This window comes from Diuraphis noxia, unplaced genomic scaffold (assembly GCF_037042655.1).
Source record: "Diuraphis noxia isolate RWA-SAM2 unplaced genomic scaffold, SU_Dnox_SAM2 contig0003, whole genome shotgun sequence".
In the NCBI taxonomy this organism is placed as follows: domain Eukaryota; kingdom Metazoa; phylum Arthropoda; class Insecta; order Hemiptera; family Aphididae; genus Diuraphis; species Diuraphis noxia.
In genome coordinates, this window is record NW_028301713.1 from 62,242,141 (window position 1) to 62,359,207 (window position 117,067).

The following is a 117,067-nucleotide window of genomic DNA, read 5'->3' on the forward strand; positions in this document are numbered from 1 at the left end:
CATATTATTATAGTATATACCATACTGCAAGCCTTTTGCTCCATAATAACGATGATACTAAATTTAAACGAAAATAGTTTTTGATTTTTAATAGAATAAAAGTATAATAATATTATTATTAAATATTATCTAAATCAAGTTAGTTTTGAAATGAACCCGTTTAACTAGTTTTTTTTTATAAATATAAATACATAATAATATGATAGTCTTCAATTTTGAAAAGTTCAAGAACACCAATTTAATAATTTTTTAATATATGGGCAATATAATTCATTATATTATTATAGCGTGCAAAGAAAATAATTGACTATCAAAATCACAAAGGTTTCTTTGCAACAAAAGTTTTGCTTTAATATTCATGCATTGAAAGACCCTCGTATCTGTGTAAAAGAAAAGTAATTATATACCCTTGGCGTTCATGTTATACTTAATAATGGAGTATAATATATTATATTATACTTATTCAAGTGATACATATAATAATGACACAAACAAAAACGTACAATGAATTAGAATTCAAATTACACATATTACCTGTACATAAATATTGATAAAAAAGCAGAAATCGTAAAATAATGTATTTATGTAGAAATATTATTTGAATCAATCAACATAATATTATTGTATAAAAACGAAAATCAATGCATTTGTGCCAAATCACTATTTTAAAATTGGCTGGAAAATATATTTGTTTTTTTGTCGGTTAGTTAAATAATTAAATTTGAAAAATAATAATTTTTAAATTATTAAAAGAAAAGAGGTAAAATGCGTCACGGGATAATTTTGTTTATGCATTTATAGTTGTCATTCCTATAGTAAACATTTATACGACTTCTACCGCATATGTGATATGTAGGACGTACGTATACGATACACTTAACACAATTTGCCCCCAACTGGCCCAACTTATTGTTGAAATATTATTCATTTAAAAAATTTAACATGGATCTATAAACATAACTCAATAAAATAAAAACACGTTGGTTAAAAATATAACCGAAATAAATGTGAACAAAATAATTTCAAAATCATTTATAGATGTATTTTTTTTTTTTTTATATTGTTATAAGATTTATATAAATTAATGTTGAATGTTACACTTATATACTATATTCGTTGAGGATGATACAAAAAAAGTATACATTTAAGAAGAAAAACAACATAGCGATATGTACTAATTAGTTTAGCACTATATAGAGATTAATCGTAGATTTTACATGATACAAGTTATTTCAACATAATAATGTACGTGAGTTCTACGAATTATATATGTAAAATATTTTATGCTTCAATATAGCAGATAATAATAATAATAATTTTAACGATAATAATAATAATAACAACAATAATAAAAAAAAAAAATAATAATAATGGTTATAATATAATATTATTTATATTATACTGTAGTTAAGTTATAATATTTTAGCTAAGTACTTACATTTTATGACACAGGTATTAATCAATTTACCTGATGTAAACGTTTTAGTTATTCTTTACCCTCACAGTTCGTACCCTTTAGTGTAAAAATGTCGTATTATTTTAATATACACATAATTATTATTCCGTGTATATTAGTTTCAATATAATACATATGGTACGTAAAAAACGGAATCTAAATACAAACAACCCGCTGTGAAAGTGTTTTGTTCGTCGAAATTCGTCATTACTCATTACACATGTATACGAATATTGTACGATAAAAAAGTTGATTAAAAAAAATGTTTAAACAAATATCATAACATAATATTCGACTATCTAAGAATAGAATAAAATCGTAATAGAAATTGAAATTCTTTGAGCGTTTCTATAAGTAAAATTTGATACGAGTAATATAATAATATTATATACTTATACGCTATATAATTAGCAATTTAATGAAAAAAGGCACGACTATAGATAATATAACGTTGTGATATCGTATCTCAAATGCGATGTCACTTAAGCATTATTTACTTAATTATTATTAACAGAATATTAAATGAACGATTATTATTCATCGCCTTAAATTTAATTTACTTATTTGATAACATTATTATAAACAAAGGTAAAAGTATAATGGTATATATATATGTTCATATATATATAATCAGGGCCACAGTCTTTTTATACTCAAAGAGTAAAACAGTTATATAATAATATTAAATATATTAATATTATTTTTTTTATTATATTATTATAGTTGCATGTTTATCAGGCAGATTGTCAACAAAAATAAAAAAATTATAAAAATCATTTTATGTTGAACACATTATAATAATATATATCATAACAAAAAAAAATACATTTTACCAGGCAAATGAGTATCTGACGTCTACTTCGTGTAAGCCTGGTAGTTTTTTTTTCAATACGTCCACGGATCGAACCGTTGCTTTAGTACTATTTAAATTAAGTTTTTTCAAATTGATGAGACCTGCAAAAATCGGGTTTGTTTAGAAATTGCTCGTTAAAACAAAAAAATAAACAAATATTAGACACGTGTCTTACTTATGAGCGATACAATTCCCCTGTCGGTAACTTTGGTCTCACACAAATTCAAAACTTGCAAGTTGGTCAGATGATCCGATATGATTAATAGCCCGGAATCACCAAACTAAAATAATTTTATTTTTATTTATACTATTTATATTTTTACTTGTTTCAAAAAACATTTTTGAGAAGCATATACATACCTGAGTACCCCACAAATTAAGAACTTTTAAAGATGGTAATTTAATCAACGTATTGGCACAAGTATCTGTAACATTGGTAAAAGCCAAGTCGACCGACTCTAAATTACCAAAAGGGCCACAATCAAACATGGAATTCAGGTCCAAATCAGTGCCTCGGGCCGGCAATGATAAGTTTTGAGGGCCTCCTTTTCGTTGCTGTAAATGAAATTAATACTATATGGTTATTAGAACACCGCAGGTAAAAAAGTCAGATTTCTAAAATCTTGTTTTAAAAATATAAAGTATAAAATCACCCTGAATAAATCGAGTTAGATGTATTTAATTTTCAATATGATTAAATTCTTAGAACAATATAATTGTACACAAATTAGATGTATATTATTACATAATAATATAATGCCTAAATTTCAGATTAAAAAATTATCGTCATGAGGGAACAGGGACTCAGATTCTTATACTAAAGAGTTATGAGTTTATGACCTACTCGCGACTTTTGTTAGCACTGTCCACTTTCCCACCCAAATGATTATTTTAAAGTCTTAAATAATATTTTCATATATATATATATATACGAGTATCCATCATCTCGCGTCTTATAAGTTATAACTTATAAAACGTAGGTCGTATAATGCCATACGATTTGAAAATTAAACTTAAACCATAAATATTATTCGTCAATAGGATCGAATGCTTCTTAAAATTCGTGTACAACTTATTAGGGATCTTGACATAAGTCAAGGCATTCAAACAGTATAGTGTACACATTATAAAGATTCAATAATTGTACCTAATACCTATATTATATTTATCTTACCAATTCAAGTAGTTGATTCTGCCTTGACATAAACTCATCGTATACTTTTCTGCCAAATTCTGTAGACTTTAGTGTATCGACAATCTGATTTCTTTGATGCAAATCTTCCACGACCATCCACTCAAGCATTAAGCACAAGACATCCATCACGATTTTGTTGTTTTTTAACGCTTCCGAAACGCACGTTCCCAAATGCTTGGCTTTCAAATTTTTCAAGAGTTTCTTTTTTTTACAGCGCTCGCAAGCCATCAACGTTTTAAGCTAATTATAACATATATGATGTATATTATATGCTTAGATAAATAGTAGAATACGCAATATTTATTTACTAGATGCCTTAATCTAACAAAAAATTATTAACAAGATGTTAGATGATATTTATACATTTTTAAAATTTCCGAGTCAAAACAACGACTGTGGTGACAGATGCAAAAAGACCGGAAGATAGACAAAGGAAGAGATAATTTGACGGGATAAATCAGGATTTTAGGACAGAATTTTATTATTGGAGTGGAACTTTGCATGATAGGGAAGTATAGTAGTAGATGACGGTGAAAGCGAATACTCTTAGAGAGTTATGGAGCTAAAAAAGTGTTCCCTCTATATCGTACTCTATACTGTAAGTCAATCTGATGTCGACCATAATGTAATATTATACTTTTAAAAATCTTAAAACCACTTCAATGTATTCTTAATATACTGACTACGTCACTACAAAATTAGAGTTTTGTGAAATTTATAAATCGTGTGTTTTGTATGGTTTACACTTTGCGCTGTTATACAACGCAAATCAATACATAATTTTGAAACATACCAATTGAGTCCAAACAATTGAACTTCCACAGAACACAGCTTCAATTGGTGAACACAAATCGAACCAGCCGTCTTTTGTCTCACGGACAGCTAATACCTGCTTATGAATTTCACAATCTTCATGCAGTCCTATTTTTAATATCACAGAGGAAATGTCCCTAAAATGAACAAAAAAAAAAAAAAAAACAATGGTTAATTGGTCACAAAAGTGTCACAAATATATATTTTCATAAATCACGTCCCATAATAAGAAACAATAAATAGCATTAACAAACAATAGAAATCAAGAAGCGGTTCTCATGGGTCTTGGTATTTTGGATGAACGCATAATGGTGTCAGAATCAGAATGGTTGTCAAGCTCTTTAGAATATACAATATTTTATGTCATAAACATGTTTTGTTTAAAAACTATATTGTTTGCTACTTTAAAGATTCTAGGACATATTACATGCATATCATAGACAGATAAAATAAGTATATTTTACATATAATATGTATTTTTAATAATTTATACAAAAATTAAAGTATAATAAAATGTTAAAAATAACACGCATCACGCAGGTTATTTGAAGAAATCGTAATATTATAAAACACGTCAACAAAATAGATTCAGTAGATAGTTAATAATTAGTAAATAGGTAGTAATTACCTACTGAATTCAAAATAGAACATAATATTAGTTATTACTAAAATGGAAAATAACACTCACTTTTCATCAAGGCTAAGATAGAATAAACGTTCAAAGCACTACCTATCAAATTATCCGTTTCGTGAACGAATATTTAAAAATTAAAATTATCTATATAATATTTAATTGTTGGTTGTAGTTTTGAAATAATTGGCTCAATTGAAAAAAATTAACTACAAGCAGGTTGATTTATTTTTGTTTATGACTTAAAACTTATTTTGCTAAAATTGAAAACTATGAATTAAAAAATTAAATAATCTAACCATTCTTGTTATCAAAATCTATAGTATAAAATGGCACTTGAATATATCTTATACCAGTTGTATTTATATAAACATGATTATAACATACTAATCATGCTGTTAAAAAAAATACCATTAATGTAGTCGTCCAGTATACGAGTATACAACATACGATACCTAACTAATTTTATAGTGTTGAGTTTAAACAAAATGTATTTAAATTATTTATCTCAATTTTACTTCACAACTACATTATTTTTGAAAACTCGATAAATACTTGGAATCTCGTAAATTTGAAATAATAATAAAACACAATATGATGCAGATGTCGTAAATCCTATGCACAATGTGGTTACAACAGGGTTGAAATATGTACAAATATGTTCATAAAGAAAACTTTTCTCAAATGGAAATAATTAGCCGTTATCAATCCGTCATGAATACGTCAGTAGCAGTAGCACTTCACACAATATCACTAATAATAAATGCAAACAACAACATGAAAATTATGAAAACCTTATCTCATTACTCCTGGGGCTCTGAAAAAAATAGCCTCATTACTATATATAAAGCAATTATACTAGCAAAAATGGAATACGGTGCAGTCATTTATAATACGGCCAGAAGCAAAATTGTCAATACACTAAATCCTATACACAATCAAGGCATTAGACTAGCCACAGGTGCCTTCCGCACAAGCCCAACTGCAAGTATTATGTGCAACGCTGGAGAACTCCCACTTGAATTTAGAAGGATTAAAGAAACACTAAAATTTGTAACTAAATTCTCAAATAACAAAACTCAAGTTCCAACCAGAAGACCTCTGAATATACATAACAGTCCAAACATACCTCTCACTATCGATGACACGTATAAGAACATAGCAGATATAATGAAGTTCAAACCAATTATGTTTAACAGAATTATCTTCCCGTCTTCCCCTCCGTGGATGTGGAATATTAAGCCCAATACCCAACTACTCGAATTTGACAAAAAAATCTCCTCAAACTCAACTATAATAAATAACTTTTCAGAAATAATAGAAGGAAAATACCCTCACCACATAAAAATCTTTACGGACGCCTCAAAATCCCCAAATGGAACCGGTTTCGCATTCATAGAAAATAACAAAACTTCAATGTTCAAATCTCCTCACGAAACCAGCATTTTTTCCGCTGAAAGTCAAGCCATCCAAAATGCAATCTCACACGCGACGACCTTATCGTCTGAAGAAATACTTATAATTAGTGACTCTCTTAGTGCACTCCTAGCCCTCGAAAATCCTTACCCCAAAAACAAAATAATTCAATCCATCCAAGAAAAGTTATCAAACACAACAAAAAAAATCGAATTTCTATGGGTCCCCTCCCACACTGGCATAAGTGGCAACGAACTAGCTGATAAGGCAGCCAACGAAGCAATAACATCACCCAGCTCGGTACTAATAAATAAAATAACATTTCAAGACGCACTCTCAAACATAAATAATCTAACTAAAAGTCACTGGCAAGGCTCGTGGGAGAAGACTCCAAACACAAATAAATTAAAAGAAATTAAACCGTCAGTCGACCCATGGAAAACTCCCCCATCCTCATCCAGGCACGAAGAAGTAGTTACCACAAGAACCCGGATTGGACACTATCGCCTAACACACCTACACCTCATAAAAAAAGAAGACAGCCCGACATGCGAACTCTGTGACAAAGTTCTGACAATTAAACACATCACGCTAGAATGCCCAAAGTTCACCAACTCCAGACAAATCCTCGGGAACCCATTAACTATGCAACAAGCACTTGGCGAAGATAACTCCAAAAACATATACGTTTTTTTCAAAAACATAGGCTTAGAAAAATTAATTTAGAAAAATAATTGAATGTACATATACTCTACAAAATCCCTCTATTGTCAAACATAATGTGTCCCCATAGCTTTAAGATCAATACTCTATAATTACTATTTTGTATTTTGTATTTACTGCAGGCTAATAACCTCAGGAGTTGAAGCCTTATTTAAATAATAAAAAAAAAAATATCACTAATACCTTATTTATTATAATATTAAGTAAAAGTAATAATGTGTACATTATAACGATATTATTTTGATATACAAATTTATTATACTAGATTTTTTTTAAATATTTTGTTTAAATCCCAGGTTTTAATGTTTTGACTTTTAAACATTATTGTTTTAAGGCGTATATGATAACAATAGAATCTAGAAAAATTTAAATCATCGAAAAAATGGAGAACGGAAATCAACTAAAAAATAATGGACGGTCATACATTACATTGCTTTGGGGAAACTTCTGAAAGCTATGGAAAAAATGTTTATTCAAAGCGCAATCTAGATAGTAAAGAAAACATCTCGTACTTTAAAACTTGTAAATTATATTCCCGATGTATATGCTCAGAATCTAAAATATGTGGTTGAATGTGTACCGGTTTCGGAATCTAAAGTTTGAATGATATAACAACAAAATTATACTTACTCCATAAAAATTGAACGAATTAACAGCAATCCGGGAAACGGCAGCGGACGCAACAGTTGAGCAAGTCCGTACAGCCAATCGCTGTATTCTGATCTGTAAACAATAACAATGGGTTTAGAGTGTTTAGACGTATTAATTAATAGATAATAACAACTATACAGAAATAATATATTCTAAATAGGTACGGGCAGGTGACGGCGCGACAGTGCAGAGGCGTCGATATATAAGATACGTATGAGTTGTGATATACGATTACATAATATATACCTATACAGTAGACGCGTATTTAATGTATATAAAATACATCTATAATAATATATAGTATAGAGTATACCCTTACATGTTTTGAAGAACAACAATGTAGCATCTCAGGTGATTGGTGTAATAGCAATCGAATTCGGCTTCCGAACAGTTAACCGGCAACTCCTCTGATGCGGAGTATATGGCAGTAATACAGGTGGACACCATGTTCGGCAGTACCCTGTTGTGAGGGCACACAGCGCTGGCACTGTGGACTCTAAAAAGGAATGACAAAAATTATTATCAAAATATTAAATTTTATTTATACATCGCAAACAGTGTTCGGACTTATCTAGATAAATTTATCTAGATAGTTTTTTGTTCATCTTTTATCTTATCTAGATAAATAGTTATAAGGTATCTAAACGTTTATCTTAGATAAATAATTTACTAATCTAAATAAATTCATCTAGATACTTTTTTTATTGATGAAAATCGTAAGAATTGGCCAAACGATTTTTTTTAATTTTTATTAAATGTATTATTTATAAATAATACAATTTATAATAATATGTACAAATAACGTAAAATAACGACTGTGTTAAACTCATTTCCCATTGTCACATATCGTCATATCGATATCGTAGCCTGTAGAAATTAAAAATGTACAATTCGTCTATTTTAGGAATAGATGCTTGCCGTTGTCTGGTTATTATCGACGGTTGTTAAATGATAATTATTATTATTATAACAAAGCATAATTAATATTAACATTTAATTTAAAAATGTGATTTACTTGTTCTATATATGTTAATCCATTAACATATAATAATATTTTTTACACACTAAAAAAAATAAAATGAACAAAAAATAACTATATTGTTATTTCAGATTATGGTACACCTATTTTAAAATAATTTTTAAAAAAATGTATCTTTTTTTTATCTAGATAAAAAAATATCTATCTTTATCTTTATCTAGATGAATATGAGTTTAGTCATCTTTCATCTCTATTTAGATACTTTTCAGTTGCATCATCTTTATCTTTATCTAGATAGAAAAATACTTATCTAATCCGAACACTGTATATTTGTATTGTAATTTGTATTTTATAGGTATCGTAGCATTTTTAGGACGAACAATATTATATACCTATGTATAGATATAGGTATTATTTTATCGAACACTCGGCTTGCTTACCTCGATAGAAAATATCTAATTGACTCGCCGCTTTGGTCCTGGATGTAAAGAGCCTTGATATAATCTTGTACTAATGTGCGAGCCGTCAGTGTTCTCGCGAAGTCCTAGAAAGTCCGAAAAAACGATCATGAACATAATATAGAGTAGAAATTTGTAATAATTTTATTAACCGTATACTCACAAAATTATGTTTGAGTATTCTTGTTATGGTGTAAACTAAGGAATCTTTAATAATAGGTAGGCTACTTTGGTCTTTACAATGATGCGATAAAAACGAACACATTTCGGCGGACGGGGGACAGTCTTCAATCAACGGGCGCAACGTACCGATTAGAGCTTTTTCCCACGATTGCTTGCAATATTTTTCTTGGTCCTAGGAGTAAAAAAATAATATATTTAGATATTTAAATATTGGCAGTTCTAAAATCGTAATATTAATAATAAATTTAATTTTAACATTTAAATAGAAACATACTCTTGTCATTAGCGTACTCGCAATAAAAGTTGGCATATGAAATATTTCATCATCGACCAATGGAATGTTTTTGGCAAAATCCACTATATTCTGTTAAACACATAAAACGTTTAAACGTTTTGAAGGGACAACGCAATTAGGTATTAACAAGACGAATAATATCATTATTGTTACACATTACCTGCAATTCTTTTAACATATCGTCTGGATCGGATTGACTTTTCAAAAGTGTTTGGGTTTCTTGAACGTTTTTCTGTAAATGAATAATTTAAAAAATATATATATCATTGACAAATAGTGTCAACAAACTATCAAGTTTGAAACGAACCTTCCATAAGATTGAATAAAGAATTTGATCTCTCAAATATTGATTGGTAGTCTGTAAGCAAATATAATAATAGTTAATACGGCGTATTGGTTATGCAAATCAACGACACGCATGTGTTTAAAAAGAAGTAATTCAAAAAGTACGTGACAAACAATAATTATTTATATTTTTAAGAAGTTTAAAAATCAATCACCTGTAATAAATAAGAGCCATTAGTAACGACTACCCGAAGACAGTATTTGAAATTTGAATCCCATCTTTTAACTGGATATAAATCTTTTATAGCTTCGTACCCAATAGTCTTACTAAGAAATCCACTTGGCTAAAAAACAAATAACAGAATAAAAATAAATTCATTGAATTTTAATTTTAACTCAAAAAAGTAATTTATATTCATGAAAGATAAAATAATCAAATAAATTTTATGCTGCGCGAATAAAAGTACCTTTACTTTAATCACAATTTAATTTTTTTACTTATCAGTAAGAATTTCAACCAATTATATATAAACATATGTGTGTTTACAAATACATTGTACGTACTAAACAAAAAAAATTAGTATCTGAATTCAATATGAAATATTTTTCATTTATAACATTGTCTTCTTATTTTTTAGGATAAAACATACCTATTTTAAGTGTCACCAGTTTTTATCGTTCTTGGTTACAATTGACAAAGGTTGTAGCCTTGTAGGTATGTCTATATAACTGTAGTTACTTATCACCTTATACCCAAATATTAAACGTTATTTTTATATAAATATCCTGTATCAGCTATAAACACATGTACACATTTTGTGAACAGTTTTTTTTTTTAATTTGTCCTTCGCATAAATCAAACGCTGATTATAATATTATATATTTTATATATGTTATATTTTATGAAAATTTCGAAATCTTAGCACGCGTGTATTTCATTACAAATTTAAATCGATCGACAGAAGAAGAAATGACTAAATGGCGGCAAGTGACCGTAAAATTATAAATTGTACAATGTTTATGTATACATTGTATATTGGATTATTTATATGAACATTTTGATGTAACAAAAAGAAAAATTCAAACTATTGGTTTTTAAAATATTTAACTTCGTATACTAGGGATAATATAACCATTATAATGGATAATTATTTAAACAAAGATATTAAGTCACCACAACTACTTCAGTAACGAGTTACATTTTAAGCGTTCAACATTGATATAAATTATTTTAACCTTACGCGAAGAGGTCAAATACTTAAAAGTCCTTAATTATTTGCCCACACAAAGAAATATTAATTAGCATTGGTTCAATGATTTTATGGTAAATGGCAATATCTGAACATATAGTAGGTACCTACATCGAACTTCATCGTTCATATACCTATTTTTACTACTTTACAAACATTAGCATAATATATTGTTATCGGATATAAGTTTATTAAGGATTTATTTTTTAGAAACTTTTAGTAACAAAAACATTAATTATTTTATATTTTGAAATTTAAATGTGCATTAAAAAATATTCCGCTCTGAAAGAAGGGGAGCCGAACATAGTATTCCACCCTGTTCCACTTTCCACTATCATGATCCGTGGACTTTAACAGCGCAGACAAACGTTCCACGCGACTTAGACGACAAATTCTATCAAGGATTTTATCGAACATTTCCATCAAGACGACGACAAAGACGCTGATAGTTTCGAATTCGGTCATGATGAACCGTCTTTGGATCCGATAGTCAATAGGTTCTTTTTCAACTTCTTCGTCTACAGCGCGATCGATGTAGACGGTTATCAAGTCAGCATGCGATGGCTTCGAACAAGCGTAATCGCACTGTGGGACAGAAAGCAGAGCGTCGGACCTTCCACGCCAATGCAAATCATTAGCGAATCTGAAGATCATTTGAGGAGGGAGTGAATTGGTACATAGATTGATAGGCACTAATAAAGACGTAACTAAATACACATTTCCGATTTTCATATTAAAAAACAATACCATTTTTTGTATAATTAAATTTATTTATAAGCTTGAAGTTGTAGTTATGACTTATGACGTATGATATCTATGTATATATTAATGTTATTTTTTGTGTTAATATGTCATAATATGTATAATATTATATAAAAAAATAAAATAATAATTTACAAATGTGCCAATGATGTGTATAATTTTAATATAATATATAAAAAAAAATAAACTAATAGGTATATAATTATTGTAAAATAATGGCAAATATATTAGTAATAATAATTAATAATATATACTTTATATTATACTTATAGAAAATTATTTAATATGTAAAAATACCTATATGTTAACATTGTTTTTATATTAATATTTTACTATTGACAAAAATTGTATATCATAATTTTATTATTTTAAATTTATTATATAAACACATATACTTATTATGCTAACAGGTATAGATTGAATATTTTCAAATAAAGAAAAAAAAATGTATTATATATAAATTTTTATTTTGGTCGAAAACAGACTCATTCGTTACAATAATATGTCGGTTGCCGACTAATCGCGTATCGACCATCACGATTGATTGAGATTTGAGATTGGATTGTCACGAGTGGTTCGTCATTCTAATCAGAGTACTCAGGCGAGTTATATCGTATAATATAATTTTATAATAACATTGGGTCCCACACAACTATTAATATTCATAGTGTGTTTTAGCGTTTCAGATATTAAAATATTAGTATTTCGCGAGTGAAAAAGCATTATCGACAGAGAAAAATGTGGCATGTGCGCTGCGTCGGATGACGAAAATCGTGTAAGTACATAATACTAAGTAAAATGATAGATACACCATTTCGAACGTGACAATTTCTAGATATGAGTTATAGCTAACACTAACCAAATATTCAAACGAACGTAATAATTTTTTCCGAAACTATTAGCTACTTTATAACGGTCGCACCAGTCGACATAAATATGCAACAGTTTATTCTAACAAACCTTGTTATATGATTAATAAATGGATTTTTATTGAGCTGTGGTGTCAAAAAATAGGATGAATAGAAGAAATTTATTTTAAAAATTTCAGCAATACAAGTCTACAGTTATAATATGTATTTTTTCAGTATTATTATTCTAATTTTATATAAAATCAAATTTATTATTTTAAAGAAACTTTTAAGGACTATTAGGATTCTATAAATCAATTTTAAACAACCATCACTTTAAACTTTTAAATTTTAATCCCGTGCTGTAACTGTAAATATTTTTGTTAATATAATATTTTCATTTTTAAAAAATTATTCTATGAATTCATACATTAAGTTTATATAAATATTTTAACTAAATTAAAATCTGTGCTTATATTTTTCACCAAGATAAACTCAATATATTGCTGTGTGGTTCAATTTTAATAAACATGGTATGAATTATCATTTAATTCAAACATATAATATATTCCTTCATAAACACTTTTTTTTCAACATTTGATTAACTTAAAATAATGTCATAAAACCATACATTACGCTAAAAATCATATGATGCAGCCAAAATCCATTTGAGCTCTAATTGAAAAATACAATTTCCACAGAGAAAACAGAGTAACAATTGACTTGTTATAAGATTATAGTTTTAAATATCACTTGTAGAGGTTTTGAAATTCTAAATTACAATTTCGTATGAGTAGTGTCAGAAAAAAAGCAATGGTGCATAATAGGCAGTCAATGTTTTTATCGTTAAGGGAAAAGGTGTAAATTTGGTTTCATATCAATGATAACTGTATAGCCTTCTCTATTGTATCGCACGCGAAATTCGAATCTGTTTTCTCAACCAACAATGATATATACCGTGGAACCGCTCAAAGATATTTTTGCATATTATTCGTTATAAATTATTATGACTGCCGTCAAACTGCATCGGGCACAAGAAATTATGTTATTATATTTTGTCGTTACCACGTGCTGTGGCGCAGTGTGGGTATGGCAGTACGGGATACCATATTGTACATAATATATTATTAGCTCGTTCCAACGCTCACAATGCACACATGATAAATAAAAATAACCAGCTGTAACTGAGAGATAAAGTTCAATTACGTCCATGCGTCAGCCAACGTATATTCGAACTATATAGTTAGAGTGGCGCGATAAACATTACATAACGTCGTTCTTAAAAACGTACCTACTATATTGTCTGTGTCTCACTCTCAAGTTTAAAAAAAAAAAAAACATAGTAAGCAAATATCGTATATGACTTTAAAATATAAATATGTTGTGTTCGAAGTCATTATAATATTATTATTGTCTTTCTATTACTATTCAGCTGTATAACGTACGATATCCAGCGTATATGTTATGTAAATATATACGAGGCTATAGGAGTAAAGACTATAAAAAAGTACACGCGTTTGCAGACTGCAACTACTACTGCAGCTTGCGATGTGAGTTGTGACCATCGAAGCCGGCACATATCAGAAAATAACGAAAGGTACGTTGAATGTTTATCGTGGGTTTTACGCGTACATATAATATAAAAGTCGGCGGCTCTTATCGCGAAAACTTAGCGAATACAACGGCATAGCACTCATCCTGTTCCTGTAGCAAAATCGATATCCAACCAGAGAAAACATTAATTATATTATAGTCACGCCGAATCAGGGGCGGTTCCTGAGTTGCTGACGAGTCCCGCGGAAGGGAATGAAAATATTTTGCATATAACACGTATTATATTATAATATATAGGTACACTTATTTTTCAGTTGATGGGTATACGAGAAATAATTTTGTGAACTATATGCATATATTATATTACACATATGTAATATTATATGAAATAGTTTTTATTTATAATGAATGTTTTATGTTTTGATTAATACGATGAGTGATAACTATCAGTGTTACAACATATTTACATATTTACACAGGCTGAGGCAACCAACCTAACCTACCATTATACCGAATTAATATTTAAAAAAAAAAACTACTTAAAGCATTTCGAGCAATGGCATACTTCCCAATATTAATAATCCTACACTTTAATAGTTTAATGTAGTGTAAATAATAAATATGAATAATATGATATACAATAGTATTCAGCATAAAATATGGAACCAATGTTAGTTGTTTAATAACTACCTTGTGACAGCATAACTATAAATTAATCTAAAAGTGACTTCATAAATATAATATTTCATTAGTTATTGGAGAAACTAATAAGTAATTATATATATACTAAATAATACTTGATAGTAATAAATACCTTACATTTTAGTATCATTTAAAAATATTATTTTACCGATAAAGTACATACTGCACCTCCGTGTCTTACATTTATATAAAAAAAGAATATTTAATGATAAACCATAGGTAATTTGTATGTTAGAGTAAAACTTAATTTTAGTATAAAATTAGATCGGTAGAAAACGGAGTACCTAATAGTAAAATCAAACATTATTGATATGTGTTATTATTTTTGGATATAATCAAAATATAGAATAGAACAGCAATCTATAAGTAATATTTTAATATGGCACTATTACTTTCCTGGTTTTAAAAATAAATCATTTTTATTTGAAAAACGCTTTTTTCGTATTTTGTTTTTTTAAAACCTATAGGAAAATCCAAAAAATATAAGATTAATTTTATTTAAGTCTACTTTAGAATCTACGCATGTTATATTCTGAGCAGAGCAATGAATATATTAGTTTTACAATGATTTTCTACTTTTTTTTTTAAATATTAATTAGAACCGTTTATGACCACTAGGTTATCTTCTAACACCAAAACAACAATGCACGTAAAACATTTTGTTCTGTGTTGGGTATTATCTTAATCTTATCTAAACTCTTATTTAATTTAAAATATGTGTTAGTTTTAATCGCACGATGATAGTAATCTGTGTTCTCATAATCGCATTAGGTCTTAAATTTTTAGCATTAAGAGGACGCTACACCCGCAAGTGTTACACACGTCTTACACACGTACTACATAACAAATTTTCATTCGCTAAATTTAATATTGTGCTGTTAGTTTTGATATTAGAGTGAATTGACCCATTATCAAACTTTTTGGTAGGAACATTATCTGTGTTCTCGTGTTGGTTTTTTACGATATTTTAATTTTTAAATGAGTTATGTGAATTTTCAAATATTCACACTTAACATGCTCATAACTCATTTAAAAATTAAAATATCGTAAAAAACCAACATGAGAACACAGATAATGTTCCTACCTAAAAGTTTGATAATGAGTCAATTCACTCTAATATCAAAACTAACAGCACACTATTGAATCTAGCGAACGAAAATTTGCTATGTAGTACGCGTGTAAGACGGAGACAACACATGCAGGTTAAGAGAACGCTACACAACCCATTTGTTACCTCCGTCTTACACTCTTACAAGTGTATAACATAGCAAATTTACGCTCAGCATATCACGTTTAGCTCCGTTAGTTTAAAAATAAGAATCGACCTATTATGAAACTTGATGTTTAGAACATTATCTGTGTTTGTTTGTTGGTTTTTTATGATAACCAAGTTTTTAAGTGAGTAATGTTTTAATTTACGCTTTTTAATAGTTTTTATATACGCATAACTTGCTACAAAATTTAACTATACCACAAAAAACCCACTTACAAACACAGATAATGTTCTTAACATCAAGTTTCATAATAGGTAGATTCACTCTAATTTTTAAACTAACAGAGCTAAACGTTGAGCGTAAATTTGCTATGAACTTGTAAGACGGAGACAACAAAATGGTTGTGTAACGTCCTTTTAAACCAACCTATTCAAAATAGTACATTATGTGCATGTAGGAAACTGTCGTATTACATAACGTATTGTTAATATTATATACATATATAATACATAAATGTGTATTACGATTTCTGATTTAATTTTACCGATGAACATGCAATCCCCGTGTGCATTAATCGTTTCCTCGGATTTAAATTACCTTATATTATAGTAACTAATATGTCAAACGATTCTGTACGTATATTGCGGTAAAGGGCGTTGTGAAATATTTCGAAATGTACACAATATAATATTATCATCACAATAGATTAAATAACAATAATTAGAAATCGTACATATTATTATAGGTATTGACTATTAACGTTTAATGCCGAATACAGTTTGAGCGGGGGCAGCCATTACGTTAAATTTTCAAAAACATTTAGTGAATGCATAGTGTTGCACATAAGTACATAACAATGTAATACATAATGTAATTCTGAAAATGTAACAAAGAAACACTAAGCACAGTGTTAATTTGGTGGCATTTTACGGGTGAAACGATTTTGGTGAAACTAAAAATAACACGCCAAATAGAGATGTGCTAATTTTTCTTTCGATCAGTGCATTTATCTTTTAATATATACACGAGTAATTGCGCACGTAATAATGTTCACGCACGTATTGCAGTACTGGAGTACAAATAAATATATTATATTATGATACATGTAAGAATATACATATATATATATATATATATATATATATATATATATATATATATAATCCGTGATCTGTGCACATGTATATATAATATATATATATATATATATATATATATATGTGTGTGTGTGTGTGTGTGTGTGTTATATCATGTATTATATATCAGTAACTATTATGGGAGGCAGTGACGTACTAAGAGTAAAATTTGTATGACAAAATTCCAATTTATTGTAGCTCCCCGCCCACTCGAACCGTTGATAAACCACAGTGTTGAGTTTTTACACACAAGTTTGACACAGTAATGCTCTTTTATAACGGTTGGCAGATAAATGATTTTCCACTTTCGGACACGTTGCCCAAGTATTACTTAAACCTATATTCAGCACGCCAATGATGAAATTCATCATTATTATAATATTGAAAACAACGTAATATAATATACACGTAGAATGTTAGGTATGATATGATATTCGTGTGATATGAATAAATTATGCAATTAAAATTTGAAACTAAAGTGATAAATAGTAAATTTCGACGGGGAAAAAGTATGGGGATGCATTAATTATTGTAAGTACTGTAAAATTTCTTATTTTCTAAAACAAAAACTTAAGCAGTAGTCGTGGCCAATGGCGCAATCAAAAAGGTGTGCTCAGTGATCTAACTCCTACTTAAACCTTAAGGTATTAAATAAATACGATAAATGAGGTTAATTTGATCTTTTTTCTTGAATATTTTATTATTTATAAATTGTAATACGAAGTTACTGCAAGTCATACACGATGCAATCAATTAGAATAAATTATCAATTATATATTTTAATAAAAATTCCAAACATTTACATAGCTTAAGACATAAATCTAGAAGACTATATCACAGAAAAGTTTTTGTTTCATTTATTCATTGTATAATCACAAACACATAATAGTCGGTTATCAAGTATATTGATCAGTTCTTATGCTCAAATGTAGTAAAATTGTATCGATTATTATGAAAATCATGATGAATAAGTTTTGACAAGGTGGTAAAAAAATGGATTTGTATCATCGAAATGTAAATTAAAATAATATTTAGCCCTGAACGACGCACTGACATTATAACCCAATAAAATATAGGTTTAAGTTTCAATCAATTTCTGAGCAAGTTCGGGTGTACCTTTAGGAGACACCCTGTTGAAACTTTTATTCGCGAATAATATTATATCTGGTATAGCTCAGTAAACGTTATATTATTTTCTGATATAAAAAAAATTCCAATTAATGAATCCTCCGAGACTCATTTATATTGTGAAACACTTATACAGGGTGATTATTTGAATGCAAACACTTATCAACTATAAAATAATTTACAAGATTTATTTAATTAAATGTTGAACACATTTTTGAACTTGATTCGAAGTTATTACAAAATTACATTTTTGAATAAAAATTATATTTTTTACGGGACACGTTGAATATAATATATTATCATTTAACATATTTTTGGTTTCATGTTTCAAATAAAAATATTTTTCTGTATAATTGTCATCAAACATCGAACGAGTAATTTTAATAATAACTGATAACTTATAAATTATAATATAGTATTCAGAGATTATAGCTGACGATGAGTTGGGGTTTTGTGGTAGGCATCATGGAATCAAAAATGAACTCTATTGTCGTGTTTTAAAAAATGACAATGATACAAAATAGGTTTTTGTCGTAAAATAATGACGCCTAGATAAGTCGTGCATATATTCGTGTATTCTTCAAAATGGCGAGTGTTAGCCAATAAACAATTCAGCCAGTATAATATTATTGCAGGCATAATAACACAATATAAGTTCTATTATTACTGTCACTCACCGTGCTAGAAGTTATGCAATCGTCCTGTAAACGGATCTGATGATTCTCCCACCGTCTCAGATACTTGGAGCTGAGTATCTTGCTGATGATCGTGTTGGTGTGATTTAGATGGCACACGGCCACGTCCACCTCGCGGATCATGCGCAACTGCTTGCGCGCCACCTTAGTCAGGTCGGCGTCGGGCCCGGTGGCGAACGGGTAGTTGGCGCACGGCGGCGGGCTGTCGGCACCGTCAAGCCCGAAGTCGTACACGGAACCGACCCGCTTCAGCCCCGTGGGCGAGTCCGGCCCGTTGCAGCTGTCGTCTGAGGAACATTCGTCCCGGTCCGTGTGGATATCTGAACTCGACGCATCATTCGTCCTGCGAGTACGGTCTCCGCGACAGCCGACCACGCTCATGGTCGCGACGGCGTCGTCGGTGACGTAGACCACGACGGCCGACGACGGGATGGCCACAGCGGCCGCATCCACGTCCCCGTCCGACGTGGCCATGCTCCCGGCGCTGGTCATGCTGTTCGTACTGCTCGTGCTGTTCGTGCTGCTCGTGCTACACTTTCGCGTCGGAGGATCGGTCCGGAGATCGTCCACGGCCGTGATCTCGCAACTCATGCCGCTGCAGTGACGTTCACCGTGCAACACAAACGACCGTCACTGGCTAAAAAAGCATTTTCTCAATTAATCCCTGAAAATATTACGAAATAATAGTAATTATTAAATATAATATCGAGTTTTATAATACATGTACAATATTTGGACAAAGTTTCAAAGTATAATCATATGATCACTGCTTTGGTGTATCACGCATCAAATGACAAAAACGTATTAACGATTAAAATATAAACGGATGTGATTTTAGTGACGATCTGTGATGGTTATTTTTGATTGCTAAATATAAAATAGTGTCTATATAGCTCTTCAGAATAATATGATGACATCATGAGCCACAATCCGTATTAAAAAACGATCACACTCTTCGAATTAAACTCAACGAGCTCGAGCTAAGTGCATTTTGGGTATTTGCAAAAGTTAAAAATTGCGTATTAGTGTCGAAGAGGAGTTGTAGGAGTTTATTTCGCAGCGTATACAGAGGATATATGTTGATGTTATAATCTCAAGTTTCTCGTTAAATATTTTTTCCTTCATTTTGGTAAAAAAGTTATATTGTTTAATGGCTTCTTTATCATATTTTTTTTAGATTCTGAGTCGAAGAACATTTGTTGTGAATCTTTGAAGTAGAATATTTAATCTAGAACGTTATTATATCCTAGAGAGTTAAAAGTCTTTTCTAAATAATCAGAAAAACTAAAAACACCTACATTCACTAGAAAATCAATTTTCCTAGTCTAATATATGGTTACCAAAATATTTTGCTTATTTTCATTAATCATAAAGGTGTCATAGATAGATATTTGACATTTGGTGAAAAATTTGAAATGTAAAACAAAATTACCTGCTTATAATTGTTATAACAAATTGAAAATTTTAAAAATAAATAACTACAGTTTTAAAACATGACTAAACTTGGCGAAATAAAGCGTACAACAGAACGTTGGAAAAGCATTGCTAATATTAATAGAAAAGACGAAGTAATATTAACAAGACTAAGAATAAGCCATACTCGCTACACACACGGCTACCTAATGAACCGAGAAGAACAAACAGAATGCGCATCATGTGGAGTCCCCCTAACAATCAAACACATTTTTGTCGAATGCAGACAAACTGAAGCCGCCAGAAATAAGTATGACATCCCAGAACATCTATACGAATCACTAGGCCCGAACATAGAAACCATCACAAATACTCTAAGCTTCATCAAAGATATACAAATCGAAAATTTATTGTAAAAAATTAATCATAATATGTGATGTAAAAATAAAATCATTGTAATAACTAATCTTCTTAAATTGTTAATTGCCAAACGTCAAACAGTGGCCTTCGCTGCCGAAGCTTATTCTAATAAAAAAAAATTTTTAAAAAAACCGATTTTTCCTTAAACAATATTTTGTTGTAAGTTGTAACTCAAAAAATATTAACTGGAAACTTTCTTCTATTTCGTATCATATTCTTTTAATTTTATACTTTACTTAATACAACTTAAAATTATGTACCTAACTATATGGATCAAATGTTAGAGGAGTAAAAAAGGAAAAAAATATGCACGAAAAATTGTAAAATATGCATACTTATTTTTACATAGCGTTGCAAATTTATACAATGTACATGTTATATATTCTACTTACTAAGCAAACATAGTAGCTAAACTGTTCTAACGATTTTCCAAGCCAGAAATTTTAAATAACGTAATGAATTCTTTGTAAAAAACATAAAAGTGATACAGAATGATGGCACTTTAATAAAATTAATGTATTCTAAAATTTATAATCTTATAAATATTATATTTTAGCTAAAAAAAGTAAATTTTTGTATTTTTTGAGAAATCACTTCAGATATGATAGCTATATAATAATAATAATAATAATAGTCATATATAGCTATAATAATCATAATATTATGTAATACTATATTCACATATACAATATTTAATATCGACGTAATATACTTTTAAACAGTTGTCAAATTGTCTCGAATCCCGTTTTTGGTTCAATCAAATCAATAGGTATATAACATAATACAATTTGCAATATAATGAAATACATCGAATTGTGTCATTATAAAATTAGTTTTGTTGCGTGTAAACTGAAATCATTCCTAGATCCTTAAAAAAAATTAAAAATTAAAATAGTTATATTAGGTACTATATATAATATGCCATACGTGTAATAATATGTCGATAGGAGTACAAAACATTTGTAAACACGAAACACGCGCACATTATATAGTATTATCACACATTCGCATAAAACCATATTGAGTATACTTTATTGATAGCCAAATAAATTAAATGCTTTGATCTCTAAAATTTATTATTATTTATTATACATAATGGCGATGAACTAAAAGGTTATTTGAAAACGCCAGGAGTCCTTTAAATGTCAATTACAAAATCAAATATTCCTATACATACGATTGCAAAATAAAATAAAAATATGTTTGCAGGGTACGTGCGTTGTGCAGGCTGATGAAATGTTTTCCTCGATTATATAAATGAGAATAATGACCCTAAATAAATGATCAAGCAATAGCTTTAAAAATATTTATAATAACCACTTTCCATGTTGCTGCTAAAAACCCACCTATAAATAATAGGTTTTTAAACTTTTTTTCTTCTATGTAAAAATGTAGGAACATATTTTAAAAATGCGCTTTTATTGAAAAAGATACAGTTTCATAATTTTTGTCACTTAATTTATTCGGAAATAATTTTTTTTTTTTTCTTATAAAACAATGTAATTTTAGGACTTTGAGAAAAAGTATGTAATATATTCCGTATGCCTATAGGTAAATAATATTATTTTATCATTAAATCAAGTTCTAAATTGTTTATATAGCTTGATAGATGACTAGACGAGGAACCCGAATGAGTTAAATTAATTATTACCACGCACAATATACAAAAATATATAATATTCATTATTTGCCAAGTATTAATATATTTCAAAATTATAAGGAAACTCAATCAAACTTCAACTACAACGAAAGATATATTTTTCAATACAAATTTTTTGTTTTTACTGAAATTAGAGAATGCAATGTGATTCACCAAAGTATGCTCACCTCCATGTATTTTATTTAATTTATTCAAATTCTGATTTATAGAATTTTCAATTATATTTAAGTACTTGCCATATTTTCAATTATTTTGATCAAAGGAATTTTCTGTCGTAATTCAAACATTTTTTTTTTCAATTGAGAACTAAACTCCTTTAGGTACTGCAAATTATTTTATTTTTTTAAATTATAATGTCTCTATACATTAAAATTAGAATAAGTGGTTTCTGAATTATTAATATATTATGTAAATTGCATATTATACTAAAAAAATAGTACTTAAAAATTATATAACAAAAATATAAAACCAATTTATATGATATACAGTTATATTATTACTATATTATTATTGGTTGATGGTTCTAATATTTATTATAGGTATATTTAAAAATTCTTAAAAATTATAAAATTATGATAGATTAATATTGATCTATCAAGTTTTTAGATCTTCTGAACCCATAATTATTGAACCATTCTGCTTAGAATACAAGGTTAAATAACTCAAAAAATACTTCTAAAATTTCTATTTATGTATGTCAACATTTTCAAAAAATCATCTGGTTAAAAATTGAAAAATGAGCTATTCTTATTTGAATATAACAATTTCGATACGGCACAGAACACAACTTAATGTGTATAACAAATCTAAATAATTTAAAATATGGAATTTTTGTAATATTAAATGTTCCAAAACTCATAATTTAAATAAATGCATTATTAAAAGGAAAAATAGGAATGAATATGTTCATGAATCACTCTGTACATTACTAAACGAATCAAAACTCTATACCTTGGTAGATATCGAAAAATTCATCATAGATGATATTATTAGTACAAAACACGAGTATTTCAGAGATTAAATTATATTTTTACATAGACGATATATCGTGCAGTTTTCTCGTGGTAATATATCATCCGTAATAATATTATGTATGCAGGTATTATAATAGCAAAAACAAATACGATACGGTAAACGGAGTGAGGGGTATCGTATATGACCCTCTCTCCCCGCGTCAGTGTATTTACGGCACTGCAGAACTGTATACTTAAATGATATTATACATCAATACTGTTACGGTTTTTTTTTTTTTTTTTTGTATAGAAATACACAATATAAAATTACATGCACGACGATTTTACCAATATATTGTACCAATATACCTATACCGAGAGGATGATTGTGGGAATAAAATAAAGTGTGCGTACACCTGAACACTAGAACGCTTTCACGTGCGAGCTTGCGCGTGTTGAAAATATACAAATTTATACTATAATATAATATTGCACTGTACCCACCCATATAATATTATGTCTATCAACATCGTACACGCAGAGTATAGATAATAATATAAAATAATAATATATTACCACGATCGATGAAGGCGAAAAAAACAATAGAACTGAACTATAGGCATGCTATTTTTTACCATTATAATATTATTATTATATTATTATAAAGTCCAATTAATAGCGTCCAATATACATAACGAGTAGCTAGTTATTCCGTTTTATAAGCGATTTTAATGATATCATTATTATAATAAACATAGGAATAACATACGATAAACAATTATTATTATTACATTATGATTATTGTTATTCGTGGCAACGCACTGACTCGAACTGCAGCTTTTTAAACATTATTCACGCACCGAACACGCGACTATGATAATAATATTAATATAGTAACGTGAAGTTATCCATTTTAATAATAAAAATAATATAATACAGAGGTTTGCTCGCAGCCACCTACACTATGAAATATTAAAAAATATGAATTTTAAATACATTAATGGACGGCCGAAATATTTATATCATTATTATTATTATTATATTGCTAACCGCGGACACGAATCGCACTGAAACGTAAAACTGCACAGTACAGACATACAACTCGTACAACATACGTACGTAATATTGTAATAATATTATAATCGCGTTCGGTCGACGAGTCTATTTCGTTCGAAGCGTCTGCAGTGTGACGTAGCAGATATGTAAACGTCAAACTATCAGAACAATATATAGGTACCTATACGGAATATAATTATTGTAGGTATATCATTATAATTATTTATATTATACGTGTATTATATTATGTTCGTCACATGGCATTATCGTTATTAAATGTAATAAAGTAAAATACCTCTATACATAGTTATATATTTAATCGCCATTGCTGTAGCCAAACTAATTGAGCGGGGTTATGAAGTTGAAATTTAGGGCCTTTTTTAAACTATAACAACGACTATTATGTATAGTTAGATAATTAATGGTTGTTGAGACCCACACATGATTACCTGTGTATTTATATAATATACGGTTATAATATAGAATATTTTTACTACCTACCTAATTATAATTATTTTTAACAGTTTCATTATGATCCATAAGAATTAAAAGTTATATTGAACCTTATGTTATCGTGCAATAAGTAGATCTAAATCGTATGGTACAAAATTAAAAGAGTTTTGAAAATGTATTAAAAATCATGATAAATAAAAATAAATTTAAATTACAGAGATCAACCTGTGTGAGCAATAAACTTAAAAAGGAAAAGTCAGTAACCATTCTGCTGAGCATTGTACTTCATCATTGAGTGTAAAATAGGTATGAATGAAATTCGAAATCTTATGAATTATTATCCACAAAATAATCTGTAAATTTTCACGATTTTGCAGAATTTCGTCAAAATTCTAACTTAAAACGTTTTCAAAAGACTGTTGTTGTGTAAAATTTGCCATTTTCCGGTATTTAATGACTATAGTATCAGTATACTAAGTGTAAAAATTTTCTTCAGTTACTGTATTAAGCGAATATTACTATTAACTATCAAATTTATCAAAGAGCTTGCTTATTGTAAATATTTTATTATAAATAATTTGACAATTTTGAAAAAACATATTAGATTACCTATATTTGCCATGTTTTACGAGACGCACTAGTATAATAATAAAATTAAGATCATCCATAAATTAAATACATTAACTTTTCCTCAATTTTTTTATTTTTGAATAAGTATTGGTTAACCCTTTTAAAATGTACATGTTATGCACCAAGATAATGCTTTAAATATAAAAAACCTTAGTATTCTGCTAGTCCTTTATATTTAATTTAATAAATTTAAGACGACTAGTTTACTTTCATTTTTAGAAAAAAATGTATTTCTAATAAATTTACTAATTTATGTTAGAAAAATCTTTGATGGGCCACTAACAATAACTCAGACATTTAAAACATGTCTTAAAGAAGAAGAAATATTTTAATCATACCTATACTTTACAAAAACTTAGTAGTCCTATTAATATAGTAATTTACTCCACAACTCTGCATTCCTATTGCAATTGCACAATTAATTTTTACAGCACAAATTATTGTCATATTGTTTATATTTGTAAGCTATTTGTATTATTATCTTGGGCGGAAATTATGTGTTTACTAACTGATAAACAGCAAAATCTAGTAAAATCGTACGTGAGTTGATACGAACAACAAGTAAAAAATAATAGCACATTTAACACAGAGAGATTATTAAAATTTAACATGAATAACCAACCAGAATCTAAATTCTAAAGACTAAAATGGATATGAACCGTACAATATATACATAACATTAATAATTATAAATATAATACCTGCAAGGGGAATTAAAAAAAAAAAAAAACAGTTATTTTGTTTACTACAGTAAAAGTTTCTGCTGCCAATTTAAATCCAATTGATTGATATGGATTTTTTTCGGTTTAATAAAAAATACATATAATATAAATAACCTTTTAACACAAACGTACTAAAAATACCAAAAAAGTCATGGTTGGAAGGGAGGTACACTCCGATATTGTAATACTCTTCTGTGTTCTGTAATACATTTCGGGCACCAACATCACCGACAAATACCTATAGATACCTAACAATATTAATTATAATAAAACACTTGAATTCGATTTTTCTTACATTATATACAATATTGACACCCGATACTAAAGTTATGTGTGACCAACGAGCACTTAAATCGTTAAGTCCTCTAACAGGACTAAATTTGTTAGTTTCTCGCACATGCAGTCTTTTCCTAAGAACGTAGGACGTACACGCCTCTACGTGACTATAGTGGTGTGTGCCAGCTAAGCGTTTCTGTTCAAACGAGTGGGCGATGGATCTTACACATTTGCATATGCCCAAAAACATCCCTCAATTCGATCTCTCTCAATGACTTTATCGCTCACTCTCTCTACGCGCAGAAAAGTTGGCCCACGACGTGGCTATAAAATTGGACGACGGCCGTTGGTGAAAAATTATTCACATATGATATTATATACACTGCATCAATCTGTCGCTCCCACTCCGCTACTGAAACATGTGTTTTGGCGAGAACCCAATGCCCCTGCTAAGCGCGTCTAAAAGAGATCACGAAAATACATCTCGTGTCGACAACGTTTCCCACCACCCTACATATAAATACTGTTTTATGTATGATAAAAAAAAAACCAAAGATAATAACGTTATTATTACAATGGTATGATACGTGGTACGCGTTTATAGTATATACGAATATCGTACCATAGAATCCAAGTATACTGCAAGCATGGATTTGACTCAACAATCAACAATGGGGCCTCCAAAAAAGTCACGGTAAAAATACATGAAATAAATAATAATGATTTTAGTAAGCTAAAATTAAAAAATTAAAATCTTTAAGAGATGTTTGTTAGATATTTGATAGTTGGAATTTTAAGTGATGAGCATTGAGCATGTCCAAGTACTTTTCTAAATAAGCGGTATAAAGAATAAACAAAACAAAAATATAGAAAAACGGGAAATTGTATGCAACAATTTTAACAAAATGTTGTTATTTGTATTTTTTATATAATTTTCAAATTATTTTTACTTTTTTGACATTTGAAATTTATTTTCCATAATTGTCAGTAAAAAAATATTCGCACAGTCAAAAACCTTGATAATTCAACACAAGGTTTTCATAATTTTTTCATATAGGTATACCTAAAGAATATAAAAATAGATAGACACGTAATAATATTCATTTCTGAAATTTGAATATTTAATACATAACAACTCATAAATTGTCATTATTGAAATTAAAAAATATAGATTGAGCATTAAAATTTTAACTAGAATATAATATATTCACGCGTTAAATAACGATTTTCTAATTTCGATGCAATTAACAAATAAATAACAATAATAGATATACATTAACTTTTAAATGTATATATATCAGCATTTGCAACACATATAGTATAACTTTTAAAATATTTTGGCACTTTAATACTATTTATAGCCATTTTAATTTTTGTAGTTTTTAATTTTTTTTTTTTCGTTTTATGTACGAAAAATTCATTTGAGTAAAAAATCTTGAAAATTGAATACAAAGTTCCTCTTTGGAAGAAACGCCGAGTTTTTATTCAAATATTTTTAAAATACTTGATACACTGCAGGCACGATTTTAGATTCTGAGCGGAGCGAGGAATGTATTGATTTTACAATGATGGTTGTTTTTTTTTGTTTTTGTGTCTGTCATCATGTTTTGGGGCAGTAAAAGTGCTTCGATTTTTGACTTCAGTACCTCGTTCGATCATGAAATGAATCTAGTTGTTACTTTAGAGGGTAAAAAATAAAAAGTTCCAAATATTTTTCTTTAGTTCTTTAATTAGGATAAACAAACTAAAAGTTAAGGAAAAAACGGGAATTTTTACACACAATCAATTTTCGACAAAATCGATTTTGGTTTTTGATGTAACTTTAAAACAAATGACTATAAATATATGAAATTTTCACCGAATGTTTATATTATAAGTATTTCTATCCACCATGCAATTCACGATCATTATTAGTTTTTTTTTTTAATTAATATCGATAAAAATTTAATTTTTCGGTAGAAAAACTTTAAAATTTAATACAAGGCTCCTAACATATTATTACAATAACAGTTAAAAAATAAAAGAAATACATGTTCACAATTTTTTTATAAACATTAAAAAATAGAATTTTGACAAAATACGTAAAAGTCACAAAAATTCGCAAATTATTTTAAGCTAGAAATTCATAAAAAATTGTATTTTCAAATCTTAGATTTAAAAATTTAATACAAGATTTCTTACAAGTTTTTCAACCTTTATCATAAAAAATAAATATCCACCAGAAAGTCAAATTAAGTTTTTACGAGCGTTTGAAATTTAAATTTTTATAACATTGGATTTACACTAGATTTCTCATTTAGTGATTTTCTTATTTTGGTGTACCTCTAAAACAAACGACCACAGATACTTGAAATTTTCACTGAATGTTTATATAGGCATTTTCTATATTTAATAAGATTTTCAAAATATTTTGATTAGTTTAAAGCTATTTACTGATATTTTAATTTTTTAACTTTTTGGTTTTTTTTTTTCTATTAATGTCAATAAAATTTTAGTGGTTTGGTAAAAAAGCTTCGAAATTTAATATAAGGCCTCCAACATATTGTTTCAATAGCAGTTGAAAAATATTGAAAATACATACGCACGATTTTTTTTTATAAGCATTTAAATTTTAAATTTTGACTAAATACATAAAAATAACGACTATGTTCAAATTATCTTAGATGGAAATTCATAAAAAATTTTCTTTTTAAATCTAAGATTGTATAAAACCCTTATCAAACCCATTTGGACTTATGGTCTCCAACTCTGGGGAAATGCTAAAAAATCGAATATAAACCGAATCCAGGCTTTCCAAAACATTGCTTTAAGAAAACTAACAAACTTCCCCCATATGTTTCAAATCATACCCTCCACACTGATTTGAAAATTAAATCTGTGAAAGAAGAAGCAATAATTTACTATAACAGATTCCACAATCGTCTATCCTCTCATTCCAATCCTCTTATTAAAGCTCTCTCAACAAATGCTATTCCTGGAAATCCTCCAAGACGCTTAAAACGCAAATGATGTAGCATGTAGAGATCTTTTAACATATAAAAAGAAAAAATTTTTTTTTTTTTAATATTAATTCAAAACTAAAAGTGTCATCATTGGGTGGCTTCTTTTATCAAATTCTCATGTTACTAATTTAACTTATAGCAAATACTCTTATTGTACCTTTTAGGAACAGATTGTGTATACATAAATAAAAAAAAAAAAAAAAATCTAAGATATGAAAATTTTTAATAACCTATAATATGTCTTAGACAGATAAACCGTCTCCACTCAGAATCGCTTTTCGTATACAATTATATAATATCATTGGATTCAAATTGAATTCTATCCATTACAGTAACCCACTTGTAATCTACTGTACAGCAGAGCGTTAACCACTTTCCCGCTTTTTAAGCATTTGATGATCAAATTGCGATAAAATGATCTACCTATATTTAAACGAAAAACAATGATTTTATTATTTTGTTATAATTTAAAAAAATGTATGCAATGGAACTTGAAATTTTTAATTTAAGTATATTATTACACACAATGACGTTCTTAAAAGCAATGTTTTCGGCAAAGATTTTTTCAACCTACTGTACTTCTAATAGTAAAACAAATTACTTTAGTAAAAATATCAGTGTATTATACACTATATAGTATCATGTTATTGAATTCAAATTTAACATCTTACTTTATTATTATCATTGCTATATTTATATGATATTATAATTTCATTTAAAATAAAAACTGATTAAGTATAATATAATATGATTTAACTGTTTGTTAGTTATGGATATAATATGTGCATCAAAATGTTACTTATAATAACACAGAGAGCAACAATTATTAATTATTATGTTATTCGTTAAAAGATTATGATAAAACTTAACCAGACAGTTAATGTAATTTATAATAAACTTTAATTATATCTTATAATAAATTATTCAGAAAATATTTATAGCGCATTATATTTATAAATTATCAATATATATTAATGGACATTTTTGTTATTCACTTTTATAAAAGATCTGTGATTGCTATGGCAGCTCTACTGCAGTAGTTCAAGAATATAAAATATATTATATCAATACGCATGACATTGTCTAATAAATTGGTCTATTTTATTTTATTTTTAACGATATTTTTTTTTTGTTAAAGTCGAACATCTTTTTTTATTACAACACTCCGGACTAAGTGGACCTATACAATATATCATATATGCACCGATCAAAACAAACTCTAAGTTAATCGTATACATACGTCATAGAAATATAATACTGCAGTAATAACGCACTTATGTACCTATCTGTAATATACGCGAAGGCGATAACTAAAGGAAAACTGCGAGATTGAGCTCGAAAACAAATTAAATACTCAACATTTCAAATATTTATTGTCGGATTAATCACTGGAATATCAAAATACTTAACATGGATTACCCTCTGAATGCGTGTTTTTATGACGAGATATTCAAACTGTCGAATAACGTCGGACGTTGGTTAAAATGTGTCTAAACAATAAAATTATCACCTATAATAATTAACGATAATAATATTCAACATATTTTACGTCATTGTATGCTAGATTAGAAAATGCACGATTTATTTTAAAGCCTACGCAACCTTTACGTAATAAATAAAAAATTGTCAGTAGATATACCGTTATAGTTCTATGCACAGTGTTTATATACGACCTAGCATCGTAAAAAAATCGGTTAATACGACGTTTTACAACGAATTACAATCATTTATACAGACTGTGCAATACAACGCATTTTTATTAAACTCCATAATATTATGCTGTTATCCAATAGTTTATAGTAGACTGTAGCTGATTCTCTAAGCTAGAAGATCAAACGAGTTGACAACCTTCATATGTTTAGATACCTATACTTAATAAAAAATTAGTAAAAACTATATCGTTAAAACATGCCGTTACGTATAGTTAATTTTGATAATTTTAAAAGTATGAGTTTAATTGAAAAAAAACTTTAATTATCAAAATGTTTTTTTTTTTTTATTAGACAACTTTTAATATTAATCAATAACCAAGCAAATAGGCGTAGGTAAATATAATAATATTGAATACAGTACCTATTATAGCGGTGTTTAGCTAGTTATTCTAATTTAAGAGTCTTAAATGAAGACAGTAACTTTACAATTTACATTACCTAACCTGAACCATATTCGTGTGGAATGGTAAGAAATAATATTTTTTTTTGAAAGATCCGTAAATTCGAATTCTCCCACCAAAAATGTATTAAATTTAAAAACATTAATTTCTATGCAAAAATTCTATAGTGTTATTAGATAATAAAAAAATAACTAAATGTTTGTTTCATATATCGTTATCATTCGAAAACGAATACATAATACCTACTTAACGTTTAACTATAACACTGTAACATTTACACATTCAAATCATCTCCATATAATTGGTAATTAATATTATATGTTCAATGTACACTATACACGTGTATTATAATATAAATAACATGGGCCTCTGTTTGTCTCAGTGAGGCCCAGTAAGTTTTTGATATTAATTTAAATAAAAAAATGAATACTATGATTTATTACGCAGTTATATTTGTACCTAAGTATTTACTATTAACGATAGACAAAGTGCAAAATTAATATATTAACATATAGTCAAAACTATATAAATCATGTTTATATATGCGATTATGCGTGTATACAGACTGAAATATTATTTTATAATATAATTTATAAAACTATTATTATTTAACCTGTGATAATAAGGAATAGATAATGTTACTTTTATAAATTGAAAAAAATGTATTTTTTACTATTGCGAAGTTTTATACTCATATGAACTCAAATAAAAACTCTAATGGATTTTAAATAATCATATTACATACATTCGTATATATTATTTTCATTGGCTATATTTCTATTTATTGTTAATTATGATTTATGTTTAATGCTCATTGCGAAAGTACAATAATATATTCGTATATAATATGTTTATATTCGATTACTGTCAAATACTCACGTCTATCGATTCGTCCATTTTATTTTATTTTTACCGACATTTCTTCTTTAAGTCAAACATCTTTTTTTTTTAAGGCCATCATGTTTATTTGTTATACTGCAAAACAGAATAAACCTGAATTAAACTTTAAATCATTTTAGATGGGCAGCATTATTATTATTATTATTGTAATTAATTGCAGACTTGCATTTATTCATATTTCATTCTATAAAAAATTAATAATACAGTGATACAACTGAGCTAATATCTATGAGCTTATATATGTACCTAGGTATAAAGTATGATCATAGATAGATTATAAAACCAATATTTATACGTTTTATTTATAAAAAAAATTAATTACACCTATATACAAAATTAAGAAATAATTAATAATTAATAATATTTGAGTTTACTCATCAAATCATAATTCAACAAGATTGTAAAAATATTAAGTACCTAGGTATATGTTTACACAATTCTTTACCTAAATAAATAAATAATTCGTCTAATAGGATATTGATTTACCTACACTAAACCACTTATTATAATTTATAAGCCTAAATATAATTATATATTTATATTATAAACAAATAAAATTAACAAAAATATTGTTGTTCATCAGTTGGTTATTCTGTACAGGTTTTCATTGTTAATTTTATAAATAATTTATTATTTGGTTGTATAATTGACGTATATAGCTCACAACATCTGTTTACCGTTTTCAACAAAACAATTTAAATCTATACTGGTGATATATACAGGGCGTTTAAAATAATAATCTATTAAGATTAATGATTATGATTCTACATAAGAATTTTTGTATTTCAAGTTCACGCAATCATGGTTATCTTACAAACAAATGGCCATAAATAAATAGAGTTTTAGTCAAACCCAAGCTAATTTTTAATTTCGATAAGTGGATCACTGCAGTTGAACAATTATTATTTTAACATCATGTTTATAATTCGTTCATACTGCTAATACCTATTTATGTTTTCCTTAACATTTAACATAGTAAAATGTTTCCATTATAATCACTATATAATATTTGATATGTGAATGAATAATATAGCTCGATAAAATGACCGATATGATAGTCTAAATTACATGCATGACTATACTCACAAATATATATATATATATATACAGGGTGTAAAAGTACTATTTGACAAATATAGTAATATTTGTAATGTAAATTTGTTAAATAGTCCCGTTACACCTTATATATATTATATATGTATATACATATATGCATATAAAACATACCACTTCACACTCATCAAAACTTGTGGCTTTATAATAATATGATATCTGCCACACACATCCGGAATTTTATTACATAAAAATATATTATTAATTAATATTATAAACCAATTTAATATAAAAAATATGATATGAACACATCAAAAATGCTCACCATCATTTTATCCTATAACAATGCATTCGTTTAATTCTATCTATAGGTGCTTATCTACAAATATTTACAAATCCTTAAATTCAAAATGTTAAGGGTATTATATTGTGGTGATACAAACTTTCTTTTTAATGAGAACTTCCTTTTTTTACTGAAAATTATTAAGCAGACGACTTTGATGAATTTTAAATTGTAATTCAAATGAGTAGTTTTTTTTGTTATAATTGTATTGACTAAGAATAATATGTTTGTTATATTGAAAGGTATACAGTACCTATGCATATAACATATAACAATAAATATGATATTTAGTAAGACAATTTTTGTAAATTAAAAAATGCTAATAAATCATACCGTTGATAAAATTGTGTGATTAGAAATGTACTACAAAAAAGAACAGTTTTCATCACCGCAATAAACTCTTTTGATGATTTAAAAATCTAAGTATTTGAAAATATGACATTTATCCTAGGTGTATTTAAATATTTTAAAAACAGAATTTTGAATAAATATATAATCAAAGGAGTGAACCTGCTTGATTTAAGTGCGAAGTACCTTGTATATAAACTATATAGATACATATAACCTAACCTATGTATAATATATAGTTATATTGCAGTACCTATATTGTATGTATACAACATAATATTAGGTATAGTGTATAATTTGCTATAATTTGTATATATATATATATATATATATATTCACCGCGGACGTTTACTTTGTGCGACAAAACAGAGTATTATGATGAAGGACATACATATTACTTTAATTTTATCCATACACATGCACCGAGCATATAAAATGTATTTCATCGAAACTATTCGAATAATATGACGCACACGATGTTTTATTTTTGCAGCACAATTTATAACTCGCAAAATACTCTAGATTCGTGTTTCTTTTTTTATTTTGTAACTGGATAACCCTCTTTTATATGTGTGTGTGTGTTGTTCAAAAATGCCATTGCAAAAACGAATATTTTGTGAAATTTAAGAACTACTTGAATAGGAAAAATAAATGTATAAACACTCGATATATACTACGAATATAATGTACGATAGGTCGATACATATAATATACACGTGTATATGTGCAGGACATGGCTGATACCGTAAAATATAGTTTATGTAGGCAAAGATATAGTGAAAATTAACTGGGTGTACGCACACACACATACACACATACATATATACATATATGAGGTACGAGCACTCCAACTTATGTGTAAGAAAAATACGTTTTACGCCCACCTTGGGGATATCGTCGCACGTGTATATTATGATATAGGTACGCAGTATATAGGGCCATCGCTAAAGTAATATATACATGGCATACCAAAATTCGTCTTTGGAGACTTTAAATTAGACCATTGTGGTTTTTATATAAGTACCATTATAATATAAATGTACAAGGAATAATAGAAATAAATGGAAAATGTAATTAACTAACTCAACCATCATGATAACGTTCGTTCTTATAATCAGTTTAAATTATTTTTAAAATATGTATTTTTTTTATTTAATAAACTAATAATTAAGTCGAAAAAATTATCAGAATATACAATTTATTAAACAGTTTGTTAATCCCAATGACAATTATGTCTATTGCATCCTGTACATTGTATATATAAGTGCTTGTGTAGTTGTTTGCATTTGATTGTACCGTTAATTTATAGTCCTGAATGGAAAGACAAATAGAGCGAATGGTCTGACTCGCAAAGGTCGCGCGTATATGAGTAATTGCATCTTAATAACGTAATATGTTTACATACATAATACATAACTGTGTAGTGTGTACACACAGCACAGTATATATAATATAGAAAGGGTGTAAAGGGGGCACTTCATCCACCTCCGCAGTATTATTCTAAAAAGTATAAAATATGTGTTTCTCTACCTACGTTATAAAATTACGAATTTTACGTTTTGAGTCAGATATTATTTGGATGTATTTTAGTATTTCATATTTAGACGCATTAAAGAAATGTGTGTAAACAAAATTATTATTATCGAGTTCTTGCTAAGTTGCATATTATTAAGTATTATCTAATCATTGAAGAATCAGAAATTTTACACATGGCCAATTATCTGGTGATCCTGTCCTGATTACAGATTTCTAGACTCATTTTACAGATTTCTAGACTCATTTACAAGCACTACCTACAACATTATTTTGTAGTACATACTATTTTAGTTACATACTTACTACACTATACGAGTTGTTGCAGCATCGTCTAAATATTCTATCTACGGTTCAATACCGATCAAGTAAAAAAATAAGACATCATTTCCAAACAGAATTTTATTGTTTTAAGTTTTTAATATAAAACCATACAAGTTCCTAATTTTTTCTTATTAACCTACCTAGGTACCTAATTATAATTATGCTATTCCAGTATCAATATTGAATTTTTATTTTGAACTAAATATATTTTACTCTGTGTCTCTTTATAAATGATAAAATAAATACATAATATTGTTATTATATATAAATTTATATAAACATTTAAAGTTTAAAAAAATATATATATATATTATGACACCATATTTGTTGAGATTTTCTACAAAACAAATTATATATTCCTTATATTGTGGTTACACTCGTTATTTTGTACCCTGCCACGTAAAAAAGTACTACATCACTGTAAGTCCTCAACGCACTTCGTATTTTATACATATCTACTAATATACTATATACATAGATAGGTACCATATTATAAACTTAAAGACAGTATAACATCCGTGATGGATAATCACCGTCGCCACCCTTAAATTGAGCCTTAAAGAGTCTATGCGAAAAGTGTATGAATATAATAATAGTTTAAACTGTGATTTTGTGTATAATAATTTCGAAATTTAACAGAAAATCTATCGATCGGAATGAAGACATTGAAAATGCGTGTAGCAGCATACCATCAGGCAATGCAGAACGATAAAATCAAACAAACAATTCGGTTGTAATGGATCACTGCGGCTGCTGGTAGTGTTATATACAGAGATGAACAAAATATTTGTACAGTGTATATCCCAAAACTACATTATAACCCTAAATATATCTGTAAGACCATAACAAATAAATACATCTGAACGCTGTTTTTTCCAAAAGTAATTGATAAGAAAATTTCAAATTAATTGCATACTTATACTGCTAAAAAAAATCACCTTTAGACGCATGTTACAGATATAGGTCAAAAATAATTATTAGGGTGATATGGGTAGTATAGTTCGTAGTGTAGGGGATGAGTGATTAGGGGGTCGCAACCCCCCCCCCTGAAATGTCTTCCTTCGAGTTAATGTATTTCTTTTGAGATATACTATATAATATATTAATATATAATATTATGGTATTTATAATAGATAATACAAATTTCACACGCAAATAACGCAGTCGTCAGCACTTAATTTAAAGATCCGCAACTTACATAAATGATATGAGTGCCTACACGATTCCATTAAAACATTGAATTGATCCAACATCAAGATTCTAAAACTTCTTTTTTTTTTATTTGAGTCGGTCACATATGTATATATAATGATACACTGTATCAGTAGTACTCAAAGACTTTGAATTCGCTTATTAATTTATAGTAAAAATGACATAAATATATACACTTTCCATTTGATCTGCACACGATTATTAGAGAAAAAAAAACGCTGTTTGATCTAAAACACGTGTTATTATATAATATGGTCTATGACATACTATGAACTCATTTCCATCGAGCTAACCTGTCACTTAAGACGTAAGTGAAATTATACAACCAAAACAGTCTATGAGTCGTTTGAGACGTTATAATAGCCAAATAATACATTATACCATGTGCGTATATACAACACACGTTTCAGAACGACCGACGTGGGACTTATGTACGTAATCATAAATATATTAATTTCAATGGCACCATATATCCATAATTAAGTTACATCGCTGCAGAAAATAAAATAAATACGAACGCGAAATACATAATATGAACCCGCACGCCAAATATCTACCGTGACTACTATATCCGTCGCAAAATACGAAAAATAAATCGCGACGAATGCCTTTCTCGCGGGTAAATGGCGTCGAAGTTTGCATAATATATAAAATATATACATAGATGTCGACGTTGCTACCGACTGGCTGCACAATTCAGTGAGCAGATAAAAATGAATGTACATTATACAAGATACACGTTATGTGTTTAGTGCTGGTTATAGTCAGTAGTCACCAATACAATGTTATACTCGCGTGGCAGAGCGAGCGGTATCGTAAACGGAATTTTTCGACCAGAACCCGACGTCGAGGATAGGCGTACCTCCATCGGAACGGCGCGCGGCGGTGATAACTGCGAGACTCTCGTCGTCTACTCGGTCGAGAGCCCGGGACTTCCGTAGCTGCTTCCATCGCCCTCGGCCCCCAACCCCCGCGAACAAATCATCACCGATGTGTGTCATAAGCCACGATCGACGATAGTATAATATGATAACACATAATGCGACCGGTTCACAGTTGCATAAATAAAGGATTTTTGGTAGGGTAGTGGGATGGAGGGGGAGCACAAAGGACTGAGAATCTCAAGTCTTATGACGTATTGTTATTTATTTATTAAAACGTATTAATTTTTTCCAAATTTTTGTTTTGATATTTTTAACTTAATGTGTTTAAGTACCTACTTATTTTTTGATATCAAATGTATGGACACCTGCACACCTAATAATTATATTTAATATTTGAGTAAACTGTGATATATAACCGCTAATGATAAAAGACGAGAAAACTATAAGAATACATTTGTTCTAAAATACAAAAATACTATGTTATAAAAAATATATATATTATGTATAAAATTAAAATTAATAACAAATTTTTGTTTACTATGTAAATATTTTGTTCCATTGAAAAATTAGTCACTTCTGCGGTGTAAGACATTTTATAAAAAATATGTATTTTAAACAACTAACTTGGTGAATTATAAATAATCTATTTAAAAAAAAAAAATTACTAGTATATTCTGAATTGCCTGCAAAAGTCTATCACCTATGCACGCTTATTGCATATGATTGAAACGTTTAAGTATCTAATAGTTTAATGAGTAATGAAATATTTGTTGCTTCTTGGTAATATGTTTGAGGGTTTAAAAAACCCATAAAGGTGATGTAGTTGTGGAATAGCCTATACCCATACAGCGGTTTTATTAGTTATATTAATTAACTAGGGAATAAAAATCTTTTCTCGTCACTATAGAGTTTCTCTATTTCCTATTCAAGTCACGCACCGCTCATATTATGATATATATAATTTTTTTTTTTAATTGTATATTTCAATAAGATCTCTAGGTCACGCCATTCATATACATAATATACTGTATATCTCGAAGGATGATGATAAAAAGTTATGCTACTGTAAATTTCTCATCACTAATGACTGCTACAAAAGAAAAGTTAACATCAAATTGTGATATATGATATAGTAACCTAGAAATTATAAATAAAGGCAGCTTAAGATCACTGCAAGTCGTATACATAGTGCTGCAGCGTCACTAAACAACGAAATAGTCACGAGGAGGATGTCATCGCATACGGTCTATTTATGGACTAATATACATAACGCTTCAACTCACATACATAATAAAATATCGTTTGAAGGTCACTATATTGTGCAATGAGCAATACGTACTTGCGACGTCGGCGGCAACGATGATGTCGTCCACGTCTATTCGTCGGGTCACGGCGGAAACGTTTACCTGCGCCCGGACTGGTCGCCGGCCATTGTTTACCATTTATACTTGTTACGCGTGCCTCGTATTATATACCGTGTTTGGCGCCGACACAAGAACTCGTGGCCGCAGGGGTGCCGGGGTGATCGTGGGTGGTTTGCTAAGTGTGTGGCGAAGAGGGGGCGCGCGCGCGCGTTTACTGCGTACGCTATCGGCGGCGAGATGCGCGCGCGCCCTCGCTCGCTCGCATTCGAGACCGAAGCGAGCACGCACGCCGCCAGACGCGCGCCCGCGGACTCTCCTCGCTGCAGTCCTGCCGAAAGTTTTCGAGGCCCCGCGTCGAAGACCGATATAATTATACGCTCTGTTTGCTGTATATTGTACCTATAAAAATGTGTCAAATGTATGTCGGCTTGCAGCGGCGAAACGAACGAGTGAGGAAACCGAACAGAGCACCGACAACTATTGCCGACGAACCACCGTTTGGTGCGAGAAAATATAATATTTTTATGAACTTATGAACGGTAGCGGCGGCGGCTGTTTAAAAACGATGCGACGTGAGCGTTGCCGTACGGCTCGCGGATCTGCGACGGTGGCGGCGTTCTGGCGCCGTGTGCGTGCGTGCGCGTGGCTCCGTCGGCGGGACTGCGAAAGTTTGCGGCGGTGGCGGCGTTGGCGGCGGCGGTGCCCGTGCCCGTGACGATGGTGCACGCGCGCCACTGCCCGCCGCCGGTCGCGCCACGAGCATCGACCCGCGCCGTACGCCGGCTCGAGAACGAAAATCGATCGGACGTGAACGCCGCGTGCGCCCGCTCGCCAGCGGTCTCCCCGGGGCGACGGGCAGAGAAGCGTACACGCTGCTTTGGCGAGCAGATGGCGTTCGCAGCTTTGACCGAATGACCTCACGGCATCCGCCAACGCCGCAATTGCAGGCCCAGCATCGCTTCCGCACTTCCCCTTGCCACCGTATATACATTATAATACACTCGAATGCTGCAGCAGCGATCGCCCCCGCCACCCGTCCGCCGTCCGCCGCAGATGAGTCTCCTCAGATGTGGATCCGTGTATAATAATTTATGTATAAGTGTGTGTATGTGCGCGAAGACTGCACCCACCCCTGGGCGGAACCCCGTGGTTGAGTTGTATTTTTGTATTTGTATAGGTACCCCATGTTTGCGGGTTATGCGGTTCGCGGCACCCCGGTGGCGTCGTGATGTGGGTCGCATGCAAGTTTTTCGGCTTAACAGCTGATGCCGAAGCCGTCGCCGCCGATCGGCCGATGTCTATCCCAATACAATACAATTATTCAATTATTATTATGCGCGATTATAACTATTCCGAATCGTCTGCATTCCGGCAATCGCTCGGAATTCGATGCAGTCGATGCACCGCACACCATTGCACCGTGTCGGAACGTGCAGCATAGTTTTATAAGTTGTACTATGCAGTTCGCAGCGTACCCCGTCGGCGGTCCACCCGCAAACCGACAACGCTATAGAAAGCTGTCTATATTCATCCCATACATTTCGGTTATTGTTTCACCACAATATCAACAACAGTAGTTGTACCTATACTAGACTAGGCACTATAGGTAGTATTGATGATGATTTCACTCAAAGTATTTATATGTATATGTGGAATAGTCGAAATAGCTAAGTTAATACTGTCCACACTAAGTAGGTATGCGAGTTTTTATGTGATTAGGTACCGATAACATTTGTTTTTGATTCTGAGCGGAATGAGGGTTCACAATGATGTGTATTTTGTTTTGCTTTTCGTGTGCTGTCTCTATATTTTAGTGGTGATCTTAGTATCTAGTCTTAAACTAGTAAATTTAAACTAAAATTTCAAATTTGTACTATCAGGGTTTGAATTAAAAATGACCAGTACAATAATTTAGGGGTAATCAGGGTAGGATAAGAAAACTTGAATATTTACACAACGTCAGTTTTTGACAAATATTTTTTTTTGCTATATCCAAAATAAAATAAACAAATACACAAAACATAAAAAATACAATAAACATAGAGGCATAGACGCGGGAAATACCAACGAAATGTTAATGCTACCGTTAAACTTTACGTTTTTAATTTTTTTTAAGATTTATCACACTTATTGTTATCTCAAAAACTGGCGAACAAGTATATATTATGATATTAAAACCATCTCATACCAGTCGGCAGTCATACCAAAAACGACTTTGAACGAGATGGTCTTGTCAGCCTGTATTCATACAAGTACATTTTATGATATTATTGCAATTTTTGCTTGTAGTTTATTATAGGTACTATTACTACTATTGGTAAAATTGTCGGTTAAATAATTTTGAATAATTTAAAAGGACGCCACACCCGCGCACATGTTATCTCTGTCTTACATAAAAGATACAGCATAGCAATTACTGATTTTCTCGAGATAACAACTTTACTCCTTCCGTGTTTATTATAGAGTTACAAAATTTTACAACGCATAGGGGAAAAAACCTTTTTTGTGCTACAGCATCTTTATTATTTATTTTATTTTTTATTTTTTATTCATAGCACAGATAAACTTCTTCCCTTCCTTGGTAAAGTATTCCCAAGCTAAACTATTTTTGTTGTGTTGTACTTTTGTAAGACGGAAACAACACATGCAAATGTGACATCCTTCTTAACACTACATGATGATTACTTTTCTATAATTTCAATGCGCAAAGACTGCTAAGTGATTAAAAACAACTATCGTTGTGTATTGGTTCGATGCCAAGAAAAACTATATGACCGTCCGCCGAATGCAGCAGTAAGTTATTTATTATTTCGTATTCTTTAACTGTATTTAAACAGACAGACCTTATGTTTTTATATATTTTAACATAATACATATAGTCTCTGCAGGGCAGCGACCGCGTATATAAAAATAATATTTTGCCTTATAATCATTGTCCAGTCAAATTTTCACCATAACCGCAATTATACCGTTGTCGTCGGCTATACCAGTGGTTCTCAACCATAGAAGACCCAATTTTGAGTTACAAATAATTTTAAATGCATCGCTTACATATTATTATAAAAAAATTAAAAATTAATTAATGTATTGATATAGGTATAAGTATCTAATATGAGTGAAAAAAGCAAATGAAGATTAATAGTTTCTTTTAGTTATATTATAATTGAAAAAATTAAGGTCTCGGGGGCTGGTATGTAGGATTATGTTGAACATTATTTTCAAAAGAGCTGAATGAAAATTGGGTAAATATTTTGAGTCACCAACACACAAAAGTTAAGAAACACTAGGCTACACAATATAACGCCACTCTATAAAGTATAGAATACTCGTATATATTAAACATGAAACTTATGAGATCCAAACCCAATATCCATTTAATATAATGTAATGCAACAAAGTGCAATAGCGCTTTGTAATTTATATTAAAAATCGTTATGTGTAACACAACTATCATATAATATATATTTTACTAAAGCGGCTAGGCTATATAGATATATGGATTTCATAAACCTATACACGAGTTATCAGGGCTAATTGTAGAGAGGAATAAGCGGGACCATTGCCCAAAACTCCTAACCAGATAAGTGGACTCCACAATATTTTTTTAGAAAACAAATAAAATTATTGAAAATAATTATTTATCTCGATTTTGTTTACACAGCATCTGGGGAGTATTAAGATAGGCACAAGGGGCCGATGCCCTTCCTCTTATCCACCGTAATAAGCCTTTTATATTACTGAGAGCAGGTGCTGTCTCTAATTAGGAGTAACATTTAAGTGATATGCAAATTCTCCGCTCAATCCATGACATTTGCGTTAATCCTAAATTCTGAATAGTGTGATGTTTCCAACACATGTATTGTAATATTAATATTAATAATGTACTCAATTTGTTTGAGGCCCCCTTCCATTAGACATTTCTAAATTCGCTCCTGCACAGGATTGGAATAATAAAAACTTCTGTTAACTAAGTACACAATTGAATCATGTTGTAATCCGCCCGCATGTGTTACTCCGTCTTACTAATGCATAACATAACAAATATGAAACAGTACATTCTGAAAAATTAATTTAACTCTATTACTTATAATTAATTTTAGAATGCATTGACTTGTTACAAAATTTAGAAGTAAAAACATTTGGATCTAATATCTAGTCAATGACATAGGCTGTTTTTTATATCTAAATTTTAATGTCAGTAATAACCATTTTTAATGTACAAACATGAAACAAATTACTATTTTGAAATGCTCATATTATTATTACACAATATAGTATTACATATAGTTATTATTTATAATTCATATTTTCAATTACTGAGAGAGAAAATTTATAAGTGGGGGCATACACAAGGCCGGATTAAGGGGGGGTCTAGCCGGGGCGGAAGCCCCGGGGCCCTCTCAAATACCCAAGTGAAAGGGGCCCAAACAATTTTAAGCCGATACATAATTTTCAGTGATTAAAAAAAAATAGTTTTTCTATATTTTAAAAACCATTTTTTTTATCGACAAAAATAACTAAATAGTAAATACTTACAAAAGCACAATGGTAGAAAAGATGCATTTTACCACGCACTAAGACATATATATTATGTATATCTTAGTCCGTGGTTATAATTTATGTTATTTTTATTTCTGTAATAACATAGACATAAAATTAGAAAATAATTACAAGTCTGTGGGTAATATTGCCAGTATTGGTGGAATACGGGAAATCGCTCGCGCTCTAGTATTGTACGAGTATATCTTATCTCGATTCTCGATGCATTTAAGTTATTTATAGTAACCCGTAGTGCTTATGATATATTAATCTATACGATCTAGTATCATTTTATAAAACTATTGCAAATACGAGACTAGTGACTACTAACTAATAATATTCATTAGTCGGATATTTTTGCCATTTTCGGTTAAATATTATTACAAGCTTTATAGTTCACATTTCTTTCGTGTGCAGTGTATTGTATTATCTTTCATATTGTGTTAACATTATATTGTAAAGCATGTTTTGTCAAAAGGGCCCATATAAAATTTCAGCCCCGGGGCCCAATAGGTGCTTAATCCGGCCTTGGGCATACACCAAGCACTGGACCCGGAGGCACCAAATCATAAATCTAGCCCTGGACGTTAAGTTACGTAAGGACTAAGATTTAATAGCTACTAACTAAGTATATACTAATACTCACAATACAATGTATCATTTTAAAACCTTGGACGAGCGTGTTTTTACACAAACTGGTAGTACAGCGTCAAGCCGTGATACGACCGCGATGGACGATTCCGTCAAACCACAATACTGTTTACAATTGCAGTGTGTGTTTGTCGTTTATGCCGTGAAAAACGTTGCACGCCGTTAATATTATAATATGAGGTACACCGTCACAGTCGAAATGTGTGACCTCATATTTGCGTAATACTTCATACCGGTGAATCGGAATGTCTGCCAGAATCATTCCCCGCAGAACTGCAGAAGTAATCCAAGTTAAGGGACGACTAATATTTCGATAATAAATAACGGAGGCATGAGGGCTAAGTACGTGTGTTTTCCAACTATATAGATATTTTGGTTATAAATAATATAATATGTTAACAGTCTTGGATTAGAATTGTATATTGTAAATATTACCGTCCCACTACTTTTTCCACTTGTCCGAAGTACAATTATTCTACTATAGGCTATAGCTTATCGAGAAAGAACTGTGTGTATTCCAATCGTAAAAGAATAAAAAACACCCATCGAGTTATTGTCAAAAACGACTTACTCTTTTATCGATAAAGCAATGCTGTCATTATCATTATCATATTTGATAATATCTATTAGGACAGAAAATATTAAACATTTTGAAGTATATATTTTAGTCGAGTTGTATAGTTCGAAATAATAAACAACCAAAATTATATAAATGATTACCCATTGAGGCAAATTTTTAAAAATAGGATATTATATAAAAATGTTGAACTTTTATTCCATTTTTAATCTATGGATATAAATAACACACGTGGTAATACTAAAAATCTAAAAGCAGATAGCACAATATTCAGAAGAAAGAACGTTATTGTAAAATATAAATGGTGCAATGCAAGCAATTTCTCAACTTTTTTCATAAGAGAATAAGTTATCTTGCATTATAAGATTTTAAAATGCCTCTCTCTATATAATCCTACTCTATTGATAACATTCCCCGATTCCCTGAATTCAATACAAGATTCTTCATAAGCTTATTTACTTTTATCAGATAAAAAGTGTCTACCGAAAATTTAAATTAAATTGACCGTTTGAATTTCCATGTTTTTCGCATAATGTACATCTTATTTTATGAAGATGAACATTTCAAACAAAGTATTTTTCTCCTGCACACACTGAGTTAAGTTAACCCCGGAACTCCGAAACGATTTATAGTCGATTTTTAAAATGTGTGCTAAAATATGTAATATCACACATACTGTATGTAACATACATCCAAATTCGATTTTATCACAAGGCGATAAATTCATATAATATTAATTTAATTTTTTCAGATGACGGCAGTTGCAGTCGTAGAACCCGCCGGCCGTTGGGCGGTAAGGCTGCAGACAGCAATGGTGGCGGTTATGGTGTTGTTGCTGGCGTGGACGCCCGCAGCGTGCAGTGGCGCCAGGATACTGGCCGTGTTCCCGTACAATGGCCACAGTCACTTCGCTATGGTCGAACCGCTGATGGTCGCGCTATCCGAACGCGGTCACCACGTTACCGTGATCAGCCCGTTCCCAAGGCGCAAAGATGGCGGCGGTGGACGCGGGTACGTGGACGTGGACGTGTCGGACACGCTCCCGCCAGTCATCAGCCAGCTGAACGTGACAGAAGAGTTCGAGTACCACGTGGACCCGGTTACCGGGCTTCGGGATCTGTGGCGAATGAACCACCGGGTGTGCGAAACCACTTTCGAACATCCACTAGTCCGTGCGCTGATCAACGAGCCCCGCAACTTTGACGTGGTGTTCACCGAAGCATTCGCCACCGACTGTTTCGCAGCGTTCGCGCACGCATACGACGCACCGCTAGTGTCCATCCGAACGTCCGACTACTCACCGCAGCTCAACCGGTGCGTGGCCAACCCACAAAACCCCGCGTACCTGGTCAACCATCTACTCACGTACACCAGCCGTGGAATGTCGTTCGTCCAACGGGTAGTCAACGCGCTGGCCACGCATTTCGGTGCGGTCGGCTACCACGCTTTCTCCGACGGCCCGTCCACCGAACTGGTCCGGCGGCACTTCGGTCCCAGTACGCCACCAGTTCCTGAGATCGCGCGTCAGCGCACCGCACTCGTACTGGTCAACGCCCATCACAGCTTGACTCAACCCAGACCGACGGTGCCTAACGCAGTAGAAGTGGGTGGGTTGCACATCGCACAGACTGCAGAACTTGAAAACGCGGTCAACGTAAGTATATTATACATTCAGGAGTGGGAAGTCTTGACAGCGCTTCTGACAAACTATACAGGGTGCGAACTAACAATGAAAAAATGCACTATCACAATACCAAATTGGAAAACAAGTTGAAAAATTCTTCAAACTTTAAAACAAAACCATTTTATTTTTATCGGATGCATAATAAATAAATTCAATAAAACATGTAAATTCACTATAATATAGTATAATTATATCCACAAACCATGTATTATATTATTTATCATAAACATATTATAGTTAAATGTTGATAATATCTTTGTATTTCTTAAACTGGTTATGCAATAGGAATGGTCAGATTACTGCGATTTGTGTGATCAAGGTGTCATTTACGTGTCTTTTGGTTCGTTATTGAAGGGATCATCGTTTCCGTTACAGTTCACGACGGCGTTCGTGCAGGCTTTTGAAGCGCTACCGTATTGTGTGCTGTGGAAATACGAAGGAGAATTGATGTCTAAACGAATTAAAGTGTCCAAGTGGATGCCCCAACAACAGATCCTGAGTAAGGTCCACAACGGAAATGTAGTCGTTATGCTATATACTTGCATATAATAACGATGACTAATGTTTAAATTGTGGATATTCTTTGAGTAACACAGTAGTCGAATTAATCTCAAGTCTCTATCCATACAATAAAAAAATTCAAAACCATGTAAACATATACAAAATAAATTGAATACAACTTAAAAGACTGTTTTTGACAATTTCAATTACATAAAATTTAAGATCGACTGATTAAGAGTTTCATTTATTTAATTTATGAGAAAATGGTTAAAATTTCTTTCTTCGTAAATTGAGGAGGCCTAGCCGATAGCTCACCTATACATATACGTCTGAAAGATTGAAACTCAAAATGTACCTACTTTCTTAATTCTGGTACGTATATTCGTATACTTACGCCACTCGGAATAATATTATAATATCCTATTCCAATACGTATATTTAAACAATACGATGTTGCAAATAGGTTACTATTAGCACACCACTACTGTTGTCTCGTTTTATTACAATAAACCCGTATAGTCTATAATATAGTCTTTATTTAAACAGTTTAAACAACATTATGGTTGTGCTTTCACAGGTCACAGGAACGTCAAGGCATTCATAACACACGGTGGCCTTATGGGCGTCATGGAGGCTGTGCACTTCGCAGTGCCGATGATCGGTATACCTGTGTTTGGCGACCAACAGTCGAACGTCGCTAACTGTGTCGCAAAAGGCGTAGCCATAGGAATGGACCATCAACAGATAACCGTTGAAAAACTGATCAAAAACATACTAGCCGTCGTCACGGACAGCAAGTAAGAATTAGTCCAATATGTATAAGAATATGTCTGGTGCAAAAACAACCTGTTAAAATAACCCATAGGAAGTCGCTCTGCTATGTATTAGGCGTCGAAAAATCACCGTTATGAATGTGCAATTATTTGCATTATTCTTAAACATTGATACTTTTTGAAATAATGAGTGGTTCATGATAAAAAATCACCCTGTATAATACATAAGTCGAAAAATTCAAATGATAACCTATAAATAGCTTAAAAAGCAAAAATACTTATGCCAAAAAATTCGGACACAAATATTAGGTGAAAAATTTAAGCCTTTGTATATTTAATCATTCTTGAATAAAAAACTAAAAAAACAAAATTGATTTTATACCTATTATAATTTAATTATAAGCAAAAGTTGAATGATTCAACAATTGTTTCAAAAATAATTTATAAATGCAAATGTATCCACTAACTATATAAAATGACACACTTTTATCACCACGTGACAAGTTTGTTTTTTGCACTTGTACATTGCACAATTTACACAATTTTATAATTTCGTATAATTTATTTAAGATACAAGTCAAAAGTATCTGAGTTGTCGGTAAGATTCAGGGACAGGCCGTCAAGTGCACTGGAAACGGCTGTGTTTTGGACTGAGTACGTGATCAGGCATGGCAACGCCACCAACACTGCATCTCTGGCGATAAATTTAGATATTTACCAATATTTTTTGTTAGACGTAGTCGGTGTTGGGCTATCGATTTTGGTATTTTTATTTTACATAATGTTTCGAATAAAAAAATGTATACGATAAAATATTATAAATATAACAGTGTGTTATTAGTGACGCAATTAATAAAATCTGTAAATACCCAAAATGTAAATAGGTATACATTTATTATTATAATTATTATAACTAATAATGACACGTTTTATTATGTTATCTACTATACCATATTCAATAATATGCTATATGCATAAACAATATCAAATTAATTTACTAAGTTTATCACCACTGCAGCTAAAATGTATTTTTTTACAATATTATACATAAGTAAATATAATAATATAATAAAATGTATATACTATATAACATAAACAAATTGAGCAATAATTCTGGAAATAAGTATAATTTGTTTTTAAAAATTTCCCATTTGGCTATTATATTATAAGTAATACCTATTGTTAATCAATTAGTATAATTAAATGGCGTAACATATTGTATTCGATGATATATATTTAAGCGACTGCTTCTTTTTTACTCATCCACTCTTCGATTTCTTCGACACTAAAACAAAACAACGTATTAAAAACAGAAATTAACATTACCTACCACAGTTAGTAATTACTACATAGTTAATGCTACACCGACGTGTGCGAACTCTCTTACATATTTCCCCAAGAACCAATAATGCGATACTAAAAAAACTAAGCTACCTATGGTATTACCCACCGTGGCACTTTCAATAATAACGTATTATGGGCCACAATATTGAATACAATTATTTTTTTCTGATCATAAAATCGAAAAAATTAACTAATGATAATAATTCTAAGGCTAGGATTGATATGTAATATAAAATAGTAAAATATGTATTTACATTGTTAGAATAGTTAAAATGCAATAAAAATACAAGGCATTTTACCATTAATTTTCCCACCATAATTAAATGAAAGAGCGTATAGTACATATCTAATAATTTTAAAATGAAATGAATACATTTACATTTTATGTAGGTAAGCTAAACAAGTTTCCGTTGGTCTTGTACTTTTAATTAGTTTTAAATAACCCTATAGTGTTTTCAATACATTTTTACATTTTGTTTCATCAGTCAAAAAAATGACTGAGTTCATGAAATTTAAATAAGGACCGTATACAGATATGTCAAAGTATCTAGCCTTTTACACTACTTTAATTTATAAAATATACAATAAAACATGAATTTTTCTCATTTAAAATTAAAATATTTAATGATATGCTTTATACTTGTTATGCATGGTTCCTTAATTATAAAAAATAGATAATTTGTATCAATATTAATTGATTCGTGCTACCACTGACATCAAATAAGCAAATTTTTCAAAGGATGTTAAGAAAAAAAAACATATTAATGCTCATAAATCTTAGGCTTAGTTATCATTATTTATCGTTAAACTCGGTAGCAAGCATTATTTTAGTCTAGTAATATATAATAGGTCAAAATCCGTTGGGGTATAATATATAGATTAAGCGGTCTTTTTATAAACCAATAGGTGTACAGAAACGGCAAACATACACGTCGGTGTCCCACAAACTTTAAACTTACGTTCTTGGTACTGGGGTGTAGTTTTCTATTCCATGTTTTGTAACGAAAATGTTGTCTTCAATGCGGATGCCACCAAACTTCCAAAACCGTTTTAGCACTTTTTCATTCAAGAACTTGGATTGTATTGGATCATTGAGAGCCCGCTTTAACAGCTGAAACATTCAGACGATGAAGTTTGAAATCACAGTTTCGTTCTTAAATTGAACAGATATACCGAAACACACATTTGGAGTTGGAGGGGTTAATTTAGAAATTGGGTGATCTTAGTTAACAAAAAAAAAAAACATTTCATAATAAATTGCCTAATCCAAAAGATGTTGGCAGAGGGATTATCTCCACCCCCTCCAATGTTCAGCGTACATAATATACGAATAAAAAATTTACACAGCGTCACGGATGCAACATCACACCCCCCACATTAGAATGAACAAAATAAATAAAAACATCAAATCAATTCAAATTTCAAAAAATGTATAGTTATACCGGTTCGATAAAATAACACCCTGGCTCAACTGTGAGTGCCATGCCTTCTTCCAAGTTTCTAGCCGTTCTCAGGGACTTAACGCCTGGCTTTAGCGGCCTGTCCGGATATCCTTCCAAATAACCGCCAACATCGTGCACGTCGATTCCCAGTAGATGCCCCAGCCCGTGTGGTTGGAATATGGCGCCGAGACCTGCTTCATACATTTCGTCGACGTCACCACGAAGTAAATCAATTTCACGCAGCTCTCTAAGCGTGACTTTGTTGGCCAGTATGTGCATGTCCACCCAGGAAACGCCTAAAACCACACTACTTTAATGTCAGGCTCAAACAATGATAGATACTATTACGTGTTTGGAGAAACGGGGGGGAGATTGTCATTCTTTGATATGCAATGATTGCACCAGTTATAATGAGCAACCATATTATAGAAAGGTACGTTAATGTATTACTTACATAGATATATATCATACGTAAATATGATGAGCAATTTAAGCCAATTAAGAAGTATACTATATGAACCGTCTTGCTTATTGAGAAAAAGAATCATATTACTACATCATATTACTAAATAATAAATAAAACTCGATTATATTACTTAACCTATAGGTATATTATTTTTATGATAACGAAACTAAGGTTAACAAAAAACAACATTACAAAATTAAAATAGAATTTATTTCAAAATCATAGTTGGAAATTTAAGTCAGGCTGGAGGAATTCAAGTGAGCCCATAAACAGCTAAGTAAATGTATACCTGGTTTTATGGCATTCATAACGGCACGACTGGCCGCAAGCACAGCATTGTAAATCGCGCGTTGATCATCGGTGAACTTTCCATTAGCCGGAAACGATACAGTCACGTCTGCCGTATAGCCACTGTATGATGCTCCCATGTCAAACAGACTGCAAACCGACATATACACATCCAATATTTATTTCGATAACTAATATAATATTAAATGAATAACCGTTAAACTAATAATTAATATACTCATCAATTATCGTATTGTACTATTGTATCCAATTGATAAGTTTATAGTACTTATCATTCATAAATCCATACACAATGACAGCGCTGTGCATAATTATAATAATAAACGACTATTCTTATTTTTTTTAAAGGAAGATTTAAGCCCTCTCCCCTCAACTGAAATTCAATTAAATCTCCACCAATGTATATATACTTAGGATATGTGGCTTTTTTTCTTAATAAGTATAAAAAAATGTTATATTTTCTTTGCCATCTTACCAGACACTAGACAGTATATACGTTGACAATATTTATAAAAACGGATAATTAAGAGATTATTCACACGGGCCATACTAAACAAAACAAATTTAATTTTAACTTATCTATAGTACGTCTATATTAATACGCCAATATGGATCATTTACAGTTAAGAAAAAAAAACAAATATGTACACGCTGTAACGAAAACAATTTTTGTAAGCTATTATTACCGACCTACAACAGATAGAGTAGATGTTTATCATCCGCCGTATCGTCATGAGTCATGAGTCATGACTAAAGTATACATTATATTTACTGCACGACTTATTTTCTATAGACTCCAGGTGTGGTGTTCTACCACCAAAAAAATATAACAATTTAGATAATATACAGGATGGGATTCGCCTAACATTGCTCACCACCATTTTTGCTTAAACAATGGATTTGTTAAAATTCTGATTTTTAGATATACAATCCTAAAGTTCTAGTAAGTTTCTAAATCAAAATTTAAACGATATTAAGTTCTTAGTAATTAATATGTTTATTCTAATAAAAATAATTCTAAAAAATAGTTATGCAAAAATATTGTTTATGTATTACCAATTTAATTTTATATTAATTAGTTATTACACTCAGTTATTTTTTAATATAAAATTATTTAATATAATAAAATGTTAATATATTAGTATTAATTACTATCATTTTCAAATCGTCATGTCACCCACGCTTTCATAGGCCTATAATAATATTATATTATCCTTATAGTACGCAAAGTTAAATAATAAAAACACTACTTGACTTCTTCGGTCTACAATTTAAATACATCAACATATAATATTTTTAAAAAGTTATCTTGTGCCATTTTACAAGAAAGAAGGGTGATTATCATCTTAAAAAAGAAGTTGTTATTGCCAAAATTGCCTTAGATCATTCCTTAAATAATATAAAAATCTAAGTATTTGAAAATATAGTCTTCAAGTATAACTAAAAGTTAGGTCATATATTATATTGTATTTATTAGATTTTTATAATTTAATAATTAATATTTTATTACTACGGTGTACTTGATCGTTCTCGAATCACGACCTCGAGAACCCTCCGACGATTAGGAGGAAGGTAATAGTGCAATTTTAATATTTATATCTGGTAGCTTATTCTCCAGCTCTTATACGAGTAGAGAACAATACAGATCCTTTAGTGAAACTCAATAAATCAACCAAACATCATTTTTATTTCTAATATCCTCATATCTTCTACTAGTAATATATAACTATTGGCAGGAGCCTTAGTTATATAATAGTTGTATTAACTTAAATATTTTAGTTATATTATTATTTATTTTAGAGTATTATTTTTATTATATTCATTTCTTTTCTTTTATTTTTACGTTATTACAAAATTCTAAATACAGACTTTTAATAAATTCATTATTAAAGGAAAACATGGTGAGCATGTTTGAGTATAGATCCTGTAAATTAAACAGTAATTTTTGAGGGACACTATATACTGCACGAAATACAAAAAAAAAACCTAAGATTTACATATTTATTAAATTTAAGCTGTATCGATCTCGTTCTGTGTTCTTTGTGCAGTTGTGTCCAATGTATAATAGAGTCGCTGATGTCAAAAACTAAATATTTTATTCAATTTTTGACACATGCCTACACTAAATGCTAATTTTATTCTTTATGGTTTTGTACATATATTATGGATCATAGCCACATAGGAAAAGTTCAACAACGATGATGAATGATAAGAATCGCCACTTTCTACGAAAACCTAAATTGGCTAAATTGTATTCTTAGTCATCGACTCATCGTCAGGGGCAGGTCAGGTATGCTAATTTGTAATGTGTCGTAAATCACATCGAGTCGACTCAACATATTGGCCACCGAAGGCACCTGTATAATTAGGTATATTATAATATACAATATATTTGAATAACTACCCGAAAAACTAGGTTTTCATAGAGGCTAGTTACCTCCCGATCCGCCTCGCCACTGGTCATCGCGATATATATACGTACTCAAACAATACTTAATAGGTATAGATATAGACATATAGTTTTAAATACATGTGTCAACATCTTTAAGTATAAACAAAATCTTATGTTAGATTTATTATTTTATTTTTATTTATGTATATAGTATTATACCACATGTCGCCGTCATGTATCTCTTTAGAGTTGGGTTCCATGGCATGTCCGTAGTGCAAGATGGCGCCGTTCATACCTGAACAGCATATGTTGTTATAGCCCACGTGCCTGCACCCCCCAACATAATAAGCGTAATGAAGAAAGTTGGCTTCGCATTGATATTCGTACATGATCGGCTTACACTTCGCCATCACGGACTTGTGAGCGTTGCAGGTAACTTTCGTTGCGTACCTCATGACTTCTTTTTCATAATCAGTTTTGATAACACGGCTGAAACATAAATTATGATATAGGTACTTATATAGACTTAATGCTATTATATACTGAATATATTAGGTATTATTAAAATCGCATTGTTTGTGTTTTTATTTTTTATTTTGAAATAGTTGCGATGTTATTTATACTCATACACATTTAAATTAGATTTTTAAACAGTTTATGGTTATAACTTATAATCAATAATTTAATGGATTCAAAAAAGAAACGTTTAAAATGTTAAAACATAAAATTATTTGACGATAAAGTAATTAGCTTCGTTAAACAACTAAAATATTTTGCAATCAAATTATATTCCTATATATATATAATATAATGAATAATGATAATACGATGCGTCATTATAAATTAAGCTCCTTGAAAAACAACTTCTATTATTTTATATTATTTTGTGTTATAATATGTTAATTATGTTACAAGGTACATATTATTATACTAACACAAAAACAAAAAAATGAATTCTGTATAGTTTTGTGGGCCAATGAGAATAGCTATAAATACAATGATTTATTATGATACTTGAAAAACGATTTTGAACAGAATTAGGTTAAATAATTTCAGTCCTAAAGGCAAAAATATAGACTTCCTAGCGTAAAAAATATTGACAATCAAATAACAGCATAATATAGAATTTAATTGAACATTTATTTTAAACAGATTCGTCAGGTACTTAAAACGTATAACTAAAGAAATTTAAATACATGTGGTATATTTTCAATTCGTAATCGTATCTCGTATGTAATAATACCAAACAAAATAAAAATATAATTATTTAATTAACTCAATTTGTTTTATATGTTTATGATATAATAATATGCTATATGCCTATATATTATATATTATGTAGCCAGTTAATCCATTTTTTTGGAGTTTGATGATCTTTCCTGTCTTGTGTTCTAACTTAACCTTGAAATTAATTCGTAAACGCCGACAGTGGATGCGACAAACAATAATCGCTCGCCACTCTACCGGAATTTAATAAATATTTATTAATAGAATAGACGTCAGCAGACAAATATTAAACGCACGAATGATAATATGGCATGTTATTCTTATTATTCACAAACATGATTTGAAATATAAGACACACGACAGTTATTATACACTATGGCGTGTTCAATAAACAACAATATTTTTAGAACGTTCGAGGCAAAAATTAAAGATTCGCACACATAATTTTATTTAAAATAACATAGAAAGGACAGGTAGTGATATCTAGCAATCTAGCGGTAAAATTATTATAACCGCACTGAATTTTCAAACAAATGGATAAAAGCCGAAACCATTATAGCACAGATTATATAAAATAATATATATATTATATATTATATTTTATATAATATAATATATTAAATATTATATTTTATATAATCTGTGATTATAGTGTAACGCACGACGGTCTTAGATTAAACGTAGCGCTTGCAGTACATGGAAAAATGTAGCTCTATCTATTTAAAATATTTAGCATTTGTAACACATATATTTATTTGCATATTATTTTTATTTATAATTGCAATACTTTAATACTTAGGTCTTAATAGCTTTTAATCTACAATTATTTTCAACAATACTTTAAAATTGAATCAATACTACTACAGTGTATATTATGTACTTAAAAAAAAAAAATTTTTAGTTACATATATAAGTAAAGATTATCAAAGAATTAATAAAGTTACAAGGATATATTTATTTTTTAAACAGTAGTACAGTACCAAACGAATAACGATGATCACTAGACACTGATGTATTAATATTTCTTAGAATAGATCATAGATGGCGTTAAAATCGCACTTGAACCACAGAATAGATTTAATTTAATTTAATTTAATCTATTCTGTGCTTGAACTAAGGCACTATAAATGTGCCCTACTTGAACCAGAAGCGTTACACTGTAGTTCCATAGATAACTATCTCGTTTCCAGTCCTGTTTATATTAGTCCGTGATTATTACTGTTATAACCACAGATATATAAAAATATATCTGTGGTTATAACTAACCGTCATTGGTAACAATATTTAATCTGATAACCATATTATCGTCTATTATCATCTATTATCAATTTAGTATTACAGATTCACGATAAGCAATCGAATATTAAAACTCGGTGCTCTCATTTAAGTATGTAATAAATAATAATAAGATATTTACATATTTTTAACCTATTAAACAGCATAGCGTTAATGTAAATTTTACTAAATTTAAATATAATTTAAAATAGTATTTTCATTATGTTTTTTCTAGTATTTATTTAGTTTTATGATTATTAAAGTTTTTGATATATTATAATCAAATATGTCAAGAATAGTAATCCAGCGATTATTTTTTAATAGAGTGAACTATTTAAATGTATTAAAAATGATAAACGTCACACAAAACAGATATAAAGCTGAGAAATTCGGACATACGTTTGTGTTCATTCAAGAAGGAGCTGAAATTAGAGAACTACCACTGATTGTGCGAAATGTATGTAGCAACGAAATATGCTGTAATGAAGAATGTACTGGAATTGGAGAAACAGGAATTAATAATGATGAAATAGTCAATAAATTAAATAATCTGAAAAATGTAACTGATCGCAAAAAAGCAGATGAAGAAATTGTAGATGTTATTCGAGGATTTAAAAAATGTTCTTCCGTCAAATCACTAGTGGATCTACTTGAAATAGTAATGCTAGATGACATAACCCCAGTCGTAGCACTATGTGCTCTTAAAAAAATAGTGGAACTGGAGAATTTCAAATTCCATGTAACAACAAATAAATTATCATCATTTTTAGATACCAAACCAAATATAGATTATACCAAAACACCAATATTAGAAAAACTGCTGGAAATTATTATGAAAGGAGATAATAACTCTGCTGTTGTTGGAACACTAGAATTAATACCAATCGATCGTGTTCGAGTATTGCCTTTTGACAAATTTAAAAATAAAATATCTGAAGAAATTTTATGCCGAGTAACTGAAAATAAACTCAACATAGATGATTTATGTAGATCAATCGATGCATTTTCAAAATTAAATGAAGTCAAGACCGCAGACCAGCTTTGGATTGGAATAATGGACAAATCTGATCAAATTAATGAAAAAAATGTAATTCAAGTTTTCAGAATTTTACACTTGTTAAAAAAAAGTAGAAAAACCATTATGAACCTATTAGAGAGACAATTGAAACGCTTTTGGTACCATCTTAATGCCAATGAGTTAATAGAAATGCTGTATATAATACGATTAACAAAATGTAATTCAAATATTATCTTAAAGACAACATCTAGATGGATTAATACAAACATACATGCAATGAGTGAAAATGATCTAACTTCAATTGTAAATGAGTTAAATAATACCAACTATGTGGATATTGGTATTGTAAGAGCATTAGAACGCTATGTAAAAGTCAAACACAGCACAATAAACAGTCCTTTTTTAATGGTAGAAATTATGAACTACTGTTCAAAGTTTAATATTCATTCAGAAAATATTTTTGAAGGATGTGCCAAATACATAATTCAGTTTGGTTCTAATTTAACTCCTTCTCAATTTAGAGATTTGTTCTGGCCATTTGGTCAACTCAACTACAAACCTAAATCTGCTTTAGAATTTTGGATAAAAGTGGAAAATATAATGAATAAAGAGTTTTATAACTTTAAGACTCAAGAAACCATTGATATATTATTATCTTGTGTTTATTTAGAGAAACATCCATTAAACTTTGTCCACAGGGTATTTAATGCTTCCTTTTTACATAATTTATATGACGAAGGAGGTAAAAATGACTATACAAGAGTAAAACTAAAAGTTATTGATCAGTGTATGACATTAGAGTGCGATCACTATCGAGGGCCAGTGTTACCTAAGGATAAATTTGCAAAGAGCCTTTGGTGCGACTATAGAATAAAACAGCTTTTAAAAGAAATTAATAGCGCTCTAGAAAATACTTTCCAAGGCAACAAAATTTCTTATTCAACAATTTTAGGCCAACTACCACTTATGAGTATTTACATAATTGATGCTTTAGTACACCCAGTTAAATTTGAACTTAACAATAGATACATTAACTTCAAGAAACAACCTGGTCTATGCACTGTGATTTTAGTTCATTTGCCTGAACACTACTGCTGGGAAAAAGAGCACTTGACTGGTATTGAAACCACTAGAATACGACATTTTCGAAAAATTGGATTAAATGTTATGTCCATCAACTATAAAAAAATATTAGAACTTAAATATCCTGCTGAACTAACAGAGTATATTAACAATAGGTATAAAAATATGTTAACTCCTTATTAATTTAATTCAAGAGACTGTGTACAAATACTATGATTATTTTTAATAACTCACCAATCTGCTATGATTTTATGTAATATTTTGTTGTCCAATGTAAACCTTAATTTAAAATAATATAGTTATTATAATTAATATAATGTTAAATTTACTGTTTTTAATTTACTTGTCTATTCCTTCGAAATGTGCTTCTTTACATGTCTTATCACTATCTGTGTTTTTTCCATACTAAAAAAAAGAAACAAGTATTGTTTAAAATTAACTTTAAAACGTAGGTACTGCACAGCTATATTATATAAGGTGTCCAGGTGATCACTATAATGGAGATATTAAATTTGAATTGAATGATTTTCTGAGCAAAGTAGAACTGGCAGCCTATGTTACTAACTCTATACATTAATTTATGATATTCGAAGCTGATTCAAAAATAATATTTTTTAAATACAACAAAATAACTCTACTCTCTGCATCCAAGGTGACCCTAGTAGAAGTTTAAGACAAAAATGGTGTCTGGATCTCCTCACTGAATAAAACCCATTCACAACTTCAAGAAGTTCCATTGCTGGATGGACTCTGCGCTCAAGTCATCAGTCCCTCTTTTATTTTATTTTATTTTATTCTTATAATATTTCTAACCTTACAACACTTATAATTATCATAAAATATTAAATTTACAGATTGTATAATAAAAAAATTATATACAAAAAAAAATACAACAACAAAATAACTAATTTCTTCCAAATTTAAATCTAACATATCATACAAAATAAAAATCATGTTTGTATGATAGTTTTTAGAATTTTTTAGTTACAGTATGAACTACTTATGAGGAGCCTTGTTTTAAATTTTAAATTTATACATTTTGTAAAAATTTGAACTCTTTATATGCTTATAAAAAAAAATCATGACTATTGACTATGTATTTTCAATATTCATAAACTGCTATTTTAACAACGTATAAATAAACTTGTATTGATTTTAACAATTTTATTGACATTAATAGAAAAAATAGAAAACTCCAAACCTCTATAAATAACCCAAATAGAGTCAAAATATTTTAGAAATTGTATTATATATAGGAAATGATAAAATAAACATTTGTTGTAAATTTCAAATACCTAAGGTTATTCCTTTTTGAACTTCAAACGCTCATAAAAAAATGATTTAACTTTCCGGGGGGAGAGGGGGTGTTAATTTACAAACAATTATACTCCAAACATCATCAATAAATAAATGTTGTACACTATGTAACTTTCAAAAAAAATTAGGAGGTTGTTAATAATCATAATAAAAATCAATTTATAATCTTAAATATTTTAATACAGATATATTTTTTTATTGGTTTTAATTACCGTAAATTAAAACTACATTCGCCCTACATTTTGAAGTTAATTTTAGGTTTTTATAGTAATTCTACAAAATATATAATTATTCCCTGATACCCACTGAAAATTATTTTGTTTAATCATTAAAAAATAAATAATTAAAGTTTAATGTAAATAATATGTACAAAACAAAAAAAAAGAAATTACCATTCAATTGTTCTTGGTCTAATCATTTATAGCATATGAAATGTAAAATACTTAAGAGTTAAGGTCAAGATAGTTAAGATTCAATATATAGTATATACTATATACCACAATTTTATTTATTTAATCACTATAATATAAAACTTGAAAATTCAATACAAATAACCATTTTTATTCTATATAACGATGTAACTCAACAACAAATTATAAAACCCTATAATTATTGAGATTTAAAGCTTGAATAAAGTAATTTTTAAAGATCTTTTCTAATCGCATTTGTAACTGTAGGTCTGATTTTTTACAAAATTACACATCATAAAAATATGATTTAGCATAATATTCATTTTCACATTTCAATATTTCATGGAATCTATTTATCTATAACTAATACAAATATTTAATGTATTGTTACCTACATCGTACATTAAATAGTTAGAACTTTTTTATCACTTACTAGATATTTTCGAACGCAAAATAATACATAAATTATAGATATCTAAGAACGACATTTTAGATTCTGAACGAAGTGATGAATGTATTGATTTTATAATGATGAGTGTTTTTTTTTTTGTGTCTGTTTACAGCATAACTAGTCGAAATAATGCTTCGATTTCAAACTTTGGTGGTGGTTTCCGATGTAAAAGTGAATATCCTTGCATTATAGAGGTCAAAAGTAAACATTTTCCAACAGTTTTCAAAAAAATCGAGAAAAACAAAAATAAAATGACAGAAAACCGGGAATTTTTACACAAAACCAGTTTTCGACCAAATCGATTTTTTTATATAGTTGTAATTCAAAAAATAATCACTGTAAATACTTGAAATTTTCACCAAATGTTTATGTTAGTGATATCTATATACAGTTTAATTTTCAAAATTTTTTGACTTTTTTGAGTTATTTATAGACTACTGAAATTTTCAATTTGTCTGAAAATTTTTTTTTTTGAAGTGTCGATAAAATTTTTTTGACCCTATCAAAATACTTGAAAATGTAATACAAAGTTCCTCATAAGTTATTCTTATAGCTATTAAAAAATTATAAGAATACATAGGCACAATTTTTTTTTTATAAGCATTTATACTTCAAATATTGACAAAAATTCGTCAAAACCATGAATATTTTTTTTTGTGTTTGTCATTACGTTTTAATATAAATGCTTCGACTTTTAACTTCACTACCTTGTTAAATCAGAAAGTGAATCTAGTTGATACTTTGGGGGATCAAAAAAAAAATTCTTAATATTTTTCTAAATAATCGGGATAAACAAACTAAAAATTAACGGAAAAACAGGAAATTTTACGTACAATCAGTTTTCGACAAAATCGATTTTGATTTTTGATGTAACTTTAAAACGAATGACCATTGCTACATGAAATTTTCACCGAATGTTTATATAAGTATATTCTATCCACCATGACATTTTTAAAAAATTTTGACTTAAGTTGAACTATTCATAGGTGCAACTTTCAATCATTATTAGTTTTTTTAAATTAAAATCGATAAAAATTTATTTTTAGATAGAGAATCTTGAAAATTTAATACAAGGCTCTTAGCATATTATTACAATAGCAGTTAAAAAATAAAAGGAATTCATAGTTACAATTTTTTTATAAGCATTCAAAGTTTAAATTTTAACAAAATACGTAAAAATCACAAAAATTCACAAATTATTTTAAGCTAGAAATTCATAAAAAAATTTCTTTTTTAAACTAAGATTTAAAAACTTAATATAAGATTCTTTACAAGTTTTTCAATCTTTATAATCACAAAAAAAATGTCCACCGGAAATGCAAATTAAATTTTTATTAGCATTTGAATTTCAAATATTGACAAAAATTCGTCAAAACCATGAATATTTGCGAATTATTTTGTAGTTAAAAATTCATAATATTGTTTGTATTTTTATCTAAGGTTATAAAATTTAACACTAAGTTTTCCATAAGTTTTGCTTCAAATAGTTATAGAGAAAATTTGAAGCGTCATTATAGGAAAAATTATTTGAGCGTTTGAGTTTTAAATTTTTATGAAATCGCGTAATGATAACGATTTATCCTCAAACCAGGTATATCCATGTATATATAACCATGTATATCTATGATAATATAAGGTATTATGAATTATGATAACTACATGCAATGTTTTTGGAAAAATTGATTAACCATGCCTTATGCAAAATGCGTATTAATTGAAAAATAAAATATTTATTTCAAAATAGAATATATGACAATATTTAAATATAATATATTCTAGACTGACAAATCATCTCCGTTCAGAATCGTTTTTCGTATACAATGATGCCTATCATTGCATTCAAATCTAACCTACCCTAGTCAGAGGTCCACCCCACCACCTAATGTACAGCAGAGCGATACCCACTTTCCCGCTTTTTTATTATTAGATTAGGACGCATTTATTGATTAAATTCATAACACAATTAAATACAATAAAACAAATTCATTCAACAAATATTGCATACACGGAGATCTGGGATTGTGAAAGGAATCGAAATTAGGACACATAAATCGTTGGTCTCGGGGTAAATAAACGAACAATGTAAATAAATTGTTTATCGTTAACGCCATATTTGTAACTCGTGTGTTGTTGACTGTTGTTTTGTTGTTATTATATTAAAGCCAATGGAAAAAAGGTGATAATGATTGTGTCATACATACTTCTATATTGGTAAACAGTTATGGCAGAAAGATTAGTAAACAATTTATATTTAATCGCCAAATAAAATAATTTATACTATGCGCATCGTGCATGACACATTAAAAACAAAACGATAATTTAATTAAGGCAATACAGAAACCTAGCAATAAGAGTTAAGACTATCATCAATACTGAAACCAATGTTAAAAATTTTAAATTTAGACATATTATTATAAATTATAAAAGTATTAAATAAAATAGTACCTACTCAGTAAATATTTATATAATATTACCCATATTTTAAGTACTAATTATTATTATTTATGAGTATAATTATTAATTACATTGAATATTATTATTATTTATTATTATTGTCATAAATCACATTGAACAATAAATTATTATGTAACATTCATAACTGCATAAGCATAACTATATCCTATTCTGTATTTTCTTATCATATCACTAATGATATTATAATATTTGCTATAAATTATAATCTACTATTGCTATTGACATAACACATAATGAGATATTATAGTACCTTCATCACGATTTATTTGTAGTGCTCGATTTACCAAGAAAGTAGCTTGGTACTCTATGTGAATTTAGAATTATGAATAATTGCAAACAATACAAAATTTGTTATTTTATATTATTATGTAGACTCAATATTTTACCAGACACCAACCTCAACGTTAAAAATCAAAGCATTTTGTCTACTCCTTTCGTGTATGGACTATACAATATACAGACTAAATAACGTTTTAAAAAAAAATACATATCACTGTAAAATCAATACATTCATCGCTCTGCTCAGAATCTTAAAGCAGCCAAATCCCCCTCCCCATACCATGTCAAAATAATTTGACCATCACTGTTATAGAAAACATAGGTAGGTATATAATATCATTATATATTTTTGCACGAGTAAATCGTAGGTATTTTATGAAAAGGTTAAATTAAAATTGTTATAGGTACTTACCAAAGTCAATATCAGTGAAGGTTTTAATGCATTCAGTGTTTCACCAAGCTAATAAAACATATCAGATAAACAAATTATTACAATATAATAAACAACTATGAAAATTACTGTGTGCGCTTTAAATGTTGAAATAAAAAATATATATGGGTGCATAACGAAATTATCAGTGCGAACAATATGAGTTTTTTTTTGTCTATAATTGCTTTTACTCTTTAAAACAATTTAATCACATTACATTACAATAGGTTATTAAATATATATTAATTTTATAACTTTGTTATACCGATAAAATAATTAATACATTGATTAAATATTAATTTTACAACAATTTATATTTATATATAAATGTATAAATACTTTGATATTTTGTTTCTTAAGATTCGAATAAATAATAAATGCTTACATTTTAAACATAACATTGTTTCATTATATTATAAGATCAATAGTATAATAATATCGAAGATCAAAGCTTAAATAATATTATTATCGAATATTATGAACACGACTGGAATCAGTAATATTGTTAAATATGAATATGATTCAATCTTATTATAGGAACGTAATATTTAAAATTACATAGATACATTAGGATTTAAGATTGTAGCTTAGGCGTGCGCAAACTCCTGTTTCAGAAGTGACTTTTATTTATTTTGACCACCCACTCCCAAAACTTCTCTAAAAAAATAAAACTTAAATAGACCTAAAAACATAGGTGTAGCGCCAGCCACAATGATTTTTATGAAAAATGTATAATCAAAATTCTGATTATCCAAAAAAATGTGCTATTGGCTTTTTTGTAGGTACCTAATTACCCGGTACCTATACCTTCATAAAAAAATACCCTGTCACAGGTGTGGTTAAAGCCCTAAAGCCACACCCTAGAACATGGCTGTGATTTGAGCAACCAGATTATTTTTTACATTTCAAATATTTTAAAATTTCAAGTTAGTGTTTATACTATATTATTTATTTTAAGCATTTGGGATTATGCTATAGTAATATTACAGTTGATCTCCTGCTATTATTAATTAGTTTATACTTAACATGTCTATTCAATGTAAACAATTTAGTATTTACTACAATTTTTTAAAAGTATAAATCATATTTCAGACTAAATAGTTAATAACATGAACTCATATATAATTTCTAAAGTAACAATAAATGTATATAATGTTCTAATTTTTTATAGTAGACAATTGTCATGACAATGACATAAAATCTATACAACGACACAATAGTGCAATAAAAAACGGCTCATACATAGGAACCCGTTGTAAGTTATAACATATTGTAACTATTATAGGAAAAACAAGGATATATCCTAATGTAGACACTATTGTGACTTGGGGCGGAAGTATGGTATCTCCCGATTGTATGGTAAAGTCTCCCGATTTTTAAAACTAGTAAACTCTCCCGGGTCAATATTATGTTTACCTGAAAGAGATGTGTAAACTCTCCTGGGTCAATATTATGTTTACCTGAAAGAAATGTGCAAACTCTCCCGAGTTATTTTAAATGTTATTGCTACTCTATGAATTGTCTACACTGCAGAGATTGTGATTATAATTTTTATTATGAATTGTATTACTGTATTTATTTTGTGTTAACCTGTATTTGTCATTTAAATATTTAATTACCGTTAGAGTATTTTTAATTAAAATATTTAAAACAATATCGACTATAATGGCTCAACCAATTTTAACTGTGTAAAAAGAATAATACCCCATGCTCCCCAGCTAGCTTAGTAGTATTGAAGTAGACCGGGAGTTACCCGTTTCCGCCAAAAATGTACCTTTCCCTTTTCCCCCAATTCTCTTTTCCGCCAAATCTAAAAAGTAAGTCTAGAATTTGAATAATGTTTGAATATTATATATAAAATATACATGTCTGTAATTATCTATTAAAGATTGAAAAATTATAATATATTATATACATTACATAAATAACTGAAAAACTATTAGGTTGGTATCTAAATAAACATTATTAGCCATTAAGTATTGTGTTGTAGCATTATCATATACAAACAAACAACATTCAAATTATAAATATTGTTATATATTATCTATATTACTACGTATATACTATAGTTGTATGATATTACTTTAACTTTAAAGTTAGTCTAGTATTTGAATAATGTTTGAATATTATATATACAGTATAGGTACATGTCAATCATATTATAATTTTACTATATTATTACTACTATATTACTACTTATACTTTACTGAGCTTACTCTGCTTACTTATAGTATAATTCCCCGAAACTACCATTGATTATATTATTATAATTATTATTTTAGTCATTGTCATTCAGCGTTGCTTGTCGAACAAAAGCACGACACAATTGGGCATCTGTCCTAGAGTATAACATTAGCATGATGCCCTGATGCCATGATGTATAGAGGTGCTATTTTCGTATGTCGATCGTCAATGCGTTTCTAACGCGTCTATCCTAATAAGCATAGGTACTGTGTGGCACTGTTGCAGTTAATCATAAAAAAACAAACTGGAAAAAAGTCAGGAAAGTGACCACTTTAAACCTTCCTCTTCTTAAAGCCAATTCAGACACTATCCTTCAACTCTATTTTCAAAATATTAAAATTCCAATTTTAAGAACAATGCTTATACCTAATAGGCTTTATATTCGATTATAAACTAAACTAGATTACACATAAAAAAAAATAATAATTAAAGCACTTATAAGAATAAAATGAATATCATCAAAACTCTCGCGCACTAGTAATGATGAACGTGTAAATAATAAATATATATAAATATTTGTATCCTAAATCAACTATATAACACAAATTTACAACAGAGCTAAAAACAGAAAGTAGATATCTCTAATTCTTAGACCCAATGCATGGCGCAAGGCAACAAGCACTGAAAAAAGCATTCTAAGTTTAATTGTATGCTTAGTACCGGCCGTCCAACTTAAAAGTTATAATACACAAAAATATGCTATACAGTGACATTAAAAGGAAATTGAGTATTAAGTTCAATCTTTTTCTAATTTAACTATAATCATTTTTATATTTTTCCAATAAAAATATATTGCCTATGTAAGAAGATCCTAATAACCTATATAGAGTTTCACGGAAGTGCATTGGCCATTGGGACTACTATTTTTTTATAATAGTTTAATCCAGTCAGGAGGTGATTCAGCTGATGTTCTTACTTTCAACAAAAATAAAGAAACTTATAGTTTTTATAATGATTATTATTTATTACCGTGTCAGCATATGACGCGTAGTTGACCTTATAGCGACATTTGTATTCATCTAAGGACAACGGTTTACCCAGCCATACTGTGTGCGCCTCTTCGACTCTCGGGAAAAACAAATGCGCTTCGCCGCTGGATACATGTATCAAACCATAACAATCAGGTTCACTGACCCCGAAAGCCCAATGAAAGTAGGGTTCCTAAAATAAACATAAAGGTGTTATTCAAACGGAAAATGATATTAATATGTTAATATAGGTATAATTAATAATTTTTATCAAATGTGTACGGAGGATAGAGGCATACTTACAGTTAAAATCTCAAATTGACGTCTTTATTTTTTATTTACTAAATTTTAATCTTTAAATAATTTTTGTAAAAATTTACACTAAAACTTAATATTTGATTAGGAATATCTTGAAATATTGAAATGAAATTATAACTTACCTAAAATAAGAAATACATTCAATAACTCCGAAAAAACACGAAAACGCTATAGTCTAGTCCTATGAAAAATAAGTAAATCAAAAATAAAGGACACCGATTTTTAAAAGGCTTGTCGTGAATTTACGTGAATAAATTAACAATATTAATTTTTGTTTCAAAGTTAAAAGCCCGTATTTAATTTAAAATAATACTTATTGTTATATAATATTTATTGTAACTAAAATGTAAATGAGAAGAATGTAGATAATCATATTATTATTTATAATATTTAATTTTTAATATACAAACCAATATTTAAAAGAATGTTGCTTTTTTCTTTAATACCTATGTTAAATGTACCTAATTTGATAAATTTCGTAAAAAAAAAAAACATCTTAACGTTAAAAACAAAAATGTTTTCTATATATTTTAAACTTATAACATTTTCTAACTTTTTAATCAAAAACAAAAATTTTATCAATGAATATAATAATCAAACAACGATGAAAAAAATATTTTTATAATTCAATAAGCCTCACCTAAAGAGCCATAAAATATTTTGAAAATTGTATCAAGCCTAGAAAATTATCATAATATAGCGATTTAGCGAAAAATCTAAGACCACTCAATAATTCGTTTTTAAATTACAAGTTAAAACAAAAAACAAAATCAAGTTCGTCAAAAACTTTTTTTTACACACCTACAAATTTCCATTTTCCCAATTCCCAAATTTAATTTTTATTCTGTTTATTTTAAAAGTACTGCATAATTTTTACTTTTTATAACCCAAAGTAATATTTAAACTAATTTACTGCCAGAAATCACAATTTTTAGTATTTTAAACGCACATTTTTTAATAACAACTCAATGTCTCTTAGCATATTTAAATATTTAATACACAATTAATAAGTAGTAAGTTTTAACCATATGTATTGTGAGTAAGTTATGACTTATGACTATACGATCTATGAATTTATGAAAAATAATGTGTCCTATAGTTTATAGTAAGTATTGTTTTTGACAAATTATAAATAGATGTTAATGTGCTATTAACTATTTTTTAAATAGTACCTACACACGTATAATATATATTACAATATACATTATACAATTTTTTAATGTGCGTCAGCAAACGTAGTTATTGTGTAACATTAAAATAAAATGAATGTATTAAATAAACAATATTGTTTTTTTTTTTAAATAATTATTGAAACTATATTACCTATATGGCTATATCGATTAGTCTCAAATCCCGCCCATCACTACACGTTTTTAGGCTGATAGCGGTTTATACTGACGTAAACAAAAATTCTACATATAGGTATACCTATATATAAAATATAAATTATAAACCTTGAAATTCCACACGTAGACAACTTCTAATTTAGCCAATTCATAAATGTTTATGTGTATATTCCAACAACCACATATATAATTATAATCATCACCGAATAGAGGCTTTTGTGATTTGTTGTTGTTGTTCCGTTGTTTATATTACAAGTATTAGTATCGTTAAATATTGTATGTATGTATAGCTTCAAATGTATTTATTACATAAATCATAGTAATATAGACTTTACGTTTACAACAGTTTATATTGATGGTATGAAAATACATTAGCTATATCCTATTTCTCTATATATTTTATATACATGGCGTAAGAATATTTAAAGTATTATCAAGCAACATGCAAAGTAGTACTTGGTAGTTCTAGTATCTAATATCTACTCCTCCCTCCACCAACCAACAAAAAAAAATAAATAAAAACTATTAATCTTGTACACCACTCACCAAAACTTCAAATACTAATGACTAATTAAGTACTTTTTAAAAATTTAAAAACTATACAATGCACATAAAAATTAAAACAATAGAAATCGTAAAAAAAAATTAAAATTAAAACATTCAGACTTCTAAGAATAATAATGAATGTTTGCTGTTAAAAAAATCACCTATACGAAATAATTAACATAAATGCTTTTTGCCTATTTGATTAACAATTCGTAATCAGAATTATACAATTTAACAATTTTTTAGAGCCTCAATCTACAATAGCCAAAAACCTATTTTAAAAACAAATTAATACTTTTTATATTGATTTAGAAAATTTATGATTCATATTAATTAAAAATGTAACATCAATCAGTGATAAATGATGATTCATTTTTTTTAACATTAACAATAATCATTAGTTATAACTATAATTTACATACTATACACATACATTTTTAATGTATAAAGGAAAAAAAATCATAGCAATATAAATACTTTTAATAAAATATTTAACCAATTAGATGAACTTTTAACTGTTATAAAATAAAAAGTACTTATTGGAATTTATTCAGGTAATATTTAAGTATGGATTATACACTATACACATAATGCTGACTGCTGAGTTATCCGCTAGCCAAGAATAGTAAGCCAAATTCTTTACAGTTTACCCTACCCACAACCCACCTGACATCTGTCACTTGTCCCATTAAATAAACATCTAGCCAATCAGTCTTGTCATGTATTTTACTTCAAAATTTATAATTTTTTTTTATTAGCTTTTAGTTATACTATTACAGCTCAACAATTATGTACAAAACATAACTACATTAACAATAAAATATTAAACAAAGATAGTACAAAAATAATAGGTAGTATTTTTATCATGTAGACTATAAAATACAAATTGTTAGGAGCTTTTTTTAAGTTTATCAAAAGTATAAAATAATATAATGATTTATTAATACACAGTAATACAATAAATAAACTCTATGTTATTAGTGCAACTGTCAAAAAGCAAATTTACGGAAATACATAAAATATACAAACATTTCATTGAGGAACAGCAAGTAAGGAAGCTAACCAATGATAGAACATTTAGAACCTTAATTTGAGGGTATTTTGGTTTAAGGCGAGGTTTAAGATTAAGAGTTAACATTTTGAGCATTTTGAATAAGCTCATCTAAACAAAAATTATTTTCATGTTCTAGCATAGTAATAATTCTCTGAACTACATTAAAAAGTTCCAAGGGTATATTATTAAACTGACTCCCACATAATTAGATTATAATAATAATATGCCAATACACAGTGGTGTACTGAGGTAGCTAAGGGGGCTTAAATCCTTCCAACCATTGGTCATTTTTTGGTATCAATCTTTTATAATAATAAGCTAAGTACAAACCATAATAATATATCTGAAAACAATTTCGAAGAAATATTTTGTGTATTATCAATTATTTTTAGAGGTTATTATAGAAATAACAACCTAGCAACTTAATATAAGGTAACGGATATCAAATTCTGTTTTACTTAGTTTAGCTTCCCCTCCACCATTGAAAAATCCTGGATATTCCACTGTCAGTGTATATTGTACCTTACCTAGATATACGAGGTATATCCAGAAAGTAAGTTCCGTTTTCTATTTTTATTTTTGCATGGGAACAATTTAATCATCCGCCCTACAGTCCAGATTTGGCACCCAGTGATTTTCATCTTTTTTTACACATGAAATCATTTATGGGTGGCCAGAACTTCAACGAAGATGATGATGTGAAAAAGGCTATTAGCGCATGGTTACAATCACAGGCGTCATCTTTCTATGATGAAGGGATACAAAAACTAGTACCTCGATATGATAAGTGCTTAAATAATGGTGGTAACTATGTTGAAAAATAGAGTAATACATGTATTTTATATTCAAATAAAATTTATAATAAAATTTACACATTTACATGTTTTTATTGCCCAACGGAACTTACTTTCTGGACACGCCTCGTATTATTCTTATGCTATCAATATCTAAAATATTTTGGAATTCCTTGAATATATAAAAGTATTTTCTAGTATCTATTATTAAATTTTTAATATGTTGTAATGCGGTACCCATTTTAGATGTTTGTAGAATATTATTTTTAAATATTTAGTGGGGTTATATATATTATATAATTATTTCCTCTGGAAAATTTATAGTGGTTAAGGAAAATGGAATAAATATAAATTTCTCTCAAATCTAATGACAAAAAACATTTTGAATACCATTTATTTATAGATGCTAATTTTAATACTGTTTTGAGAATTGAGATAATTGGGTTAGAGTGAAGCCATTGATTTTAGAATATATTCTAAAATCAATGGTGAAGCATAGATAATATAAATACTTATAAAATCTATGGAGTGGAGAAATAAATAAGAGTGAAATTTCCAGCCTAGTGAACTTTGGGTAGATTGTCAACAGTCTAAAATAGTAAAATATATACAGGTTCTGATGTAGAGCATGATTGGAAAAGAATCAGAGGGCAGAGATTAAAACATATATGGCAAAGGAAAATTGATTGGAAGACTTTTTATTGTGGTTTATTCTATGTTGAGCTCTAAATGCCCACATTGGCCTAGTTATCAATTAGAATATCAGGAATTAAGTTTTTAATAGAACTTAAGATTTTAAAATGGGTGAAATATATCTAATATTTAATAATTTAATATATTACTTTTTGATTTTAGATGAGGATCGCAAGTAATAAGTTTATATATATATGTATAATATTATATCATATTATATTATATCTTTATTTATATATCTTTTATCGAGGATGATACCAAGATACAGCTTGGAAAGCTGTAAATTGAGTAATGGCGTGAAAGCAACATGTATAAACATATCTGTATTTAATTTATTTTATATCAATACAATTGTAGGAACTTTTCTATTTTAGAAGACACCCCTTTTTTTTGGACATATTGAGAGAGACCAAGATATTGGTTTAATCAAACTTAGGCAATTGAACTTAGTTCCAAAGTTATAATTAGTACTATTTGAAATATAACAAGTAGTCACTCCTCCCTAGATCAACCGACAACAGCAGCAAAACTTAATGCCCTATGAATCTTAAATTATTATCATCTGAGATTATATTAATATTTTAAATTTTAAATTTTAAACAAACAATAGTTTTTACAGTTAAACCAACAACTTATTAAACTTAATAATATATAGATACAGTGGTGTTCAGACAGGTTAGTAAGACCTGCAACTGCATGTACTCTCGAGGGGGGTTGATGTAAATTACTGCCTTACTGGTATACCAGACAAGGAAATTTATTAATTTATAATATAGACTATAGTCTATAATAACTAACTTCTATTAACCACAGTGATTATCAAGTGAGTTATAGGGTTATAGTTGTGAGTTATAGTTATAGTTATGAGTTAAAGGGATAATTGTGTAAATTGAATATAATTATGGAGTGCAGCAAGAATATATTTTTATTTAATGGTTGGATGGGGTGTTTACTTTTTTTACCTGCATATGCTTTTAAAATATCTCTGTAGGCCACTGAGTAGACAATCTCAAATGTTAATTTATTGTAATTTTAGGCAATTAAATCTTGGTTGTTTTGATTCTTATAGTACTAATTATTACTATACTATGGAAAATACTTAATGCTAAAGGAATAAATAAATTAATTAATAACTACCCATTTAAAATAAGATATATAAATGCTGCCACTATAAATCATAATTTAAATAATCTATAAACATCTTAAATATCTAACCAAAAATTATTAGATGAAGAATAGATAAAAAAAATTTTAACATTTAAAAAAAAGTGTATAATAGATTTGAAAACTTACAACCTGTTTAAATTGTTAACCAAATATATTAATAAATTATAAGATATTATTTTATATTTTAATAGTCGAAGGTATGTCAGTTGTATTAATTTAAAATTTACACTTTCAATACTATTAAACCTACACTTAAAATAGTAGAATTAAAAATAAAAAAATAAAATTGTAATTAAAATAATTAAAATAGTAACTACACTTTAAATAGTGTAGGTATAACGTATAAACTGAATGTGTACAGTTTACTCAAATTAAAAAATGATTTTTAAATTGTTAAAATTGGAAACAAATGTACTGAACCACCGTAATAAAATGTTTTGATTTTTTTTCAAAATTTACATGTGCTAACTATTTTAGAACAATGGTGCAAAAAAGAATTTGTTTGGACTTAGTTTCAAAGTTATGGCCTTTGGAAATAAGTAATTTTGCGTTTTTTACGCATAGCCAATAAGCTATAATTTACCACGTTTTTCATACATTTTTTTTTTCTACCTTGGTACTTATGTATTCTAACCTTTTTAAAATGATGGTTTTTAAAATTTGCAAAGAGATTAAGTTAAAGTATGATAAGAAGTAGCTTCCTTTGCCTGCCAGTTCTGGTTTGCACTCACAACACGGTTAATCAGAAACTTCCAAGGCTATAACTTCGAACCTATGTCCGACTCTGAGTGACAAATTTTGTTTGACCCATTGTATTTTAATGATTAATATATTATGCAAGAACAAAAAAAAATTGAAAAATTTGTATACCGTGGTAAAGTGCATTTTAGCCAAATATTGTTGTAAGCAAAGAAACAAAAATTGAAAATATTGAAAAGATACCATAAAAAATTAATTAATTATAATATATGTCAAATAAAATAAGCATACCTGTCTAAATACATAATCTACATCAGTACAATAATGGGATATATTTGAACCACCTTGTAATAGTACATAAGCATCCTTGTCCACAACTTCTTTAAGACGTTTACAAAGTCTTTCTCGATTAAGTTTATAGAGTTCCATGGGCACTGACAATGTATGTTCTCCCAAACTGAATTTTCCATCTTGACTAAAATTATTATAACAATTTATATTCAATATCAAAATATTAATTCCTTTAAATGTGTTTATACAGTCGTTGAAATAAAGAGATTTAAAATTAAATTAAAAACAAAAAATGTTAATACAATATTGTTACCTGATACATGTCATTTTATTGTTCTTTGAAACTAGAGCAGTAAATGGTAAATGAAATCTATATTTTTAATTTTACCTTTTAATATAGCAAATTGCTAGTAATATACATAACTATTAACTAATACCAATTAGCAACTATAGACAGTAAATTATTATTTATTTTTGGTAGGTATTAGGTAATAACTAAATAACTAATAATAGGGTTAACAAATTAAAATGGTAATAAATAACAATTTACCATTTATTTACATATTAACACAATGATAAGTGATAACAGAAGTATCGTCGTATTTAAATCTGTCTTCTGTGATTGTGTCATCGTCACTGATAAGAGATAACAGGTAAAAGATATGACAAACCACAAATGATGATACATTTGTTTAAATAAAAAATAACAACACAATAATACTTTTAGCCTACTATGGTAACCCTTTATTTTATGTATTTGTGGAACCAAAAATTATACATTTGTTTATTATTATTAAAAAAAAATGAAATATCGAAATTATAATTTATTTAAATTAAATTAAAGAATTAAACTTAAATAAAATACAATTTAACATTATCTAGTTACTCCTTTACCATTACTTTCACTTATATCTTAAAATTTGTTGAAAACAATGTCTATAAACTATTAATTAGATGTACCACACACATTACTCAATATTGTGATTTTGAGCAAACCTATTTGTCACATGTTTTAATTTTTTTTAATGTTTATTGCTACACTTCATTCAGAACTTAGGAAAAATAAAAAAATTATATTATTGTAATTTTCAGGAGTGTATTTTGTGTACACTATACATTTATAATGAATGTTTTTATTTTTCTAAACTTTGAACTACTCTCAATATTCAATAATATAGTAAGAACTTATTTCAATAAAAACTTAAATCAGATAATAATTTTAAGATTTAATTATGTACCTTTAACCTGCAATAAATGGTATTAATTTAACACCCTTTTGACGTCATACCAGAATAATTCTGTGATCATAACACCTAATTTTTACTTTTTTTAATCACAATAAAGCTTTTAATAATTGCATTCAATTAATTTGATTTAATATTTAGTTCAATCATAATGCCTATCAATCTTTCATTTAAAAATACCTTTATTGGCCATTCTTTTTTTTTTTTGTCTTTTGAAGTAATGAATCCTATTGAAAATTATACCTATACATGTTTCAAGTTACAAAAACAGAAATTATACTTAATAGAAGCCATGATAATTATTTTAACTTAACCTAATTTATTATTGCAATACCCAATTAAATATATATAGAATATAGTTACAATCACAAACTAAATGAAAATATAATAGAAATATTTATTTTCATTTGAAAGTCAGTGATACTATAGTATAAGAGCATAGGAACATATTAATATACTGTTAGTATATAAATTTATTTTTGGTGGCCATCTTCAGATTAGTATTTTGATTAATATTGATATTAACACTATTAAAGCCACTTATATAGAAAGAATACAAGAGAGGTCAATTTTTATCAAAAATAAATACATGTACATCATACTTAAAATTGTTTTATTCCCTAGTATGTAATTTTATAATTTTAAATCAACCAAATACATCTAAAGATGTGATTTTTCTAAAACAGTACAAATATAAGTTATAACTATATATATATATATATATATATAAGTATTTCGGTAGTTTTGTAGATATGACGATTAAAAGGAAAGTATTAATAGTAAGTCTTACAAATTTTTCTCCTTTAATAAGCCGTAATTTAAACTCATCTCTAGTAATATTTATTAGGTACCCAAAAGTAGGTATTGTAATTTGTAAGCTGAAACTAACGCCTCCACTAGTCTTCAGAAAAAAACATAAATATTAAACTCTGTTTAATCATTTGATCATAGTTTAAACAACTTAATAGGTATTTCTAGTATTTAGAAAAATAAATAATACAAAAAACACTTTTACTTAGTAGACAAACGTAGATATAAAAATTCATATTTTAGAATAATTATGAAATAACCACGGAGGAAAGTGATGAATCACTAAATCAATCACTCTGGCTATATCATTGTTATTTCAAAAATAATAAGTAATATTTATCAAACTTCTTTTTTTAGGTTCCTTATATATAATCAAAGCTACAGGAAACAGCTAATAGGTATATAATAAAAAAAAAAAAATGTTGTCAATATATTTTCCCTTATATTGTTAATCTAAAAGTACAATTAAAACAACAAAAAAAAAACAGTCTCCATCATAACTAAATTTATACAAAACATACCTATTTTAAATCACCATTTAATAAAATTATTATGCTTTACAAGGTTTTGTACACAATCATTATAAAAACTATTCTTTATATTAACTATGATATAAATAGATAAATGGTACCACAATAATTAATATATATGAACAAGGGAAGGTGAATTTGGCATTTGATGAAATAAATAGGTGGATTATTAATAAAAAAAAAATCACAACATTGTTTAAGTTATTTTATAACATTTTTAAGCGTGAACTAATGTTGTTGAATAAAGAAAATAATGATACTTTCACTTACTGTAAATAACAGTTTAGGTATTAGGTTAATGGTATTGGTCCATTCACTTGAGTTATGCACACAATATTTACAAATTACAATATACAAACATAAATGTCTTAAATACATCTTAATAACAATATGAGGTGTTTAAACAACAGTTATCAAATTAGTTATGACAAAAAAAAAAAAATTGTACATATTATCATTTTTTGTAAGGCTCATTACAAAATAATTTAATTATCTCATTGCTGAATGCTGACTAAATAAAACAAGCCATAATACTTTTGCAATAAGAATTTGTTTTAAAAAAACATACAAAATATACATATATGTGTGAATATGTCAATATTAAAATGGTATCTTCTACTACCCAACATTAACTTGCGCAGAAATAAAGCTTTTAATAATATTTATATCATTTTAGGTATTATTGGAAATAAGGTAACTTTACAAATTTATGGCCAACTAGGCTCTACTTTTAGTATTCAGAAAGACATTGAGCGAATTGAAAGTTTTCTTTTAAATAATAACATCAATAAATCTAATTTTTAATAATTAATAAAATAATAACAAAAGTTTGATACCATGTTTAAACAATAATTATGTATTAGAATTAATCAAAAATGTTCATCTTAATGATTGATTAGAAAAACAAACTTCAAATACCTATTTTTTAAACAATGTTTCAAAATGTGATGCAGAAATTTTTTTGATGATTTAACAAATATAAGTAAATAACAAATCAATGAATGGTACACTATATTTATAAGAGTTTATTTGTTGTCGAATAAACTATATATTAAATACAATATACATAAGTATTTATAATATTGTTCGTGTTTGTTATATCTACAAAAATGAACTATTCATACTGTATTCATTAAATGTTAAGTCAGACTGGAAATTTATACTTTGGACTAGAAACACAATATAGGTTTGCTAATTGGTAGTTACCAAAACAATTTTGTGGAAAAAGTGAAATGACAAGAATTAAACTTTGTTCTGAAATCGCAATTAATCATCAGTTACCTACTCATTTAATAGACAACTGTAAACAATACATCAGCTTTTATGTGAACAACTTATAAACAGCCTAATAACAATTTTATAAAAAGGAACCAAATATTAAATATAATTTTAGACAGACCATGATAAAAGTAAAAATTTCAACACAGTCTAAACTTGGGGCTCCTGGAAGACTCTTCGTCTGATTCATAATAGTACCTCTGTTTGGGAGAAAGTCCAATCTGCAGTCGTCGAACTGCTTCTTTGATGAGACTGCCCTCCCGCAACAATGCTTGCAGCATTTCATAAGGGTCATCGTTGGCCTGGTCTTCGTCGTCGTCGTCGCACCGACACGGTCGTCGGGCGGCACAAGAGTCACAAGCCGCCGGCCTGGTCGTGTAGGGTTTCACCCGGGCAAAGTGGGTGGTGCGATTACGCCTCGACTTGAACCCCGATAACCTTAGGTTCTCTTTAATCTCAGACACTAGATGTTCTACGTCCAAAGACAACAATTTGGGCTTTTCGGCGGCCGCCGCTGCTGCTGCAGACGTCATCACGTCCCTGCTGGGCATAGTGTCACACATACTTACGGGAAACGTCGTGTCGTCGTACGCCAATCAATTGAGTGAACGCATCAGAACGACGTTTTGGATTTAGAGACTATTATTTTACCGACCGACGGGCGCAATGATAACCGCAGCGACGGAAAAGGGCGTTTGTTAGTCGCCAGAACGGAAAGCTACCTGTGTAGGTGCTACGTGTGACTGTTATTATTAATATTATTACTATTATCAAAATGTACAACACTATAATAGTTTTACGTGTCGTACGGGTGACCACCACGGAGGAGAACAGTACGAACTACGAATTACGGATTAACCGGCACCGACGTCGGTGTGTGTGTGTGTGTTGTGACGTGTGTGTCTTTCTCGAAATGGATTGTGGCGACACACGTCCGCGGGGTAGGGGTAAAGGCACGCACGCACGCACGCACGTACGCCAACAGACGAGGCGGCAACAACTCTCGTGTTATTGTTTTGGTGCCAATGTTCGCAGACAAAACATCAAACGAACAACGTTGCGTGCGGGCAGGCGCCGCGGCAACCGACGAAAATATTATTATGTGCACAAATAGGTAGGTACGCGGTGATCACGCGTTTTTCGCAATTACCGACGTTCTCCCGGCGATAATCGTCTCTTACGGTGACGGCGAATCACTTTGATATAATATTTCTGTACCGTTGGCCGTTTTCACAAATGAAACAATATTTAATGGAACGACGAAAATGTTTTCAATTGATCAATGCGTTCGGTTTGCGAACGTCGCACGACGGGTATCTGCGTGTGGTGCTGCTTAGTGCTGGTTGGCGTCTGGCGAGACACAGCGAACAGTGAATGGTGCAGTGGTGCCCGCTGCCTGGTGGTGGTGCTGCTGGTGGTCTGGTGCTGCACTGCCTGCACTGCTGCTGTTGCGATGCGGGCAAAGACGACCGAAAGGCGGGTGGTGGGTACACGTATGGGGCCAAGGTTATTTCGTCAGCCAACACGGCCCGACAAACACCACCGGCGGCGGGAGAAACGTAAACACAGCGGCGGCTGCCGAACGGTAATATTCGGCGTGCGTTGTAAGACGCTGTTGTTTATAAACACCGCGAATGATCCGGCAACGCTGCGGTCGTCGCGCCGTTCGGTACGTGCCGTGTTGCCGGTCTTCAGCCACCGGTTATGTTAATATTATAATATTCTTCTGCTGACGCTATAATAATAATATATTTGTTTTCCACCAATGTAATTGTTGTGGGGCGGGGCGCGGTCGAGCCGCTGTATTATGGTTATTGTTAATTATTGCTATTATTGTTGTTTTGTTATTGTTGTTACTAATACTATTCTTATTATTATCTGTATCGATGTTATTGAATGCGCAAACAACACCGTCGCACAAAGCCACGAAATGTATCATAACATTCATAACGACACTAAAGTCTAAAAGAATGAGCTTATACAGATAGCGAAGTATTTACATAGACAAAAATGATTTTATGCAACGCAATACGCGAATTAATACACATCAAAATAACCTGTTAACAATAAATATGATTATGAACGAATTTTTAATTTATAAAAATATGTGCATTTTATAATGAAATACTGTTACAGAAATCAAATAATCACAAAAGATGATGACACATTTTACTTTATTTTTTTTCTATGTTCATCTATAGCATGATGAATGAGATGAATCGGACTTAGGGAGGACTTATGGTTCAATGAATAGTTAAAATATCTAGTACATTAGGTAACACATGTGAAATTAGTAACTTCATACACACCCAGAAAATGGGTAATCGGTCAAAATATCCTAGTTTATCAGTTTTTACGTAAATTAGTAGATTACACTTTACTTTCTAATAAAATTAACTCCTAAATATAAAAATTACGTTAGTAGTAATACTATCACGAAATATACTGCACACGCATTAGTAAAATAGTCAAATGATATAAAATAAAATGTAAAACAATTTGTTTTTATGAATACAAGAATAATTTGAAAAAAAAATGACTACCTACACTATTTTCTAAAAATGTAGAAAAATGTTTAAAAAAAACACATCATTGTAAAATCAATACATTCATATAAAATTGTCTAAAAAAATTAGCTTAAATATTAAATTATGAAATTAGCTTATAAAATTAGTTAAACCTAGATGATAATATGTTAATAAAATGTCAAATAATTTGTTTTTATGAACACACAATAAATTTAGAAAATTTTATTTTATTTTCTAATAAAATTAGCAATAGCATTTAAAAAATGTGGAATGTCCCTACTTCCATCGTTGTACTCCTCGCAAAAATGTTTTAATATATCTTTTTTTTTTTATTTTTCGATGGTGGTGCAATAGTACCCAGTTGACGATGTGCGACTTAAGATCGCCACACACTGCAGCGGTGGCGGTAAAATTCTTTTGTCTTGACGGTGCCGCCGCAGTGGCGGTAAAATTGAATCCGACTTAATTTTGCTGTAACCGCCACCGCCACCGCTACCGCTGCAGTGTGTGGCGACCTTTAAGTCCGTCTGCTGCATTTTCATGCCGCATTTTGGCAATCAGTGTTCAAATTTTTGAATGTTTGTAATTCACCTTAATTAATATTAAACGAATTAAATTGAATATTTTAGTTGAATTTTAATACCTAATAATAAATAAGTACTTACTAAGTTGGAAAACCGATTATTCCATCCCTCGCATACATTGTTAGTCCGATCTCCGTTATTTAATGTTGCGTCTCTTACATTCCAGTCAGATGGTGGAAAATAAGGAGATGTTTTTCGAAATTTTATACGTATCTGGTGTCTCCGATTGCCCGTTCCCAACTCTTTTATACGATCCTAAATATAAATATAATACCACCCTTTTATGCGCTCAAAATATTTGATCAAATCTGTAGCTTCTTCAGGCATGACACTTTTTAAATAATTTAAACTTTGAACAAATCAAGCTATTTATAGACACTTAGAATTTAAAAATTTTAAATATTTTAAATTATTAAATTATATTTTAAGTTGTAACTATTTACCTGTATTAATATAATTTATTGGTAAACACGCCAGAGACTATCTAACATGCCATAAAAATGGGAAAACTCTTCATTTGACCTGTAAAATTGTTCAAGACCTAACTGTTGTATTTTTCTGTGAGTACTTTGGCAGAGAAGTAAATAGCATCCCTGGATTTGTACATCTTCTCCAATAACACTTTTTATAGCATTGATTACTGCTTTTTCAAAGTCCACATAAATTATTATCTGTGGGTCCGGAAACAAATTTCTTTCGGCACATTTATGTGTTATGATTTGAAACATTTCTTTGTAACTAGATTCTGTTTTATTTTTAAGTAAAATAAAAGCGGCAGTTCATAGGCGTGCGCAGGCCTCTTTTTCAGGATATGCAGAAGGCTGACAATAGCGCGCCCTGAAAGTTATTTTAGGCTCGTAAAATTATGATTAATATGTAGGTATACACAATTCACAAATATTGAAAAAACCTACTGCTTAATTAAAAAAATATTGTAATAAATACCATTACATAATACAAGAAGTATGTATTTCGCAAATACTTGGTAGTTGATAACTGATAACTGGATGTTTCAATTTTTCAGACTCGATGTTCGCCCCTCACAGAACTTCAGGGTATGCAGCTGCATACCCTGCATACCCCCTGCGCACGCCTATGCGGCAGTTATAAAAACATTATTTACTTTAACGTCTTTAACACGAATGACGTACAGTTATTGAAATATTAGTGGAGCCATTGGAAAATTTCGGTCCATATACCATGTGTCCATGTTAAAGATTCAGTTAAATATTTTAAACAATTATCCGTTTGTCAATTCCGTTATCGTGCAACAAAAATCGTGTTGATTTGCAATCCAAATAACACCAATCATTTTCAATGACTAATTGATTAAGACAGTTAGGAATGTTAGGAATGTTAGGATTTATTGGATTGTTCTTCGATTTTTGTCTCCTTAATCTTCTTTTCACGATTTCTTCGGCTGGCATCAGAGATTTTGTGTTACGGTCCACTTTTGCTACCACTTCAGCAAATATTTGTCCTGGCTTTTTTTCATTATGTTTTGCAAATTGGAGCATTTCATTTACACATTTTGTGACATTGATTTTCCCTGAATTTTTGGTACATGTGATCAGATGTGTTTTGTAGACGAGTAGTTCAGAATAGTCCAATTCAGATTGTAATATTCCCGGACATTTTAATAAGTTTGATTTTGCGCAGCGCCATTACATATTTTTGATACCTATATATATATGTGCCCATCAATTATGGATTTTAAACCACCTTTGTTCGATCACGTTACTTCCATTTATTCATTTTTAATAAATTTATAAACTACACTCCACTACGTCTACGTTAACACGAAAACCGAACAATGTTGACGACGACGAAAACAATAATTACGTACTAATATATTATAGATTTATATGTAACGATAACTGTAAGTTGTCGGAGTTTGAAAACCAGAGACACTAAAATATATAGGTAGTAATGTAGACAATGTAGTATACTAGTATAGGTAAACCCACAGCTTATAACCGTATAGATACGGTATAACAAAATCTAGTAAATAATAATCTAATAAAATCATTATAGTCATTCACACTAATTGTCTTGTCGATAATTTAAATTATAAGTACATAATATTATACCATGGCGTCTCGTGAAATTTCCAGGTTGAAATATTATATTATTACATTTTACATTTATCGTAGGACGTAAGAACGTGTATGTATACTGCGCGTCGATCCATGAGCTGAGCTTGGCGGTCCTTGTTAATATTATATATTATATATATATATATATATATAAATGTATCAACAACAATTAAAAACTCAACGCAGGGGTTACTAATTAATAAATTTTTAGAAAATAGTGTAGTATATTATTTGACTATTTGAATAATGTGTGTGCAGTATATTTTGTGATATTATTACTACTAACGTAATTTATATATAATATAATAAAGTTATATTTATATGATTATTATATATATTAGGTATATTTTTATAATTAAATAATTTGATATTTGAGTTAATTCCCAGCCGAGTGTCACAAATGGGTGATTTCTTAATTCAAAATATTCATGCTACTATTATAATATCATATATACTTGTGTTCTATGTTGTACAGATTGTGTATTTCAAATTGTAAAATAAAAAAAATAGAAAAAATATTTGAGTTAATTTTATTAGAAAGTAAAGTTTAATCTGCTAATTTATGTAAAAATGAATAAATTTGGATATTTTGTCTTGGATTTCAGAAAATTAGATAAAACTTGATATAATAGTATAATACTATGATGTAGTATGTACTTATGCGTAAAATATCTACAAATATTTGGGCCCACATATTATTAAAATGTATATTACCTATATGTTTCGTGAAGTATAGTCGTATACTCGTATAGATATACATTTTTGGAATACGAGGAATTCATTTTAATTATAGTTTAATGATTTATAACAATAACATGTTGTAATAATTGTGTACACTGTACGTCTGTACACACATAGGTAATTCCGATTGACTATTAACGTATTTTACATTAGGTACATAATAATTTCAATAGCTAAATCATAATATCTACCTATTTTTTTTCCATAATAATAAAAGATTACTTTTTATTCTTTTGTTTTTAAATATATGCATAAATTCTACCCACTATACTATATTCATGTAGATAAGATAGCGTTCCGTTAGCCGTTATACCTCTACTAAACTTATACACTTAAAGTCATGCATGCATGATATTGACATACTAATGATATATCAATATTATATTATAATAAAAATATTAATTTTTTATTGAATAAAATTGTTTTGTATCGACAGGACTAGAGGCTAGAGTTGTATATTCAAGAAACGAACGTATAAGATTATAATTCAATACCGTATACCTAACAGTTTAAGAAGACACCATACCCCAATTTACTATTCTAAAATGCTCAAAAGTTAATTTTAAAAAATCCCTGTCATCGACTAGATAACATTTTTACATTTAAATTTGATAATAGGTCAATTCACTCTAAAATTATATAACTGAGTTAAATGAACTATTTAGAACGTTCAATTTGCCATTATACACCTGTAAGACGAAAACAACGCATATGAAATTACAGTGAGTATGGAGACATGGCGTCCTCTTAAAATAAAAATTATTGACAAAATTAAAATTAGTTGTTATACTTAGACACTTGGTAAATAATTTGAAAAAAACTTCAATAATATTTACCAATGATTTATTAACATTAATTAATATTCACATTCAAGATTCAACAACAACAAACCGATGAGTAAGTATTGAGTACAACAGTACAAGGTAATTTTAAATAAGTCTTGAGTTGTTGAAGTTATAGCCTAGCTGTTCAGCTGTCGCCTATATACTATATATAGGTATTTTTTAATGTCTAAAATATGGATTATTGTACAATATTATTTATGTACACATCATATTAATACAATTGGTCCTTTAATTGTAATTAGTTATTTGTAATCGTAATCAATCCATGTAATTTTATTCTATTTTTTATTAGTTTCATAATATTTCCACGATTCATGAATAGTCCCGACAGTCACGTATATCATATGATTTAAAGTACTAGTTTTTTTTTAAATAATCATAAATAAATTGATAACTTATCTAAATAAAATTAATTCTTCTGATAATACAAATAAACGATAATTTTATTATTAATCTTAAAAATAATAGCTTATTGCTTATATAAGACAACTACATAAATAATAAATAAACATCAAATAGTAAATACTAAATTCTAAATTATTTTTAATAGTATTAATATTTAATAATATACGCTTTAATATCATACAATAATATTACACATAATATTTTGTACAATATTTTGATTATCTACGGTTGAGTTATATCAGAGTATAACGTTATTTACTTATAAATACGGGGATTATCATGACTTTGTAGTGAATCGTTAAACTACTCGATAACGGCGATAACCGTAAGAAATAGGAAATGTTGATAATAATCAGATACGGAATGTTCATGAATTATTATGATTATGCTATTTTTCTATAACTGAACGAGTCAACTATAGGTAAACCCATTAAGATAAATTAAAAATAGACAACCAAAAAGTTATGATGTTGCCATGTTGGTGTATATAATATAGTTATAATATATTATAGATATAATAAAGTTATATTTGGCAGTGTAGGGGGATTAGGAGCGTGACATGGGAGTTTAAATTTGTTTTCATACTAACGTAGGTACCAATAAATCTTATGAAGCGATAAGAATCCTGAAAGAGATTTGAATTTGTCGTCATGTTTACTTGGAATCAACTTTCTCACGTCTTTGATTTTATCCCCCTTTATCCTAAATAAATTAGTAATCAGTACTAAAGAAGTAAATGGAATAATAAAATGTTTAGAGAAGTTATTCCCAAGACGACAAATTCAAATCTGTATTTAGAATTCTTATCGCTTTCATAAAAAATTCCATACGTTGGGATAAAAACACGACTAATTCCAATGTTATGTGATAGTCAAAGACAGAAAATCAACGCTTCCAATTCCCCTAAATTAAAATTGAATATGGTGCTTTGATTTATTGGACATTGTTAGAACATAATATGAACAATTTTCATTGGTAGATCTTTTTTCTTTAAAAACATTACTCCAACATATCAACTGCTTGATTGCAAATTTTTAGTATACATTTTAATCCCAATTTATTGGACATATTAAATTAATGATTAACCATAACTACTGTGTATATTATGTCAATATCGTTGATGATCGGTGAATAACGTTTTCTCCCATGTAATGTAATTGACCGTAATATAAACATTTTTAAACTGACTGAGTAATGAGTGATCTACTGAAAATAAGAATTTTCAGCGTTTATAGGTTTAGTCCCTTAATAATAATAATAATAATCGAGAAACCAATTTTATCGTGTAACTTACAACTGTAATCTTATTTAAAATGTAATATTAAGTGAGTAGTTATTTTTTGTATTCAATGTTTTTAAAATATTTAAAAGTCGCGACAATATAGGGGTTTTGCTTAGGCAAGACTATCTACATTTCTTGAGAAATATTAAATATTTTTTTTTTATTTACTGTTCAGGGATATTCTGTCCAGTGCGAGAACGTACCGGCCGTACCGCGAGTTGACCAAAATCGATTCTTATATGTTCATACCCCAACGACATCCTACCTGCTACCTTAGGGGAACCGGCTTCGATTGCATGGTAACAAAAGACGATGCGCCGAGTCAACACGTTCTCTCGTTGGATAGAGTCAACTAAACTCTGTTCAAAATTAGATCGGTACACGACGCAACGCACAACAGGTTTTCGTCTGCGGCGCGCAGACCACCTCAGGCCGTGTCCAATAATTGCAGTAGGTGGTACCTGTACCATCGCATTTTGAACCACTATACTACTATATTCTAAAACATAGAATATAACTTATAGGCAGCAGTTTAACATTCACAGTGCCAAGGGAGGCAAGGTGGGGCTCTAGCCCCCCAGAAAACAGTTCATCCCCCTCGCCAACCCCCCACTGAAAAATATGTACAATATAATTAAGGCATAAAACATTATTTTTAAGAGCTACATCAAAGAATTTATGAAATATACTTTTCAAACATTTTTAACTTATGGAAATACTTTCGTATTTTTGAAGAATTGTATTTTAAGTTTTTGCTCTTATAAAAGCTTATGTAAATGTAATAATATTAATATTTTATATGGGCGTGCGATGCGGTGTATCAATGTGTCAACATGCAACGCCTGACATACCACATATAGTCTATTTTTAAATAGGTAGAAAATAAAATAATACCTAATATTAAAATTAGATAATAACATAATAATATTGTGTAAGGAGTTGCTACCCGTACCTACTTATTAGTTTAGTAATAAGTTTACATTTTACCAATCATACAGATACATTTGTTTAAATGAATACTTGATAATTAATAAAAAAAAAGGGTTTCTCATGGTATCTATGTTTTAATATACATAAGTCTATGAACTATTTTAACCTCCAAAATTCAACAAAGAATTTAAAGTAGGTACTTAAATATCGATACATACACTAATATGAAAATACCAATTTAAAAATGTATTGAATTAAAAATTTGAAATTTAATAGTTGAATATTAGATGGGTGTTGGATAGGTTTTTATTTAAAACAAATGTTACTCCTACTGATATTGGTGCGGTTTTAAAACATTTTTTAATATTATAAGATTTTCAGTCATTTACTGTATGAAATATTGGTGCATAAACAGATATTATGTAAAATATCAATGTTTAGCTGTTTAATATATTTTTTACTACTAAAAAAATAAGGAATAAATAAAATTTATTATTACCTTTATTTAGTACTAATTACTGGATGAAAATAAACAAAAATGTATCCCAAATCAATTAAATTAAAGATGAATAGATGATTTAAACAAATCCATCTATTCATAACTAAACAGTCAGTAAACACAATTGCTTTAGTTTATATTTATGAAATGTAGGTAAGTAAAAGAAATATAATTATTCATTCACAGAGGTGTGTAATATTAAAGTCCTAAAGAAATAACCATTTTTGTGCATCATTGAAGGTCTGTAATTAAACATTTTCTTACACAAGGTACGTAAAAAATATTTGACATTATTCTTAAACATTTTTAACAATTCAAAAGTTTGTACATATTATCTGTTTAGACTTTTATATCATACAATATAGGAACTTGTGTGCTATAATTTAGCTAACAGCTATGTTATGTTATATGATACAAAAATATTTATATTAATTAACCTAATATATTAACCTAACCTCAGTGTTTGTTGAAAAAACTTTAGCACATTTAAAAAAATATTTGTCCCACTCTGTTCCCCTGGAAAAAATTCTAGTGTTGTGCCTGCAGTTTAATCATTGGTCAAATATACATATACAATAAACTTCATATTAAATTCAAAAATGTTTTAAAAATTATGAATGGAGTAAAATTTAAGTCAGTACGTAAGAACGTGTACAGATGTATTTTTCTTCAAAAACAATAGAGCATAACGATAATTTATACTCATGAAATTTACCAAAAAGAATACGTTTCTAACTGTAAATATGGAGAGTAGGTAATAAATGTATATTGAACTTCATTATTATATTATAATCAAAAATTTAATTTAATATTTAATACTTATCATATAGGTTATAGATTACGCTAAAAAATGTTATTAATACTAAAATAATGATTAAAATTAAGTGCAGGTATGTAAAATATTATAAATATAAATAATATAATATATTGTTTTACTTATTTTGTGCAACCATAAAGTGTTGGCCGGCGTATAATATAGGCAAAATAGGTACATTATTGCAGTTCAATATTGTTGTGATTTTATTACATATCACATTTATAAAGATTTTAACTTTTAAGAAATCATTTTATAGGTTTTAGCTCATCGTAACTCCACATTCTCGTGGCGAACAGAGTATGATATATGTACAGTGTAATCACGGTTTGAGGTAACACTAAATATCACAGGTGGATGGCCTTATATTGAAATGGGGTTTTCAGTGATAAAGAGTACCTAAATATATATTTTCAAATAAATTAAATTTTTTTAACACTTTCGGTATCTATGTGCACACGAAATATGATTTAGATCTTTTTTTATGGAAACACTATTTTTTCTATGTATTCTGATTGATTATTTTTATAAAAATGTTGTTTTACATTTAATTAATACAATTAACGAAATATCATACTCTACTAATAATGTTTAATTATTTCACACTTATTTTATTATTTCCAGTGATTATAAATTAAAATTTCATTAAACACGAGTTAAGCATAAATCCAAATTTTGGCTTACTCTAACTTGGTCAGTTTTCTAAATTGAAAAATACTTTTGGTATGAAAAATGTTTTTAAAACAAAATCAATCCGAATACATAGAAAAATAGTGTTTCTATAAAAAAAATTAAGTTCGATTGGGCATGCGCATACCTTTTTTTTTTCGTTCAAAAAACCGGGAACAGGTGGGAAATGTTTAGCACAATACTGCCACCCGGTCCCATATCGTTTATTCACCGTCAATTATCGTAGTTATTTTACATACGTGGGGACCTCTAACCACCCTGAATGACTGGCCTTCGGCCCACGAAATAATAAAGTTTACCCTAACTGTCCACCCGCCTGTCTGGAGCGCTCTGCTTATTCCTCCTTGGGTATGCGCATACTTACCAAAAGTGTTAACAATTTGAAATTAATCTGAAAATATTTAGTGTTACCTTAAATCTTGATTACACTGTATACCCGATATTGTGTACACTGATAAATACGAAAATATCTGAACTCAATAAAAAATTAATAAGTCAACGAGGGTTAAGTCTATATGAACAACGTTTAAATTAAAACAATACCATCACATTAATACTGCAAAAAAAAAAATTAATAATAATAAAGTGTCATTTAAAATTTAAAAAAATACTATATAATAATCTACTTATCTATTATTTTATATGATTTGGAGTAGAGAAGATATATTTACATAGTTGATCACTTCTTTAGACTAACTTTTATTTTAACACAAGTGTGTGCATTTTTCAATGAGAAACGAGAACATTTTCTGTTGTAGATGTCGAGTGTTTCTACATCATTGATCAATTACTTTCAAAAAAAATATTTGTTGTTTATTGTTGATATTTCTTTTATATTATTAATAATATGGTAAATGGAATTGTAAGTAAATACATTTTTTACTAAATTTTGTAATTCCTTTTTATGTAAAATAAATGCTTTTTTTGACCGTTTTTCTTATTGATTATGTTACCTTCCAATCCGAACGCTGAATTTATTACATATAAAAGAAAAACTGGAATGGTGAAAGTTGTGGTTTTACAATCGTGCCAAAAATGTAGGAATTGGCATTTAGCACCAAAAATAGATGACATTGATTGATGTTGCTATATAGCCATATAGGAACGAATTTCCAAATTTCGCTTCACAATGAACAATATTGAAATTGCAATAGGATAGATAAAATTAAAAAATATTTGTGTGGGTTATGGAGACACTTGAAGCTTTTGAAATAAAATGTAGTTTTTAAATATGTACCTTTTAATTTGAATTTACACTAGATAATCCGTGCAATAACAATAAAGTTTCACTATAGGCTACAATTCCTAATTTCTCTGGTAGTCTGGTGGGTATGAAACGGTGTTAGAGCAATAATAATTAACCTACCTGATATTAGATAAATTAATTTTAAATTTTAAATTTTAAATTTAAAACATATAGGTATGTCGTAGCCGACGTGTTTTAATTATTAAAAAACTTGCCCCACAGAAACGGACTGTAATCAAGTAATTTTTTTTTGATATTTATATTTAATAAGTAAATAAATTTGTTTATAAATGATTTCCATTGGTTACAGACTATAATAGTCATAGAATTAGTAGAAATCAGTATTTTTATTTTTTATTTTGTACAAATGGTTACCACTGGCGACTGGCCACTGCTTGGTACACACCAAATATAATTTTTATTCATAGATCTCGGATATTTATAATATATATTGTATGTTTCTCCTAATAACAATAACATATTATCATTTTTTAAATTCTTAAAACAGAATTTGGGCGAAAAAAGAGCATGTTTAAAAATTCAACCTATATAACTTTTTACTTGCATCTAAAATATTGAGTTTGATGTAGGTAAAACTTGGTTTAAAGCTGTAGCCTGTAGGCATCTAGTTAAAATTAAGTGCGTTCACAAAACTTATTTTATTAAACATTAAATCTTTTTATTTAACTCGTTGAGTAATTTATTGGATAACACTTTGTTAAAATAATAAAATATAATATGACATCATCGCTAACCTAACTAATACAAAGCAATAGTACTGATTACTTATGATATTAAGACAATTTTGAAATTACTAATCATGTATAAATTAGGTACTTAAATACTTACCTTTAAGTAGACAATTCAATATTAGGTAATTAACAAAGATAAAAATAACACAAGGCCATTAAACTTATAACATCCAATTACATTTCGACTCATAAAGTTATATTTTTTTTTGTATTCAGTTCTACAACATGTCAATACCTTAACGATTATGATTCAAGTATATATCATAACTGTAGCTAGCAAAGGCAAACTGCAATGAATATTATTCAGTCAGCTTATTATTTTATGCTTAAAAAGAAACTCTTAAAACATAATTAAAATAATAACAGAAATAGTATTAATTTGATGTGAAAAAATAAATATCGATCAATATAATTATATACTGTAAATTGTGATATATAGTTTTAAGATAATTATTTAGAATTAGACAGGGTTGAACACAATAATTTCAAAATTATTTTTAAGAGAATGTAATGAAAAATAAAAAGAATACTACAATATACCTTACTTAAATACATAAACTTTTGTTGTATAGCCATAACAATATGAAACAAGTTCATCTAGTTGGTATTAAAGTGACTACATACAATGATCAAAGTTTTAGGAAACTAAAAACAGTAGTAACTTATATAACTTTTTTCTTTAATCATATATCATTTTTATTCTAAAATTATAAATAAAATAAATACAACCTAATAATTTATTATAACTAGACTAATATACATTTTAAACTTTCAACTAAATCTTTATAATTGTTGCAAAATAAAGAAAACATAAAACAACTATGACGAATCTATTACTATTAAAACAAAACTAAAACGAATTGTCTTTACTTACAAGTTACAAGTATTAACAAATTTAAAAACAATCTACTATCAAGCTAAATATCTCTGGGAAAAATATTCCTCCTAAAACAAATAGTACCAGTACCATAATCAATAATAATATTAATAATAGGAATCATATATTTCAGTATCATATTAAGTGTGCACGCATCATTAGCATTTTGTGACAAAAAAATATGTTTCAAATTCTTTATTAGGACAGTTTATTGGCAAGATTATGGTTTTGGTCCCACCACTTATCCCTAATTTCGGCATATTCTGACATTGAATTCATCAGAAATATTGTACACATAAGTATAAATTAAAAACAGAAACAAAAATAGTGAAGATATGGTTTGATTTTCATAATTGACAAGTCTACATTATAATATAATAATACATATACAGAAAAAAAATAATTATTATATTTAATAATAATAAATATACGAAAACATTTTAAGGGGGTGGCAGACATTAACCATAGTCCTTTTAACTTATTAATAGGAAATGTGAAACATAGTCGATTTCTCTTTAAAAATAAAAATAACCCAATATTATGCACTAAAAAGTAATAATTGACAAACATGAGATACGGTAGTTCATTAAGCAGCGCAGTGTCACTGTGCCATCTCGGCATTCGCTATTCCTTTGGGTAGCGATGAAAAACATAGTCTGAGTAAGTATGGAAACTTGGATGATTCACATTTTATTGGCCAGTGATTAACAGCCATTATCACTTCCACAGCTATAGCCATATCTGTAAACTCAATAAGTCCAGACGAACTACGAGCTTCTGTACCTTTGGGAGGAAACATCTTAATGATAATTTTTGGATCAACATCTTTAACAGCTTTGCATATTGTCTGAGATAAATCAGCTTCTGATATGTTTGGTGGAGCATTGAAGAAATGCAACACGCTGGATGGGGTCTGACGTCGATTTTTTCCGTTAGAATTTGAATGGTATCTGAAAATACAATTAAACATAATATTTAATTCCTTGACCATTGAATAAATAAACAAACTAAAAGATTTTAAATTTATAGGTAAGTAATTGGACAATAATTGGTCAATTAATCTAAAGAACTAGGTATTTAGGAACTGTTAAGAAATTGAAATAAATTCAGTTAAATATAAAGAATGTATATTTAAAATTACCTATCTTAGTACTTTATTTAATTAAAAACTATTGTACATAATTCAATCAATTTAGGTATACAATCTTATTTAAATTTAGAAAAAAAAATCATCACCAACCCAAATTATATTTATAAACTAAAATGACATTCAATATTAATATGAAGATTCGCCAAAAAAATATTACCTGTTATTTTTTGAGTTGGAATAATCTTTGAATGAAGGAGTGCCATCAGATAGATCATACGGTACCATAATATCAGACAAATACATTTGCTTTGATACCTGCAGCTGTAACACATTACCACTGATAAGTGTCAGCTTATTCAAATTGTCCATACAACGATCTACAGACATTTCATTGTCCATCTGTACCATCGCACAGCCCTCCTTGCTTTTTAAGAATTTAATTTTAACCACATTTCCATACAAACAAAACAAATTAAATAGCCGATTACAATTTGCTTTGTCGGGATCTAGACCATATACCATTAGAACACAACGTCCAGGGGTTGCCGGATAGCTGTCACCATAATTATTATTAGGTAGATCATGAGGTGTAGATAACAGTCCGCCTCGACATTCAAAATCGAATCGAGGGAATGTAGGTCGAGTGGATATTAGAGGAGCTCTTGGAGGATCTGGTAACAGGGGTGCAGTTTTCTTTTCCCCAGGATTTGGTGTGGTGTAGTCCCACGTTTCGGAGTCGTTTTTGTAGACGTTTAGCTTGGACGGCTTGGCGTACTCCACTCGTAATGTACAACACCCCTGGTAAATGTCAGCACCGTCCATCAGCTGCTTAGCCCGTATGGCCTGTTCCACTTCTTCATATTCAACCATGGCTTGTACACCGCGTTTCCTAAATATAACTATGCGCAGAACGTTACCATGATCTTTGGAAATGGTGTGGATGACGTCTGTGTTTATCGGGTACGTCACTTTGGTGATGGTCAACAGAAGTATATGGTTGGGCTGCGTTTCGGCGTTTTTGCGGCGACCGTCCTCGTACGACGAAACGGAACTGTTGGTGGTTCGTGACTCCCGATCGTAGTCGGCCGTTCTCAGCCGTTTGTTGGTCTGTTCGTTTTTCAAACTGTTGTAACCGTAATGGTTAAATGACATCATTATTTTCGAGGGAAACACGTCCCGAATTCTAAAAAATAAGTTATTTATTCGTCACCGGCGGGACGACGGACGACATGGTCCGGACAGTACGGATACCGAGAGACGAATTGATAGAGACAGAGAAGGAGAGAGATTGAGAGATATAAAGAGAAATAAAACGTAGAAAAAAGATTAGGAAGTGGAGCTCGAACGGATTTCAGAGGACTACATGGCACTTCGGGCCGACGATTCCGTTTCCGAAGATTCCGATAAAAATTGATTGCATCAAAACGGTGAGGACGACGACGATGTGACGGTGGTCGATTGAGACCATTTTGTCGACATCGTTTCACATACCCGCAGCGCCAAGCACGATCACGATATTAAAAAAAAAACAGTGTTTGAATATTCAATTTAATTTACGATATTTAAACGATAATAAATATTATAGCATAATAATATATATATCGTACTACACAAACCAGCGCTATCAAAAGACCGACGCCATTTTGTCTCGATATCTCTCGTGGAGGCGCGTAGGCGCACACGCACGCAACTTAACTACAAACCGCGAAACTTGCCCGCACGCACTAACACGCGGCAATGACGCGCGCGCACACGCGATGATGTTCAGTAATAACAATAATTACTGTTATAAATTATTGTTATTGTATTATAATATTATCGAATCGAATTCGACTGGTCGGAACGTAGCAACAACAACAACAACGACAGTGCCGATAAAAAAAAATAACCTGTCCCGGTGATCGAGCGGGCTGTAGCGAAATGTTCGGACTTCGAACACGCACTGATCAATGATCAGCCGCGAATCGCGATCACCGATCGGATGATTCTGTTTCGTTAATAATGACGACGTCGACGATAAGACAGGCGCGCGCGAGTGACGCGTATTATTGTTCGGTGCCCGGTGGGCACTCGGCGTGTATGCGTGTCGCGCGACAAGTGAGCGGAAAAATGGGGGGGAGACACACTCGCGGAGAAACGGTTTGAGAACCCCTCGGCGTCGTCCACACGTCGTAAGCTGCTGCCTGCCTGCCTGCCTGCTGCGGCCACCAGCAGCTGATAAACGCGAGCCATTTAGGGACGACGCGCGCCGACACTTTCGCACGGGGACCCACTGCCCGCCTATCCGCAGAGCACAGACCAGAACACAAAAGACTTTAATTATGTTATCGTAATTTAGCGTGAAGCCGACCGCCAGTAGTACTCCGAGGGGAATTCTTTGGACGAGAGCCATTGCCGCCGCGGCGGACGCCACCGGCCACCGCTGCGGCGGCGAAAACGGTTAGAACGGCTTAGCTCGCTTCGCGCACGTGAACGTGCCGTATTATAATAATGTGTATAGAGGTACCGCGGCACTTTGGGTTTCGACTGTTTCGAGTGTTTCGACTTTCGGACGGTCGTTACGTCCGCTGTCGGGTGGGGTAGGGGGGCGGTGGTGATTGGCAGGAAGACGGGTGGAGGGATGACTCGCGTTTATTTATAGGACTATTACAATGCGGCGAACTATGATGGTTACGCGCACATTGCTAAGACGTGTTTTATTTTATTGTGTATATTATTATGTACGTACGATCTATTGGTATGGTGTATGACGATAATAGAAAATCTCTATACACGTGCGTGTGGGTAGGTACTCAAGTGCCTCTAATTTTTGTATCGTACCCACTTGAAAGTTTAAACGTACAGGATTCGTGCAACTTTTCACGAAATACGGCGCGACTTGTCCCGTAATCTGTACAAGATAAACAGGTGACAGCTAAGTAGGTTTTATAAATGTCTATACGTACGTATGTAAACAAAAATATGTTAAATAAACGTCACAGACTGCCGTAATTTTCGTGAATGGTACTGAAGTATTGATTAATAAAAAAAAAAAAAAAAAAAAAACAGTAAAATAACTGCAACGAAAATTTTAATTAAAAAAAAAACCATGTTTAATTCATATTATATTCAGTTATATAGGCATTTGTCTGGCTGGTAGGCCGTAGGGTTGTGAACTATTTTAGATTCAAAAAGCATAATCGTTCGTTGTATTTCATTTCCCGCTATACCTACAATTAAAAAAAACCTTGACCCTAATTAGGCTGCTCTACGATATATTAAAATTATCATATCATTTGCGACGTACTCGTGTATTGCAGATCAGGGAGCATGTTCCGTATTCATAATTTCGTGTAAATTTATCAACATAGTGTGGCAGTTTTAGTGTATTGTGTAAAGTATTTAATTTACGTAAGATATTAAGAGGAGAGGACGCTACACAACCCATTTGTTGTCTCCGTCTTACAAGTACATAACATAACAAATTTACGCTCAGCAGATCACGTTTAGCTTGTTAGTTTAATAATAAGAGTGAACCCAACTATTATGAAACTTGATGTTAAGAACATTATCTATGTTGGTTTGTTGGTTTTTTCCGATAGCCAAGTTTTTAAGTAAGTTATGAGCGTTTTTAATTGACGCTTTTTATATACGCATAACTTGCTACAAACTTGAACTATCGTAAAAAATCAACATGCAAACACAGATAATGTTTTCTTAACATCAAGTTTCATAATAGGTCAATTTACTCTAATTTTTAAACTAACGGAGTAAAATGTGATTTGCTTAGCCTAAATTTGTTATGTTACGCACTTGTAAGACAAAGATAGCAAATATGTGTGTAGGGTTCTTCTATGCTCTAATTACGTATTTGTCTAACGAATAATAATTAATCAGAATGGTGGAATAATCTATTTACAACTTAGGTTAGAAATGATTATTTATGCAGTTTTATTATTTAAGTGCTGTATTAAAATATTGTATAGGTATTACATAATATTAGGATATTCCAATAAAACTTTAAGAAATTAGAAAAGATAATAAAATTATAAAAAAATAGTTTTCGTGAAACTTGTAAAACTATAATGTTATTTTTAATCATTTGGATACATTATTGTACAACTATACCTAATTAAAAGCCATAGTACTATAGTATAGGTAATTTAGCACTTAATATAATTACATTATAAACGATAGACGATTTAATAGATTTTGAGTTTATTTGATTTTAATCATGTAGTTTTTCCTAATTTTTAGTATTTTTGATGTTTACGTTGTAACAATAAAAATAATAAAATTAATAAACATAGTATGTCTGTATTTTGATTTATGAATAATAATGTTTCATATTTTTGCATGTTTTTCGAGGGAAAAAATACTAATCAGTATTGTAAAAACACAATGGGAACGCCTTAAATTTGGATGCAACATAGGGCTTACATAAAACTGCAATACATAAGTTACGTATTTTGACATTTGACGTGTTCTGTAGAAAACGTTTAGAAGTTGGGATTTCTCTAGCTGTACGAGTCACTGTTTAATTCGAAAGACTTTTTGTGTCGCCAATACACATCCATTATTGGCTGGCGCGTAGTGCGAAAAAAATATAGTTTACCGGAACTGCCTCTTCCACCATTGATCAATACAATAGTTACGTTGTCTATCCTATTACACAACAACCGACATTGCTGTGTTAAGGTGTGTCTCATGTACTTATATATTATATTGTGGAAAAAAAAAACGTATACTAGATACAGACATACATTTTATTATACTGTATAGCACTGAATACAACCGTCAGTATTTCAAGGTCTGAATATATCTTTTTTCCTGATTATCCAGTACCTAGAATATTTTTATCGATAAAATAAATTACTGTTTCATCATGACAAAAAAAAAATCGTACATCGAGTGTCGTCCCTGTTGTAAAAATAAGCCATAGGTATAAAAGAATTCGGGATTTTATTTTATTAAATAATTAAATAACTATATTAGCTAATAATCGTTGCATACGTAAATTGTATAGTACACGAATCTGCTCATTGTCATTTTATTATTCTGGAAAAAAATGCTTAATATTACAATATTCCAAATGTATAATGATACTTTTCATGTTTTTTTATTTATTATAAAAGCCACTAGTATAAAACTACGATAACTTAACAATTATTACGGTGAAATGGAATACAAAATAACATATTATGATACTTATTAACTTATATAATTCAATATTATACTTAATAAAAAAGAAAACTAAAATTCAATAATAATAATTACTTTCTGATGGTGTGTTAACTATGGTCTTCGGTGCATATTCAGTGTTCATCACTGGGAGTCATTAAAAATAATAAATATATTTATATAAAACCACGCAATTAGGCATTAACTGAGCAATATTTGAGAATATATTTTGAAGTGCAGTCATTTGTATAAATAGTACCTATATGTGAAGCCGAGAAAACAAAACACATATTATAAACAATAGTTACCTACTGTCTATCTATACGTATATAATAGATTAGGCAACTACTTAAAAATCAATTTGCAATACGTAGTTAAAATTATATAGATTTATTTGGTGTAATCGATGTTAAACACTTTTGACTATACGTTGTAATTATAAAATTTAAATTTAAACAAAATGTTCGTATTTTTAGTAATTATCTTTCTTCACAATTATTTTAAAAAATAGGGAATTTTTATTTCACGAAAATTCGAATTTTTAAAGTTATTGTTCAATCACTTCTGTTAAAAAAATTTTCGCTCGGTCAAAAAGCTTAAAAACATAATACAAGATTCTTCACAGTTGTCATTGCAGGAATTAAAAAAAATTGATTGGAAGTGTGCAATATTTGTTTAATTGTTTATGACCATTAAAAGTGAAAATTGTAAAAATTTTCAAATTATATTGTTATTTAAAATTCATAAAATGTTAACTATTTATACGTAAGATAAGAAATTGAAATACAATTAAAGTTCCTTTTATACTTTTACTGCAGTAATTAAAAAAAATAAAAATAAAAATTGAGAATTTTACACAAAACCAGTTTTCGAGAAAATAGATTTTGCTTTTTTTTTGTGAATCAAAAATGAATAACAGTTGAAAGAAGTCGAAATTTTCAACATATATTAATTTACATGAAATAATTTTACAATATAAAAATAATTTCAAGTTATAGAATTTAAATAATATATCTGTATATCTGTATATATTGTGTTTGTTATTTGTATTATCACATATCTATCAGTTTTCATATTGTGTCAATTCTTATACTTTATTGTTTTTCTTTCTTTGTTAAAGGGCTTTGGCCCGTTGATTTTTATATAAATAAATAAATATTGTACCCTTAAGGGACAGATTATGTATATAACAATAAAGGAAAAAATTTATACTTACAATGTGTTTAAATTATTATACTGATTATTTATTTCACTACATTTCTGTAGGCAAGTATATTTAAGTATATGGAAATGTAAAATCTCCTCCAAAAACTTAAAAATAAGTTTGTACCTAATATGACAATTTTCCCTGAGCAGATAAATTTGAGAAAACAAACTTTTTTTATAATAGGCGAAATCGGGCTATAGCAGAAACGGACGGCTATACATTTGCTCAGCAAATCTTATAAAATGAATTTGACTAATTTTTTTCAGTTTCGTAATTTTGTGATAATTTACCAAACGATCATACAGTAATACTACTATTGGCCGACAGATAGTTCTAGGTTAGGTTAGTCTAGCCTATCTACTCATCAATACCTGCACACATACTGGATGAGCCACCGTGACCGTATTAACTCGTTTTCTTGTGTTACACATTCACAGGAAAACACTACGATGACCCATTCCATATAAATAGAGGTGATATACGCCTGTTTCGTATTATAAACTTTTAAAGGTATATTATATGACCTGCAAACATATAATATACACTTATTTATAGTAAAATCTACTATTTAGTATTCTAGAACTACACTACTATACTTTTATCACGAGCGATATAAATGTGCAAACGGCATCTGTAAAGTTTTGTTTTTAATGACATTTACGAGATTTGAAATATGTAAAAACATAACTCATAAGACATAAAACGCATTATCATTCTGTTCTAACCTCGTAAATAAAATATAATATATTACTCATATACCTAATGATATATAATATATATGTATATTGTATAAGATGTTTTTTAGACATCTTTACACATCTCTTCATGTTATAATTTAAAATGTACGAAACTATAATATATGAGATAATTACATAACATTAATGAATATAAATATATATATATATATTAAACAGAATTTATATACCTATACAACATATACCTTCTTTTTTGTCTGATAAACGATAAATAACAACACAAGTGTTAATGCTGTAAATATTTTTGGACTCGTTCCAAATGTTCCTAGTAATTTGTTCTTTATCCAATATCATTAAAACATCATAATTGATATTTCAAAGTTACACGTGGTCAGTATAATTTAGTTGAAAATCGTAATTAAATCATATACATCAAACAATACTCATATGTGAATCATGTTTAATTCGTACAGGCTTTCTCAAACATTTAAGTAAAATATCAAACCTACCGGTTATACAATGAGACATTGGAAGCACTTTGTATATCTAATGTATGTTTTAGAACAGTTTTTACTTAAGTATAAAAATATTTTTTTTATATTTGTCTAGCATCCGCTACATAGTTTGTTTTAAAATAACATAATATTATTTTGAAATCATATTAAAACATCGGGAAGGTAACGTTTTAATACTTTAATAGCATTGATAACCTTCAATAATTTAGGCACTATAACTACCTATAAGTAGGTGTATTTTTCGGTTAGTACAGATGTAAAATCTAAACTCATTAAATGCAATCCCATGTTAGTTACTTATATAATACAGGTATCTTATCATCCGATTCATTAAAACATTTAAAACTGTTTGTGATTGCTGATTACTGATTTGTATATAAATTTAATAAGATAATAAATAAATATAATTCTATATTATAATTTATAATCTAATTAACACGATGGTCATGGATGTATTTTCTGTATTTTTATGTACGGATTACATGATTATCAAAATTATAAGGATTATTACTAAAATGAATAACGATAAACATTTTATTTAAAACATTTGAATGGTCTTCAAATTGTTATGTTGTTTAAAATTTTATTCTAGACTGTAAAAGAGTTTTAACAACTATTCGCAGGCGTATTATTAATTTATGTTTACATGCACATAACACATTTATTAAAACACATTTAAAAATACAATACCTACGACCTATGTGACCAGTAACGTAACTAATAGCAAATTTTTGGGGTAGCGAACACTTTTATATGCTTCACCTTCTCCAATAAATTCAATGGGTGGGTACTACTTACGCATAACTTTCTCCTAAATAATTATTATATTTATAGTTTTATGACATGAAAATTCAAAAATAACGTATTCTTTTTCTCAAAACTGCTTAAAGATATATAAATAATACCTAAATACACACTGACGTGGATTTTTTTTTATTAAATTATATAAATATTTCCGGGGTAGCAAAATGATACTCATGCGACCCTATATGAATTTTTAAGGTCACGACCACTATCCCTTGCTGTCCTATAGTTACGCTAATGTGTGTGGCTATAGGTATTTTTGTATTAATAATAATAATTATATACCTAGTGTGCTCTTGATCGTATTCGTATACTTATATAGTAAATTGGTATTAGTACTACGACCCTGCAGTGGTGTATTTACGGATAGATTCCTGGATCTCCCTCCCCCTTAAAAAAAAAAAAAAGAGTTACTCAATGTTATATCAATATTTTATTACGGGTTTTCTGATATTAATTTAACGATAAAGTTTATACACAATTGCCTTATTTTTGGTATCGCTGCGTTTCAAAGTAAGATGAAAACAATAAGTTTTATCAAATGATTTTTAAAAATTTTTAAACACCCCCCCCCTCAAGAAATTATTGAAAATCGCCAAACCACCGCCTCCTGACATAACTTACAGAAAATACTTTTTAACTTTTTAATACGTTATAATTTATAAAAATTAATAATTCAGTAAATATTTAAGTGTATAGGTACTAATATAAAATAAGAATATTTTCTAAAAACAACGGATAAAGAAAAAAAAATCTAAACACACTTTTATATAGTATATAATATATAGTTGGCACTTGGCAGACATCGTGTATAAGTAAATGTACTGAATCGATGCAATAATAGGTCTAGCAAAATTACTTTATAAAACCTAGATAATGTACTGTGACGTAAAAATACGAAGATCGGTATTTATAAATAACACATTTTATTTAAATAATAAATTATATACTTGAAAGTATAATATTATTCATACATTTTTTCCTAATTTTTTGGCTACCTAATTGTAATTAAATTAAATATCTTATAGTACCTATACGATATTTAGTCTATTATTATATAAATGATTTATTAATCAGTATTTATGAACTGTCAACATTGATTAGAAATTCAATACTTGCGTATGTACCTACACATTTTTGTCGATTTTGACATATTCTTACTTCTTGTTTTTATTTTGCACAAGCACATGTGCGATTAAATTTAATTATTAAATTTTAATATCCAAGAATGAAATTTGACGTAGTTAAGAATCTGCCTAGGATGAAGAGGAAATGGTTTGTTTGATAATAATTAATATACTTTTCTTAAAATATACTTCTAAACTCAAAAAAAAAAAAAATCGTCAAATAGTTGTATAATATAACATAATACCTACATATATTTACTATTTATTTAAAACTGAATAAATCTATTAGTTAAAATCTAAGCGACCGATGATAAATGTATATTGTTTTTATTTTCGAATTCCGCTAGAGTTAGGTACTTATTTAATATTTATGTATTGGGTTTTAATGAAAGTTTCTTTAAAAATAGAAAATTCCAAGTACCTTACTTATCAACACAATAAAAAAAATTGAAGAAAAATGGGAATATTTACACAACAATAGTTGAACATTCAATACAAGATTTCTGTTAAATTGTTCTTACGATGACTACCAAATATTGAAAATACATAAATTTTTTTTTTGAAAGCGTTAAAAGTTCATATTAATTTTTGACAATAAGTACGTTAAAACGAAACTGTAAAATCACAATTTCTCTTTAATCTTTAAATGATTTTTGTTATTTTGTTATAATTTAAAAAATGTTTAACGTAAAAAGAAACGTAAAACATTACAGAATCGTCACAATCTTACATTAATTATTATTTTATCCAAGTAAACAATGTTTAGAATATTTAGAATTATTTTAATATAAAAGATCTATTTTTACCACGAACTTATCCAGGACATTAACGTTAAGTACCTCAGTATCTACTTATATAAGGTTAATTAATAGCATTATATCAGTTGATGGTTTAATTTTTATATTTATTTTATCATGATGGCGTATCATTATTCATTAATAATATTATATTTTTAATTCTTATATACAGAATGTAACAGAACTATAGAACGACCTGACAATAACATAACTCAAGTTGTAATTAATATTTTTGAAATTTGTTTTTATATTTAATTTATTGACGATTGCACTATTTATATAATAAAATGATTTTTTATTTTTAATGGTGAAAATGAAAAATTTTAAAGCTAAATTAAATTTTTTTTTGAAAACTTTAAAACAGTAAATTTATCAATCTAAAATTCCGAATATACTTAATTGTATAAACATTTATCAAATCAGGTGTTTTTGTGGTTTTTTTACGATTTCTTAAGATTTCATAATTTTTTTAAATAACTAATTACTCTAAAAAGTTATACTTATTGGATTTAAAATGTTTTTCACATTAACTTCATGGATCAAAATTACTTAACAAAAAGATTTTAAAAATGTTTAATAAAAACTAAATTATTTAAATAAATGTTTTTACAATCAATATTAATTTTCAAAATATCAGATTTACTAATTAGCTCTTGAATTTTTCGAAAAAAATTTATATCTGTTTTAAACTCTTTTCTCCAGTGTAAAAAAATCAAAATTGTTTGTAAATGATAAAAAAAATCAAAATATTGATTAGAGCAAAAATTATTTTATTTGTCAGGTGTTTCTGTTACACTCTGTATATCGATATATGAGAGATTTTCAGAAAAATTAGTTTGACCTAAGACCTAACCGTATGTTTATATCACTAAAAGTATAATATAAATAAATTATAAAAATTTAGTTATAACGTTATAAGAATAGCGAGGCGTATAGGTTGATACGGTTTTCGAATATAAATGGTTATCATTAAATTATTAAATCCAAATATTTAAAACATTCATATTTTAATTATCTATCTCATACCAGAGATGAAGTAGGTACTTGCATGTGAAACCTAATAACCAGAAGGGGGATCGACGGGATCGTGACTTACGGCTATACTTTTTATATTTAAAGATTCGCTATTTCCGAGAAAAGGCTAAGAACCCCTGGTTTAGACAATGTTAAAATTAGAAAAATTATTTGTATTGCACAAGGTAAAAAATACTATAGGTAACAATAATAAAACGAATACAAATTCAATTTCATTTCAAGATTATAAATATTAATATTTAAATAGGTATAATGATAACTTATAAATCAAAGAGAGATAAGGGTCAAGGGCTGTTAGAGGCCTAGGATGAGAGAGTATGGGACGTCCATGCATAATAATATATCCATATATTATATAATTTGTACATAATACATAACTTATTTTTACTAAATAATTCTATGTAAATTGTAAAGGCCTAATAAATACATTGTATACAATTTAAAATTAAAATAGATCTTATAATCATCGATCTTTATTTTATGGTTCTACATATTTTACGAATACATGTATTTTTGTTCGTGAGTGATGCTTTATGTATAACTCGGTTGTGATGTGAACTATTGCTGGAATATGTTGCTATACTGTGTAATATGTACTTAATACTTATGTTGCACAAACAAGATATTCTAACAGCTAAAATCTGGCAAGAAGCCAACCAAAGAATAATTGATACAACTTGAGGATGTTATGCTATGTTACCTATTACACTACCATAATACTGCTACTAGGAGATACATAATTTATAATTAAATTAAAGGGCTCTGTGTCGATTTTCCAAATTTTTCATAATTCTATACAATTTTAAAAATATATTTTATAATAACATTACAATGTTTGTCCATTCATCTACTACTGTTAACTATTATGGTTGAGGGACGGTGTATTATATTAACAAAAATGACTTCACAGGAAAAAATATCTGCTGCAGGCTTTGTAGAAATTTCAAATATTTAGAGCTGTTCTAATTATCTGAAAAAAATACTTTCTACAACCTACATTTAACTCCAGTTTTATTTTATTTTAAATAATAGAATATAATAATAATTAAAAAAAAAAAAGGAAATTTAAAATCGTCTTTTTTAAGATATATTTCACAAATCTAAATAAGTTTGTGATTAAAATATTAAAAAATGAAATTCAATGCGGGATGCAGAATGTTTCTTTCTATTAATTAAAAAAAAATCTAATTTAGTTGGATCTAAAAAACAGGATTATTTAGAAAAAGATATTTATTATTCAGATAATTTTTCTGAAAATTTTGACATATTGCAATCAAAATTTGAACGAAAACTTCCAGAGTTATTCTACTTGAAATACTAAGGAATAAGGATAAAAGTCTAATACTTAAATGCCTACGTTTTAAATGGATACACGTACATATTTCGTATTTGTGCTATTGTACACTATTGTTCGGTATTTTATTATAAGTAGGTATACCTATGCTATACAAATATTAACGTTGCCTATATAAGGTATAGGTAACATGGATAAAATAAAAAGGACATTATTTTATTCATATTTTCTTTTGTTTTGAAAATTGTCAGATGCAATATATAATTTTATTTTTATATTGTATACCGAATTATAATTATCGTATCCATTTACAACGTAGGCATTTAAGTATTAGACTTTTATCCTTATTCCTCAGTATTTCAAGTAGAATAACTCTGGAAGTTTTCGTTCGAATTTTGATTGCAATATGTCAACATTTTCAGAAAAATTATCTGAATCACATTTTGATTTAAAACATATAGGTTGTCATTTGAAAAACCAAAGTTGATATCGCTACATACTCCTTAAAAGTTGTGAAAAATCTAAGTACTCAAAAATATCGTCTTTAACTACACTTAAAAATTCCAAAAATCAGAATTTGAATATATGCATAATTTAAGCATAAAAATGGGGCGAGCATGCTTAAGAAATCACCCTGTATATTTCTCTTATTTTTCAACTGCTATTGTAAAAATATGTTAGGAGCCTTGTATTAAATTTTCAATTCTTAGATATAAAAGGAAAATTATACTTATGAAATTCTAGTTTAAAATAATTTGCGAATTTTCGTGATTAGTCAAAATTTGAATTTTAAATGCTTATAAAAAAAATTTGTGACTATATATTTATTTTATTTTTTAACTGCTATTGTAAAAACATGTTAGGAGCCTTGTATTCAATTTTAAAATCTTAGATCTAAAAAGAAAATTTTTTATGAATTTCTATCTAAGACAATTTGAAAATTGCCGTCATTTTTACGTATTAAGTCAATATTTGAACTTCAAATGCTAATTTTTTAATTACTATAAGAATATTTTATAAGGAACTTTGTATTAAATTTTCAAGTATTTTGATAGGGCCAAAAAAATTTATCGACACTTAAAAAGAAAATTTACAGAAAAATTGAAAATTTCGGTTGTCTATAAATATCTCAATAAAGTCAAAATATTTTGAAAATTAAATCATGTAAAGAAAATTCCAATCTAAATAACTTGTGAAATTTTCAAGTATCTACAACTTATACTTTTTGAATAATTACAAATATTTAAAATCGTTTTAAGATAAATCGTTATCGTTACGCTATTTCGTAAAAATTTAAAATTCAAACGCACTTAAAATTTTTCCTATATTGATGCTTCGAGTTTTCTCTATAGCTACTTGAAGGAAAACTTAGTGTTGTATTTTTAATCCTTAGTTATAAACGCAAAAAATTTTATGATTTTTCAACTTCAAAATTACTTGCAAATTTTCGCGTTTTCGACAGATTTCGTAAAATTTTGAACTGTAAACGCTTATTAAAAAAAATTGTGACTTACCATTTTTAATTTTTTTTAGCTACAATAAGAACAACTCATAAGGAACCGTGTATTAAATTTTCAAGTTTTTTTGGTCGTCCAACATTTTTTTACCGACACTTCAAAAAAAAAAATTCTCAAAAAAATCGAAAATTTCAGTGGTCTATAAATAACTCAAAAAAAGTCAAAATTTTTTGAAAACTGTATATAGACAATACTAAAATAAACATTTGGTGAAAATTTCAAGTATTTACAGTGATTAGTTTTCGAATTACAACCATATAAAAAAATTGATTTTTTTGAAAACTGTTGGAAAATGTTTACTTTTGACCTCTATAATGCACCAAGGATCTTCAATTTTACATCGGAAACCACCCCCAAAGTTTGAAATCGAAGCATTATTTCGACTAGTTATGCTGTACACAGACACAAAAAAAAAAAAAAACACACATCATTGTAAAATCAATACATTCATCACTTCGTTCAGAATCTAAAAATATAAAATTATTTTATAAAGTTATGATGTTAAGTTTCTGATAAGTATTTCACACTATAACCAAAAAATCTAAAAATCATGTAAAAACATTTATTTTAGTATTGATATTTTTAGTTAAAATTTGGACACTTACAACTCTACAAGTTAAATTAATAGATTTACATTAGTTTTAGCTGTACGCGCATTCAAAGAACATAGAGTATATAAAAAAATAAAATAAAAAGATTAATTATAGACCAAAAATCTGTTTAAACGTTCTCATATACATTTCGCAACTGTTTTATAGATAGATAACAACAATTATATTGAGGATAATCCCTTATTATTTCAATACCCTGTATGCGCCTATGATGTGTGGTATAAGTTACGATGCTGTATATATACTTATTAAGTATACTAAGTAATCTGTTTTAGATTCTGAGCGGATTCACACCATGATGTGTGTTTTTTTTTTGTGTCTGTCATCACGTTTTGGGGCAGTAAAAGTGCTTCGATTTTTGACTTCAGAACCTCGTTCGATCAAAAAGTGAATCTATAGTTGGTACTTTTGGGGAAAAACGGGAACTTTTACGCACACTCATTTTTCGACAAAATCGATTTTGGTTTTTGATGTAACTTTAAAACGAATGACCATAGATACATTAAATTTCCACCGAATGTTTATATAAGTATATTCTATCCACCATATAATTTTCAACAATTTTCGACTTAAGTTGAACTATTCATAGGCATTTGAAATTTTCAAACATTATTAGTTTTTTTAAAATTAATATCGATAAAAATGTATTTGTTAGGCAGAAAAGCTTGAAAATTTAATAAAAGGCTCTTAACATATTGTTACAATAGCAGTAGAAAAATAAAAGAAATACATATAGTCACCATTTTTGGTTATAAGCATTTAAAGTTCAAATTTTGACTAAATCCGTAAAAATTACGGCAATGTTCAAATTATTTTATGCTAGAAATTCATAAAAAAATTTCCTTTTATATCTAAGATTTGAAAATGTAGTACAAGGCTCCTAAAAAATTTTTACAATAGAAGTTGAAAAATAAAAGAAATACATAGTCACAATTTTTTTTTACAATCATTCAAATTTTAATTTTGACAACATACGTAAACATAACGAAAATTCGCAAATTATTATAAGCTAGAAATTCATAATTTGAAAATTTATAATAATCTATAATATATGTATATCCTAGTTAGATAAACCGTCTTCGCTCAGAATCGTTTTTCGTATACAATGATATAATATCATTGGATTTAAATTTAATTCCATCCATTACAGTAACCCACTTGTAACCTACTGTACAGCAGAGCGACCTCTACTTTCCCGCTTTTTTTTATTTATAAATATAATAATATTTGTAATTTGTATAATATAATATATAATAATATGATCATTTGAAGAATATTATTGAATTATGTATAATATTATTATTTCCTTTGTACATCAAAATCACGTAGGTAAGTAGGTTACTTATATATTCACTTATTTTATTTTAATATGAATTAGGTATAATAAAAAATTATACTTTGGACGTTTGAGGTCATTAGTCTGAAGGTTACTAATCAGGTTTTACTCTGGAGGAGAGTACGGTTAGTTTAGAACTCGTGTATATAATATATGGAGTAAGGATTTGTCACTAGAAACCTGGTGGTCATCACCCATCCGGGAATTAGCGACGCCGTCCAATACTGGATCTCAAAACATAATTATTGACTGGGGACAACCACCGTGCCACAACACTCCACTGTATCGTAGTATTAGTATTTAGTACATACAAAATAGTAGGTATTATATAGTATTAGGTAGTACCTACCTAGTACCTAATAATGTTGTTTATTGACTATTATTGCTATTGTAAACTGTATAGCATCTACAACAAAACATAATATACAGCAATACGTCAATATCTACAAATATATGAAGTCAACATGATGTATATAATAAATATATCTGAATAAAAATTTATTCATCAATAATGTATGTATAACATTCCTATTAAAACAAAACTAGATACCAAATACTAATGTACTATTTGAATTTCGTATATTTACTTATATTTTTCTAAAAGGTATTGTAAGTACTATATATATTATGTTATATGTTACGGTTCTTTCACTATTATTATGTATTACCTGATTACTATCGTTTTTCACTTATTAGACCGCTGAATCTTAAGTAAACCAACGAAACTATGACAATAAGTATATTTATAACTACGAGAATGTTTCACAGAATGATCAAACAGAAATCTTGATATCATTAATTATAGTAATAATACATTCACACTTTCTTAAAGATCTAAACTATGATCTCAAAACCCAAACTCTAATCATAACAATTAACGAGAGCAAAAATGTAAGTAAGAGTAAAATTCTAAAATATGAATGCCATCCGGTATAAGCACTGTATTTAGGTTGGTATAAAATATAAATTATAAATGACTGTGTACTGTGTATATTGTTTATTGTGCTTGATTTTAATTTTTGTTCATTTTATTCATTAGTATTTTAAGAAGACAAAAATTACCCATTAACTCACTAATGATCATCTTTGATAATGACTAATATCTACAACTTGTAGACTTAAGTGCTTAACTTATAACACTAATATTCACATAACGTAGTACCTATATATAGGTAATTTAATAGTTATATAAGGTTATAGGTACAATTAATGTATAAATGTAGACCATAATATTTAATTTTTTATCTGAATAATTTATAGACAATTTATATAATTATGTTTCAAAGTCAATTATACATATTCTATTTTATTTATTATTCAATTATAATATTTTATTTCAATAAGTAATAACATTTATTATTATTGTTCGAAAATGTTTTACTTCGCCTACTTTTTTTCAGATGAAGAGATAGGATGTTAGGATCAGACATAGCACATAGGTATGAGCGATGGCAATATGAGGAATAGCCAGATAGCTAATAGACACTTACATATAATATTCCCTCGCGCTGATAGGATTAGGGCTCTTAAGGCACTTATGGGATTAGGTTGAAGCGTATAGAAGTTAACAAAAAATGTAAAGTAAATAAATATTTAAATTCCAAATATTGCCAAGTTTGTGATAACTGATAAGCATATTTGATCATTTATTATAAATGCATATACCTTTAAATCACATAGATATTTCTGTTTTATCATTGGCGATAGACTTTTATTGGTGGGGGGGGGGGGGGTAATAATACATTTACATAGCATTGATTTAATTTGCGTCTCCCGTAAGTTTTTAAAATTCTGATGTCGATGAGGCCTTCAATACATTCATACAAAACCTAAAGTTTTGTACCGATTCCTGTACGGCCATGTACAAATTTGAATAAATGTAAATATAATTATTGCAGTAACTTTTTTTTATTATTATTAGAAAAGAAAATATACAATCTGTAAATATATATACAATAAGTAATTTTGATGGTTTTTTTTTAACAAGGCTTGATGACGTGGTGAAGAGGGTGCCCACTGCCCAGTGACACTACTTCCACTGCAGTAACTTATACCATTTAAAATTTATTTTTATTTCCTTAAAATTTCAGAAGGGGGGAGTATCACTACGAAATTAATATTAATTTTTTATTATTTTGCCCCCCCTCCCCACGCCCAGGGTCTGGAGACGTTCCTGGTACATTTACTCTTAACGTTAAAACATATTAGTTAACTGAATAATACATATAATATATCTGTGTGATATTTTTAGGTAACTGGTTGGTGGTTAGTATAATATTAGAATCGTTTAACTTAAACAGAAACTTACGTATTTTTATTGCGCCGTTCATTTTGCATCAACGGACAACAATGTATGTTGTGTCCAGTATTTTAATATACTGCGGCGAAGCACGGTGTAGTTGTGTAGTATATTGTTTATTATGACATTTTACCGCGCTGCAAAAGTCGAAAATAATATGAATGGTGCAACAGTGCAACGTAACAAATCTAGTTAATATCATCAATCGAAATCTTCGATTTCTCTGTATTTTAACAAATAAATGAAAAGAACAATGGCAAAATCAAGTTTGATGGTAGGACTAAGTTTGTATATCTATGTGGAGGTGTTTGAAGTTTATGTTTAACCTTAAACCTTCAAATCAGTGGTATATATCTGGCTATCTGAAGCTCTGTGTACGTGCACTGCAGTATAATACTTATTGGACAATTTTATTATTAAAGATACAAATATACAATGTAACAAAATATTATATTGTAGCACCTATTTAAAACATATTGTTTTTCACGACTTCTTTTATTCTTTACTATGGATTTTACAAGCATCTATAAATTATTATTAGTTCTAGGCATACACTATACTGAAATATAAAAAAGGGTGGACTAGTCGGCTAGTGGGTATTGCTCTTCATAACATAAGGCATCGTTTAGTAATGTATGTTTTTAATTTTAATTCAATGACATAAAAACATTGTATTCTATTCAATGATTCTATCAGACAATATTACCAAGTATATTTTTTGATATTATTCTTATTACTTATAAACATAATTAATTTGACTATTATATATTAGTATTTAGAATGTGTGGGTTGAATTATTTTTTTTCGTAAAAATTTCATCTAAAAATATGATTGAGTTGGTATATAAAATGTAATAATTATATTAATACTTACTTTAAAGGTTTTAAGTATCATTGAATAATATTTTTAAATACAATGAATCTTTTTTTCGTCCAAATTTGAACATAAAATATCTATGAATAAAAATTATGCTTATGAGGGTCAGGGTGAGGGCGTGGGTGATGGTCAGGGTGATTGCGTAGGTGAGGGTCAGGGTGAGGGTCATAGTGAGGTTTCAGAATCTGCTATTTCATACTACTATTAAACGTTTTCTAAATTTGTACCTACAAAATTTGGATAGTGTACAATTTGATTCCCATTCAAAATTACTTGTAATAATTATTGTACAACTATTCGAATTGGTTCCCATGTGTTTATGTGTGCCTATAAATCGATAATTTTATATGATTTTTTATAAAGTTTTATGATATCTTTGGTGAAGCTTTTAAACGAAATATATCTATTAGATTACTCAAAAAGAAAAGATTGTTGATGAAAACATTAAAAAATTGAATGACTGCCAAATTTTTAATTTACGATTCGTACAAAAATGTTTGTTGTAAATTCATAACACATACATTTAAAAATATTATTTATTGCAGTCAACCGAATAATATTATGATACTTTATTGAAATCATTATTCTTTTATTATTATCATTGATCAATACATAATAATATTATATATTATATACCATAAATATTAAATAATGTATACATAGAGACAGAGATGGACTGAGTGTCAAGAAGCCCGAGAGGTTAATAAACAATTAGAGCTCGGGATTTAACCTACATATACCTTTATGGCTTTATGTATACATATATATTTAGAGATATTATATTTATATGATAAATGTTTTTAGTCAATAAGTTATATCCACGGTCATAGAAGATAATTTCCAAGACCGTGGTTATTTCAATTCAACTGGTGTTTTACCTTTATATTTTAAATAATAAACACATTTTATTACATGACATGATCTAGAACCTGGGACGGGAGACGATTGTTCCCTCCGGTGTGTACTAGTTGCGGTCATAATCAAAAATTACGTACAAGTTACGGTCACCCCTCAAAAAGGTTACATACTAGTTGCGGTCACTCAAATAATAATAACTAAGTATACTAAATAATGTAATATAATATAGTTTATATAATAATTAAATATGAAATTAATATTTCATTTATTTATTTAATTAAGAAAAATGTATCAATCAACATTTTCCTTCCCATTTATATCGAAAATATAACATACTTAGGACTGTCTACACACTATTATTTATTGTGTAGGTATGGTATAAAAATGTTGATACTTATGTTTAAATTATTCGAATATTCGAAACTATGATCGGAGTATACAATTTAATCTATTTTATTTATAAACGCTGTGTACATTATATCAGAAAATATGTTTATCGCATAAATATAAATATAAATCTCGCCTGGAATTGGAGTATAATAAAGCTATGACTGCAATTAAGATATTACCTAAATTGGCGTGACCGCAACTGTTATAACTGTTTATCTCAAAAATCGTCATGACTGCAACTAGTATGCAGCCGTTCCCTCGCCTCTCTAGCCAGTCCACCCCTGCATAGAGAGTATTATATAGATTGATTTCAACATTTTTTAATCGTATCATTCATATCGCCTATATCCTAAGTCCTATTAGGCTATAAGCAAAAGTGCAATTTCAATAAAAAAAAGCTATGCATTTTCTCATTTTAGTTTTTTTCTTTGTAAAAATAAGTTTTTGATACATAAACACGAACATTATTTGAAGGTGTTAAATCTGTGTAAAATGTGAAGACAATTGTTGTTGGTTAAATAAGGGCATTATATCTATTTCAAAAGTCAATGTAATGTAGTTGTATTATCATTATGAAAACTCATCGGAAGTCGTTAGAGCTCAGTTAACTATATAGACAATTCGGGAACCAATTCGATAATATTGTGAGCCAACTCGTAGCTGCAGTCAATATTTGTTTAATTGAGCCAAGGTTAAAGGCAGACGGTAAGATATCAAAGTCATCTGCACGTCTGCACAGCTAAATAATAACTATAACGATTCTGCTAGAATCAGGGGCGTACTCAAGGGAGGGGGAGGTTCGTGGGGTTTGAACCTCCCCCATTACCTCACTAGTCTATGTAGTCTTGTGCGTTCGTGCTTATATATAATATAACTATCAAAGTTAGTAGGTTAACAAACAGACAAACAGAAAAGTATTCAACAAACAAGTAAGCTGTATCGGAATCATTTGTACTCTGTACACCATCGAATGTAACACTTGAAAGTACCTATATAGAAAGAGTAAAGCAATTATTTTTAGTATTTTACATGAAAAATACTATAGCCTATATAGGTAGATATTTTTAAGCATTTTAAAATATTGTAAAAGCCAAGTCCAATGGAAAATGTCGACTTAAAATTTAAAGCAGTAGGTGTGTCATTTCTACAAGCTGCCCGCCACAATTTTAACCTATACCCACAATATCCCAAAAGTCTTTTTAGTTTCATTCTACTCCTCCATACGACCATACGTAAGTATAACTTCTATTACCTATTATCTGGTGTTATACAAACAATAGTCAATAGATATCACTGATATCAGGCCATTTTTCAAGGATGTTTTTTAATGTCCAAATAGACACACAGTAAACTCCAATGGACACCCAGTGGAATAAGATTTTGCTATTTGTGTGTCCAAGAGAATAAGTATTATAGTAACCAATAACTATAATATATTTATATAATTATTAGTTTTTAGATTTTTCTTCTTATATAAAATGTTAAGTAAATACCCAGCCCTCCGTCGCTTCAATTTTAAAAGAGAGTAACTAGATAGTAGATAGGTCACTAAGTTAAGGGAAGGGAGTTTTTATACAAGTAAAAATTTATAAGAAAGGAAGAGTGGACACCAGTGATGCAACTAGGATCTATTTTCGGGAAGGGTTATTCATATAAAAAATTGATAATAAAAAGAAAAAAGTCTTCACTTTGAAATATTTGAATTTTAAAAACATTTAGGAGCGTGTTACAACCCCCAAACCCCTCTCCTGATTATTTCGTAACTGGTGGACACACAGTGGATATTCACTAAAAAATGGTCTGATAGATATATCTAAATTCTAAACTTTTCTGCAGTTTTGTTTTCAAAATAATATAACATATTAACATACACATGAAGTCACTAATTAGTAATTTATATATCTTAATTCGTGAACATATTACCACAGAATAAATTAAATTATTATTATTATTTCTATTATTTCATATATTCTGTGATATTACATACAATATAGTTAATACTTTATAAATTATAGACTATCTATACTCTATAGTATTTTAGGTACTCCTACAGGAGTGAGAGTGACAGGACCTACAGTCAGTGGCGCAATTAGACACTTAGGGGCCCTAAAGTCAAATATTAAATGGGGCCCACTAGCAAGAAATGTATATGGTGTTAAGCAATCAAAGGTAGGTATACGATACACCGCTTCTTCCCCACCCATAAGGTAGTCAAAACCTTTCCATCGTTAATTCTATATATTATATTATATAAAAGCAACATGGAAATCTTTGTTACGGATTGGCTCCAAAAATGCATGACCGATTTGGCTGATTCTCTTTTTTGTGGTGTTTGTAATTAATAAATATTAATAGGTGTGAAAGACAATTTTACCACAGGAAAAGTAGAAAATTTGGAAAACAAAAATACAATAGTTGCACCATCTGTCCAACAAATTAAATAATAATAAAATTGTATTAAATAAAAGTTTTACTATCTAATTGCTGATTTATTTATACATACAAACCATTTTTAACTGGCAACGAAATGCATGTGGTCAGCTAGTAATTTCATGAAAATAATTTTTGTAAACTAATTTTTTTTAAATATAATAATTTTATAAAATAGAATCAATATTAATATTTCTAGAGTTTTTTGTAAGAACTCATCATCAAA

At 28.9% G+C, this 117,067-nt stretch overlaps 5 protein-coding genes across 16 annotated transcripts; 2 read left to right on the forward strand and 3 right to left on the reverse strand.

Annotated features, from left to right (window-relative positions):
* Window positions 1-2,145: 2,145 nt before the first annotated feature.
* On the reverse strand, window positions 2,146-40,568 carry LOC107163609 (C-Maf-inducing protein-like). Of its 5 annotated transcripts, none has more exons than XM_015511086.2 (16): window positions 39,862-40,568; window positions 32,805-32,900; window positions 19,210-19,864; window positions 10,154-10,282; window positions 9,961-10,011; window positions 9,814-9,885; window positions 9,633-9,722; window positions 9,339-9,530; window positions 9,158-9,261; window positions 8,058-8,234; window positions 7,718-7,810; window positions 4,298-4,454; window positions 3,484-3,744; window positions 2,670-2,864; window positions 2,485-2,590; window positions 2,146-2,410 (listed from the first exon to the last, which is right to left on the reverse strand). In XM_015511086.2, exons 3-16 carry the CDS (start codon window positions 19,816-19,818, stop codon window positions 2,286-2,288), a joined length of 2,361 nt encoding a protein of 786 aa, XP_015366572.2. In that variant the 5' UTR covers window positions 19,819-19,864; window positions 32,805-32,900; window positions 39,862-40,568; the 3' UTR covers window positions 2,146-2,285. The 5 variants fall into 5 exon arrangements, with proteins under 5 accessions (XP_015366572.2, XP_015366569.2, XP_015366573.2 ...); XM_015511083.2 differs by having other exon boundaries at window positions 19,210-19,891; window positions 39,862-40,567; XM_015511087.2 differs by lacking the exon at window positions 32,805-32,900.
* LOC107163610 (UDP-glucosyltransferase 2-like) lies at window positions 14,021-49,531 on the forward strand. Of its 4 annotated transcripts, XM_015511089.2 has the most exons (6): window positions 14,021-14,140; window positions 14,231-14,395; window positions 46,405-47,307; window positions 47,623-47,836; window positions 48,416-48,635; window positions 49,182-49,531. In XM_015511089.2, the coding sequence occupies exons 3-6, from the start codon at window positions 46,405-46,407 to the stop codon at window positions 49,420-49,422; spliced, it is 1,578 nt and encodes a 525-aa protein (XP_015366575.1). In that variant the 5' UTR covers window positions 14,021-14,140; window positions 14,231-14,395; the 3' UTR covers window positions 49,423-49,531. The 4 variants fall into 4 exon arrangements, with proteins under 4 accessions (XP_015366575.1, XP_015366574.1, XP_015366576.1 ...); XM_015511088.2 differs by having other exon boundaries at window positions 14,041-14,395; XM_015511090.2 differs by lacking the exons at window positions 14,021-14,140; window positions 14,231-14,395 and adding an exon at window positions 27,361-27,504.
* On the reverse strand, window positions 49,489-75,193 carry Dip-C (dipeptidase C). Of its 5 annotated transcripts, none has more exons than XM_015511113.2 (11): window positions 74,963-75,192; window positions 74,703-74,833; window positions 67,743-67,934; window positions 64,512-64,559; window positions 59,511-59,572; window positions 59,402-59,446; window positions 54,784-55,053; window positions 52,153-52,301; window positions 51,398-51,693; window positions 50,915-51,066; window positions 49,489-49,896 (listed from the first exon to the last, which is right to left on the reverse strand). In XM_015511113.2, exons 2-11 carry the CDS (start codon window positions 74,826-74,828, stop codon window positions 49,848-49,850), a joined length of 1,389 nt encoding a protein of 462 aa, XP_015366599.2. In that variant the 5' UTR covers window positions 74,829-74,833; window positions 74,963-75,192; the 3' UTR covers window positions 49,489-49,847. The 5 variants fall into 5 exon arrangements, with proteins under 5 accessions (XP_015366599.2, XP_015366597.2, XP_089079711.1 ...); XM_015511111.2 differs by having other exon boundaries at window positions 74,650-74,833; XM_089223585.1 differs by having other exon boundaries at window positions 75,038-75,191.
* LOC149057641 (FAST kinase domain-containing protein 3, mitochondrial-like) lies at window positions 56,984-59,491 on the forward strand. Its single transcript, XM_089223582.1, has one exon. It carries the CDS (start codon window positions 57,353-57,355, stop codon window positions 59,348-59,350), a length of 1,998 nt encoding a protein of 665 aa, XP_089079708.1. The 5' UTR covers window positions 56,984-57,352; the 3' UTR covers window positions 59,351-59,491.
* A 16,904-nt stretch (window positions 75,194-92,097) lies between the features above and the next one.
* On the reverse strand, window positions 92,098-95,977 carry LOC107163620 (heterogeneous nuclear ribonucleoprotein L-like). The gene is made up of 2 exons (XM_015511114.2): window positions 94,108-95,977; window positions 92,098-93,750 (listed from the first exon to the last, which is right to left on the reverse strand). Exons 1-2 carry the CDS (start codon window positions 95,043-95,045, stop codon window positions 93,402-93,404), a joined length of 1,287 nt encoding a protein of 428 aa, XP_015366600.1. The 5' UTR covers window positions 95,046-95,977; the 3' UTR covers window positions 92,098-93,401.
* Between the last annotated feature and the right edge of the window lie 21,090 nt (window positions 95,978-117,067).

Excerpts from the sequence above, each read along its gene's own strand:
- LOC107163609 (XM_015511087.2), bottom strand. The coding sequence starts at position 19,818 with ATGAGTTGCGAGATCACGGCCGTGGACGATCTCCGGACCGATCCTCCG. Across the intron at positions 9,886-9,960 it reads TTTATTCAATCTTATGGAAG|AAAAACGTTCAAGAAACCCA; the intron begins GTTCGTTTCAAA and ends ATTCATTTACAG. Across the intron at positions 8,235-9,157 it reads ATTAGATATTTTCTATCGAG|AGTCCACAGTGCCAGCGCTG; the intron begins GTAAGCAAGCCG and ends ATTCCTTTTTAG.
- LOC107163610 (XM_015511089.2), top strand. The coding sequence starts at position 46,405 with ATGACGGCAGTTGCAGTCGTAGAACCCGCCGGCCGTTGGGCGGTAAGG. Across the intron at positions 47,308-47,622 it reads AACTTGAAAACGCGGTCAAC|GAATGGTCAGATTACTGCGA; the intron begins GTAAGTATATTA and ends GTTATGCAATAG. Across the intron at positions 48,636-49,181 it reads GCCGTCGTCACGGACAGCAA|ATACAAGTCAAAAGTATCTG; the intron begins GTAAGAATTAGT and ends AATTTATTTAAG.
- LOC149057641 (XM_089223582.1), top strand. The coding sequence starts at position 57,353 with ATGTCAAGAATAGTAATCCAGCGATTATTTTTTAATAGAGTGAACTAT.
- Dip-C (XM_015511111.2), bottom strand. Across the intron at positions 64,560-67,742 it reads ACGCGTCATATGCTGACACG|CTTGGTGAAACACTGAATGC; the intron begins GTAATAAATAAT and ends ATGTTTTATTAG. Across the intron at positions 55,054-59,401 it reads CATAAAATCATAGCAGATTG|CCGTGTTATCAAAACTGATT; the intron begins GTGAGTTATTAA and ends TTTATGTTTCAG.
- LOC107163620 (XM_015511114.2), bottom strand. The coding sequence starts at position 95,045 with ATGATGTCATTTAACCATTACGGTTACAACAGTTTGAAAAACGAACAG. Across the intron at positions 93,751-94,107 it reads TCCAACTCAAAAAATAACAG|ATACCATTCAAATTCTAACG; the intron begins GTAATATTTTTT and ends TTGTATTTTCAG.